The following is a 122,077-nucleotide window of genomic DNA, read 5'->3' as shown; positions in this document are numbered from 1 at the left end:
CTGACTAGACATTTCTCCAATGAAGATATACAAATCGCCAATGGGCACAGGAAAAGATACTTGATATCACTAATTATTAGAGAAATGCAAATCAAAACCACAATGAAACATCACCCCACACTCCTCTGGATGTATGTTCTAGAGATCTGTTGCACAACAATGTGAAAACACTTAACACTGCTGACCTGTACACTTAAAAATGATTACGATGGTGTTTAACGGTATGTGGGTTTTTTTACGATAATAATAATAAAAGTAATAAAAGAAACACCCCTTTCCTCAGCTGCCGCTAAGGTGCTCGGTCCTTCCAAGGAAGCTAAGGCCGCCTTGGGGTGAGGCCCTCACTTCATCCGGTGACGAGCCCCCGCCTAGCACTGGCCCGTACCATGGCCTCCGTCTCAGGACTCACGTGCATCTACTCGGCCTCATCCTGCACGACAATAAGGTGATGGTCACCCAGGATAAGATCAATGCCTTCATTAAAGCACTGGTGTAAATGTTGAACCTTTCTGGCCAGGCTTGTTTGCAAAGGCTTTGGCCAATGTCACATTGGGAGCCTCATCTGCAGCGTGGGGGCTGGTGGACCTGCCCCAGCAGCTGGTGCTGCCCCAGCATGAGATCTTACCCCCTCCACCACTGCTGCCGCAGCTGAGGAGAGGAAAGTAGAAGCAAAGAAAGAAGAATCTGAAGAGTCCGATGATGACATGGGCTTTGGTCTTTTTGACTAAACATCTTTAGTAACACGGTCAATAAAAAGCTGAGCTCTTAAAAATAAATAATAATAATAAAAGAAACAGACTGTTGATACATGCAATGTGGATAAATCTCAAAGGCATTAGGTTAAGTGAAAGAAGCCAGGCTCAAAAGGCTACATACTGTATGATTCCATCCATGTGACATTCTGGAAAAGGGAAAATCACAGGGACAGAAAATAAGCAGGTCAATGTCTTACAGGGCTGGGACGGTAGGAGGGGCTGACTATAAAGGAGCATGAGGGGAATTTTCTGCATGGCAAAATTGTTCTGTATCTTGATTATGGTTGTGGTTACATGACTGTATGTGTTAGTTAAAATCATAAAACTGTATACCAAAAAAACTGTACATTGGTGCATGAGAAAACCTGTATATAAAAAACTGTATGCAAAAATTTATACTGTATATAAATTATCCCTCAATAAAACCGACTAAAAAGAAATGTGGAGTAAATGTGGAAAAATGTGAAATCTGAATGATCTCAGTGCAGTGTACAGTGGTCTTTTTTGTACCTTTTATTGTGATTGAAATGTTTCAATCTGAAAATAATTTTTTTTTTTTTTGCGGTATGCGGGCCTCTCACCGCTGTGGCCTTTCCCGTTGCAGAGCACAGGCTCTGGACACGCAGGCTCAGCGGCCATAGCTCGCGGGCCCAGCTGCTCCGCGGCATGTGGGATCCTCCTGCACTGGGGCACGAACCTGTGTCCCCTGATCGGCATGCGGACTCTCAACCACTGTGCCACCAGGGAAGCCCCTTAAAGTTGTTCTTAAGAAGCCAATTATTTGGGACTTCCCTGGTGGCACAGTGGTTAAGAATCTGCCTGCTGATGCAGGGGACATGGGTTTGAGCCCTGGTCCGGGAGGATCCCAGATGCCGCGGAACAACCAAGCCCGTGCGCCACAACTACTGAGCCTGTGCTCTAGAGCCTGCGAGCCACAACTACAGAGCCTGCGTGCCACAACTACTGAAGCCCGCGTGCTTAGAGCCAGTGCTCCGCAACAAGGGAAGCCACCGCAACGAGAAGCCGGTGCACCACCGCAATGAAGAGTAGCCCCCGCTCGCCACAACTAGAGAAAGCCCGCAGCAGCAACGAAGACCCTAACGCAGCCAAAAATAAAAGTAAATAAATACATTAATTAATTAATTTTTAAAAAGCTGATTAGTTTATTCAAACTTCAGTATGGTCCAATAATAGGATGCAACTTTAAAGTTGTCTGGTAAACAAAGAATTGTTTCATTCTTGTCAATGCATGTCTGTGACTGTATTTATTACTTCACTTTCAGAAAAGGTCAAACTTGTAAATTTGAGACCTTTCAAGAATGTGAAGTCTGCTCAAATAGCCCTTCTGCCCCCATAATGTTTCAGAAAACATTTGAAGAACAAGAATAGTATCTGGTGGTTGACTAGGCATGTGGGAAATGCAAGGAGGAGAGAAGCTGGGGATTATTTTCTTCTGGGTGTTGATTTAGAAATGAATTACTCGACAGTTCACTTCAGTCAAAACAATAGAGTCAGTCCTTTCTCCTTACACAGGCTTCATCTCCTGTGGTTCTAAGAAATCCCTTTATAAAGCCTAATGATTCTGCCTCCCTCTTTGTAAAATATTTGGCTCAGATGAATAAAGATGGGTGTATATACTTAATCATAGGCAAAACTGCATACTTAATTTTAGACAGATTAGAAGCCACGACTTTAGCAATAATAATAACAACAATAACAGTCAACTCACCCCAAACCACACCAAAGACCAAGACAGAGGGGTTATCACTGTTATATGAAGTCAGACTCAGCTATTTTTCCACCCAGCTACTCCTGTCTTTGGTTTTTCAGGCTCCTCACGTGCGGCAGCTTCCAAGTGCAGAATTCCAAAAAGCTGAAATTGTCTTGATTCCTCCCAACGCTGGCACAGGCTATAAGGAATTGAGAATGCCAATAATCCTACAGAAACAGATGGACATTTTAGATCACAAACATTTACACACAATGCAAATGCTGCAGTTTTGGACAAAATATGGAAATAGATCTTGGCCCTTCTTTGTGTCCTTCCATCTTAATGAGGGAATCTGCCAAGGCGGGGGGACAAGGAAGAGAGAAAGGATCCTTTGGGTTGAAAGATGAAAAAAAACCTAGCAGAAAGGAGTCAGCTGTGAAATGAAAAGTTTCAATGTTCCCAAGGTTTGCAAAATGGATCTGAGCTGATGCAGCCCTCATCTTGACTGTATAAAATATCATAAAATTACTTTTGGGCCACCTACGGAGTGTTTGAGATTGAACTAAAAGGGGTGGTGGGATTATTTCCCAAACCACAAACTCGAAAATGTTAGAACTGATGGTCACTTTATCAAAATTTAATCCAACAGCCTAAAATTTCAAAACAGAAAATAGGACATGATTGACAGATACTAAGGTATAGAAAAGAAAGTAGAGGCCTGGAAGTAAAGAGAAGATTGAAAAACAAGTCATCCTGGATTTAGAAGTTGTGAGATGAAGGTTTGGAAAATAAGTTTTTTTTTTAAAGGAAAGTGTTACATACAAGCATTATCAAAAGTGGTCCAGAATTTCAGGTGGATGTTAAAACAATCCTCTGTAGAAAAGAATTGGAAATATCTGTATTATACATTTGATCCAATTATATTTTATACACTTTCTCTGGAATGCCATAGGAAGGTGCTAAAGATGTCATTTTGATGATTTAGCTTTGCTGTATAAATTTAATAAACTAGGTATATATACTGTTTTGGCATTCTTTTTTTTTAATTTTAATTAATTTATTTATTTAGTTTTGGCTGCGCCGTGGCTTGTGGGATCTTAGCTCCCCAACCAGGGATGGAACCCAGGCCCCCAGCAGTGAAAGCGCCGAGTCCTAACCACTGGACCAACAGGGAATTCCCTTGGCATTCTTCCAAATTGGAAAAATGTGTTTCCTGAATAATTACCATGATACGTTTAAGTATTTTCACATTCATTTCTGAATTGTAATGAGATTAAGTATCAAAGATACAGCCAACACACCTGGGCTGGAATACTTCTATAAATATGGCAGCTTAGAACTGAGGGGCTTCCCTGAGTCTTGTGGTCTTCAATTCATTTTGTAGAGTTACAGTAGATTTGCTTTGTTTTTTCCTTTTAACACCTATAAATCATTCTATTTAATTTCTGTCAATTTTTTTTGTCTGTAGAAAAAGTTATTAAGTTTTCATCTGTCCCCCTTATCACAACACAGTGAACAGAAGTTATCTGGCGACTTCCTGGGATACAAGCCCTAGAGGTAGTTACTATCCCTGTCATACAGATAAGAAAACTGAGGCTCAGAGAGCCTAAGTGGGCTAAAACAAAAACGGCAAAGAAAGTGTCGACAGGTGTGAGACAGAGAAAATTCAAGGATAGTGATGTGATCTCTGCTCCTTCAAAAAGCCCTATTTAGTAGCTTTAGGAGGGTGGGTCCCAAAATTTCTGTCCCCCCCACTGGTTGCGTTAGGACATTTGTTAAAAATATTGATCCCTGAAAAAAAAAAAAAAAAATATTGATCCCTGGACCCTGCCCTAGGCTTATTGATTCAGAATCCCGAGGCGGAACCTGGAAATCCGCATTTTTTAAACAAGTACCGCAGTCCGCTTGGAAACCACATGCGGGATTCACAAGCCCCAGGTGTCCACTGGCTTCACACTGCCCCAGGCCCGCGTTCCACAGTCCCGCCCCCATCCCCGCCTCTTGTGGCCGGCCCCGCCCAGGCCCCGCCCCCGCCCCGCCCTCCGCCCTCCGCCCTCCGCCCGCCTCGCCCAGGCCCTGCCCTCCGCCCCCAGTCTTTCGCGTCCTCTCGCGACCCTTCCCGTGATGCCCCGCACCCAGCCGCCGCGGTTGCCAGGTAGCGCGCGGTCCTTGGCTGCTAGCTGCGCGGGTTTCTGCTTGGTGATGGGGCTGCGGGATCTCCCGCCGCTCCTGCTCTTGCTCGTGGACTGCTGGGCCTCCGTGAGCGCCCAGGCCGGGGACACCCCGGTGGTGACGACGGAGGCCCTGAACTCCACGAAGCCAGCCCCGACGACTTTCCGACCTGCTGTATCTCCTAGGCCCCATGAAACCCCCAGGGCTCCCAGGCCCACTCCGGTCACGGACGGTGGGTACCAAGGGCCAATTCCTGGGGATCTACAGTGATCCAGACTGCGGGGGGTGGTAGCCCGGGCGAGGATGTAATAATAATGATAGTTAACGTTTATTGACCACTTGTGTGCAGGCATTGCTAAGTGTTTCATAGGCATTAATTCTCTCAACAACCGTTAGAGGTAGATGTTATTGTTCACTGTAAGACAGATGAGAAAACCGAGGCTCAGCGAGCCCAAGTGGGACAATATAAAAAGCTTTGAAAGTACTTGCAGTGGTCTTGGACAACATTAACGCTAAAGGTGATAATGAATGAATACTTGCTTGCAGCTTTGCAGCTGAACACGAAATTAAATCGAAAGTTTGTAGACAGTTGTGGGAATTAAGTGCATAGGATACGTTGAACTTTTCACTTATCAAAAAGAGACGCAAAAAGTCTAGTTTACTGAAAGTGACTATGTCAAGGCCCCTGTCTGTTGACTTGAATTATAAGAACCCAGGATTCCTCCTGTGTTGAGTTGGAGGTGGGAAGTTATGGGGTGAGGGGTTATATCCACTTCTTAAGATTCATCTTTAGGGATAATTGACATATTTCTCAGTGATCTAATCCTTGAGTCACACATTTGGTGACTATTTAGTAATCTGATTCGACATGGATGACTTCAGGGGATAGCTGTGACTCCAAGATAGAGTGCAAACTTTTGTGAATATGCATTTTTCTGGGGTGAGAGTTCGTAGCAGTGAGTAGTTTGTCAAAGGGGCTTGTGGTCTCAAAAAAATCCCTTTTAAGCCCTCTGACTGTAACTCCAATAGGTACGCAGTATTTTTTATCCCTTCTTAAGAGAAAAAGATCTTTTCTTAAATTGAGTAAGGTTCAGTATTAGTAGATAGAAAAGTCATCATTGGCTGACATTCTGAACTCTAGGACTTCAGTTACTGAACCATTATTTCTCCTTTATAAATTATGAGTAGTCCTGAGAAAAAGTACAGAGAAATATATTTGTTATTTCAATATAAAAAAGCTTTGTTTTATATCAAAACTATTTATTTGATGAATTAGGGAAGTTAAGTGATAAATTGGGACAGAATACAGCAGAGTATTCAATATCTGAAATTCTCTAAGATTTTTTTGGACTGAGTTGTCTTTTATCCATGTAAATATTTCATCTGTTAATGCACTTTCTCCTCAAAATGAAGCTGTTCATGAACCATCATTAATAGGTGTTCAGGGCTGTTTTTCCAAAATGGGAGGATGAATTTACACTTTCCTTCGTCTTTTTAAAGGGCCTCTGTTTAGACCTGTGCAAGTAATGATAATAAATGACAGCTGGCATTTATTAACTGCTTACTGTGTAGTAGCCCCTGTGCTAAGCATTTCATTTCTGATGTATCTCATTTAATCCTTATAACAACCTTAGGATGTTGGGTTATTCCCATTTTTCATGTTAGTGAATTACTTGCCTGATTTTAGGTCACACCCTGGGTACGTGTTGTAGCAGGAGACTGACTGGGAGTGGAGAACTGGGCAGCCGTTTGCAGAATGGGTTACAGGTGGAAGAGAAGGATGATAACTTTCATCTTGAATGTGAGCTCTGTTCATTAGTACCCTGTAGACGTGAAGAGGCTTGGAAGAGCAGCTGAGTGCTACTTAGACCCTGGGAGTGCTCAACAGATACTTGTTGGCTGATTAAGTATACTCACATGGATAGAGACCTTTTTTTTTCCTAAGTAAAGTTATTAAACACTATTGCTTTGTCCCTAGTAGTCTTATAGCTACCTACCTACAAAGGCTTTAAGTTTTGTAAAACAAATCAACATTAATTTTGAACACATAAGGCAGGGTGCCTCAACACTTCTAAGCACACAGAGGAAGGAGTCCTTGGCTAGAGGGAAACATTGTAAAATAATTCATAAATGCAAATAAGAATGTTGTATGTATTGTCTATCAACATTTGCTTGAGATCCCTTTTTAAAATTTGTTTGTGCATGAAATCCTTTTTCAAAAAAAGCAAAAACATTACAGGTAAGATTGAAGCACTGATCTTACTCCCTCCCTTCCAGCAGTAATTAAACTACCATGAGTTCAGTATTTATCATTCTCATGCTCTGCTATCTCTTTAAAAGTTTTTTGCCCCCCTGTTTGACAGACTAAAATAGGGAATTAAAAATCCAGGTAGTCATCATTAGTAAAAATTAAAATTTGCTAAGTGGAGCTTCCTACCTCTTCCCACGCTTTTATTGTCTGAATTATGAAAGATATTTCTAGGATCCCAAGTACAAAGAACTTGAGCCAGTTTGATTCTTGGCCAATAGCCTGTGAATGTGGGCTCAGCTTCAAAGCTGCAGTTGACGTCTGAGGAGAGGAACAAGATAGAGAACCCTGATTCTTGGCAGCCTTAAGTGGGCCCTTCCTCTGAATTGGAATCTCTGGAGGAGGGGCTCAGGAGTCTGCAGTGTTAAACTGGTGGTTTTTTTGGTCAGGCAATCGATTCACTGTGCTGGTTCTTAAACCTGTTTTAATTATCAGCATCACCTGGAAAGTTTTTGAAAAACAGGTGTCTGGTTTCATAGCTTACCAAATCAGAGTCTTTCTAGGTAGAATACAAACAGAACTTTCCAGGTGAGTCAAATGATTAGCCACTTTGGGGAAACCTTGGATGGAGGAGTGCTCAAACTGACTTATTTTCACTTCACAAATTTCCCCCAAAGTGCAATAGGAAAAGTAAAATGGACCTTGTGTATGAGATGGATTTTTGGTACCTTGCAGTGGCAGGGGGGCAGTCACTACCTGCTGATTGTGACGCTCTGCACCCCACCTCTCTTGTTTCTGTAGTTGCTGCTCTGTGTGTCTGTGACTTGTCTCCAGCACTGTGTAATGTCAACTGCTGTTGTGATCCTGATTGCAGCTCCGTGGATTTCAGTGTCTTTTCTGCCTGCTCAATCCCAGTTGTCATGTAAGTTTGTGACACATGCAGGTTTGATAAAATTGGACCAAGATTATAAAATTTTGGGACAGAAAGTGAAAAATCCCCCAGGCTGAAAAACGCAAACCTGATTTTCTGAATTTTGCATCATTCAGAAGTCATGCTGTCCAAACCAATATGTACAAGAGTGTCTATCCCTTATTTACATCCAGCCAGATGATAGCTCAGGCAAAAGAGAAGAGAGAGTGTACTTTTTACAAAGGGTATAATGAAATCTCTGTGTTCAGATATTGAATTACGTTTCACTGTGATTTGTAAACAGATAAGGTGTCACATTTTTGTATCTGAATTAGTCTCATGTATAGCCTAGGGTGAAAAGTACAGTTTAATTTTACAGTTTTTGTTGTAGACATAATTTTACAGCTTTTGTTGTAGACTTGTAACAAAAAATTAAATAGATAGGAAAGCTTTGTGTATACTTTTCTGATGGACAAATCTACCAGGAATTCTCACAGTTCACGTTGTCTAGGAGAATAATGGAAAATGACATTACCAGTCGATTATAAGGTAAAGAAATAATCTCTTCTGATTTTTCTGCTTCTCATAATTCAGATAAAATAGCAGCATTTAGGAGAGGTTAATTTATTCAGGATGGGACCAATTTATTATTCAGAGATAGCTAATTTACATTTAGTCTTGTATCAAGTTTTAGCGATTGAAACTTGATAGGTTGAATGCTTTTTGGAAGTGTGATGTGTTTTTCCCATGGGAAATTTTATTGCCCAATGGGAAATTGCCCAATGGGAAATTTATTGCCCAATGGGAAATTGAATCTACTTCTTTTTTTTTTTAATTAATTAATTTATTTTTGGCCATGTTGGGTCTTTGTTGCTGCGGTGTGGGCTTTCTCTAGTTGCGGTGACCGGGGGCCACCCCTCGCTGCAGTGCACGGGCCTCTCATTGTCGTGGCTTCTCTTGTTGCGGAGCACAGGCTCCAGGCGCACGGGCCTCAGCAGCTGTGGCATGTGGACTCAGTAGTTGTGGCTTGCGGGCTCTAGAGCTCAGGCTCAGTAGTTGTGGAGCACGAGCTTAGTTGCTCTGCGGCATGTGGGATCCCCCCCAGCCAGGGCTCGAACCCCTGTCCCCTGCATTGGCAGGCAGACTCTCAACCACTGCGCCACCAGGGAAGCCCTGAATCTACTTCTGATATTGTAAAAATGCTTGGAGCATGGGGTGTTGTAGTCAGATTATTTATTTTTATTTTTTTGTGGTATGTGGGCCTCTCACTGTTGTGGCCTCTCCTGTTGCGGAGCACAGGCTCCGGACGCGCAGGCTCAGTGGCCATGGCACACAGGCCTAGCCACTCCGCGGCATGTGGAATCTTCCCGGACCGGGGCACGAACCCGTGTCCCCTGCATCGGCAGGCGGACTCTCAACCACTGCGCCACCAGGGAAGCCCTAGTCAGATTATTTTTGTGGCTAGCTGGACTACATTGTGGTTCAGTCTTTGTTGAAAATCATTCTGTTTTCCTGTCTTAGTAAGTACCAGGCGCCTGAGAGTGAGGTATCTGCTCCAATTTGAGATTATTTAGAATGTAATTGTTTTAAAAAAATTAGCCAGTATTGTAATTTTAGATATAGACTATTTAGAATGGGGGTCAGCCAGCTTTTTTCTGTAAAAGGCCACATAATAAGTACTTTAAGCTTTGCAGGCCATAATGGTCTCTGTTGCAACTTCCCAACTCTGCCATTGTTGAGCAAAAGCAGTATCGACAATATGTAAATGAATGGGCATGACTACGTTTCAGTAAAACATTTACAAAATTAGGTGTGGTTTGTGGACCTCATGGTTTAGAAGTTAGAGCTGAATTCGTAGTGCCCTCAGGAGAGGACCTCAGAATTTTTTGAGTTAGTTTTGCTTGTGACTTTCTCCTGAATATGGAGTGTAGAAATACTGAAATCAAAACTAATAGTCCTAATTAGTTGTGTGTTCTTGTTATGTAGATTCCAACTCATAAAAAGTTTATTTACATTTGCTGAACTGTTATCAGCTAGTCCTATCGTCCAATAACTTGTAAATTTATTGTTAAGATTATTGGATTAATGTCTGTTTTCCTCATTAGATGTAAGCTTCTTGAATGTAAGAATTATCTTTTATATACCGTTTACCAGTAGTGCCTAGCACAACCTGCCACATAGTTGGCCCTCATTAAAAATGAGTTAAATGGATGAATGAATTTCTCCCCTCCACCCCTAACTGACCCTCAAGCATCCCCTTTTGACTTTCTCTACCCAGGCAGAAATCCAGGCCAGAAACCTGGAGGCTACCCTGACTCCTGTCTCTTCCTTGCCTTCTCACATCTCAAGCCGTCTTTCACATCTCACCATGCCTTTCCTGAGCCCTCCTGTGTGCCAGTACCAGGGATTTAAAGATGAGTTAGACATGGTCTTGCCTTCAAAGAGCTCATGAATAAGGGAGACAGATGAGTGGATGACAGTTTCTGCCCCAGACACTAGGAGAACTCAGAGGAGTGGCATCTAACCCAGAGAGTGGGAGTAGGGAGGTCTTTCTAGAAAATAACTGAGCTGGGTTCTGAAGAACAAGTAGAAGTTGGCCAGCGCGGAATCAGGAAGGGCATTCCAGGCCGAGGGAGCTGCATAGGGGTGAAGGAATACAGCCTGTTGCCTTAACTGCAGGTAACTCAGCATGGCTAGGGAAGGGTGGAGCCAGAGGAGTGTGGGGAATGGCAGGGGTCAAATTCTGAGGGGCCTTGTGTGTATGCTGAGGGGTTTGGATTTTTCCTGAATTCTTCAGGGGGCCGGGAAGTGAGGTGATTAGATTCCCAACTTAATAAATTTAGCAGCAGCATGGACAGTAGATCACAGGGCCCAGGCCTGGTAACAGGGAACCAAGTAGGAAGCTATTGCAGATGAGGATTAATAGGTGCCCTCTCTTTTACCCCTGAAGGTTGTGACAGTGGGACTAAAGAGAAGTGTACAGATGTGATACTGATTCACTGCACAGGATTGGAGAGCTGCCTGACTCGAAGGGGAGGGGTGAAGAGTCCCATTCTGCTGAGTTGTCTTTTATGATTGCCCTCATATTTATCCATTCCTACTTTCTTCCTCTTCATAAGCTCACGCCTCAACTTATCACTCACTTGCTAAAGAACCTTCAAAAACTCTCATTACCTACAGAATCCATAACCTGGATTCATATCCATCCCAGCCTCTTTCAGATCTTATTTCCTACTAACCCCATCTGGTATCCACCATCCAGCCCACTTTTGGTACTCTGTTTTCCAAATACCATCAGTACATTACCCATCCTTGGCCAATGTCATTCTTGTACTTGGATTAGTGTCCCATTCCCTTTCTGTCTGATTCCTCCTCATCCTTTAAGGCCCAGTAGGACTCGTAGATTTTTCAGTGCTGGATCTTTTCTTATTAATACTACTCACGGTTTTTCAAAAATATTCTTTATGCCTACAATAACAACTGATATACCATTAGAACTATACAGAGCATTTGGAAAAGAGGCCAGTTACAAAATAAATCAATACCCCATCAATAAACATTCAAAAAATATAATGGAAATGGATTCTATTCATAACACCAATAGAAATTTAACATAGAATTAAACTTAACTATTCAGAATTTTTGTGAAGAAAAACTTCAAAATATAGTGAGACATAAAACATTTGAATAACTGGAGAGATACGGTCTGTGTAGTGGGATGGGAAGAATCATTACTTATACATTTCAATTTATTATAATGTAATTCTAGTCAGATGGGAGAGGGATAATGTGTCAAAATGATTCTAAAATTCATCTGGAAGAATAAACAGAACAGCCAAGACGTTATTGAATAAGAAGAGCAAACTTCTAGGTTTAAAACAGTTGTAACACTATAATAATGAAAATAATGTGTATTAATTCAAGACAGATTAGTAGGTCATTGGAAGAGAATAGAAAGGCCAAAAATCAGTTGTGTGTACTGATTTTACACCAGCTCATTTTTAAAAAAAGTATTATGTTTTTTTCTACTTATGTATTTAATATAAATATGGTATTTCATCTCTGTGGAGTAAAGGTTGGATCATTCAGTAAATGATGTAGGATGATTATTTAAAAACAAAAAACATTAGGTTCCTGCTTCATAGCATTACATCGAAGTAAATTACCAAGAGATAGAAACGTTAAAAAAAAATTAATGAGCAAATGAAAAATATAGGTGAACATTTATTAATCTTGGGTTAGGGAATGTCTTTTAAGCATAAACCCAAAGGCAAACTATAAAAGAAAAGATTGACAACTTCATTATTATTTTTTTTTTTTCAACTTCATTATTTTTAAAAAAATCAGGTACTTCCCTGGTGGCACAGTGGATAAGAATCCGCCTGCCAATGCAGGGGACACAGGTTCAATCCCTGGTCCAGGAAGATCCCATATGCCACGGAACAGCTAAGCCCTTGCGCCACAACTACTGAGCCTGCACTCTAGAGCCCGCGAGCCACAACGACTGAGCCCGCGTGCTGCAACTACTGAAGCCCACGCACCTAGAGCCCATGCTCGGCAACAAGAGAAGCCACTGCAATGAGAAGCCCATGCACCGCAACGAAGGGTAGCCCCTGCTTGCCACAAGTAGAGAAAGCCCACATGCAGCAACAAAGACCCAACGCAGCCAAAAAAAAAAAAAAAAAAAAAAAATATATATATATATATATATGGGTTATTATAAGTCAATGAGAAGACAAGCGTTCTAATAAAAAATGGTCAACTTACTGAAGAATAAATACCAGTAAGCAGAAACTATATGGAAAAATATTTAACCTCACTAGTAAAAGAGAAAATTCAAATTTAAACAATGAGATAACAGGCTTTTGCCCATGAAATTGGCAAAGGGTAAAAACTGAATGATAATATCCAATCTTGGCAAGAGTACAGGAAATACGCGCTCTTATTATTACAGTGTTGGTAAGGATGCATCTTGCCTTTCTGGAAGGCGATCTGGCAGTATGTCCCAGAAGTCTTAAATTACGCGTATCTACCTTTTGACCCAGCAATTCCACTTCAGGAGATATGGCCTAAGGAAATAAATGGCGATATTAATAAAAATGTATGTACAAGGATGTCATTATAGCATTATATATACTCGGGGAAAATTAGAAACAGCCTAGATCAACAGTAGAGGATTGGTTAAAAAAATTGGGAGTATCTTAATAAATTGGTATAAATGAAGCTATTTAGTATAATAGTACAAAAACATATTTGATATGGGAAATATTGGACACTATATATTAAGTGAAAAAAAGCCTTAAAGCAGTATGTAATATCTCATTTTTGTTATATCTCTATGCCATATCTGTATCAGTATCAAATAGATTAGGGTTTGTTAAGTCTGGGATTGGTTGAAGACTTACCTATACTGTAACTTCTAAGCCCCGAAACTTCCAGATGACGTTACATTTTCTCATTCTCACAATCCTTTGTGAAGACAGCTTTATTCTAAAGATTAGGAATTTTGGATCCATTCTGAGTACTTATAAACAATCTGAAGTTCTGCAAAATTTTATGTAATTGATTCTGTCAGAGTTTGCAAGGTTCATTTACATCAAAATTATACTCTGATCTATATTCCATACTTGACAAGATTTTCTTAAAGGTGATTCTAGTTGTCTTCATATTTTCACTGTTAGAGGAAGAAGTTTAAAATGCCAAACAATTTAACACTGAATAAACTAAATAAAAGTGGATTCAATTCTAACATCGCACTTTCATAAATATCCTCCATGTAGTTGTTAACATAGTATAGTGCAAACATCTGACAGTTTTAAAATAATCTTGCTAAGATTGTGTGCATTTGCCTTAAAACTTTGTCTTATTATTTTTTTAATTTTCAGGGGTGATAGTCAGTTTTGTAGTCAAAAAGCAGCCATCTATTCATTGAATTTTACAGCAGACCCACCTCAGAGAGTATTTAAACTTGTTGACCAAATCAATCCATCTATTTTCTGCATTCACATTACAAACTGTAAGTATTTGATGGTGATATACTTTGTGAAACTCTGAAAATTTTTTTCTTTTAAAAATCTTTTATGGAAAAATGTCCCATTGTTAGATTTAAAGCAGTTATTCTGTGGTTTGGCTAGAGTTTATCTTGAGGTCATTCCACAGACAACTGCAAGTAACTTTATAAACCTGTGGCCATGCACGTTTTCTTTAATTGTGCTTGTGTAGTTATCTTTTGAAATCTCATACCTTATTTCAAAGGTGTTTATAATATGTAGACATGCATAGGAATCTAGATTTATTTAGGTGTGTGTGTGTGTGTATGTATGTATGTATGTGTATGTGTAAGTATGTGTGTGTGTGTGTTTTACTTTATTTCCTCCTGATTTAATAGTTGAGAATCAGGTTCAGCTTTGGTTTCAGGTTCTCTTTTTCTCTTTTATTTTTACTAAGAATATTTGCATGAAAACAGGATCTTTATTTTTTTATTTCTTTATTTTTTTTTTGCGGTACGCGGGCCTCTCACTGTTGTGGCCTCTCCCGTTGCGGAGCACAGGCTCCGGACGCGCAGGCTCAGCGGCCATGGCTCACAGGCCTAGCCGCTCTGCGGCATGTGGGATCTTCCCGGACCGGGGCACAAACACATGTCCCCTGCATCAGCAGGCGGACTCTCAACCACTGCGCCACCAGGGAAGCCCCAGGATCTTTATTTTTATCTGAGCATTTAGCTCAGTTAGGTGTCTAGTTCCAAAGTACATGTGAGTGTAAAATGTTATCAAGATATCAAAGATCAGAGACACATTTATGGTTTTATCTAACTTTATCGTCTTTTCAGAGTGTCTTTATATTTTGTTCCTTTGCACTTGAACATTTAGGCGATTGCTCTGTGATTTGTAATCTGAGGTAATGACTGGTCAGTCATTGTCATGTTCTCTGACATAACAGGCCCAGTGAACAGACCAGCCTGTTCCCTCCTCCTCCCACCTCTCATGTACAGGGCACATTATCCTCCTGGGCTTTGGAGGTGGCTGTGTGAGGGTAGAAACAGGGTCTTTCATTCCCATAGCCATCTGGAGAGAGTTGCCCCTTAGAGGTTTATGCAGCAGATGCCTCAGTCCGTGGGCCAGAGAAAGAGATTGATTATTATTGGTTTCTGTTGTGCTCTTTACCTGTAGGCTTTAGAAACCATTGCTTCTACAATAGAGAAAGACCCTATTTATTTAATAAGATTCAAGAAATCTTGGGGAAAATGAATATAAAAAGAGACACTTTAGTGTCTTCACATCAACCTTAATGCTACTGAAAGTTGTTTCCAAAATACTGCATGTGTTATATATACTATACATGTTATGTTTTATACTGATCTAAAATGTTTTTTCTAAAAACAGATAAACCTGCATTATCCTTTATTAATCCGGAAGTGCCTGATGAAAGCAATTTTGATAAATTGATGAAAACATCGGATGGTTTTTCAACGAATGCAGAATCAGATGTTTCCTTGACAACCAAACCAGATGCTCCAAATACTGCAAAATATGAGGTGAGCCAGGAACTTAAGTCCACTCATCCCATCACAAATATCTTGTCTTTGTAAGTTAACTTTTCAGTTTGTTCCCAGTAAACGGGCTTTCCTGAGACATAGAATTCATATTATAAACTAAAAAACTTAACATGCGTGCCTATAGATCAAAGATCATGAAAATTAAACTTGAGTAGTTGAATTCTAACATAGGGTTTTGAGGCATTTATTCTGTGGTAAGCTTGCATTTGTCTTTGCAGAATTTTTTCTTTTCCACCTCAAAAGATGCAGCAAAGTGCTTTTTTCTTTGCAAAAAAAAAAAAAAAATTTGCAAAGATGCGAATTTTATGCATCTTCCTGTGTCACTATAAAAGTTACCACTTCTTGAGAATTTCCCATGTGCCAGGCACTGTGCAGAGCTTTTCAGACATAATTGCACACAACCCTGGGAAGGATATGTCATTGTCTCCATTTAAGTGATGAGGAAAACATAGGTATAGGAAGGAGCTAGTGTTGGAGCTGTATTTTACTGGTACAAAGTATTCCTTCCATGGATGTGTCGTTATTTATTATTGAGTCATTCCACTATTTAACAGACATTCGTTTCTAGTTTTTGCTATTGTAAATAATCCACAATAAACATTCCTATAGGTACACATATATATATATATATATTTTTTTTTTTTTGGCTGTGTTGGGTCAGTTGCTGTGCACAGGCTTTCTCTAGTTGCAGCGAGCGGTGGCTATTCTTCATCGCGGCGCGCAGGCTTCTCATTGTGGTAGCTTTTCTTGTTGCAGAGCATGGGCTCTAGGCACGTGGGCTTAGTTGTGGCACGCAAGCTCAGTAGTTGGGGCTCACGGCACTGGAGCGTGCGGGCTTCAGTAGATGGGGCACATGGGCTCAGTAGTTGTGGCTCTTGGGCTCTAGAGTGCAGGTTCAGCAGTTGTAGCACACAGGCTTAGTTGCTCCGTGGCATGTGGGATCTTCCTGGACCATGGATCAAACCTGTGTCCCCTGCATTGGCAGGTGGATTCTTAACCACTGCGCCACCAGGGAAGTCCCTAATTACATATATTTTTGTCTGATTAAACCTTAGGATATGTTCCTATAAACGGGTTAACTTGGTCAAAATGAATGGGAATTTAAAATACCAATACCAGATTGCTCTCCAGAAAGATTGCAGGAATTTATACTCCCAGCTCTGGTGAAGGACAGGGCTTGTTTCCCCCTTGCTGGCACCTGTGTCAGCTTCCTACATACCCTTCCAGTGGAATAGAAATAAAATTGCCTAGAATAAAAAAGCCTGCAAATGCAGTAACATGCGTACACAGAAACACACATCCTTAAAAGGAAAAGGGTGGGACAGCTAGCTAGAGGTAAGCTCCCTGCGGACAAGGACCACATCTGTTTTTTAATCACCCCTGTGTTCCCGATGCCTGCAGTGCTGCCTGTCACATAGTAGGTGTGCAGTAAGTGTTGAAGGAACACCTTAGTTGCACCATGACAGCTGTTTGTTGTTCTGTTTGCAGTATGGGGTTCATCTGCAGACTTCACATTCATTTCTGAGATTTCCTTCTCCCCTTACATCATCTCTGTGCACCGATAATAACCCTGCAGGTAAGAGAGTGGGCACTTTTCTTCCTCTCTGCAAACAGAGTTTGTTCTTAGTTTATATGTATAGTAGTCATAATTAAACAGACTTCGTAACTAGAAACAGAGAGTCTTAGAGTTGAAAGAGGCCTCAAAGGTTGAATAGTTCAGTTTCCCACCCAGTGCCGGAATCTTTTCTACAACCTGCAGTCACTGTTTGAGCACTTGCAATGATGGGGAACTCACTACCTGTAACCAGCCCATTAAGTTGTTTAACTCTTCCAGTTGTTGGAAAGTTCTTTTTTTAAAAAAATATTTATTTATTTGGCTGCAGCAGGTCTTAGTTGCAGCATGCAGGATCTTTTAGTTGCAGCACATGGGATCTAGTTCCCTGACCAGGGATCGAACCCGGGCCCCCCTGCATTGGGAGTGTGAAGTCTTAACCACAGGACCACCAAGGAAGTCCCTGTTGGAAAGTTCTTTCCTCACTGGAGCTAAAGTTTGTCAGTAGTTAACACTGATTAACTGTATGCCGGGTATTGTGTTAAGTGCTTGCATGTGTTTTTCCATGTGATCCTTACAATGATCCTCTAAGGGAGGGTTGTTTTCATTCTTTAGATGAGGAAACTGAGAAACATTCAGTTTCTTACTCAGGCGGTAGTGGAGCAGGGATACAACCCATGCAGTTGCCTCCCATGGGTCCTGCTTCTCCTTCAGGGGCATCATAGACTCCATGGAGTAACCCTCTTGGCAGTGGAAGGCAATAGGCCTGCCTCTCCAGTCCTTAGCCAGCCTCACTATGCAGAAACCTGCTAAGCTGTGGATGATAGTATGTGGCCTAATGAAGCAACACTTGCTACACGAAGGAAAATGTGTTCTATTGAATAGATGCTTAACTTTGCTCACACAAAGGAACAGTGTAAATTAAAACGAAACTGAGGGACTTCCCAGGTGGCGCAGTATTTAAGAATCTGCCTGCCAATGCAGGGAACATGGGTGTGAGCCCTGGTCCGGGAAGATCCCACATGCTGTGGAGCAACTAAGCCCATGCACCACAACTGCTGAGCCTGTGCTCTAGAGCCCATGAGCCACAACTACTGAGCCCGTGTGCCACAACTACTGAGGCCCGCGTGCCTAGAGCCTGTGCTCTGCAACAAGAGAAGCCACCACAATGAGAAACCTGTGCACCTCACGAAGAGTAGCCCCTGCTCGCCGCAACTAGAGAAAGCCTGCAGGCAGCAACGAAGACCCAGTGCAGCCAAAAAAATTAATGAGAAAAAAAAAAAAACAACGAAACTGAGATACTGTTTCCACCTAATGGATTGGCAAAGCGTAAAGAAATTTAAGTCTGTGGATAAGTAGGCACTTGTCTATATTGCTGGTGGCGCTAAAACTTGGTAAGGCCTCTGTGAAGAGCACTTTGGTATTATGTATCAATATTGCAAATGAATATGCCCTTTGACCTAGCTTTTCTACTTCTAGGAGTTGGTCCTACAGAAACTCTGGCCCACATGCAAAACAATAGATTGCAGCATTATTATAGCAAAGCTGGAGACAGCTTCCATTAGTGGGGAACTGGTTGAATAAATTATGGCATGTCTATAATAGAATACTAATTCTCCCTAAAAAGAGTAGGAGGAAGCTCTTCATGTACTGAGATAGACTGAACTCCAAGATACATTGTTCAGTGAAAAAAACAAAAGGCAGAATATATATTGTGAGTTTGTTTCCAAAAGGGGAAGGAAATACTAAAAAAAAAAAAAATTTATACACACACACACACACACACACATACATATACATATATACACATACATACATATATATACACATGCGTTTATTTGCATAGGATATTTCCAGAAAGATACACAAGAAACTTCATGCTGACTGTCTCTGGGGAAGGGAACTGGTGGTTGCTGCGGGACAAGGGTTGGGGGGAGACTTCTCTCAATATCTTTTGTGCCTTTTGAATTTTGAATCATGTGAATGTATTACGCATTTGAAAAATATTTTTTTAAACCCTATATTAAGCATATTATGTCTGTGTCATAACTTTGCAGTTTTACTTAGATTACAATTTTTTAGTTACTGTTGGACAGTTAAAATTTTTCTTGTTTTAAAAATTTTTTTCCCTTTCCCTTGGGAATGCTACGATTTCCAGCATTTCTGGTTAACCAAGCTGTTAAGTGCACCAGAAGGATAAATTTGGAACAGTGTACAGAAATTGAAACCCTGAGCCTGGCTTATTACAGCAGCCCTAAAATTTTGAGGGTAAGAATTATTTTGAAGTGAAACTTGATTCATTGGGTTTATTTTCTGTTCTTTGTACCCTTTTAAAATATAAGTAGAGCATCATTTCAATACATGATTGACACTCAGAATTTTTCTTCTCCAGTTCTTTGGTATACTGATACCAAAGATATTGAAATAATCACTTAAAATAATTTTTATGTAGTTAGCTCATATTTTGCTTCCTTTTTTTTTGATTTCATTCATTTTGATGGTAACCAATAGTCTGTCTCCTGAATTAAAAAGACCTTTATTAATAACCAAAACCTTTAGAATTATAAAAACATCTTAATGTCTGTCACGGGAATGACCGTGTTAGCACCACAAAGTTATCTTTCTGGTTGGCAGATGAAATAAGCGCCCAGGAAAGGACAGGAAATATGTTTGCTGGAGAAGAAGAGGCCCCTGTGTGAAGAGGCCCCTTCCTCCTGGTTACGGTGACTGAAGCCTGAACTGAATAGATGAGAGGCCACTGGCCTGCTTGGTGGGTGATGTGAAGGGTTGCAAGGGGAGAAGACATTTTTCAGTGATTTAAAACCGTATGATTATTGTGAAAGCCCCCTTCCCCTTCTGATTTCCGGAGTGTGGTGACGGGGGTGTCCATGGCACCTGTATTCATCTGGGCTTCAGTTTTCAGAATCAAGTTGAATCTTTCCTCTCCCTGCCCTTTCCCTCTCCCTCTCTCCTCAAAGTCAGCCATCTATGCCTGTGAATTCTTCCAATTCGTGTGACTTCTCACAGTTGTCCTGGAAGCAGTCCCTCAGGCGTGCAGGCACAGTTCTTTTTCAGCTTAGCCCCCCCGCCCCACGTCCACTCATCCCCCTCCCCAAAGCTCCCATTAGCCTAATAGGGCATCTTGGGGTTAGAGAAGTGGGATTGGCCGCGTGGGGACAGGAATGAAGGGAGGTGGAGCCCTTTAGGAAAAGAGTTCCAGCTGTGCTGGGGAGGCAAGGAGCCTGGCCCCAAGGGGGCTCGGGCTACAGGCAGGAAGGCCACTTAGGAGACTGGACATTGCCTGGGCGGGCAGTGGTGTCCTTCCGATGAGGACAGGTGCGGCGCAAGTGACCAGGAGGATGGGAGCCATGTCTTCCCTACAGTGTTATGTCACTGATGACCATATGGAAAATACTGCACAATTACACTGAAGCGTGGAGGCTTCCTGAGACTAGCTCTGTTGGGCTGGTCTCCTGAGCTCCCAGTCTGAAGGAAATGAATATAGAAGGGGAATGTAAAGTTATTATGACACAGATACAAAAATATATAGGTGGCAAGTCTTGATTAAGAGAATTCTGTTTTCCTCTTTGAGAAGTCTTTAATAAGATGAATGTGCCCTTTAACCCACGGTCTGAAAAAGCAATAAAAATGCTTCTTTTTGTTGTACTTAACAAAATTTGTTGTTCTTTTTATCTAGGTGCCTGGTTCAGGAACAAAGGTAAGAGTACTTAATGGAATTATTGTCTTACTTCGGAGTGTTTGAAATGAATACACTTATGGTCAGAAGGGTACCTTACTGCCAATAACAAAAACATTTGCCAAAAAGCAAGCAGAAATGAAATAGGGAAACTCCTTAGTAGACCATCCTTTTGCTATCACAAAAGGGTCAGATTTTCAAATTCCTTAGTTTTTGTAGTCCACACTTGTTCATGTTTAAATGATGTAGCTGTCTTGACTGACAATGGGTGTGATTGGCTTCTGTGCTTTCAGGGCATCCCTTGATATCTTCTTGGCCTCTTGTCAGGAGAGCTGGCTAGCTTCCAGGATTCTGCCTGTCCAGTGTAGAAGATAGAAAGAAACCTTTTGCCCAGTGAATGTACACACCTGTGTAGGAGGTGAGCACTCTTAAGTGTAGCTTCCAGTGTTGAGTTGCAGGTAGGTTCTAGTCCAAGCCTTATGGCCCCAGCTCAGGGGCCCTATAGAGCTGTGGTCAGGAGGCCACGGTCTCTTTGCAGATATGTCAGAGAGAAGTATGGTGGATCTACCTCTTACTCTTGGGGCTGCACCCTGTGCCTGCCTGTGAATACAGTCCCCAAGGAGGCCAAGGCAGTGGCCTTGTCGTAGTCTCCCAGAGCCTGTGAAATTGGTTGCCCTTGGTTCAAAAGTCAGCTTTGCTGTTGTTTTCTTGTGTGACATATGCCTCAGTCTCCCCAGTTGCAAGTGGATGGTAGGTCTCTGCTCCAGGGGCTTGATGTAAGGCTTGAGGGAGAGAACGCACATAATGTAAGACTCGGTGCTTGGTGCAGCAACTAGCACGCAGGAAGCGCTGCGGACAGCAGTACCCACTGTGATTGATTTCATTACGTCTCTGGACACAAACATGTTTGAGGTAGACATTTGGAAAGGAATGGTTGTGTGACTTTGGACTTCACAATACTGTGCGTGGGCCTGGATTTCCTCATCTGTGAAGGTGCTTTCAAACTTATTTCAGTTATAGTGCTTCTTCAAGTGAAAGAAGGGAGAGCCTTCCCTAGTGTGTAACATGGATTGAATCCAAAGCCCCTAGTTGGGGCTTCCCTGGTGGTGCAGTGGTTAAGAATCCGCCTGCCAGTGCAGGGGACACGGGTTCGAGCCCTGGTCCGGGAAGATCCCACATGCCGTGGAGCAACTAAGCCTGTGCACCACAACTATTGAGCCTGCACTCTAGAGCCCGTGAGCCACAACTACTGAGCCTGCATGCTGCAACTGCGGAAGCCCACGTGCCTAGAGCCCGTGCTGCACAACAAGAGAAGCCACTGCAGTGAGAAGCCCGTGCACTGCAACGAAGAGTAGCCCCTGTTCGCCGCAACTAGAGAAAGCCCACGCACAGCAACGAAGACCCAGTACAGCCAAAAACAAATAAATAAAAATAAATTGATTAATTTTTTTAAAAACCCAAAAAACAAAGTGCCTAGTTGGAGCAGGGGTGGGGTCCGAAGCCCTTTACCTGCCTGACCTCCCCATCTTTCTCCTTTTTTGGTCCCTGTGAGGAACCCTACAGCTCCCAGGGACCCAGTTTGAAAGTCATATAATAGACTAGCTCTCAAATACTTCCAGCCACTAAAAAGCGCTTTTATTATAGCATTCAAAGCTTGAACTGTCTGTGGGGACAACTGCCCTGTATGCCATATAGTGTTGGTACTAAGATGGTGCCTAGTAGGTACTGGGCACTCAGTGGGTTATGTGTTAATTGAATGAATGACTAAGGATTGATTCAATCAAGAAGGGAAGACCTATTGTGAGGGATAATAGGACGTTACTCAAAGGCACGTACTATGTGCCGGGCACTGTTCCAAGTGTATGTGTGTCTGCAGTCCTTTAGTTGTCCCAGTGGTTCTAGGAGGTAGGTCCTGTTGTTGGCACTCTGGCATGTGAGTCACAAAGAGATGACTTAGCTTGCCCAAGGCTACACAGTGGGGAAGAGGCAGAGCTGGGACAAGAAACCAAGCTGTCTGGCTCCAGAGACCTTATTCTTAACCATGACATTGGACTTGTTCTACTGTGTGCCAAGCCCTGAGTTTGGAAGTTTCCCACACGTTCTCTCTTTGCGTCCTATGGCCCCACAGTCAGGAAGTGGCAGACTGCGACTTCCGACTCAGATCTGTGTGACACCAAAGCTTGTGCTCCGAAGAGTATCAACTAATATCAGGGATGTGTTTAAATTCTTTTAAAATGCAGCTTCCAAGGTCTGTTAGAGGATGAGGAATATAAAAATCGGATCCAGTCTCCCCATTAATGGAAGCCCATTGTGATTGCTTGGAATTATTGTCAATATCTATTGAACCATCAATGAAAGATTGTCATGGCCCTGTAGTTTCATTGTTAAGTATGCTTTACTTCTTTGCCAGTGGGTAGTTTGGGAATGGGATATGATTGAATGGGACATTCAGGAAACCAGAAGAGCCGTACCATTTTCATTCTTGTGTCTGGTCCAGTGGATGGTGATATACTAGTGCGGCTCTTGCCACTTACACTCATCCATCAGTCTTTACAAAGCCAACTGAACCCTTCGGTTTCTGCCAGCCACACCCACACACCATGGGAATGGCTCCATCAGAGGATATGGAACGGTGTGCACTTTCTTAGAACACAGTATCATTGCTGAATCAGGGCATGTTCAGATAAAGGAATCCAGGGTTATCTTTTGATGACTTGCTTAAGAGCTAATTAACCGGTAGCATGGGACTCCCTGCATAAAGCTTTTTTTTTTTTTTTTTTTTGCACGCGGTATGCGGGCCTCTCACTGTTGTGGCCTCTCCTGTTGCGGAGCACAGGCTCCGAACACGCAGGCTCAGCGGCCATGGCTCACGGGCCCAGCCGCTCCACGGCATGTGGGAATCTTCCCGGACCGGGGCACAAACCCGTGTCCCCTGCATCGGCAGGCGGACTCTCAACCACTGCGCCACCAGGGAAGCCCCCTGCATAACTCTTAAACCCAGTGGTGCGACTTGTTATGCAGAGGACGTTGTGTTGACTGGTGTTGCCCTCCTGCGACTCCATCACATGACATCTAGTCTTTGCTTCTGAACCACGTCATGTTCTTATATTAGAGGTTTGACTTACAAGGATAGTTGCCGGTCTTCATGGTCATGGGAGCAGTACATAAGAACTTGTTTATCTATAAAATTACAGCTTAAAAAAAATTACAGCTTAAATACTTACTAATTTTGAATTATAAACAACATAGTACATGGTTGAGGGCAAAGTTCAGAGCAATATGAACAACTAGATATAAATTAGGTTCCTTCCTAAACAGTGGTTTCTAAGAGCAGGCATTTAGAGCAAACATCAGACTTGTCTCATGGTACAAAGAGGCCAAAATATCTAGAGGTTTGAGCCATTTAAAGGATCGCTTGGTGCTTTGTCACTCTGCTGGCAATGGCCATAAGTGAAAAATGTCCTTTAATAGCATTGGTCTAGGGCTTCCCTGGTGGCGCAGTGGTTGAGAGTCCGCCTGCTGATGCAGGGGACACGGGTTCGTGCCCCGGTCCGGGAAGATCCCACATGCCGCGGAGTGGCTAGGCCTGTGTGCCATGGCCACTGAGCCTGCGCGTCTGGAGCCTGTGCTCCACAACGGGAGAGGCCACAACAGTGAGAGGCCCGCGTACCGCAAAAAAAAAAATAGCATTGGTCTAACCAGGGCTTCCTGATTTTGCTTTAAAAATTTGTTTGTCTCTGTTTTTCTTACCCATGATCCCACCACCCATTGTGTGCGTGTGTAAGGGTGTGTGTAGAAGTTGTGTGTAAACTGGGTCACGCATATATTCAGAGAGGTTGTGGGGCTTTAGGAGGATGGACCCTGGGATTGTGTGAAGAATGTGCACGTGCGTGTATACAGTGAGTGTGTTTATCAGTAGGAGCTGTGGTTTGGAGGTGAGAGTGTATGTGTGCATTTGATGGTGTGATGGGAGTTTGTGTGTGTGTGTGTGTGTGTGTGTGTGTTTGGGATATAATTCACGTACTATAAAACTTACCATTTTAAAGTGTACAATTCAGTGGTTTTTGGTATATGCACAAGGTTATGCAATCATCACCAACATCTGATTCCAGAACATTCTCACCACCCCAAAAAGAAACCCTGTGCTCATTAGCAGTCACCCTTCATTCTACCCCAACCTTCTCCCCCAGCCCCTGGCAACCGCTAATCTACTTTCTGTCTCTATGGATTTGCCTATTCTGGACATTTCCTATAGACGGGATCATGTAGTACGTGGTCCTTTGTGTCTGGCTTCTTTCATTTGGCACAGTGTTTTCAGGATTCGTCTATGTTGTAGCATGTGTTAGTGCTTCTTTCCTTTTTATAGATGATTCTTTTTATTTATGATATTCTTTTGTATGGATAGACCACATTTTATTTATCCATTCATCAGTTGATGAATGACAACTGGGTTATTTTCAGTTTGGGGCTATTAAGAATGCTGCTGTGAACATTTGTGTACACGTTTTTGTGTGAATATGTTTCCAGAGGCAATCACTTAACATTTTGAGTATATCCTTCTCAGATATTTTCTTTGTGAATGTATTCATGTGTTTACATATAAATATCTGTGTTTTTGCAAATGTGGAATTCTAGTATGCATATTGTTCTATAGCACGCTTTTCCCTTCTTGGCGGTGAATCTGTGGAGGTGTGTTTCAAGTTTTTCGTTATTTTAACCCATTCACCTCTGTTGTGGTGTGTCTTTAGTAATCCAGGACTTTACTTTGCAGGTCCCTATCACTGTTCAGTCCATCATCATTCAATCTCTAAATAAAACGCTAACCCGACTGGAAGACACTGACACTGATGTATTGAGGCCGCTGGTTCTTGTTGAGGCTGGGCATGATAAAATCTGCACTAACATCATCCTTGAGGTAGGTGACTAATTTGGCTTTGAAAGTTTGCTCTGTTTGTGGGTGACTGAAGCTGCGTGGTGCTGAGGGGTAACTGGACGCCCTCCAAAGGGGGCTCTGGCCATCCGATGGTATCACTTTTCTTGTCTTGGCCTCCTACTTCCCTTTATCCTGTCTCATCAGAGGTCGCTTCTTTGTCTCTGAAATAATCGTGTGATTTTTCTCCACAAACCTAGTAACTTACAAGGATACGTCAAAATTTGTTGTTGCTGCTGTTGTGTTTGTTTGGGTTTTTTTAGATATTGGGAGTAGGAGTTTATTAATTTATTTTATTTATTTTTGCTGTGTTGGGTCTTCGTTTCTGTGCGAGGGCTTTCTCTAGTTGTGGCAAGCGGGGGCCACTCTTCATCGCGGTGCGCGGGCCTCTCACTATCGCGGCCTCTCTTGTTGCAGAGCACAGGCTCCAGACGTGCAGGCTCAGTAGTTGTGGCTCACGGGCCTAGTTACTCCATGGCATGTGGGATCCTCCCAGACTAGGGCTCGAACCCGTGTCCCCTGCATTGGTAGGCAGATTCTCAACCACTGTGCCACCAGGGAAGCCCCATGGTTTTTTTTTTTTTAATATTTATTTATTTGGTTGCGCTGGGTCTTAGTTGCGGCACACAGGATCTTCATTGTGGCATGTGGGATCTTTTAGTTGTGGCATGCAGGATCTTTTAGTTGCAGCATGCGGGCTCCTTTAGTTGCGGCATGCAGGATGTAGTTCCCTGACCAGGGATCAAACCTGGGCCCCTGCATTGGGAGTGCAGAGTCTTAATCACTGGACCACCAGGGAAGTCCCGCTGCTGTTGTTTTAGCACATTTATCTGCACAGATAGGCTGATTACATTCTGCTCAGACCAGCTGATTTGGAACTTATGTAATTGGGCACAGAAAGGCTTAGATGCCCCTGTCTGTCAGCTGGGGCTGATGCTGAGGTAACACTTCCCATAATCCAATTGGACAGGAGAGAAAAGCTTTAACACGTGGAAAAGTGGGAAAGGATTTGCCTCCTAGATACATGTTTTTTTATCTGAGTTATTAATACAGCTACAGAAATTTATTGGAAACAGGTGTATTTGAAGTATCATTTTGTTTTTTAGGTGAAGTATAGCCTCACGTATACAAATGCAGGTGAGATAATAAAAGCTGATGTCTTTGTTCTTCTGGGAGCGGTTAGCAGTGCAATGGTTCCATTCCAACAAAAGTTTGAAATTTATTTTATTCAGGTAAGTTTGATCAGTTTTGTATAAGTGTGTAATTGCCAAGTATAAAGAAATCATGACTTAGTGGGGAAAAAAAAATCAAATTAGAAGTATTACCACTTCTAACCATTTGTATGGAACAAAGGGCTTGCATGTATCCTGTGGAGCTTGTAATGAAATCAAGCCAGAGTCCTTGTATCTTTTCCGTTTGGGAATAAGATGCTCTTCCATGTGAGCTTGTTCTTTTACAGCATGATGTACTCCTACACTCAGCAGATATATTTATAGTTCTGAGTAGGGAAAGAGATTCTTTTATTGGTTGGTAATCCCACATTATGAAAACCATTTCATTTTCTCTCTGCCATTTCCTTATTAAAATGAGAATTACTGGGCTTCCCTGGTGGCGCAGTGGTTGAAAGTCCGCCTGCCAATGCAGGGGACACGGGTTCGTGCCCCGGCCCGGGAAGATCCCGCATGCCGCGGAGCGGCTAGGCCCGTGAGCCATGGCTGCTAAGCCTGTGCGTCCGGAGCCTGTGCTCCGCAACGGGAGAGGCCACGACAGTGAGAGGCCCGCGTACCGCAAAAAAAAAAAAAAAAAAAAAAGGATTACTTGGGGCATTTCTGCATTGTCTTTCAGCAAAATACAAAGCCAGTTCCTCTCAGTGGAAACCCTGGTTATGTTGTGGGACTCCCGTTAGCTGCTGGATTTCAGCCTCAGAAGGGATATCCTTTTGGCACCATAGAGAAGCTTGATTTCCCTGTCCATGTGTGTGGGCTGCACTTCTTATTGCTGAGAGTCCTGAGGGCTGGACTCTCGCCAGAGCTTCCTGTGGGTGGCTCTGCCTGCACAGCAGGTAGGGCTGTGTGGAGCCTGACAGTGTGGAGCAGTACAGCGCAGGAGACTGTCAGTGTCTTACAGTGAAAATCTTAAGACAAAAAGCTTGACAGACATTTAGAGGTATTTAATTTTATACTTAAACAGAGACTCTTAAACAAATTGAGTGATTTTGAAAATTTGGAGTTAATTTTGAAGGGCCTGTTTCTGAGAAGTTTTCTCCTGAGGATCTCCTAATCAAGGAAAATAGTTATAACTATTTTTTGCCTTCTTCTGGGAAATAACTGTCGAAATTCCCGAGACCTAGAGAAAGGGATATTTGGGTCTCTCTCATGTGACTCATATGACACCTAAGAATCAGCTGCTTTAGTACTGGGCAACTCCCTTAACCTTCTGTGAATGTCTGGGATTATGCAGACCACGAACAGATTCGGACAACTTACTCTTCTTCGTAGCACAGCTGAGCAAGACTGCTTAGCAATAGCGGGGATCCGGACCCCAGTATTATTTGGTTACAACATGCAATCTGGCTGTAAACTCAGGTAAGAGAGTAACTTGCTTCTGTTGGAGCCCATTTGTGTTGATCAGAAAACAGCATTCTTACCCTTCGCATTTTAATCAGAACTCTGCATCAGCTGACAGGCTCATTAGCATTATTATTAGTGGGTAGTAGTAACAGTAACAATAAGTTACAATGATGTAGTTTTGGTTTTCTAATTTTAATTCTCATAACCGTAAACCATTTGTCATGATTCAAAGGAAAGTGTTACAACCCTTGCACTTATCAAATATGGCAGAGTAAACATCTCAAGGCTTCGTATATTTTGTTTCTAAGGTGGCATAGCTCTTGAGTTCATAGCAAAAATATGTTCTCTGAAAGTCCTTCCTTTATTTCTGAATTTTAATGTACTCAGCACAACAAACCCAATGAGAGGCAGCCTGAATGTGATCTGTTTTTAATTTATCTTTTTATTATCAAACATAATGTAAAATGTCAAACAGCTCTTCATGGCTTGTTCTAAAGACAGCAGTTCTTACCTTCATTTCCCCCATCCCAGAGACAATCACTTGCAACTCTTACAGCTGATTTTTTGGAAATTTACCCCCAAATATTTAAATAACCCACACGTAATGCTACTTCTTGATTTTTTTGGTTTTATGACTTATTTATTTTTAATTTTAATTTTTTAATTCAAGTATAGTTGATTTACAATTTCAGGTGTACGGCAAAGTGATTCAGTTATATTCTTTTCAGATTCAGATTCTTTTCCGTTATAGGTTATTACAGCAATTGAACATAGTTCCCTTTGCTATACAATAGGTCCTTGTTGCTTATCTATTTTATTATGACTTTTTTTATTTATTGAGCTTCCACTGTGGAGGATGAAGATTTGGCTCTTTCTCCTTTGATCCCTTACCCCACCACCCGCTCACTTCCCATCCTTATGTCTCCCCAGGGTATCTACATCATTATTTTGGTTAGACCAATATTCACCATTTACATCATTCTGATTGCTTTAGACTAGCATTTCTCAAAGAGGGTTCCATGGGATACATTTCCATAACATGTCAGTAGGGGTAAGTCTGTGGTCCAGTATGTTTGGGAAACACCAATTTAAAGTTAAAAACATGATTCCTTACTAAGTAAGCACTTCTCAGAGTCTTCAGTACACCAGTGTACTTCAGGGGGGACATGGATATGCAATAGTTCCCAAATTTTTGGCCATGGAACCCTTCTTGTACAGAGCCTCTCCATGGAATACAGTTTGGGAAACATTGTTTTGGATTCATCTCCCTGGCCAACCAAGATTTCACAAAGTGAGAGACACTTTCACTTCAAAAAATCCCCTTTTAGAGAGTGAGAAAAGAAACGAGAGAGAATATGCGTGTTGTTGAGGGCTGTAAAAACTGCAGGTACGATATTCTATAATCAGAGATGTTATGGGTACTAACACTGTATTAAAGTGATGCATTTCGCAGTTGTAACATAAAGGCTAATACCTTGTCTCTCATTTTTTGTGTACCAGAGAAATGTCAAAATAAAATACGACCCTGACACTTATTTAAAAAAAAAAAAAACAACTGCAGGTCTGAACAATCACCTCATTTGGTTGACCTTGTTTTCTTTCCCAAAAGACTGACCACAGCTATCGCGTGTAGGCTGGTAGCGCAGAAGGTGGAGAGCCTGCTGAAGGGCCAGGGCTTCCCAGATTATGTGGCCCCTTTTGGAAATTCTCAGGCCCAGGATGTGCTGGACTGGGTACCCGTCCACTTCATCACCCAGACGTCCCACATGAAGGTAAAGGGGGAGAAGCTGAAGGCCACATGCTAGTGGTCTCTCCAACATGCCCCTCACTGTGGGGAGGTAGAGGCAGTGGGGGAGCTGGCGGTGGGGGGCTCTGGGTAGGAGCTTGGGCTTTGTCGTTAGATGAGCCTGGATCTTGAACACTGATTTTGCCCCTAGTTAGCATTGTCGCCTTTGGCCAGTGGTTTTACAGGTTTGAGCCTCTGTTTCCTCATCTGATAGCTATATTACTGACCTCATGGACTTGTTGAGAGTTAAATGAGGTAACATTCATGGTGCCTAGTGGTCACTCCATAAATGGAAACCACTACCAGTCACCATCCTATTCCTTGTTGGTGTTATGTAAGGTCTTCTCTAGGCATCGTGATATGATAGGTAAATGTCAGAACTGTTTCAATAAGACTTCCGTCTGCACAGCTGTCCCACCCATTGTTCCCTGGTCTATAAAAGCAGTCCACATGTCAGAGCTTTCAATTCTAAAGTTCCCAGAAGAGTTTAATGGAAGTTGACGTCCTCCAAATAGGTTCTGGATCACGTGCGGTTCTTCTGCCCACCTTTTTCTTTTGTCTCAGCAGTCAGTGTGGGCTAGCCCCCGTCACCGCAGGCGTGCTCCCCATCTTATCCTTTAATTGCCCGGCTTTTTATTGTCACAGTTTCTTGTCACAGTTTCTTCAGGCCTCTTGTTACCTGCTTAGCACATTTATAGCGTGGGGATAATGGGGGTGAGGACTAGCTCCGATCCCGCCCTCCCCACCGAGTCCCCAGCAGGGACCCGTGGTTACTCAGTCCCTGCTGTTCACCTAAGTCTTGGCTCAGCTCTGCTGCCTCCGTGAACCAGGCAAATTGCTTCTAGTTTCTCAGAGATGGTTAAGACATCCAATTATTACTTATCCCTCAGAAGGGAAGACATAGGTTTAGGGGAGAGGGGCAGCAGTGCAGACACTAGCACTGCTGGGGTCTGTGCTGGTGAGGGAGCTCAGAGGGCCTGGAACGGGTTTTGTACCAGCCTTCTAGGCATAGCCAGCACGAGAGCATCTGCTAAGCTCAGTTGATACCAGCTGCGTGTTGCATCTTTTCCTAATAACAGGATATTCTCAAGGATTTTTCAGCTTGCAAATTTCTTAAAAGGCAGTTTTAAGCCAAGGAATTCCACCCGTGCCTTTTTGGCAGGCACCAAATTTAGCAGGCCTGCTAGCTTTTCATGCCCTAAAGAGATGTATTTTTTTAAACTTTTTATTGTGGAAAAATTTCACACACAAAAGTAGAATACTCCAGTGGAACTCCATCTCCCCGTTGGGCAGCTTCAACATTATTACATTTGCCAATTGATGAGACTGTAAAGGCAGGAAAGAGGTCTGGAAGGCCCCCTCGCCCATTTTCCCCTTGTGGCTGAGCAAACAGGGGTCCTGGGCAGAGGCCTCAGGCCCAGGTTCCAGCGTCTAGCCTGAACTCGGGCAGCTTCATTGTGGCACCAGTGCTTTCGGTGCAGAGGGAGAGTTAACATCTGTGACAACTTAAGATGCCGCCTGTATACCCCAATGTAGCATCTTAATTGCCAACTGATGAAATCAGATAAGTGACAAGGAAGCACTTAAATTTCCTCTAAGTGCATTTTAACATGATATGCAGTCGGGTTTAATTTCTGTCAATAATACCGTTCTCCCTCTCCCCACTCCCCCCGTGCCAACTTCGCTCCTGAAGTATCTCTGAGGTAGATGTAAACAGGCAGGTGCAGTTAGAGCTGTTAAGGCCCTGGAGGTTCCACAGTTGGGTATTGTGGTTACCACAGCTGCCAGGTAATGCTGGCCTCTTTAGAGATGGGAAGGGATGGAAAAATTATGCTTTAGGTGTTAAAATATTTTTGGAGCATTGAGTCCTTTAAAATATGTGCTTTTTCTAAGCTGTTTTTATCTGAACTTCTAGAGTCTATTCATCCTCTTGTTCAGAACATTTTGTAATATGTGAAACATTTTGTAATTAAAACTCTGAACTGCAGATTAAGTTTGACTTGAGGTTGTTTAATACTCAAATTGATTAATGGCATTTTGTTTTGCAGGATTCTTGCCAGCTCCCAGTGGCGTTGGCTATAGAAGTGAAGTGGACTAAATACGGATCCTTATTGAACCCACAGGCTAAAATCGTCAATGTAACTGCAAATCTGATTTCATCCTCGTTTCCTGAGGTAGGCCTAATTTTTTTTTTTTTTTCCTAATTTTAAAGGTATAGGTTAAGACACGAGTCCAGACAAAACTGTGATAGGTGAAATTTATTTTGTAAAAAAGATAATTAAAATTTAAACAATCTGGATTCTTAAAACAATTTAGCAGTCATTATCTTTTACTTGGAGAAAAAACTCCCCTGAGCACAGGGGTTTTATTCACATTAACATTCTTGTTTAGACTTGATCTTTTAAAACTCTTGTCTTGAGTTGTGAATGACATCGATGTGTTAGGACAACCTGAGTGAAAATTGTCTCTCTCCTCTGAGCTGATGGCTGATTAGCCCTCCACGTACCTACCAGGTTCATGAACCAACAGTGGTTGGGTGAGGAAGGAAATGAAAGCTGTCCCATCTTTGTTATCCTGGTGAATACACTGGAGGGCAGGGCTTGCATCACTCTGATTTTTTTTTATTACAGACCAACTCAGGAAATAAAAGGACAATTCTTATTTCCACTGCGGTTACTTTTGTGGATGTGTCTGCACCTGCAGAGGCAGGCTTCAGAGCTCGGCCAACCATCAATGCTAGGCTGCCCTTTAATTTCTTCTTCCCATTTGTTTGACGTAAGTCATTAAATAGGGAAACTACACCACACCTGCTTAATCAAGCATGTGTGGGGCCCAGGGCTCCTTGGAGACATCCCACTTTATTATACGTATAACCCTTGAGGTTGACCCCAGATGGACACACTTCCCCTCTCCACTCACTTCCCTCCTCTCTTTTCTCCCTTTGGGAATTTCATTCTACTTGCTTTGACTTTAGAAGGGGTCTGGCTTGGCCATTTCCAGTACTCTCAATACATAGGTCATACGCGGGAGCCAAGTTGCACCTTTGGGAAGAACGTAAAGAGAACAGACCTTGAAGTAGTGCAGGCGTTGAGGGTTTATCCAGTTTATTCATCCCCTGCTTTAATGTGAGTTATTTTTTAAAATATTATTTTTAGTGCTCGCTTCGGCAGCACATATACTAAAATATTATTTTTAGTTCAGGCTTTTCAGGTCCCGTTAAAATGAGTACAAAAATAGCAAGTTGTATAAAATCATGCAAGTAGAGTACAAGGCCTCACGAGGGGATCTTCCCCCAAATGTCATGTTAATTACAGTGGAGTCTTGGGTCTAATTGCTACTTCTGTACCAGGCACTGGAGCTAGCTTGCTCTCCAGCTAGTGGGCTGGTATAGGATGCCACAGAGTGATTCCAAGCAGTTGAACCTAGAAAGAATACAGTAGGAGGGCCTGCGGGAAGGAGAGAGTTTATTTTATACATTAATTGTACAGTAATTGAGAAAAATGTTGTCAGGGTGCAGAACTGGGTGGAGCCAGCTAAAAGTTGGAGGACGCAGAGGAGGGGCTGGGTACTTGAGAACAAGCCCCTTGGGGGACATTGTGATTAGCTGTTTAGAATAGCTTGGAAATAGAAAATATTTTTCTAGAATGTGCTGATAGCTAAGGTAGCTCTCTTTTTTCTCTTTTGTCTTTCAGAGTGGTCATATGAAAGGATGCACTGGTTCCTTAATATACATGTGAACTGTGAAAACTGTACATTTGATGAGATTAAGTTTTATATACAGCTAGTAATTGTCCAGCTTGTTGTTCATTTTCAAGCAAGAGTCAAGTGTTCAGCATGAGAAAAATATAGTTTATGATACATTTGTTAAACAGTGTGGGGTGGGAATGGGATGGGACATTCTCAGTCACACCAAGGAAGAAATAGAGCCTCTGAAAGACTGTGTCCCCCAGCATCCGAGCTGGCAGCAGTGAGACAAAGCCATCAAAGCAAACCTCTCCCCAGTGTGGCCCCAGGAGGGGCGGCTGTCTTCCTCGTCACAAGCCCGTGAGGCAGGTCTTCCCTTTGGGGTGGGTGGAGCAGGTATGCCTCTAATTCACCTCACCAAGAAGTCCATGCTGTCTCAATAGCTTGTTAAGTCTTTCAATTTCTTGTTCCTGTTATTACAAAAAGCAGACAAATAACTGAATTTACCTTCTGAGCCTCACCAGGGATGTGGCAGTCACACAGTGAGCCGCAGACACGCACAGGGAAGCAGAGCTGAATGAAAGCCATACTCCTCATGCAATCAGTCAGCCGGGGCCCAGCAGCGATGGCAGTGAGGAGAGAGACCTGGCAAAGCTGCAGGGAAGGAGGCAACACCTAAACTGAATCCGAAAGGACAAGGAAAGCCTGACCGAGGGAAGTGGGCTCCAGGCTAAGGGCACTGAGTGAGCAGAGGCCTGGCCTGGAGAAGCTCAGTGCTGGAGGGAGGGAACGATCTGTGTTCACAGAGGGCGTTTTCCCAGACACCTTCTTACCTTCTCAGAGCAGCTGAATTCAAGGTGTTGGATCTTGGTGGCCAGTTGTATATTTATCTGTTTTAACCTTAGTAGTTGCCGTTCAGAACGTGTCTTAACCGAGATAATTATCCCTGAAAAATAATTGCGAGGGTCTCCATGATACTGGTCTCTAATTTAGCCCCTTGGGAAAAAAACTGTATTCCTTACAAATGTATAACTGGGAAGAGTGGTGACAAGTAAAACAGTCATCATGGCTTAAAGGCATCAGAACTAGGAGGGTCAGAGTTTTCATTTCTGAGCTACTCAGTACCCAGCTGTGAAATACTTCTTTGGCTTTTCTGGTGTGAGAAATCCTTAAAAATAATCACTGACCAGATGAAGGTTAAGCTCCTTAGTAGGGGGCAGTTCACAACAGTCTTGCTACTTAGCAGCAGTTGTTCAAAAGGCACTAAGTGCAAGCCTGGAAATGCTCAAGCTTGGGGTTGGGACTGTCACTTTGCCAACTTTCTGCCTCCAGAGCTATGGCCAGTTGTCAGGCAATGACCTGCATCTTGGCTTGGGAGCTTGGGGGGGGCGCTCCCAAATGCCCACACCACACTGCAGACACGGCCTCAAAGACTGGGCTGCAGTAGGGCCGCTCCGCCCCTTTCCAAGTGTGAGTGACGGAGTCCAGACCTTCCCCCACACGTGTGGCGCCCACAAGGCCTGGGAGTAGCCGTCCCTGGTCCACAGTGTTCCTGGTTGTCTCACTGAATCCGGTTTAGCCTTGTGTTGCTTCAGTCACGCTACTAAATTTGATAGCAGTGTAATAACGGGCAATAGCCAGTCATATGCCTCGCTGCCATTTAGACAAAATGGACAAATCTCACAACAGTGTGATGTGAGAGTACTGGGTAGTAACTGCTTCATGAGTCATTTATAATCAGTCATGGTCTATCTACCTCACATAACCTTTGCAGAGAGTATTTTTCTGTTAGATTAGATGAAAAAATCGACATAAGCATCTAAAATATTATCTGAAAAGCCTCCATTATTTCCTTTGACAGAACCCAAATAAAGGTTCTTAATAGGCTTTACTTTAATCACTAGATCTGAACTGGCCGCCCCCAAAGCCCACATGCCTGACAGAGCCGCTCGCACAGCCCTTTCCCCGGCCAGGTGGCACCACAGCAGGCGGCCGCAGCAGGGGATGGGCCTGCTTCCAACAGGCTGCACTGTCGCTCAGTCTCCTGACAGCGACCCACAGCCCGTCGTGTTGGGCACTAGTCTAGGGATTCCCAACCCTGCTGGACACCCAGTCACCTGGGAGTGCTTCACAGACGGACACCTCCCTCTGGGCTCCGCACCAGACTCTCCACTTAAAGTGTCGAGCGTGATTCTGGTGCGGCACGTCTGAGGACAGGCATTTGATCAACTCTGACTAGTTCGCTGATGGCTGAACCGCTAACCAGTCACTAGGTCCACATAAAACCACAGCACAAATGGCTTCTCTGACATGGAGGCTCCCTGCACCAACGGAGAGTGTGTGAGGAAGAGGATCTGTACCTGAAATACGGTAAAGCAGTATTTCCCCAAGTGTGTCCTACAGAGCCAGAGTCTACAGCACGCTCATAGGTGTTATTTCCTCCCAAAGTGTTGAACTGGTCAACTTGGAAAACAATTACAGTTCTCAGAGCCTTCATCATGCTAACTCGTGTTGTGACTTTCTCAAAGGGGGCAGAGTCTAGTGTACAGCATTTCTCAGCTTCCTTGCTCCCCTTCCGAAGGTGCCCCTCCCAAGGTGGGATGGGGTTTCGTAGAACACTCTCCAGGAAACACCAAATGAAAAACAAAGGTGCTTTGGGAACCAAGCCGGCAGGGATTGATCAGGGATTAGTCTAACCCTTGCCATAACCACCTTTCAGTAATCATAGAAATGAGAGTCTGAAGGAGACAGCCACTTCCTCTCAGAGCACATGTCCTGGTGTCAATTTGTAGCCACAAAGGTGACAGTGGGACACCAAATCAGACCATGTTTCTCTTGGTTGCCAGGAGGAGGAGGACCAGGGCCTCTGCGCCCCTTCCAGGCTCCACCCACTGTCCCATCCCCCACCCCCCCAGCCCAGGAGTGCAGGGGACATACCGTTGATGATCCGGGCCACCCGCCACAGGCGGAGCAGAATCAGCAGCCCTAAAGCCTCAAACTCATGCTCCCGGAAAAGGAGGACAACGTCGAGGACGAAGGAAACCACCACGATGATGGCGTCCAGGATTTCAAACTTGTGGTGAAAGAACTCCAAGCGGAAGACAAATATTTTAAAGAAAATCTCCATCATAAAAAAGGTCAAGATGGCAATGCTCATGTAGTGGAACACCTGAAGGGGACAAGGAGATACAGAGTAGACTCAGGCTGTCATGGGCTGGGGCAGGTCACACGGACAAGCTGGCCTTGAATGCCCCTGCCCAGTCACAGAGAGAATCCATTCATTTGACCAATCCCAAATTCCTGCCAGCACCAGGCGCTGTTCTCGTGCCGGACTGTGGCTGAGAACAGCACACACGTTGCTCTCTGAAGGGCAATGGGGCAATGGCAGTTGAAAACATCCGCCGTGCCCTTTGGCCCTGCAAAGCTCACGCATGCACAAAGACAGGATATTTACTGCAACATCATTTGCAGAACAAAAGATTTTCTACATTGTTTGGAGAACAACAGAAACGTCCACTAGACTAGGGCACTAGTTAAATGCATTATGGTATCTCCACATGGAGCATTACGCAATTGTTCAAAAGACCAAGGCTGATCCGTATGTATCGACTAGAAATGATGGTAAGATGGTAAGTGAAGAGAGTTCCCAGATCTTGATTTATAAATACTAGCCTTCACTAAAGTAACCTTTTCCATTCTGGGGCAGGGAAAGTACGAATGAGCTGGGACATCATCCAGGGCCAGAAAACAAGGAAACGCTCAAAGGCTATGGAGTCACGTCAAGAGGACAGAGCAGTCAGCTCGAAGAGGCTCACAGTGACCAAATTTGGGACAGTTTGGATATTTAGTATTTAGGGGTAAAGTGCCGTGATGTCTAACTTACTTTTGAATGGTCAGACAAAAATAGATGGGTGTGGGGTGTGTTTGTGGATATGTATATATATAAAGAAAGCAAATACAGCAAAATGTATATTTGCCACTTTTCATAATAAAAAGTAAAGAAAAAGGCACAAGACAGTATAGGAGGTATATTACTGACTCTATTAAACAACAGGGAGAGGAAAGATAATCATCTATGGGAGGACTTGGGTTGGCACAGAAGAAAACATTAACGGCTGCCGTGGTGAAAGGGGCCACGAGTAGGAAGGAGGTTTAATATTTTCTGCCTGCTCTTTTACCATTTGAAAAGACATTTTTGCATTGTCCACTGAATTTTTTTCAAAGGGTGTGGGGAGATGCTTTTAAGCCCCTGGCCTTCTCCCCAGTTACTGGTGATGGGCCGCACATGCATTTTCAGTGTGTCCACTGCCCTTTGGGCGAATGTCTGGGATGGGCTCAGGCAGGAACTGTGAATCAGGGAATAAATGGTGGGCACATCCCCCCCAAATGGCTCCAGCACAGGGACCACGTCAAAATGTTGACAGGAGGAAAAACAGCTCGTCTTCCTCTGGGGGATGGGAAGGAATCATGCTCCTGGTTTGATAATCAGTGACAAACTCCAGCTCAGTGGTCTAGGATAGCTCAAGGTTCAAGCCATCAAGTGACTTGAGGAGGTTTCCTGCTTGTAGTAAATTCGTATCTATAATTGGGAAAGGAAGACATTTTCTCTGCTCTTTGACTGAAAGCACCCAATCAAACTACCCTCAAATAGGCCTGGTTACTCCAAGGCAGGTGCTGCCCCACCCTGCCCACCCACAGAGTGAACCACATTAAAGGGCTGGGGACACACTACCCTGGCAGCATAGTTATTCTTGTCAGGCTGGATGATCTTTAGGTCCAGGACGAGCTCGGCGAGCACCAGGAGGGCATCCAGAATGACCAGGCAGATGATGATAACCTGTGGACCAAGGGAAGAAGCAAGAAACCATGAGACCTCAATGGGGACCCTCCTTTCATCTTTAAGGGCTGGAAACATCTGAGTGAAACCACTGGGGAAAGACGCCAAGGATGGTAGGCCACTGCCCACAGCCCGAGCGCCCTGCAGGGAGCCTGCTGGGGGCCAGCTCCTCTGGACAGGAGCCCCTCCTTCCAGCCCTGGGCAGTGCCTGTCCTCCTAAAGCCTCCGTGTGGCCCAATGACTGACCCTCGGTCACCATTGGTCTTTCTCTTACTCGTAAATTCACTGCTTCCCAGCATCTCTCCAACCAAACTGCTAATTCCTAGATGGCAAAATATACTAAAGTTTCTAAAAGCATTTATTTTTCTAGTTCTGGGGATTGCTCTTGCCAGGGTATGCCCAGAACAGATGCTCAATAAGCAATTTAAAATTTAAAACATCCAGCCTCAGAGATACGGCCTCCTCCAGGCAGCTGGGTTAGAGTGACGTCCACTGTGCCCATGAAACAGCTTCTGGCTGGAGCCGTGAGGTACCCACCCCAACTCCCATGTGCTCGCTGGGAGGGAAGGGGGAGGGAGTCCTGCGTCTCCTGGAGAACAGAGAAGAGCTGCTGTAGGAAAGAATCCCGTGGGTTTTGTGACCTGCTGGAGGGGGGAGGAAGGTGGGGACCAGGGTGAAGTGAGTGGGTGGTCTTATCAATGGCAGTGGGGGTAGTCATGGTGACGGAGGTGGTGATGATGGTGAGGACATTAAAGGTGGGGTGGAGGTGATGGCATTTGGGGAGACCCTGGGGATGACATGGTGGTGGTGGAAATGGCAGCAACGGGAGGAACCCCAAAGGACACTGTGTGACCCTTCTCTTCCCTTGGAAATACTGGACCATCACTTACTTCCCCCAGGGCCTTGCCTCTTACACTCTCAGGTAGATAGATTTTGATCTCTGAAAATTAATCTGCCATTATTTTGGCAGTTTCTACAGTTTCAGGGTGAAATTAAACAAGTTCAGGCCTATAAAGAGTGGACTATTAAACCTTTTGACCATTTCAACCTGTAGTAATTATTTCAGTAATTAAGTATTTGATGACATGGTTTATTGTGAAAATTGTATGGCAAAGTGCTTTGTAATGAAGTTTTCAGACAAATCCAAATTCAGTAGCTTAGTAAAGGTTCAAGGGACTTCCCTGGTGGCTCAGTGGTTAAGAATCTGCCTGCCAATGCAGGGGACGTGGGTTCAATCCCTGGTCCGGGAAGATCCCACATGCCATGGAACAACTAAGCCTGTGCACCACAACTACTGAGCCTGCGAGCCACAACTACTAAGCCCGTGTGCCACAACTACTGAAGCCTGCACGCCTAGAGCCCGTGCTCCGCAACAAGAGAAGCCACTGCAATGAGAAGCTCGTGCACTGCAACGAAGAGTAGCCCCTGCTCGCCACAACTAGAGAAAGCCCACGCACAGCAACGAAGACCCAACGCAGCCAAAAAAATACTCAAGCCTCAGGTGAAGTCTTTCTTTCCTTCTTTCTTTCCACCCTCCCTCTTTGGTTTTTAGACCTAAAGGGATCTAAGAGCTCATCTGGTCTAAAACCAAGGCACAGAGTTATTAAAAACAGACTGAATATAATATATATATATTCCCAGTCTGGGAAGATCCCACATGCCACGGAGCGGCTGGGCCCATGAGCCATGGCCGCTGAGCCTGCACGTCCAGAGCCTGTGCTCCGCGACAGGAAAGGCCACAAGAGTGAGAGGCCCGCGTACCACACACACAAAAAAAAGAATGAAAGTACTGATACATGCTACAACGTGGATGAACCTAGAAAATATTATGCTAAGTGAAAGAAGCCCAACACAAAAGACCACATATATTTTATGATTCCATTTATATGAAATGTCCGGAATAGGCAAATCAATAGGGACAGAAAGTAGATTAGTGTTTATCAGGGATTGGGGATTATTGTTTAATGGGTACGAGATCTCTTTTTGGGGTGATGGAAATGTTTTGGAACTAGATAGTGGTTGACAGTTGGACAACATTATGAATGTACTAAATAAATGCCACTGAATTATTCACTTTAAAGTGATTAACTTTATGTGAATCTCACCTCAATTTTAAGAAGTGAGAGAGAGACCCAAGGTCACAAACTATAATGCCCAGGTCCCAACCGCAGCCTCTATGAACTAATCCCTAAGGCCCTGAATTTGCCAGTTCACAAGGCAGTACTAGTTCTGAAGGGAGCCACATCACAAAGAAAAATGCTGAGAATTCAGGGAAGCTGGTTAATTCCAAATCTCACTGGAAAATGGCCGTGCCTAGCCACAGCACGCAGCAGCGCAGAGCGTGGACTGTGGGGCACCAAGTCCTGGGACGGCTCCCCCATTAGCCTGGACCTTGGGCACAGCTCTCAACTCCGCTGAGCCTCAACGTTAACTCTAAGCTTCAGCTTCCTTCAGGGGATGACGGGTTGGCCACAAGGGGAGCATCGTGTGAGATAATATGTGAGGAGCGCTCAGCAGAGGGCCCGGCCCCGGTGAGCAGGTACTAAAAGTGAGGCTCCTGGCCATCGTCCCCTAGCCCAGCTACCCTGTCCGTCCACGGTTTCCACAGAGGCCTGACTCACCCCAAATTCTCTCCCTTGGTTGGTTGTGCCATTCTGTGGGAGAAGTGACAACAGTTAACTATATATCGTGTCACCTTGGTCACCTCAAACCATGGGAATAGGTGGAGACTGCACCCAAGAAAGGGATTTCAGAATCTTCCTGTATGCTGATTCTATCTGCAGAGATCAAACCCTTAAACCCTCACCCCTACTCCAAGGTGGCCTCCCTGCTTCTACTCTGGGCCCCTCTACAAACTGCTCATGTCAACACCTCCCCACCCCCATACTCAGAACGATGGCTGTCCACTGCCCACGGATGGCCTTCCAGTGCCTCCTCTCCCTCTACTGGATACATATAAGCCACGTGGACCTTTCTTAAATTCTCGAATACTGAAGACCCTTTCCGACCCCCGGACCTTTGCAAACACGGCCCCCTCTGCCTGGGAAGCTCCTCCCCTCCCATCCACAGAGCTCACTCCTGCCCAACCTTGAGGTGTCAGGTGAAATGTCACCTCCTCTGCCACACGTCCTCCAGCTAACATCCTAGGTCGGGTCTCCCCCACCCCCAATATCTCTCAGAGCCCCCTTCAGTTTCCCTACAGAGGACTTCTCTCCACTTGATTCCAGCATGTCATTACTGGAATGCCCACCTCTTCACGGACCATTAATCCTCCAAGACTGAGGGCAGGGACATGCCCACCACACTCACTGCTGTACCCCTGGCACATAGTAGAAGCTAAGAAGCGACTGCACTGCTGAGTGAATGAATAAACATCTCTACTCTGCTTTCCCCCAGAGCCACGTGCCCCTGGGGGGCCCGGTCAGGAGAGGTGGGACCTCCCAAGGGCTCCCCTTGCAGCTGGAAGGAAGCTGGCTCCTTCCTTCTCTCCTGAAATTGAGGGTTTGGGAGTTCAACACCAACAACTTAACACCACGTCTTCTCTTCTGTCAGAGCCACAGAGGAAAGCACTAAGCTGTCAGGAGTGCTGTGTTGCCTGCTTTGTTTCTCTAAGTCACACGAGAGTGGAAAAAAAAAGACTAAAATAATTCCTTTTTTTCTATTTTACCATGGAACAAAGTCAGTGATGGGAGAGGCAAGGGCTGCTTCTCTCTCCTTCCAGGGGGGACATTAGCTCTAGGGAGGGGCTGGATTATCGTAGTTATCCCTGCAGCAGGGACCCCAAAATGGCTCCGTTCAGGGACTGGGCTGACAAGGAGCCTCCTGCTTTCTCCTGGGACTCAGAACATGCTTCCAGACACCTGCCTGCCCACATCGGGGACATGGGGTGGGGTTCAGACAGGGCTGGCCAGACTCCACTCGCGTTTGTCCTTCAAAATCGGCAGATGTTGGGACAGACATTGAACCCTGTAGAAGTCCCATTCCCTTTGCCATTCTTTGAAGTCTGCGTCTCCCTCTCAGGGTCTCCCCATAACCACACCTGGAGGCTGGCGGTGGGTTAAGCAAGGCAGATATTTTTGGCATCACTTCACAAAAGAAGAGATGCCCCCCCGCCCCCGTCTCCTTTGTGTGTGTGTGGTAAATTTTGCATAACATAAAATTTACCATTTTAACTATTTTAAAGCTGGCATAAAGTTCAGAGGCATGAAGCACATTCACAAGGCTGTGCAACCATCACCGCTGTCTAGTTCCGGAATGTTTTCACTCCTGCAAATGGAAACTGTATCCATTAAGCAGTCACTCCCCCCTCCCGTTCCCTCCAGTCTGCTGTCTCTGTGGATTTACGTGTTCTGACATTTCATATAAATGGAATTATAAGACACGTGGCCTTTTGTGTCTGGCTTCTTCCACTTAGGATCACGTTGACAAGGTTCATCTGAATTGTAGCATGTGTCAGTGCTTCAGTCCTTTATATGGCTGAGGACAGATAGATCACATTTTGTTTATCCATTTTCATCAGGTGATGAACTTTGACTTTTGGATTAAGACTTACTTTGCCCCAGACCACATGGGACCTGCCCAGCACATGGTCAGTGCTCCATAGATGTCTGTGGAGTGAAGAAGCTGGTGGCAGAGAAGGGCCCCTACCCTGCCCTCGTGACTCTTTGCTGACGGCTCTGCCCCACCCCAGGCATCTCGGGCCTCTGCCCACCTACCTGAAACCTGTGGGCGCTGAAGAGCTTCCTCAAAGTGGTCCTGAAGTCGAGGCGGGGCCTGGGCACGGGGGCAGGGGCCGCGGTAGGATCGGCGTCTCTGCCCTCTGCGCCTGAGGCCGGTGTGGGCGGTGGCTCCTCCTCCTCCTCCTCTTCATTCTCCCACTTCTTGTAGTTGATGTTCCACGCGTGGCAGTCATCCCCAACGACGGTGAAGTGCTTCAAGAATTTGCTCATCCTCTCGGCGGGAGCCACCCTGGCCCTGCGGGTGACTGCCTGAAGGGAGGGGATAGAGAGGAAGCGCTCAGGTGGCCCATCTGTCACTCTGGAGGAGCAGGGCCCCTGCTGGGCCGGGCCACGGGGTGAAGACAGTCCCCGTGCTCAGAGCACCGTGCAAGCACAGACCATGAGGTCACAGTGGTTTCTCGTGCATTTATTTTTGGAATCCAGGGTCTCAGGGCCGGTGAGGCAACAGGAAACCCCAGATTCCGTCAGGCCTGCCACTGTGGTCTGGTTGGCAGTAACCAACAGGAGAGGTACTGCCACCCAGTCGCAAAACACCCACCACGGGCCCTCATGTAAATACTGGAAGAGCAGCCCATGGTTCAGAGACATCACAACCTAAAACCCCAGAGGTGAGAGTTGGCAGGGCGGGGAGAGGGCAAAGGCAAAAGTAAAAGTACCCAAAGTTTCACACAAAAGTGAAGCCACCCTCCCCGCCTTCCATGCCACAGATCAGTCCTGGAAAGGTCTGAGCAGCAAGCGGATTTTTCCTAAGTTCAGCCAGTGCTGTTTTAAATACATTATGGACAGCTGTTTAAAGACGGACGGACTTCAAAGCAAAAAAGCAAATATCCTCCCATTCCTTTGCCCAACTTACCCTACCAGACATCACATTTTTTATAAAGTTCAATAATGAAAACTTTCAGGTATACTTACAAGAATACGCAATATGATCAGCATAACAGGAAAAAAGAGCCCCAAACAGACCCAGGTTCCTGTGGGAACCTGGATGTGATGGCAATGGCAGTACAGGTCAGTGAGAAAACACTGGAGAGGTTAGGATATCTGGCTTTCCCAACAGGGAAAAAAAAGAAATCCCTACCTCACACCACACACACAGTAAATTTCAGTTGTGTTAACCTATATAAATGTATTTTTAAAAACTTTAAAAGTCTTAGAACAAAATATAGACAAGTATCTTTATGACCTCAGGTCTGGGAAGGATTGCTTAACTAAGAAACAAACCACAAAAGAAATGGATAGACCTAACTCATCAAAGCTAAAAACCTTTATCTCTTGCTCTTTCTCACACACACATCTGTACAAAGTCAGATACACCACAGACTGGGAGTAAATATTTCCAATGTATTTAATAGACAAAGATTTTAGTGTTCAGAATATATAAAGAAATCTTACCCAAAAAATACAACTCCATGTAAAATTAGGTAGTGGATATTAACAGGCAGGTCACATGAGAGGAAACCCAGATGGCCAAGACACTCAACTTCACTAATATTCAGGAAAATGTGAATTGACGTAACAATCACACAGCTTTTTGTTCCTCACACTGTCAAGAATTTAAGTCTACAATAGCAAATGTTGGTGAATGTGTGAAGCAAAGGGGGTCTCCTGAACCCTGAAGACAGGAACAGACACTGGCACCACTATATTTGGAAGCAATCTGGCATTGTTTTGTCAAGATGAAGCTGTACTAGTTAATGATCTAGTAATCCCACCCCTAGATAGGCTTCAAAGAGAAACTCACCCACATGTACTCAAATCAGTAACATGTTCAAGAATGTTCACTGCAAATGTTCACCTAAATGGTAGGAGATAGAGAAGTGAATTTTCTCTATTCATGTGATGGAATTTTATACACAGTTAAAATGAATGAACTATGTCTCTGTGTATCACTGATGACATCCACGTGTACCCCCTCAGCAGTACTGAACACAGCAGATCACTCCCTTTCTTCAAAAACTTCCTTCATTGGCATCTGGGATTCCACACTCTCCTAGTATTCTTCCTACGTCAATGGCCGCAAAATATTACTATACATTGTTTTCGGAATGTGTAAAATGTGAGCATAAACATACAAAAGAATGGGATTTCTGATTCTGACCATGATACAGTAACTGGTATAAACAACTATACCAGTTAGAGCAACTGCCATAAAATTAACTATACCAGTTAAAGCAACTGCCATAAGACTAGATAAACTATAAAACTGGATAAAATATATGAAATTTACTGTGATCCCTGAGAGAAGAGAAACAAATGAGATGAGCCCCCACAATCACCTGCCTGGAAGTACTTTCTGGACTCGAGACAAAGATTATAGTTCAGGGCTATTGAACTTTCCTTCCTCAGGAATTTGTGTGTCAAGGTACCAGAGAAAATGAAGCAGCGCAGAGAAGAAACTAAAAAAATTGGACTTTAGCTGAGTCCTAAAATTCACATGTGCAGAGCAAGACTCCATGAGGCAGGGCAAAATATAACTTTCAGCGAAAAAAAAAAAAAACTCTTGGGGAACTGTGAGCTGAATTACTACCAATTACACAGGGCTGAGTTAGGAGATCTGAGTTCCAAACAGCTAGAGTAGAGAGATCTTGTTGAACACTCTGAGCATGCAGTAGAAATTCCAAAAAAGCCATGCCTTATAAGTAGACCTAATCTAGACCTCCAGTCAGGGCTACCTTAGACCTCTCCCAACTAAGCTTAAAAATAAGGCTTTTTCAAAAGATCAAACTTATCCCTAAGTAAATTAACTGCCGGTTGGAACAAAACTCAAAAGTGCTCTTTTGAGGAAGACAGCAAAACACCCTCAACAACATAACATTCATAATGTCCAACATATAATAAAAAATTACTAGGCAGATAAATAAGCAGAAAAAATGTGGCCATAACCAACAGAAAAATTAGCTTAATAGCTCAAGAGGGACAGAGATATGGAATTGGCCAATGGAGATTTGAAAATAGCTATTCTAAATATGTTCAAGGATTTCAAGGAAAACATGAACTTAATGAGGGAACAAATGGAGAATCTCAAAAGAGAAATGTAAACTACAAAAAAGATCCAAATGGATACTCTAGAACAGAAAAATACATATATGAAATGAAAAATCACTGGATGGGCTTAATAGCTGATTAGATGCTGCAGAAGAAAAGTTCAGTGAACTAAAAGATAAAAAATTGAAAATATCCAGGGGAAGCATGGAGAGAAAAAAGTCTGGGAGTGGGGGGAAGAATAAAGCCTCAGGGACAATATTAAGTGGACTAATATACATGTACCTGGAGTACCAAAAGGAGATGAAAGGAAAAATATTTGGAGGAATAATGGCTGAAGAAAATTTCCAAATTTGATGGAAAAATATAAACACGTAGATACAAGAGTCCATGTCCCCAGAGTATCATGTGACACCTGACCTAGAACAGAAGCCCATCAAGTGCCTGTTGGCTGAGGGCACTGGTGCCCTGTCTCCCATGCCAGCCCTCCAACTGCTGGGTTCCCAGGGCTGGCTAAGGGCCAGGCCCACAGATGTCCCAAATCTCTCTGGGTGGCTACTGGCCATAATCCGCCCCCCTCAAAACACCTCACCTAGCAGATGGAAACCTCCCGTACTAGTTCTCAGCATGGTGGGAACCTCAGGGTGCTTTGCAAAAACCACATTTTATATTTCATACAGGAAAGGAAATTTTTTTTGAAACTTTGCACCCAGTAAAGAAGCAACTTTCAGTAATTTGGGATGAAAATATTTATGGCACCCAGCAGAGCACAAAACAACTCTGGTTTTAAGTCAAAAATCTGTCATTCCGGAAGCAGAAAAGTTCCAGAAAAGGGCAAAGATCATGAAAACGTTGTGGGCCTCAGTAACTTCACCACCCACTCTGGACTCTCAGCTCTCGGGATCCCCCCCAACCTTGCCTGGGTGGGACGGAAGGACTGACTCACTGAGCTACGGGGACCACTGGCCTCAGTGTCTAGCCTGGAGCAGCCCCTCTGTAAGCACCAGCTGGTATTATTATTCCTCAACAACAAAAGCTCTCACCTCCACTCCTCCAACTTCATCATCACCTGTGGATATCTCATTTCTCTGGTTACTAGCCCTGCTGCCTGCTCTGCAACCCCCAGACTATTTAGTTACATGAACTGAGAGATTCCTTTTCTGGCTGAAGCTATATAGATTGAGTTGTTTCTTTCACGTGCAACCCGGAGAATCTAGATCAGTGGAGGCCCTGGCACTGGACACCCCCATCTCCATCTCCCCTGCCTTAAACCTTGCTGTCCCAATATATCCTGGCATTGCTCTCTCTGGGGTCACCTTTCCGTATCAAAGCCCACAACTATGGTTCCAGCTGGACTGGACTGTATTCTCTCACACTGTGGACTTGGTTCTATTTGACAACCGCGCCTCTTGATTTTTCTCCCATCTCTGGCCTCCCTTCCTGTACCATGTCCCTGCCCCCATGCCACCGGAAGTCCTCAAGTCCCCAACCCTGAGCTTGTCCTGGCACAGGGCGACTCTCTCCCTTCGGTGGTCTCTACACACCTGTGTTTTCAATGCTGCTCAGGTGCAAATCAGCCTCCAGCCTTTTGTCTGATATCCTGCCAGGTCATTAGTTGCTATGACCCAAACTGAACTAATTTCTTATCTTTCCCCCCAAGTCCACTCTTCCTTACATGTTCCCCTAAGTCATGGTGTCACATCCACCCTGCTGCTCAAGCCAAGAACTAAAGATCATTCCTGACTCCTCTCTCTCCGTCAGTCTAACCTCCTAAACACCACTCATGCTGTACCTTCTCTTCTCCATCTAACTCTCTCCTACCGCTCTCACCTCTTGCCGGGACACCAGCACCAGCCTCCTCACTCAGCCTCCTGCCTCTGACCCTTTCTCCACCCAGTGGTGGCCAGAGTCACCTTTCTCCAAGGCTGGTCTGGCTGTGTCCCTGCCCTCGCCTATCCTTCCCCTCTTCCCATTACCTTCAGTCCCTCCACCCTCACCCACTGCCAACCGCTGCCTTCAGGACAAGGTCAAAGCTCTCTTGGTCTCCTCCCCAGCCTCCGCCACACTCCAGTTACACCAACTGCATTGCGGTTCTAGAATAAACCATGCTCTCTCTTGCTTCCAGGACTTCACACAGCCTGCCCCCTGCCTGGAATACCCTCGCCTGTCTCACCCTAGTTCTCTTTCAAGTCTTACAGACGTCGATTTTACCTCCCCTGGGAGGTCTTCCTTAACCGCCGCCTGCTGGGTGAGGGTCCTTCTTCTACTTCCCCATCAAGCCCCTCACTAACAAACACTTTGACATCTCAGGGTTGTCTGTCTCCGGCACTGGTCTGTGAACTCTGGGAGGGCAGATGCTCTTCCTCCTCCAGTCACAGGGAGGGGCTCAATAAGTATTTAATAAATGCATTAACAGCAAAACAGCAGGAGCTACCCATCAAAGGTAATCGCCTACTTCTGGTTTACACATGACAGGTGTTATATCTGAAAAATTACTCCCTGGGAAAGAGGGGGAAAACAAGAAAAACAGACCCACGATTGATGGAGAAGAAAATGTTCTTGTGAATGTCTACTACAGACTCTGAAGCTGCCATCTGTAGGAGGGGGAAGTCCCTAGTTCATGGTCATCCAACAATCACTGAAAAAGGTACTTTTAAAGAAAGTCAGCCGACTCTTGATTGCCAGGGCCTAATATCCCCTAAGTCCCCATTTACCCGTTCCCTCCCACAGCCTACTTTTAGGGACCAGATTTGCTTTTTTTTTTTTTTTTTTTTTTGCAGTATGCGGGCCTCTCACTGCTGTGGCCTCTCCCGCCGCAGAGCACAGGCTCCAGACGCACAGGCCCAGCGGCCATGGCTCACAGGCCCAGCCGCTCTGCGGCATGCGGGATCCTCCCGGACCGGGGCACGAACCCGCATCCCCCGCATGGGCAGGCGGACTCCCAACCACTGCACCACCAGAGAAGCCCGATTTGCTTATTAATCAATACTCGTACCCCAAACAAGACACAACAGCAGCAACACCTATTATTGTTGATTGTTTATTATTTGTTGTATCAGCACACCGGTAAATTCCTTAAATGCACCATTTCATTTTAATTCCTAACACCCCTCTGAGGTCGAAGCCATCATTTTGGGTCTGGGTGAAAAAGGTGCCTTGTCCAAAGTCATACACTCAGAAAATGGCAGAGCCAGGATATGCCCTTGAGCTGTATGACCTGGAGCCCCTGTGTTAGAAGACATGGCCGAGAAAAAGCCAGGCAGCCCGTGACTGGAGATCTGCCTGTTAGGAGGGTGTAGTGGGATGAATTGTGGCTGCCCCCAAATTCATGTCCATCTGAAACCTCAGAATATGACCTTGCTTGGAATACAGGCCTTTGCAGATGTAATTAGTTAAAGATCTTGCTGGGAATTCCCTGGTGGTCCAGAGATTAGGACTCTGTGCTTTCGCTGCCAAGGGCCTGGGTTCAATCCCTGGTCAGGGAACTAATATCCCGCAAGCCACACAGTGAGGCCAAAAAAAAAAGATCTTGCAATAAAACCATTCTGGATTTAGGGTGGACCCTAAATCCAGTGACTGGTGTCCCTACAAGAAAAGGAGAGGACACACAGAGGAGAAGGCCACGAGAAGATGGAGGCAGAGACTGGAGTGATGCATCTACAAGCCAAGGAATGCCAAGGATTGCCAGCAACCACCAGAAGCTAGGAGAAAGGGATGGAACAGATCCTCCCTCTGAGCCTCCCTCTAACCCAGCCAATACGCTGATTTTAGAACTCTGGACTTCAGAACTGAGAGAATAAATTTCTGTTGTTTTAAGCCATCTGGTTTGTGGTCATTTGTTATGGCAACCCCAGGAAGCTAATACAGAGGGTGTGTGTCCGAGTCAGCCCAAGGGTACTACAGACCATGTGCTCTCTCATTCTCTCTCTCATCTTCGTGGGCCACACATCCATCCTGCATTCCTGGGAGAAAGTAGGCTCCTTTGGAGGTCACAAAACCACTTGTTTCTTTTTGTTTGCTGCTTATAGGCCACCTCCATCCCCTCTTGCTCTCACTTGATGCTGACAAAAATCCTGAGAAGTAGGTAGGACAGGGAGGTGTGGTCTCTCCATTCTACAGAAGGGGAAACTGAAGTTTGGGGAGGGGAGACCTACTGCCCAAAGTCACCTGGTGTGGCAGGGTGACAGAGATGGGGGGAGGAAGGCACTCCCCTATACCACCTGGTGGGCAAGGAAATGGGTACATCCTTCTTAGGAGGGCAATGAGGCAGCTTCATCTTTTGAAAAAATATTTGAGTCTCTCCAATGTGCCAGGCATGGGAGCAAAGGAGGATCAGCCTTAAACCAGTTTCTATCAAAATTTTAAATGTCATTGTTTGACCTGACAAGGGACTCACACATGAGCAAAAAGACACTCATGCATAATGCTCACTGCAGACCTGCTACAACCTCAAGGTCCATGGTTAAATACACTGTGGTAGATCACACTATGGAATACCACACAGCTGTTAAGAATGCAGTACACCAGTGTGGCTGTACGTACTGACATAGAAAGGTGTCTTTCATCTATGATCAAGTAAAAACCAGCATATTACAGATCAAAATGTATAATGCCATTTTTGTTAAAAACAAAATCAACAACCCAAACCAAGGGGTTACCTCTATGAAGGGATAGGGATTGGGATTGGGTTGGAGGGTGAAGAGGAACTTTCTTTTTTTTTTCCTATTAGGTTTAACCATAAGAAATAGTCATTTATGTAATAAGATCTAACCTGCAGAGAATGAAGTATTTGGGGGCAGTGGGGAGGGAGGGAGAATGAAAAAATATATATATATACACACACATACAGACACACACACATATCTAATGTATACAACTGGAATCCCTGAATAAGAAAACCAAAACAATGGAACAGAATGGTTCAAGATATAATTCAAGAAAACTTTCCTGAAATAAGACTTTAAAAAAAATGACCATTTTCAGAGACTTCCCTGGTGGCCCAGTGGGTACGACTCCACACTCCCAATGCAGGGGCCTGGGTTCGATCCCTGGTCAAGAAACTAGATCCTGCATGCATGCTGCAACTAAGAAGCCCATGTGAAGCAACTGAGAAGTCCGCATGCCGTAACTAAGACCAGGTGCAGCCAAAATAAATAAATATTTTAAAAAATTATTTTTTTGATGACCATTTTTGTAGGTCAAAATTGGTAGAAACTGACAATTTCATGTGGTTCAACCTAATATATACTGTTTGTTGTTTTAATTTCTTACACTGAGAACTTGTTTGTGTACAGTTTTTAAAAACAAAGAAACGTAAGTGGTAAAGCTGGCATATGAACTCAGGTCTACTAGCTTTGTTCTTTCTGAGACGCTCTGCCAATGAGGGGGAAAACATGCCAGAAAAGCTGATACTTTTTAAAGCAACAAGAACGATGATATTGAAAGAGGCTGAATCAAGGTTCTGAGATGCAATCCTCTCTCCCTTAGCAGGGGAAACTGAGACTTGCAACATGGCAATTGCCACCACCCAGTGGACAGTCCATGAACTTGCACCTGCACCTTGTCTTCTGGGTCCAGGAATCTTCAGACACACCCAGCCAGGGTCAGAGAAGTTGTCCCCAACCCCTGCCTTCCATCTCCCTCCCCCAAAGCCCACCTATCACTAAGCCCTGTGCATTTTAGCATCTAAATGACCCCTGAATTCATCATCTACTTCTCCCATTTTCTGCCCACCTCCCTGCCCCAGCCTCCACCTTTTACTTGGAGGATGTACCAGCTCCTCACTGTTCTCCCCATCACTCTTAGATTCTCGTCAGCAGCCTGAGAGCACTTCTTGAAACATAATCACGTCACTCCCTGTGCAGAAAAGGCCTGGGGCTGCTGCCCTTAGAAAGGCCTGCTTGGCCCTTGGCTGACATCTGGGAACTTGGATTTTGGGAGGGTTCCCACCTGGTAAGGACAGCTCACTGTGACCGGACTCTTTGTAAAGACAAGTGGTTTATGTAGAACATCTGCTTTCCTCTGGGTAGTCTGGAATTTTTGGAGTTTGGAAGGCACCCATGTGACCAGCCCCCAGATGAAAACCTTGGGTGCTGAGTCTCTAACAAGCTCTCCTAGCATGTGTTGTCACAATTTGCTGCTGGAGGAATTAAGCAAGTCCCATGTGACTTCCTGGGAGAGGAATCTGGAAGCTTGTGTCTGGTTTCCCCTGGATTTCACTTCATTTATCTTTTCCCTTTGCTGATTCTTCTTTGTAAAAATCTTAGCCATGAGTGGAACTGTATGCTGAGTCCTATGAGCCTTCCTAGTGAATCACTGAACTTGGGGTGATCCTGGGGACCCTAATGCACTCCCTTATTTGAAACTCTTCTTTGGCTTCCCACTGATCTTAAAAATAAAGACCCAGGGAATTCCCTGGTGGTCTAGTGGTTAGGACTCCACGCTTTCACTGCCAAGGGCCTGGGCTCAATCCCCGGTCAAGGAACTAAGATCTCACAAGCGGTGTGGTGCGGCTGGGAAAAAAAAAAGACCCAAGTGCCTTCCAGAGACCTATAGCCATTCTGCACTCTGTGACCTCTGCCTGCCTATCTAACCACACCTGTCACCAGTCTCTCTGCTCTGGCCAGATGGTCTCCATTCAGTCCTTTGTACTCAATAGGTTCCTTCGACCACAAGGCCTTTGCACACATGATTTCCTCTACCTAGAACGCCCACTCCTCTTCCACCTTGTCACTTTTCTTTTCCTCCTTCAGGAGGTCTCCCTCAAGCATCCCAGCTCCAGGAAGCTGACCATGTACCTCCCCTGTTGCATTCATGCATGGCCCACATGCCTCCCCAATGGAGATGGATCCACCTGTTTGTGTAACAGAGTCTGTTTCCTCCCCCACTCCCCATTAGGGGACTGGGTAGGTGGGTTTCTGCTCATGCCATATCTTCCGTATTCTTCATGCCTGGAAGACCACAGGTTCCCTCCCACTAAACATACCTGGAGGGTGGAATGAATCCCTCGAGCAAATATCTCCTCTTGGGGGACTCATGTACCCCAGAGGCTCACGTACTCTACCGCCACCTCCCCCTACCCTGTCCCCAGGGATTTATGTTCTGAGGAATGCCTATTTTTAAAATCAGGGAAGTCTTTAAATAAGCATAGCAGCTTTTCCTTCTCTAGGGTGGGGAGGAAGTTTGAGGTTTCACGAAAATAACCACCGTGACGGCTGACTAGTTTGGGCGGGGGGTGGTGCTGCTGGTAGACTGAGAAGCCTGACTGGTGGCCCAGGTGCCCCAGAGACGTATTCTCCAACTTTTCTCTCCATTTCCTGTAGGGTCAGAATCCCTCCTGACTTGATGGAAGAGTCTGTTGACCTGGCAAGTTGATCAGGAGGCTGGGTGGAGACGATGTGGGAAATAATATTTAAGGTAGTGGAAACTGTAGCGACTGTAACTATCCCCAGAGCACCTGCCATTTTCTGAGCTCTGTGCAAAAAGCCCTTTGTAACATACAGCAACAACTCGACAAGGTGGGGACTGAATCCTCTTCATTTACAGGTGAGGAAACTGAGAACAGAGAGGCCAAGCAACTTGCCCCAGCTCACACAGCCAGTGAGAAGCAGAGCTCAGACTCCGACCCAGGCTGCCTGGCCCAGAGCCCTCTCCCTCCTGCATGACCTCTCTGAATGCTGCCCTGGACCCAGTTCACAGCTGGTGAAGGCCAATGCTGGGCGGGGAGTTCAGCCCAGTGTTACTCAGTAAGAAACACATTTTATATCCTGCCACTTAGTACACATTGACATATATACGTTCTATAACCAACACTAAAGTTAACATGTGAGAGACTTATGTTTTCCACTTTATTCTATTTCTTAAAAGGCTGATGGCAGCCCATTAATGGATTTCAGGAATCACTAATGGGTTGAGTTTGAAAAACACGGGTATGGTGGGATGTACTCTATTTCCCTGGGGGAGGGAGAGGATGATTGTCAGAGAGGTGGCAGTCTTGCCCAAAGTCTGTATATCAGCCATGTTAACTGGGAAGCATAAGTCAGGCTGCTATTTGTGTTAACAAAAGCATAGAAAGAAATGAAAGCATAGAAAGAAAAATATAGTTACCCAGCTAGAAATTAGGACCTATCACCAGTACAACTGAGTCATCTGGGCCACCCCATCCCCCAACATCTTAGTGATGCTTCAGCCATGGAAAAGATGGGATAAACAAGAATTCAGGGCTCCCCTCCTTCCTGCCCCACTGTGGCTCGGTCCTTGGAAGGAGGCCAGTGCAGCTGCAGTTTAACCAATGGCTCTCAGCTCTGGCTGCACACTGGAACCACCTGGATGCTTTAAAAAAAAACCCAGTGCCTGGGTCACAGGCCCCAAGATTGTGATTCAGTTGGTCTGGGGGTGGCCTGGGTGTTGGGATCTCCAATGTACAGCCAAGGTCAAGAACCAGCATCGTAAATGAACCTGGTGCCTCCAAACACCTTGTGAGAAGTGTGCCAAAGGGCCACAAGGATTTCTAAGCACACCTGGCAACCAGGTTCTCCAGATGTGGCTGGTGACATGCAATCATCTGAGCCGAGGACTAGGTCAGCTGATGGGCTGAAAACCGTTTCACTTTATCCTCATGATGGCGTCAATAGCTCCTGTGTTTCAAGCGTTTGTCATAGCCCGGCACCCTGCTAAATGCTTTCCAGTCACTATCTTGTTTAATCCTCACTGTTCTCATTTTACAAAAGAGGAAAACGGAGGCTCAGAGAGGTGGGAAGGGGCAGGGAGGGCCCTGCTGGGGGCCCCTCTGGGCAGAGCTGGCTACAGCAAATCAGGTCTGAGCCATGGCTAAAAACCCCACCAGTTTCTTCTACGACAGAGCTGTTTTCCTCTCCAAAATTAGAGCTGGACAATTAAAAATCTCCTAAAAGCAATCCTATTAAAATAGTTTTTTAAAAACATAATTAACTTCACAAGGTAAATTATTAAAAGGAACTTGTTCTTTGAATCAGTAAGAGGCTTATTTGCTACACGTGGCCCTGGTCCAATTTCCCCAGCTCCCCAGCAATGCCGCTGGGGCCACCCCTTCTTTTGGCCTCTGTTCGATGACAGACAGGCTCCCGCCCCCAGGAGTCCCCCGAGGTGTGTCCTTGGCTCTGCATTCCAACACTCTGCTTGCCCTGATGTTTTTGTGTCCTCACCCCCACCCTTGCAACTTGTCCCTGCAGCCAGACCCCCTGACGTACCCGGAATCCCCAGCTTTACCTGCTGTCATTCACCCCAATGAGCAGATCTTTACTCCAGATCTATTTCTTTCAGTATTACTATTGTCAAAACATGAGCAAAAAGAAATAATAACCCCAACACACCAAATTTATCATCTACTTATCCACCCATCTCACTCTAATCTATGTCTTTTACAATTATAATCGAAGACTGCAGACAACTTTGTATCTTATTTTCTCCCCACTACCTATATGTATCAGACTTATGCCTTTTTAATGGCCAAGAAATTTACCAAGAAGTCAGTGCTCATTATTGCATTTTCTGTTCATTTTTAGCACCTCTATCACCAATTCTAAGGCCACATTTTCTCACATATTAACATTTCTGAAGTCTGTCTTACAATTGACCAGTGTCAGTGTTGTGTTACATTAGATCACAGTAAATGGCGGCACTTCTTCTTCTTCGTAGCACATAATATAATGTTGCATCTACAATCAATGGCATCTTACATGCTAAGAAACACACAAATTTGTGTTTCTAAATTGTGCTGTAAATTATACTTTTTCCTTTTTATGGGTTGTTTCCTTTCCCGCAAGTAAGATGACCAGGTTTGATTATGACTATTTTCATGACTCTTGATACACCCTGTCACGTTATTTTCCAGCAGTCGTGTGGGTTGATCCACTCATAAGATGCAGGAGTGAGCCGGTTACACCACAGCATAACCACCATCGAGCGTGCATTTCCGCTTGTTTTTTTGGTTTGCCTAGTAGGGAGCTATAAATGAAGGAAACTGTTCCATTTGCCTTTCTGTGAGTATTAATGATAACTGGAACTCACGGAGCTCCTGTTATTGGGTGGCAGGCACTATGCTTCCCATATCTTATCAGGAATTGACACAACTCTACAGAGGGCGATTGTCATCCCTCTGCTGGAAATGCCACCATATTTCATTAATGCAAAGTTGAACATTTTCCCACATTTCTGAAATCAGAATTGGTGGCATGTTGTAAGTGCCATTGGTCACTTCCTCCTCCCACATTGTAAACAGCTTTAAATCAGAAATACTCTTACAGTTAAAGGGGCCATCAGTTTGACGAAATGCAAGATCCCCACCATCATCATCATCATCATCATCCCATGGTCCTCTGGCCCTCACACTTGCTTCTCCAACTCTGCCCCATCACTCTGCTGCTACCCTGAGCTTCTGGCACTGCCCTGATAGCTCTACCTGGCCAGGCCCCCAGAAGCTCCAAGTGAACAGCTGAAATGGAAGCCAACACTTCCTCTTCACCTTGCCCCACCCTTCACAACTAATGTCTCCCCAGATCCAACAAGCCTGCACCCCAGATATCAAGGACAGAATTTATTAGACCTACTCAGGTTGGCCACACAGCACAGGAGGCACAGCATTTGCTTTGGAGTCAGGCTAGGTTGAAATCTCATTTCTGCCACTTCCTACCTGTGTGATCTTGAGCAAGTAGCTTTACTTCTCTGTGCCCAAGTGTCTCTACCTGTAAAATAAGCAGTTGGGAGAAGCCCTTATGGGCTGAGTATTGGCCTAGCATTCTGAGACCATTGTCTCCTCAACTCTTCCCTGTGAGCCTTCAGGAACGGGGGTGGTTAAGTAACTTTTCCCCATTTTCCAGATAAGGAAACTGAGGCTCGGGGAGGTGAAGGGCGTGACCAGATGATATAGGGCTATTAAAATGCAGAGCTGGGTTTTGAATGTTTCCGATTATCAGGCTATCTTGAGGTTCCTTCTATAGCTTTCACCTCGGTGACTTTTAACACTTTGGTATGGTGGAAGCACCCTGAACACGTGTTTTTCCTCTATCTTGTTAGAAACACCAAACAGAATTATCTTCTCAAGCTGGGAGGTCCCTTAACTGCTAGTCTTCCAGAATTAATTTACCTTTTCATCCCAGGTGGCCATTTTCCTGTCGTCTCCAGATCTGGAAAATAAGAAAACATTTGTCTAGATCTATCACCCTACTATCATTCGCCGTAGTATGTGTTTTCCAACACTTTCTTACAAATTATTTTTAACTTGCTTAGGTTAACAGTGTCTGAAAATAGTAAATAATAAAGCTCAAAGCATGTGGAGAAGGATGTACATCCTGAGTATATACCCAAAAGAACTGAAAACAGGCACTCAAACAAATACATGTACACGAATATTCATAGCCAAAGATGGAAACAATCCATGTCCATTAACATATGAATGGATAAATAAAAGATGTTATATCCATACAATGGAATGTTATCCAGCCATAAAAAGAAATGAAGTACTTTTGCAATATCTACAAATATCGGATCACTATGTTGTACACCTGAAACTATTGTAGGTCAATTATACCTCAATAAAAAATAAAAGAGATATGAAGTGCTGACACATGCTACAACATGAATGAACCTCTAAAACATTATGCTAAGTGAAAGAAGCCAGACACAAAATGTCACATAGTACTTGGTTCCACTGATGTGTAATATCCAGAATATGCAAATCTGTACAGACAGAAAGCAGACTGGTGGTGGCCAGGAGCTACGGGGAGAGGGGAATGAGGAGTGACTGCCTAATGGGGACAGAGTTGCCTTTTGAGGTGACGAAAGTGTTCTGGAACTAGATAGAGGTGGTAGTTGCACCACATCGGGAATGTATTATATGATAATGAATTGCTCACTTTAAAAGTTAATTTAAAAAAATTTAATTTTATGTTATGTGAATTTCACTCCAATTAAGAACCAGACAGACATATGTTAGTGTTGAGATTGCTCTGGAAAGCAGCAAAGAATCTAAACGTCCACCAACAAGGGAGGGTCTGGTTGAGTCAGTTACAGTACATCTGGGAGTGGGAGACTCCAGTGCTGTTACATTTCCATATGTGGATGAGGAAAGATGTAATATAACAGGTGCCCCCCCATCACATTATAGCATAGTGTGTACAGTATGATCCCATCTATGTGAAAAAAATGATATATGCATTTTTTAAAAAGTCTGTAAGGATACAGCCAGACTCTTTACAGTGGTTATTGCTGGAGAAAATGGGAGTGATTTGAGGGTGGGGTGGGTATTTTCTTTCTCTTGGCTTCTGGAAGGTCTGAACTTTTACAATGATTATGTGTTACTTCTTAAAACTTATTTTTAACATAGGTGACATATGTAGTAAAAAATTTAAATACAAAAAGATACTACGACAAATAAGTCTTCTTTCTACTCCTGTTCTTCCCAGAACGCCTCTCCTACCAGTTTCCCACATAGTCTTTGGAGGTATTCTATGTCTTTCCAAGCACAGCCATACTTATTCTTTTTTTTCCCCTTAAACAAATGTGAGCCTTCACACTGCTCTGAACCTTGCTTATTTCCCTTTAGGGTGTGGGAGGCTGAAAGATAGCCCCATCAGTCCTAATCCCCAGAACCTGTGAATTCCTAATCCCCAGAACCTGTGAATAGGTCAATGTACACGGCAAAAGGGACTTCCCAGGTGTGATGAAATTAAGGACTCCAAGATGCGGGGATTATCCAGGTGGGCCCAGTGTAATCAGAAGGGTCTTTACAAGTACAGCAAGAGAATCAGAAGAATAGGAGACATGACTACAGAAGCAGGGATTGGAGTCAGAGTGAGATCTGAAGATGTTATGCTGTCTTGAAGATGGAGGGATGGGGTCATGATCCAAAAAATAAGGGAAGCCTCTAGAAGCTGGTGAAGGCAAGAAAACAGATTCTCCCCTAGAGCCTCCAGAAGCAATACAGCCCTGCCAACACCTTGATCTTGGCGTACCAAGACTGAATTGGGGCGTGTGACCCCTAGAACTGTTAGATAATAAATTTATGTTGTTTTAAGCCATCAGATGTGTGGTCATTTGTTACAGCGGCCACAGGAGACTAACACAGTGTCCCAGAGATCGTTCTACGCCGTGTGCTCTAGAGCAAGTGCACTCTTTGGATGACCACACAGGATTCCCCTGAGGGGGTGTGTGTAGTTCCCATTAGTGACCAACGTTAGCTTCCCAAAGTTCCAGTGAATGACCTTATGTATCATGTGTTATTTTTGTAATTTAAAAAATACTACCATTTTGAAAAAAAATCACGAAGACCTAAAGAAAAAAAGAGTTCTTTTTCTCCCCACGGTACCATGCTTAGGGCACAAGGGACTCAGTTTCTTGCTGGTTGACTGGTAGAGCAGCTTCTGCAACCAGCAGAGTTCACCTGGCTGTGTTCCTGTTCCAGCCCCTGGGGGCCCTCACCCTGCTCTCACGAGGTGGGCTCAAGTGGAACCACCACCAAAAGTGAAGGTGAAGGGAAAAATTAAGGTGCCCTGGAGATTTCCTTCCTCCATAGGACAGGAAATGGAACTAGCGCATGCAGAGAGAAACACCCAGATTCACTAATTCAAGCAATGGAAAATTTAAACCTGCCCTAACCTCCCCATTAAACTAGACAAAACAAAAAATGAAAAAACCCAATGCTTGCGGGGCTGTAGGAAAACTTGCACACGTTGCTGGGGATAATTTTTCTAAACAGTCACCTGGTAATAAGTGGTATATGCCTTCAGGATGATCATACCCTTGACTTGAACACATCAGTTTGGAAACTGTAACTCAAAAATCATTTGAAAGCAAAAAAAAAAAAAGTGCAATTTGTACCACAGTGTTTAAAGCAAAGTTGGATATTAGGGTTAGAACCTGGAAACAGCCTATAAGCCCCACTGTAGGGAAAAGCTGAGGAAGGCAGTGGGAGGAATGACAATTCTGAGGTCTATGTAGAAATGTAGAAAGAAGGCTATTAAGCAATGAGAAGTAGAACTCTGATGGTTGCACACACTGCCTGCAGAACTTTTATCAGTTATCAGAACTTTTACTCTGTGCAAGGGCATGGCACTGGGTTCTGGGGAATCCAAAGTGAAGAGACAAGAAAAAGGTCTGGGCCCTGGTAGGCTGACATTTTAGCCAGGAAACACATAAGCAAGGTAACATCACCCAGGGCTAAGCTCCGGAAAGAAAAACGGTAATGCAATAAAGGGCAGGCAAGAGTGGCTCCTGCAGCTTGGGGTGGTGAGGTAAGGCTTCTGAGTAGGTGACTTTTACGGTCGTCTCTGAATTGCAAGGAGGTGCATCACAAGAAGACGGCAAGAAAGAGAATTCCTGGGAGAAGGAAGGGCATGTGCACAGACCCTGAGAGAGCAGAGAATTTAGTATGTCCAAGAAAGGAGGAGGAGGCCAGTATGGCTGCAGTGAGCAGGCAGTGGAGTGAGGATGGGGGCATGAGAAGAGTCAGGAATCAATCAGGGCCTGACTGTGCAGAGAGTTCAGTAGACAGTGTTGAGGATCTGGGGGTCACGGTGGGGATGCAGAGGAGTGACCAGATTCAGAATATGCTGAGAAGTAGCACTTGCTGCTGGCCTAGTTGTCGGGGACAAAGAGAGGAGCAGGTTTTGGAGCAAGAATATGCTAGGCTTCCTCCTTCTTGCAAAACTGGTGGTAGGGGAGGGCAGTCCTGGAATTGTGCAAGCCTCACCCCAAAGATTTTCAAAACCCGCCCCTACCAGCCTTTCCTTCGGAGTCAGAGAGGGAGGAGTTGCAGCCCCCAGCCTTGGTCTTACTCAAGAAACTTCCAGCTGCTGGCGGGGCTGTAGGAAATACTGCAGATCTCAGATAGCTCTGACTTGAGGGTGAAGGACAGAGAAGTGCTTTCAGATGAGTGGGGATGGTGGAGGGGGCACGGCTTGAGTCACGCACTAGGCTAGGCCTTCACACCAACCATCTCATTTAATCTTCTCGGCAATCCTCTGAGGCACAAAGCATGCTTAACCCCGAGGTTACGGATAAGCAAAGGAAACAGACAAGGAAATTGAGGCACGGAGAACTGAAGTCCCATGGCTAAGCCTGCAAGAGCCCCCCTGTGCCCAGCGGGAGTGCTGGTACAGGCCCAGGAGTTCCTGGACAGGGGCTGCACCGCCCTCTCCTCTTTGTCCTGGAGTTTAACCTGGCCCCAACCCACTGTTCTTACTCCTTGGCATCCCCTACCCAGGCGAAGGATTTGTTGCTGTGGAGGTTCTTCCTGCAGGGATGAGCAGGCTGGCTCATCTCGGCCTCCTCCCCTGTTCCCAGCACTGGTTTCTCCCTGCCGTCTCCCTAGGGGTGCAGGACAGGGTGGGGCAGGCATGATGAGTAAGAGGACTTAGGGGTTCACACCGACCTGGGTGAGTTCTGGCTCTGCCTCTTTTGGCTGTGTGACCCCTGGCGAGTGGCTTGGCCTCTTTGAGTCTTGGTGTCTTCACCTGGAAGAGGGAGACAAGGATGGTACCTACCTCACCTGTTGCTGCTGCTGCTACGAGGCACGAGATGAAGTGAAGGCACCTGGCCCATGTAAGCACTCCATACAAAAGGGTAGTTCTTCAACACTTCCGTTTTCAAGGGGAGATGTGCGTGCTGTCTCCTGTCCTCCTCTCCACTGGATTCTAGAATCCGTGGGCCAGGCAGGGATCCCTGAGTTATCACTGCCTGCCCGCGTTCCCCCAAGCTGGGAAACGCTAGAACTCACGGCAAACCGGGGCCTCCTGGGATCCCGCGGGGGTCCCTGGCAGACTCGGGCTGGGAGAGCTCGGAGAAGGGCAGCGCGCCCCGGGCCGGCCCTGGAGCACTTACCCTGCGCCCGGCCCGCCGGCGGCCACCGCAGCAACTGCGAGCTCGGCGCCTGCCCAGCCGTCCCGCCCGCCCGCCCCTTACCCCCGCCCCCTCCCCCCCTCCCCCCCCACCCCGCCCTCTAAACTCAGCTGCTGGTCTCGGGCTCTGGCCCGCGTCTGTCCCGTTGCCTTCGTTCTTGCCTGTCTGTCGGTCTCCCGGTTGTTCTCTGGCTTCCCCCCACCAGGCCCCCTCGCTCCGCAGGCCCGAGCCTGACCTGGGCCTCCTGCAATCCCGCAGATGGACAAAGGTCCCGCCCGTGGGAGCCAATCACGAATCATGAGAATCCTGGCCCAGGCGACCCTAAGGGAAGGGGTGGGAGGAGGGAACCACTTCCTTCCTCCAACGGGATGTATTGGCAGCGGGTCCACCAGCCTCCCCACCACACACACTCAGGGAAGCAGGGCTGGCTCCTGTTCGCCCCCCCTACCCCCTGCCAACTCCTGGTTACTTAAGGGGGGCCCTGAGTGTCCCCTGCACAGTATCTGCAGGCAGGGGTTGGAGGGTGGGCAGAATGCCCTAAGGGGGTGGCCAACCTCGAAGCTGTCAGGACGCCCCTGGGTTGGGGGGGGGAGGTGAGGCTGGAGGTGAAGAGGAGGTGCCCTGCAGCTGGGCTGGTATTGGCACGAGGGAGGAGCCTTCCAGCCTCGAGGCAGAGCACACCCTTGCTCAGGCCGACTAGGGCTCCCCTTCCCCAGCTTTACCATCCCTCCCCTGCAGGCCCTCCCTCACCCAGGCTTCTCCAGCGCTCTGTCCATACCTTATTTCTGTTACTGTTCGCTCTGGTCTCAGTTCTTCCGTTAGCTTCCATCTTCCCCAAAATACCACTTGTCCCAAACTTCCAAGGGCAGAAGCCATCCATCTTCTATACACCTCCCTGCTTCTTCTGGTTAGGCTGGCGGGCGGGGGCGGGGGCGGGGGCGTGGGCGGGGCGGAGGGGGAGCCATACTAGTTTTCTGTGGCTGCTGTACCAAGTTACCACAAACCTAGTCGCCTAACACAGCACAAAAATAACACTTAAAACAACAAAGCACTGGAGGTCAGAAGTCCAGGGGGGAGGTCTCAAAGAGCTAAAATCAAGGTGTTGGCTTGGCTGTGTCCCTTCTGGAGACCCGAGGGGGGAATCCATTCCTTGCCTTTTCCAGCTTCGAGAGGTTGTTTGCATCCCTTGGCTCCTGGCTAATCATTCTGACCTCTGCTTTCATCGTTAAGTCTCCTTCTCTAGATCTGACCCTTTTCCCTCCCTCTTTTATATGATTTTTTAAAAATTTATTTATTATTTACATGTGGTTGCACTGGGTCTTTGTTGGTGTGCGTGGGCTTTCTCTAGTTGCGGTGAGCGGGGGTCACTCTGCATTGTGATGTGTGGGCCTCTCACTGCGGTGGCTTCTCTTGTTGTGGATCATGGGCTCTAGGTGCATGGGCTTCAGTAGTGTGGCACACGGGCTCAGCAGCTGTAGCTCGTGGACTCTAGAGTGCAGGCTCAGTAGTTGTGGCGCACGGGCTTAGTTGCTCTGCGGCACGTGGGAACTTCCTGGACCAGGGCTTGAACCCGTGTCCCCTGCATTGGCAGGTGGATTCTTAACCACTGCACCACAAGGGAAGCCCCTCTCTCCCTCTTTTAAAAGGACCCTTGTGATTATATTGGGCCCACCTGAACAATCCAGGCTAATCTCCCCATCTCAAGATCCTTGACCTAATCACATGTACAATGTCCTTTTGCCATGTAAGGTAGCATATTCATAGGTTCTGAGGATTCAGACTTGAATATCTCCAGGGGCCCAGCATTCTGCCTGTCAGAGATACTGTCTCCATTAGCTTCTATTGAGTCCGCTCCTCCCAGTCCTGCCTCCTGCCTCCTGCTGGGTAGGGGGCTTTCTTAAAACATGTCTGGTCTGACTCCCCAGTCACATTTTGTTATTACAACAGTCCCATTCTGGTCCCTAAGGCGTAGTCTGGTCCATTCTAAACTTCCACTTTATATTTTATTAGAAACTCCCTTCCCGCCCCCAGGGCCAGCTCAACAGAGTAGAGGAGTGTGGACTGTTCTTCCCAGCCCTCCCCTGCGTTCACTCCCTGAGGGCTGGGGTAGGGAAGAGAGTGAGGGAACAGGTTCAGGTATTCCTTCACCTAACTCCCACTGCAATCCTCTTTCTGTTGGTTTTTTTTTTTTTTTTTCAGTGCGCGGGCCTCTCACTGTTGTGGCCTCTCCTGTTGTGGAGCACAGGCTCCGGACGCACAGGCTCAGCGGCCATGGCTCACGGGCCCAGCCACTCCGTGGCATGTGGGATCTTCCCAGACCGGGGCACGAACCCGTGTCCCCTGTATCGGCAGGCGGACTCTCAACCACTGTGCCACCAGGGAAGCCCTTTCTGTTCGTTTTAACAACTAGTCCTGCCTGTAGTTTTAAGCTTAGTACAGACAGCCGGTGATCTCAACAGGCCCTACCAAGGAAAGGCTCAAACACTGCCCCTGGCCTGACCTTCTGGCTGACCCCTGCTGGAGGCACCACTCATTATTCTTCCCATGCGCTTCATCGTTGACCTACACTGCAGTGTTCCCGGGAAAGCCTGCAGCTGCCAACCTTACTTATGCCCTGGAGGCTGGGGCCACCAGCAGGGACCTATTTCCATACAATTTTACGAATCAGGATCCTGAGGGAGCTGGTCAGCAAGTCTGGAGAATTTGGTAATGTTCTCAATACTGCTGTCTTCACTGGAACCCCTGTACTACTTAGTCTTCTCAGTGGACAGGAAAACGTCTCAGTTGTGTTAACATCTTTAGCAGAGAGTCTGGCACAGCAGGTGCTTTACATTCCATTATGTAATTATGCAACAGCATAAATTAACAAATGAGTACTGAGCAAAATACAGTAAGGGTGCCCACCATCACTGTTTCTCTTCAGCATTGTACTGAAGATCCCAGCTAATGCAATAGGACAAGAAACATGAGGTACAAAGATTGAAGAGAGAAAAGCTAATATTTGCAATCAATGTGATTGTCTACCTAGAAAATCCAAGGGACTCAACAGACTGGCACTGGATACCAACTGTGTGGCAGGCCTTTTCTAGATACTTAATATGAGATGAAGGAGCACCTCTGTTCTCAGAGAGCTCCTATTTAAGTAGTTGAGGTGAGGTGAACAGTCCTTATGGCAGAGTCACCTGCGGTCCACAGAAAGAATCCAAGAGGTCCATAAACTTGGATGGGAAAAAAATTACATCTTAATTTGCATTAACCTCTAACTTAAATTTAGTACTTCCTTCAGTTATGAATGTAGGTAACAAACCACAGTTGTTTTAGCAGCACCCATGATTTTGTAGTCAGTCAAAATCACAGATGTTTCCACGTTACAATATAGTATTTATAGATATCTCAAAATATAACTTACACTCACTCAAAATTACAGTAGTTATTAAACTAGTTCTTATAGTTTAATGTGTTAACAAAGAATTTCATATATTACTTTATCACAATTAGAAAAATAACTGCATTTCAAGATAACTGGGGTCCTTTGTAAAATGATGCGTTTTCTTTTATGCACTGGAGAGGAGGACCCATGTTACAAAAGAGATTAGAAACTCCTGCTTTTTTTTTTTTTTTTTTTTTTTTTTTTGCTGTACCCGGGCCTCTCACTGTTGTGGCCTCTCCCGTTGTGGAGCACAGGCTCCAGACGCGCAGGCTCAGCGGCCGTGGCTCACGGGCCTAGCCGCTCCGCAGCATAATGGGATCCTCCTGGACCGGGGCACGAACCCGTGTCCCCTGCGTCGGCAGGCGGACTCTCAACCACTGCGCCACCAGGGAAGCCCAAAACTCCTGCTTTAAATGAAGGCCGTCTTTTCTGGTTTGGGCGATGCTGACACAGTTCTCTTTCACAAGGGAGTCCCTGCCGCACCCCCCATCCTTCACATTTCTTATCAAGCAGTAAGCCCAGCTTGCTCAAGTATGTGTCAGTCATTGTCCCAGGAGCTTTCTGGGTGTCCTGCCTTTTGATGTTCATGGAGCATTTTGGGAAGCTCTAAGCTTTGGGTCTAGGCTGCTTGCGCCCCTGAAGAGCCAAAACAGTGACAGTTCTGGTTTTACCCAGGAGGAAGAGAGAGGGCTATCTCTGCTGGTTTTGGTTCCTTCACAGTTGACCACTTCCCTTCCTCGAGGAAAAGCCAGGCTCTAGGAGAATGTACGAAAATGGAAAGGAGGAGAGAGAAGTCGATGCGATCTCAGCCAGGGCCGGGGGCAAGGGATGTTTGGATTTCTCAGAGTTACATCTACTGCCTGGGTCAAGAGATTCCTTTTCCAGCAGGTATGATTCATGTATACCAGTGACAGCCACACAAGGATACCTATGTATGATAGGTGTGGGTACCTACATAAGATAATGTAGCTACATTAAAAGGTCATGACTATCTTTGACCCCCTTCTCTGATACTTGGCTTGAACTTCTGCTTCATAGTTCAGAATCATATGAAAGGGTAGTAAGAATATAGGAGTTAGCATCCAAGAGACTTGGGTTTAAATCCTGCCTCCATCCCTTCCCTTGCTAGCTGGGTGATCTTTCATTAATTTAGTAAATAATTTCTGAGTGTCAGCTATGTGCTAGACACAGAATACAGAGGTGAATGAGACAGGTTCCACCTCCTCTCATCAAACTTACTCCTTAGAGGAAGACACAAAGAATAATAGTGGTGGGGATAGAGATGAGGCCCCACCAAGGTAGGACAGTTGGGAAAGTCCTCTCTGTGACGTTTAAATTAATACTGAAAGCTCATATAGAGCTGACCATAAAGAGAGGGGAAAACCTTCTAAGTGGAGGGAACAGTTTGTGCAAAGGGCCTGAGGTGAGCATGAGCTTGGCCTCCTGAGAAACCAAAGGTGGCCAGAATTACTGAAACATGGTAGGAGGGAAAGACAGTGGTGAGAAGTAAGGTCAGAGAGGAAGGCAGGGGCCAAAGGGAAGGCTGCAGTTCAAAGTACAAGAAGCCATGCCAGTTCTAAGCAGGGGGAGAGTCACAGTTTGATATATGTATTTTTTTTATTGTAGTTAAATATACGTAATATTTTAACCATTAGAAAGTGTACAATCAGTAGCATTTAGTATATTTATAATGTTGTGCAAGCTTCACCACTATTCAATTTAAGAACTTTTTCATCATCTCAAAAAGAAACCCTGTACCCATTAAGCAGTTACTCCCCATTCCTGCCTACCTCCAGCCCTAAAGTACCCACTGATCTGCTTCCTGTCTCCATGGATTTGCCTATTTCAGACATTTCATATAAACGGAATCATATAATATGTGGTCTTTTGTGTCTGGCTTATTTCACTCAGCATGTTTTTGAGGTTCATCCATGTTGTAGCACGTGTCACTACTTCCTTCCTTTTTATGGCTGACTATTCCACTGTATGGACAGACCACATTTTGTTTACCCTTTCATCCACTGACATAGTTTGATTTTACAAAGGTAACTCTGCTTGCTGGGTGGGGTCTGGATTATAGAGAAGGCAAAAAAAGGAAGTAGAGGTGAGAGATAATGATGGCTTGAACTAGAATGTTGAGAAGAGGGAAGGAAAAAGGGCATGGGTTCAGGATCCATTTGGGATATATTGAACAGATGAGAAACTGAGGGATTGGACATGGAGGGTGAGGAAGAGGCTGGAGCCCCTGAGTGCACAGGGGTGCCATCACTGAGATGGAGAAGGCTGGGAGGGGAACAGGTAGAGGGACGTCCTAGTTGGTTTTGATAATGTTTGGTTTGAATTGTTTAAGTGGCAGTGTCATGAGGCCAGTAGGATTTGAGTCAGAGATTTAGGGTGTGATTTTGTGATAGAAGAACTATACATTCCGGTTTTTGTCCCTGGGCTCCTGGCCAGAGCTCCTAAAACTCTTGTAATTTCCTAAGTGATAAGAGTAATAGGAGCATCTTTCCTTTCTTTAAAAAAAAATTTTTTTTTTCTTCTTGGCCACACCGCGTGGCACATGGAACTTCCCCGACCTGGGATCCAACCTGTGCCCCCTGCAGTGGAAGTGCGGAATCAACCACTGGACCACCAGGGAAGTCCCAGGAGCGTCTTTTATTTGGTTTTGCCCCCAGCTCCTGAGATGCTCTAGTAATTAAGGTTAAAGGAGCATCTCTTGCTATTCAAAATGAGCCCTTTTGAACCACACCTGAGTTTACATTAATGAAGTGACTTTGGAAAGCCCCCAAGGATGGGGGGCTGGTTGCCAGGGGAACCAGCTAAGGGGTTAGATGGTTGGAACTTTTAGTCCCCCACCTCTCTTGGGGAGGGGAGAGGGGCTGGAGGCTGACTTAATCACTGGCAAGGAAGGATGGCATCATCCAGATTGGTCTACATACTGGCAAGGAGACCAATGATTTAGTCAATTACACCCGACATAATGAAGCCTCAATTAAAAATCCTAACTGAAAGGGTTCGAAGAGCTCTAAGGTTGGTGAACCTGTGGAGGTGCTGGGAGAGTGGTGTGCCTGGAGAGGGCATGGAAGCTGTGTGTTCCATCATCCAATACCTTGCCCTATGCACCTCTTCCATCTGGCTGTTCCTGAGTTGTATCCATTTATGGTAAACCCTAATTTGGAGTAAACCATTTTCTAGAGTCCTATGAGCCATTCTAGCAAATTATTGATTGAGGAGGGGATCAGAGGAACCTCTGATTTATAGGTGGTAAGAAGCACAGGTGACAACCTGGACTTGCAACTGTTGTCTGAAGGGTGGAGGGCGAGAGAGGGGAAGGTGTATGGGGCTGGGCCCTTAACCTGTGGGGTCTGTGCTAACTCCAGGCAGTTAGTGTCAGAATTGCTTGGTGTGCAAACCCCACACACTTGTTGAAATGAAAGTACTGAGTAGAGAGCAAAACATGGAGTTTTCCTTTTAGGGGGTCATGGGCACACAGCTGGTGTTGAAAACCACGGACGAGGTTGAGATTTCCCCCTCCCGAGTGGAGACAAAGTGGCCCAGGACTGAGCTAGAGATGGATCAGGTGAGGAAGAGGCTGCAAGGGAGACAGAGTAACCGGGAGGTAGAAGGAAAAACCCAGAGCGTGTAGGATCCTGGGGACCAAAAGGAGAGTGTGTGGAGGATGGAGGAGTGAATGGTGTCAGATGCTGATAGGAGTGGGCTGAAGAGTGCAGAGAGGGAGGGAAGTGGAGGGAAGGCACTTGAGAAACCACTCAAGGAAGAATGAGCGCTCATGAAAAGGAGCAGAGAAACAGGGCAGAAGTGGGAGGGCTGGTAGGGCCCACGCCGGAGTCCCCCTGGCCTAGCACGGAACCTGGAATGTAGGAAGCTGCGTTTATTCAGCTCTTACTGTATGTCAGGAGCAGTGGGTGCCAGTGTTCAGGGGTCAGGTTCTCCAGTTCTCTGGAACCTTTCCTGTCGAAGTGGGTGAGACTTTTACACTGGGAAGAAGAGGACAGAAGGCACTATAAATACTTTCTGACTCTCACTGTGGTGAGCAGAACCTCAAACTAAAAGATTTAGCAGCATCGCTTTGTTCCACCTACTGGTTACTCATGGAAACTACTCTTGCCCATGTGGTTCGGCCCTCCTGGCCAGCTGGAGAAGGTCCAACCAGATGGATGGGTCCCACGTTAGTCCAAAGGTAGACTGACTCCCCAACTTCTCTCCACCCAGGAGATCAGTCTAGACCAATCTGGGTGATGCCATCCCTCCTTGCCAGTATCTGTTTCAGGAAAGGGCATATGACCCAATGCTCTGGCCAGTGAGACCTGAGGGGAAGCTTGCTCTTTCCAGGAGCATCGCAGGAGCCTGCTGCCTTTCTCCTTCCTCTGGTCCAGGTCTGGACCTAATGCCTGGACTGCACTCCTGCTCCCCACTTGAGGAGGGCAGAGTGAGGGGTGGAAAGCACCCAGGCCCCCGATGATGCTGCCGAGTCACCAATCTACTCAGCCCACAGCCACCTGCATAATTCTGCTTTTGAGAGATGACACGTTTCACTATTGTTTGGGTGAGGATTTCTGTTACTTATTGCCAAGAACATCCGGCGCTTGTCCGCACTTGGACACTTGTTGGGTTTTGGCTGCCGCTTAGCACCCATTCCTGTTAAGGGAACTGACTCACCTGTTGGGTCCAGTCTGATGGAACTGTTCAAGGTGTCCCCCTCTTCTAACTGAGAGGTGGGTACGTGACCCAAATGGAGCCAATGGGAAAGAGACAGACAGCTCACATCAGGGCGGGGTCTGCAGTGGAGAAGTTCTGGGGTTGTTGGTGCCTGTCTGTGCCAAGCCTGGGTCTCCAGCCTTCCCTTCCTCCATGTGGGTGTCTCACTGCCTTCCGATAAACTCCCTGTTTGTTTCTGTCTGCCTGAGCTGGTCTCTCTCATTTGCATCCAAGGAACCCAGGCCAGGAGCTGAGGGAGAGAGAGATAGGAGAAGTTCCTGCTGTTAAGGTACAGTGTCCTCAGTGTGGGAGGTGGAGCTGTAAACATCCCCCTGGAATGTGTGGCAGAACAAGGGCAGGGAGCATGGTAACTGGGAGAAAATAACAGCCACCTGCATTGAGTGCATGCCTACTGCATGTCAGGCACTGTGTGGGCACATTCAACACATCTCGTTTAATCTTTGCAACAACCCTGTGAGGCAGGAACTCTGATGAGTTAGGATTAGGTCCTGCTGTCAGAGAAAGTCCGAAGTATCAGTGGCTTAAACAAGTCAGAAGTTATTTCTTGTGCCAAAGGCTGGAGGTGCCTCCGCTCCACAAAGCACCTTCCAGCTCGCTGCTCCACATTCCTAGGGCCTTCATCGTCATGGTCAAAGATGGCAGCACCTGCGCTTCAGGCAGGAGGACGGGGGATAAACAAGAAAAGGACACTAGATGGGTGTATGCCAGCCATCTCTTCAGAGCGGCTTCACAGCACTGCTCCCACCCCATGGGGAGCCCTTGGTCCCAGGACACCCAGCTGCAAGGGAACATGGGAACTGCAGTCTTTATTCAGGGCACCTTGTGCCCAGCTAAAAAGTCTATGGTTGTTGAAGAAGTGGAGAGAGATCTTTGGGAAACGGCCAGTAATTCTACAGATGAGAAAAACAAGGCTCAGACATGTGAAGTCACTTGTCCAAGGTCACCCAGCCATGGGTGGCAAGGCAGGACGTGAACTCACTGTCCATGGGAGCTGTGGTTAGTCAGAGGAAAGCAGAGTCACAGGGCAGCTGCAGGGAGGAGGCCTCTCAGGGTAAGTGGTATTTAAGCTGGGTCTTCTCAGTTGGGAAAAGGGGAAAGAAGGACATTGTTAAGAACCGAGGTCTAGAGGAAAGAAAATCATTTCTCGGGGTAGCATCTTATAAAGTGCACCCTGGTCACAGGTGGACCATCTCCAGCAATGGGGAGCTCATTACCTGTGAGACAGCTCATTGTATTTGGGCGTATTTCTAGTCAGACTTCTCCCTTAGAAAGCGTGGTGGCTACCTTTAGTGTTTCCCTGCTCGGCACTGTCCCCCTCCTTCTGGTAATGTCAGCCATCCCCTAATTTCAATCCAGGTGGTTTGAGAGAGGCTGACCCAACCATGCCAGTGGGGTTCCATAGAGGACTCTGGCTGGAACTCTTCACTGAGAAGTCCTCTGATGGGACTGCTATTTGCAAGGATGGGTAAGCCTGGATCTGTGGGCCATCATGCGGAGAAGGCCTGCCTGGGAGTTAGGCCAACAAAGAGGAGAGCAGAGGTATCTGATGGAAAAATGGAGGCTGCATCCTGCTGACCTCATTTGAGGCCCTGCATCCAGCTGTGCTCAGAGCCCTGGTCATGTCAGTTGTACAAGTCAACAAATTCCCTTTTTGCTACAGCCAGTCTGACTGGTATTCCTGTCACTGCCAACTAACAGAGGTAGAAATGTCAGCCCTCTTTTTATCACCACCTAGTAGGAGGTGGGGAGTATCTGTGTATTTTATGAAAGTAGTAGGACTTACAGCAGAGTTTCTGCAAGTGTGGTCCATGAACCCCCAGTATCTGCATCACTCTGATACTGAACTTGATGAATGCACTTTCCTGGGTCCCAATTTCCAAATCAGAATCTCTGGAGGTGAGGCCCAGGACTCTGCATTTTGTCAAGCACTCCAGGAGGTTCTCGTGTCACCCAATCTGAGAAGCAATGGCTGAAACAGGTGATCTGGGATCCAACAAAGATCCTGCCACCAACTTAGACGTTACAAATCTCTTTAGATTTCCAGTAACAGCCAAACAGAGCCCTTCCCTTGACTCGTTGTTTCCCGGGTGCCCAGCAGAGTGCTGTGGAAATGCTTTATGTGTGCACCCCCCATGTAATCCTCACAACCACTGAAAATCTTTATTTTAAGGAAAGGAATGGAGGTTCAGAGAGGTTTATTGACTTGCCTAATGTCACTCTGTTGGTGAATTTAAAACTAGTTTCTGTATCCGTTCATCCGATGATGGACACTTAGGTTGTTTCCATCTCCTGGCTATTGTAAATAGAGCTGCAATGAACATTTTGGTACATGACTCTTTTTGAATTATGGTTTTCTAAGGGTATATGCCCAGTAGTGGGATTGCTGGGTCATATGGTAGTTCTATTCGTAGTTTTTTAAGGAACGTCCATATATACAATGGAATATTACTCAGCCATAACAAGGAACGAAACTGAGCTATTTGTAATGAGGTGGATGGACCTAGAGTCTGTCATACAGAGTGAAGTAAGTCAGAAAGAGAAAGACAAATACCGTATGCTAACACATATATATGGAATTTAAGAAAAAAAAATGTCATGAAGAACCTAGGGGTAAAACAGGAATAAAGACACAGACCTACTAGAGAATGGACTTGAGGATATGGGGAGGGAGAAGGGTAAGCTGTGACAAAGGGAGAGAGTGGCATGGACATATATACACTACCAAACGTAAAATAGATAGCTAGTGGGAAGCAGCCGCATAGCACAGGGAGATCAGCTCGGTGCTTTGTGACCACCTAGAGGGGTGGGATAGGGAGGGTGGGAGGGAGGGAGACGCAAGTGGGAAGAGATATGGGAACATATGTATATGTATAACTGATTCACTTTGTTATAAAGCAGAAACTAACACGCCATTGTAAAGCAATTATACTCCAGTAAAGATGTAAAAAAAAACAGTTTCTGTCTGTCCCAAAATCCCCACTAGTAAGCACCTTGCCGATACTACCTGCTCTATCTTTAGAATGAAAATAGAACTTTTTACATGCTGGGCACATGGCCTTTTTACTCATGTTAGAAAAGGGGTCTTGATTCCTCCTTGCTCCACACCCCCACCCCCCTGCCCCAACCTGATAACTCCCCTGAAGCCCATTTCCGCCCCGCTGGTGTCTGTCTTCTTTCTGTCCTCACTGTAATCCATCCTGGGCCATGTCACCACCACCTGCTGCTTCCAGCAGTCTTTCTACTTTCACTCTTGTCTTCCTCAGACCTGCGCTCCCCACCCAGTACTGAGAGTGATTTTCACAAAATCGTATCTCTTAAAAAATATCACGGACATTCAAAAATTATACAGAATACTATAAAAACAGCCATGTCCTCACCACCAGGTTAAGGAATAAAGTATTTTTCTTGAGTCACAAAGCTCAGAAACCTTCACTGGTTTTCCCTTGCTCTTGAGATTAAAATCCTGTGGCCAAGGAGGCCTTCCCTGCCTGGCCTGGGCCCTGCTCCACTGAGCTTCGTCCGCACCCCTCTACTCTGCTCCTGCTGCCCTCCCTTGATTTCCTCTCCTGCACCAGGCTCCTCACTCAGAGCTGGCATGCCTGTTATTCCTCCTGTAGAAACGCCGGCCTGCCACGTGGGTGCAGCTGGCAGTGCCTTCTCATGCTCAAGTCTGTTGCAATGGCACTTCCTCAGGAACGCACCCCCAACCCCCCAAAGCAGGCCGTCCCTGGTCATCCCCCCGCTCACACTGATCCATACTATTTAGCTCTTGGCTTAATGCCTGTCTCTTGTACCAGACTGAGTTCCATGAGGGCAGGACTCCGGCCTTCCCAGGGCCTATTGCAGAGTAACTGCTATAGTACCTGGATGAAGAAAGGTATTAATGAAGTGTCAGCCTTTTGCAACCCCAGTAAAATATGTAACACGTATTCACCTGACAAACATTTACTGAGGGCCTACTATGTATTTGGCTGATCTTTATTTCATTAAAAAAAAAACAAACAGGGACTTCCCTGGTGGTCCAGTGGTAAAGAATCCGCCTTCCAATGCAGGGTACGTGGGTTCGGTCCCTGGTTGGGGAACTAAGATCCCACGTGCTGTGGGGAAACTAAGCCTGTGCGCCACAACTACTGAGCTCGCATGCCACAACTAGAGCCCACAAGCCCTGGAGCTCGCATGCTACAACTAGAGAGAGAAAACCCACACGCCACAACTGGAGAGAAGCCCGCGCGCCACAACTAGAGAGAAACCCAAGCAGACCACGCGCTGTAACGAAAAGATCCCGCGCGTCTCAACTAAGACCTGACGCAGCCAAAATAAAAAAGGGAAAATAAATAAATAAAATAAATATTAAAAAACCCCCCACATCATTTGCCTTAGTAACAATCCGTGCTTCAGTTTCCTTATTTATTAATAATATGGGGATCTGAATACCTACCTTGGGCACGGAAAGACAGAATGAGCTAATGCAGGGACAGGGCTCAACGTGGTGCCTGGCACACACAGCAGCGGGGGCTATGAGGGCCAATATCGGGACAGGCACTGTTTTTTTTTTTTTGTATGCGGGCCTCTCACTGTTGTGGCCTCTCCCATTGCGGAGCACAGGCTCCAGACACGCAGGCTCAGCGGCCATGGCTCACGGGCCCAGCCGCTCTGCGGCATTGTGGGATCTTCCCGGACTGGGGCACGAACCCGCGTCCCCTCATCGGCAGGCAGACTCTCAGCCACTGCGCCACCAGGGAAGCCTGGCACTGGGTTTTATACCAAACAAAACATGGGGATCGCCCAACACTTGCTGGATTTTTCCTGGGCCATGGATAGAATATTCAGTTTCCTAAGCTGCACCAGTTTGTGCTGGCAACACTACTTCTCTGTGCTCCTCAACTTTAGGCTTGGCTATTCATCTGGCAGGATTACAAAAGCAACTTCTCTGGAAGGTGCTGTCTTTCTATCACTGTGGGGGAATTCACTCCACTGGTTGTTAATTCTAGCTGTTGGAGAAGGAAGTAGAGGGGGAAACAAACACATTAAAACAATCTTCTCATACAATTCCATCCAGTCCGCCACTGGAATGTATGGACTGGGTCGGAGCACAAAAATTTATGAAGGTTTCTTTTGGGAAACCCAAATACGTAAGTATTTGAATGATACAGCTGTTGATATCTGGTAGCATTTAAAAACCATTCTGTTGAGAAGCTGCTTTGTTTCCTATCATTGCACGAAATAAGTTGATGGAAAATCCAGAAGCCCATTTTGGCTGCAAATAACAGAAAACTCAATTCAAACAGGAAATGTGTCACTTAACTGAACTAGTCCAGTGGTTGTACAGGCTTCAGGTATGGTCTGATCAAGGCTCTGGCTCTGTTTCTCTGCTGTTCCTTGGCCTTTCTATTCTCCTTGGGTTGGTTTTTGTCCTCAGACTAGCTTCCCTCCTTGTTGCAAAATGTAGCAGTTCTAGACTTCACACTGGCACACCACAACTTAGAGGCCTTCTTGCCCCATACCCCCATCACAGAATGGTCCTGGGCTTCCTTCTGTTCTGATTAGACCAATCTGGATTGTCTTTCTACTCCTGAACAACATACTCTGGCCAGGGAAATACCATGTGTTAGGTGGCTTGGGTTGGGCTGACCATGACTAGACCAATTTTTCTGCCAATGGGTAGTGGGATTGTGTCCCACTTTGGGCTCTATATACAGGAGAGGGGGAAGTGCACGTTGGGAGGCAACTGTACTGTCCAAAAGTTGGGGAAATTTTTAAGGGTGAGCAACAGAGTTTCCCAAAGTAAACCTGAGAAGGGATACTTGAGCCCAGGGATGCATCAAACACTACTACCTCAGCCTGAAATTCCCATCCAGAACACCGTGGGGAAGGCCCTGTTGTTTTCCAATCATGTCCAATTTTACCATCACAGAAATAACCCTGAACCCCAGGAAGGATGAAGAATCTGTTCTGGGACCTCTAATGTATGCTGAGGACATGCCAGCCATTCAATTAGTATATTTTTTAAAGGAAAGAACTAAGGATGTGTTGACCTGTAATCAGAAGGCACTTACTGTCAAATCATTGAAACTTGGTGTCTGACGCATGCAGACATGCACCCACGCACAAGTACACATGTGCTCATAAATAAAAATAAATGATCTAGAAGAACACAAGGGCAATGAAAGACCATGGAAAATTTGGCATCTAAATGGCCCTGGTTTTTGGTTTTAACACAGCACAGCACAGCCACCCTTCCTTGTCTGTGCCTGGTCTATGTGGCCCTGAGTCTACCTCCTGTGACATGGTGACTCATCAGGGCTCAAAGGGTGAAGCAAGGACACCTGTAACACACAGGAACACTGAGTTGGATGTCAGTGCCATGCAAACAAGCATTTCAAACCAGTCTACTCTCAAAGGATGTTGGTGGAAGGCAGGCAGTGCTCTCTTTGAAAGGCAAGTTAATATATCAAATTATTTTAAAAAATGCATATACCTTTACCCCTTGACTCTTCTTATGAACTTATCCCAAAGGCACTGGGCCAGTGACATGGAAAGATGTATGTGCAAGTTACTCACCACAGTGCTACTGAGAGAGCACGGGCTGGGAACCGCCCCAGCGTCACTGATAGAGAACTGGTTGAAGAAACCGTTCCATTCCCACCCTGGAGGACCATGAAGCTGGAAAAGTGCAAGAGGAACTCAAATACTGCTATAAAATGGCCTCCAAGAGAAACTGTTACAGAAAAATGTACGGTATGAGCAAGTGTGCCTGATATACTTCCATTCTCCAAGAAAGAGGGGGTCTGGGAATATACAGATGTATTTACTTATATTAAACTCTGCACACACTTAGGAGTATTAACAAACAGGGTGAGGTAAGGACAGGGTGGAGAGGGCAGGGAGAGAAGTTAGACTTCTCTGAATATAACTTGCTTTGTATATTTGACTTTGGGACCATGTAAATAGTTTATCCTTAGGTACAAAAGCAAAATTTAAATAAAAATAAATTTAAAGAAGCAAGATGAGAAAACTCCCTGGCGGTCCAGTGGTTAGGACTCTGTGCTTTCACTGCTGAGGGCCTGGGTTTGATCCCTGATCCCTGGTCAGGGAACTAAGATCCCACTTACAAGCTGCGTGGTACAGCCAAAAAAAAAAGGAGAAGCAAGATGAAACAAATGAACAATTTTGTTTTATTCTGGCATAATCCCACGGAGAGGAATTGTCTCAGGTGACTGTAAAACATGGTAATTTGTGCATCCAGTAGGATTTAAAAGGACTCTAAGGACAAAAAGAACTATTAAAAAATTCAGTACTCATATTATTAATAATATTCATATTTTTCTGCAACTATTATAGGTAATATAGGATGAAGCAAATAAATAATTGTTACCATTGCTGGGAACTAATATTTCCATTATAAGAGAATAAGACACAAATGTAAAATCAAAGAAGTAAAAACCATGTAATCCTAAATGTGGATTGGAAATATCAGCATGAATTAATTAATGATCTAGTTTCTCTTAAAAATACGTACTTCCTAGCTTTGTTCACTGAAAAGGCCTAGAAACAAACTCAGTAGCAACGAGCCCCAACCCCAACACTAAATGACCAAAAGCCATTTCCCACTGAAGGGAACTGTGGCTCTGGAGAAATGGAGGAAAGTTCAAAATGCACTTAGCACCCTGTCAGAGCAGAAGGCACGGAAATCCATAGTAGAGTCACGTCAAAAGGACATAGCCAAAAAAAAAAAGATGTAGGGAAACTCAAAGAGGCTCTGACTGGCTAAAGATGGTAAAAGGTAAACTTTGAGAATATGAATTGCACAGATTGAAGCCCACGAGTTCATAATGATACTAAAACAGAGCAAAACAAAACAAATCCTGACTCTCTGGTCACCTCTGAAAGGATGGTGACACATTTATTTTGAAAACTGGTAAATAAGGGACTTCCTTGGCAGTCCACTAGTTAAGACTCCATGCTTCCACTGCAGGGGGTGTGGATTTCATCCCTAGTTGGGGAACTAAGATTCCACATGCCACGTGGCATGGCCAAAAAAAATTTTTTTTAATTGGTAAATAAAGGGAAAGAGTCAAGCGTTTATCCTGACTTTCCTGTACACGTTATAACTCAGGGTAATCATAGAGCAGAGGAAGGAAAGTTTCTCTGTAGAGACATATTCTTGGTAACAAATGAAGAAAGAATGTCAGAGTATGGACAGTTTCCAATCCCTAATGTTTTAGTATCATTATGTCTTTCAGTGTATTTGAATGCTGACTGGGTATTAGGTGTGATAATGGTATCATAGTTATGTTTTAAAAAAATCATCTTTTAGAGGTACAAACTGAAATATTTATAAATATGATATCTAGGACTTACTTCAAAATGATGTTAGGGGAGTTAAGTAGAAATGACACAGCTGGGCTCCAAGTTGACTGTGCAGGCTGAATGACACCCACATAGGGGTTCACTACTCTTCCAATTGTTTACATATTTGAAATTTTTTCAGAAAGAGAAGTTGAAAAACCTGACCTCCCCTTCTGATTAACAATTTGACTTCATGGAGTCTATTTAACAGATAGCACTTGAGTTGAACATGTGTTCACTTCACTATGGACAAGGATATTTATTCAGCATTAGTATAGCAGCAAACAAGGGCAAACAACCTAAAAGTCCATCCAATGGGGGCTGGTTAAATCAATTATGGCAAAAATATACAAATAGCTCTAAAAAAGAATAAGGCAGCAACATGTACACATAATATAAGATGATCTCCAAGATTACTGAGTATAGGTTAATATACTTACATAAACCAAAATGTAGAAGTGTGTTAAAAATTAGTGTGTAAGGAAAAAAGATCAACTTACAAATACACAGGATTGGAGATTCGCTGTCTCTGAGGAGGAAAACTGAAGCTTAGAAGACCTTTCACTGTCTATCCTTTTTTACCTTCAGGAAAAAAACCCTTTTTAACCACATGCATGGTCATTATCCACTACATAAAATCAATGAGAAAATCTGAACAAGATGCTCTAGGGTACATGGGCACAGGGGTAGCAGCTAATGAACCACCATTTTGAGTGAGCTGCCACACCTGGCAGGTGCCCCAGGCCCCCTCATTGTCTTGTGCTCAGCCCTTGCTTGGTTTTGGGGGTGCGGTCCCTGCTGCTTCCTTCTAGCACAATCACAGAGCTGTACTGGGGCCCGCTGAGCTTATTTCCGTCTTTTGGAACTGATTCAGAAGGCACTCCTCAATCTGCACTTGAGAAACCAGGGCTGGGAACGTGGCTTGTTACAAAGAACAAATGTTTACAGGTAAATACTGTCAGTTCTGTTGGCATAAAACAGCTTTCTGTGTCTGATTGTGATAGGATTTTCCTCCCCACATTTTACTATTGTATTCTTGACTTCACACTTCTCTATTTTCCACAAAGGGAGGAAGAATGTTCTTTTAATAAGCTTTTTGAAAAATTAGAACCAGGGGTTGAGTTCAAAGAATGAGGTAGCTGTATAATATACTAATACGGGAAAATCTACCATAATAAAAACAATGTTCCAATACCACTGGCATTAAAAAGAAAAAAAAAGATTGAGTAAGATGTATACTCATACACACTGGTTTAAGTAGCCATATCCATGAAAAGTACAAAAAAAACCAGGAACAGCTTCATCTGCGGAGGGTGGCCAAGGGGCCAGGGAGAATGGAAGATTTACTTTAACCTTTTAGAGTGTTTTGGAAAATGACTTACGTGCATTACACCTTTTCAAAAAGTGAATTAATTTAAAAGGTTAAAACATGCCTTAAAAAAAGAGAATTAATTAGTTGTAATTGATTTGTTGAGACTGTGTGTGAAACAATTGATATTTTTCCTTCAGTTTCCTGGTTGGCTTGGTGTGACTTGTAGAAAGCCTGTGGATCTTTGTAGAACAGAATTTCACAACAGTGCATTTTGCTAAGTAATTCCATTTTTGGTTATCAACTATAAGACGGTAAGGAGGCTGGGATTAGCGTTTTCTGTTTTAACTGTTTTATACCTTTCATTTAATGCTACATGGTTTGGTGGCAGGATGCAGTCAAGCAATAATAGTAATGTCTCATATTTACCACACAGCTATTATGGGTCTGGGTCTCAGTTCTTTCCATGTATTAATGTTTAAAATCTTTACAGCAATCACTGATGTAATGTTTCCATCCCTATTTTTTAACCAAGGGAAACACTGAGGCACGAAGAGGTTAAATGACTTGCCCAAGGCCACACCATCAGCAGTGGCAGTGAGGATTCCCACCTCGGCCCTAGGGTACAGAGTCCATGCTCTAACCACTGCCCAGTACAGCCCTTAGGAAGAGGAAGAGCTGCGAGCTGCTGCATATGTGGGCTTCTGCAGACTTCGGAGCTACTGTAACTAGCTCAAGGCCACACATATCCATAAATTCATTACAGAAATGGGTACCTCTGTGTATGTAAGAACTAGCTTGAGCAGCAGTTTGCAGAAAACTCTATAATTGAGTTACTTTTTCTACTTCTTTGTAACAAACGACTCCTAAAGGAATAGGAAGCTTAAATTGAATCTCACCCACCTATATTGTAAAGAAACTACTAACAATTCAGAAAGTTCCCTTATGGCTGTAGATGTATGATTCTACTGTTTTTTCATCAAAATGAACACAGATCTGCTCATCATAAATACTAAAGTTATTACCAACAGGATTTCTGTTACTCCTGGCAAAGAAACCATGAACGAGATAATTACTAAAAAGAGTGCATAAATACCATTTTAAAACACGAGATATAAAGAAAAAAAAAAGGGAGAATTAAATTCTAGGCCTGGAAATTTTCTTTGTATTTTAGAAACCCTCTCTAGAATTAAAGTAGTCATCATGAGAATGGCTACCTTCAAACCAAATGAAGTCTGAGGTAGGACCCTGGCCCACTCACTCATTCAAACCAGCACTTACCCCCTCTAAACTATGCAAACTCGATGAAGCTATAAATCCTTTCCTTAGAAAGATTCACAGGTAATATACTGCATAGAATTTCAGGGAGCTCACAGACCCAGATCAATAACCCCAGAGGCTGAACTGTGGAATTATGGCGTGAGGAACCTCTGCTGCCTGGTCTCGCTGCTCAATTCCTTTGACCTAAATCCTGATAGTCTTTCCACCACAGCTGCTTCACTTCCTGGTGTGGAATCCAAGTGTATAATAAATTCTTATAAAAGGAAGACTGCATAGCAAATCAACATGGGTCTTTAAAATAGTAGTAAATACACCCACTCAGTCAATTATTTCCTATATCAAACTCTGATCTTAAAAGGATTTGCAGGTGGTAACTTCAAACAATTTAAATATAAAGTAAAAAATAATTCCCATTTGAAGTGGCATCCAGGATCAAAGAAAGGAACTATTAAAGAGAAATCGGACAGGCACCTGAATACTAAAGTCTCTGGGTTTAAGTGGTGGTATGTTTGAATTCATAAAACAATGCCAAGGATTCAACTTAATTAGATCAACTACTGAAATAGAAATGAGCTAAAGAGACTTGAAGAGACCAAAGGATAGAGAAAGACCCTGAAAGATTCTCTTGATTAAAATAACTAAAATATTAAATGAAATGTAAAAACTATGTTAAAAAATAAATTATAGGGCTGGCAGGAAAGAGATTAGCAGAGTGATGCTTAAACAAAGTGGAAATAGGAACCTTGAACTTTGGGAAGCACATGGGCACCAAGATGGCTTTGTCTTAAAGGCTTCTTCAAAACCCTGGAGACCTTCCACTTCAGTTTTTATAATTCTCTAGGGGTGCTGGGGAAGGGGATAGAGCCCAGAACCTACTCAAGGCAGGGAATCTATTAGAAAGCTGCCATTTTTTTAAGACCCCAAACTTTATGACATTGCTGAATTATGTAGGCATACCCCCATAGTTCAACCTAATTATAGCAGACCCCAATTACAGCTGGGTATATGGCATTAAAAACAGAATAACCCTGCCATGCAGGAGATGGCAAAGAAGCCTACCTTGACCCTGGCACTGGGTAGAGGGGAGTAAAAAGCTCTTTCCTACGAATTCATTGCTAGGACCTAAACATTTGAGGCTTAATTTCATGATACCTGTATGATGTGAAAAACAGCAAGTGAGGAATTAAAGATTCTATGTTGCTACTGCACCAGTTTACCCAGAAGGGCAAACTCCTATCTTCTCTGGGGAAACTTAACTTCAATCCAGGCTGCAGAGACTCCCCACAGATAAAGATAAAAAGGACAAGTAAAATGGGCAACTCCAAGTAAAATATCACAAAACATACAGAAATGAGAACCAGCAGGAACAACAAAGAAACTCCCAAAGATTTCAGATATTGGGATAACAACCATTTTACCATATTCAAGGAAATAACACTTAAGTTTAAAAAGATTAGGAGGACTTTCCTGGTGGCGCAGTGGTTAAGAATCTGCCTGCCAATGCAGGGAACACAGATTCGATCCCTGGTCTGGGAAGATCCCACATGCCGCGGAGCAACTAAGCCCATGTGCTACAAATACTGAGCCTGTGCTCTAGAGCCCGCGAGCCACAACTACTGAGCCCATGTGCCACAACTGCTGAAGCCCGCATGCCTAGAGCCCGTGCTCCGCAACAAAGCGAAGACACCGTGATGAGAAGCCCGCATGCAGCAACAAAGACCCAAAACGGCCAAAAATAAATAAATAATTTATAATAAATAAAAAATTAGGAGGGAGTAAATGACAACGAAGAATAGCCAAGCAGATTTTGAAATCTAAACAAAACAAAACGTGAAATAAAAATACAGTGATTAAAATTTAAATTCAGTGGATGGATTAGATTAGGCATGACTGAGGAGAAAATTAATAAACTAGAAGACAGAGATGAAGCTATTTTTGAGAATGCAGATCATAAGGACAGAGACTGAAAAAAATGAGAGGTTAAAGAGAAATGGAGGGGCTTCCCTGGTGGCGCAGTGGTTGAGAATCCGCCTGCCGATGCAGGGGACACGGGTTCGTGCCCTGGACCAGGAAGATCCCACGTGCCCCGGAGCAGCTGGGCCCGTGAGCCATGCCCGCTGGGCCTGAGCGTCCTAAGCCTGTGCTCCTTAACGGAAGAGGCCACAGCAGTGAGAGGCCCGCGTACCACAAAAAAAAAAAAAAACACACACACACACAAAAAAAGAGAAATGGAAAGATGAGGTCTAACACATATCTTGCTGTAGATGTCAAAGGAGAATGGGAAGAAGAGCAAAGATAATAACTTTTAACACTAATAATTTAAATTAAATTTGTTAGAGTAACCACTAAAAGAACACTGAGTTATAAAGAACATAACTTCAAATAGAAAAAAAGTGGAGGAAAAGAAAAGCAAAAAGGAGGGGAACCCCCCACCACACGCCCACAAAACCAAAAACTGGGAATCAAGCATGTCAACATGGATAAACCCCTAAAAAAAACATGTTGAAAGAAACCATTTATAGAAGAATACACAGTGTAATTTTCATTACATAAAGTTCAAAAATTGGCAAAATTTAACATATTGTTCAGGGATACAATGAAGAAAACGCAAGGATATGATTATATACACACATTGGAATACATTTAATTACACCCACACACTCAAAAAACATAAATGGCATGGAACACCCTCAGTGAAAAACCCTGGTCTCCTAAAGGATGTTTTGTTAGGATCTGCAGGATGCTTTCCTGATCTACTGTGTCCCATAATGCAATGCTAGGAAATGAAAGCCAGCTAAATAACTCTCAAAGTGCTACCTTGTTTGACTTTCTACCCAAAGAGTACTTAGCTAGTTAGATCTTAGACACGGCATCACAAAGTCTGAAAAGGCTCTAATAGTAGAAGGTTATACTGACATCCTACCGACGCTTACAAGCCTGTAAGTATATAGAATGATAAGCCTCTGCTTCTAACAGAGGCTTTCTGATTTTATTTTACAAATGATGCCTTTTGATACGTTTTTGTTTGAAGGGTTCCACCTGGCAAAAAAAAAAAAGGTTGAACAGCACAGCAGGAATCCTAGCTTCCTGGAGTTGGAAGGGAATGCAGATCACCTTTCTCAAGTCTCAGTATAAATACAACTGAAAACTGTGTGAATCTGAGCAAGATTATGGATTTTAAAAATAATCTTATAAAAGCACATCATGGTGACCAAAATGTGCACTCAATAAGCAATCTGCACGGCAGCAAATTTTAGGATTGCTGGTTTTCTGTCCTCTCTTTAGTCCATCATCATTAGAAATACCCAATGGCCCTAGAACAGCAAAAGGAACACACAGCAAATCTCAAACCAATCTAAGCAAAGCAAAATCCAGCCAACCCCTGCCCTGATCCACCACACTGGATCCGTGCATCTTATTTATCATGTACAGCCTCCCGACCAGGGGATTAAGTCTACAATCTGTTGAAGTCAACTCCAGCTATCCCTTAATCAGAAAGATTAAACCTAAATATGAGAAGGAAGATATTGGTGTTTGTCAGTGGGTCATCAAAATTTGGAAAGTGACTTTATTTTGGTAAATAAAAGGTAGAGAATTTGCCTCCACTAAAGGCTCATGGAGTTGGTGAATGAGAACATTTCCAGCAGATGGCATGTGAACTTCTGCCAACCTCAGCAAGAACATCCTTAATCCCACCCGCTCTCCTGCCACACCTACCTAACTTGCCAGGGTTTTGCTGGAAAGGTCAAGCAGCCAGTCTGTCCCAGAACACAATGACTGGTTCTCTTGTTCACCAGCCCTGAACAACTGGTGTGTGGGCTGGTCATCTCTGGGAGACATGGTATTTGATACTGTGCTAACTGGCTGGCTAGGAGAAAAAAAGAATACACATTTTTTAAGTGGTTCCTTAGCATTTTTTCTACAGTTACATCAAATATACATCTTGGCTGAATGATTATTAAAATTCAGTAGTGGTTACAGCCAAATATCACTGCTAGAGAACTGGTTGTTTGGGACATAAGAATGAATCTGAAATTTATCCAAAAAAATCTGTCTTAAATTATTAAAATTGTCAGAATTTTCCAAAGTAGACACTAGGCAGGAACGATTCTTAGCACCATCAGTTGCTTTACTGCCCCGTGTGGTCAGCATCTGCACATCTGTAAATACTAGGCAGATGCTCACGGTTACCTGAAGCTGTGGAAGAAGTTGTCGTTTGGCTGGCCCTAAAACCAAATTGAGTGCTGCGTCCTAACAGTAAGATAATGACTTTAAAAGCACTTAAAAGACTGTTGCCACACTGATTAATTTCCATTTTGCAGGCTTATAAACTTCTGCTAGCTCAGAGAATATAAAGTGCATCCTTAATTTATCTAGGTTAACAGTCTATTTCCCTACTTAATTATTTCTAACTTTCTTAGTTTTAACTTCTTGGTTAAAAAACTGTGTTTGTAATTAACTGAAGTGCTTTACTTAATCCTATAACATGTACTTCAAATAACTGACAATATACATACCCATAATTCTCACAACTAAAATGCTTACCTGTACTTGAAATTTTTCAGATATTTGCAATAAATCCAAATGTCAGGACTGAATGACTGAAGCTATTGTGCTGATCGGATGGATAGCAGTCACCTCTGTGTTCACACAATCAATCACGTACTAATTCACGAATGCAGAAAATTTAAGTATTCATTCTATTTCTTGGGCTGAGGTTGACGGCACTGATAGTACATCTTCATTTTCACTTTTTTTTTTTAATTAGTTTATTTTTGACTGCCTTCGGTCTTCACTGCTGCACGCAGGCTTTCTCTAGTGGCGGCGAGTGGGTGCTACTCTTCGTTGTGGTGCACGGGCTTCTCATTGCGGTGGCTTCTCTTGTTGCAGAGCACGGGCTCTAGGCACACGGGCTTCAGTAGTTGTGGCTCACGGGCTCTAGAGCACACGCTCAGTAGTTGTGGCACACGGGCTTAGTTGCTCCGTGGCATGTGGGATCTTCCCGGCCCAGGGCTCGAACCCGTGTCCCCTGCATTGGCAGGCGGATTCTTAACCACTGCACCACGAGGGAAGTCCTTCATTTTCACTCTTCATCTGAAGTTCACATACATAATCCAGTAAAGATGAATGAAAATTGACTTTTGCCTGTACTTGTATCAAATTTTCCTAATGTAACTTTTGTGCTGCCATCGATGTAAATCTTGGAAATACTCTTTGGTGTCTTATAACTCTACAGTGAATGCTTATTATGGGTAAGTCAAGTTGTAGGCACTTTTTATGGGTTTAATCTTCACAATTCCACCATTTTACAGGTGAGGAAACTGAAGCCTGGAGCAGATGTCACTTTCTTCTGGTGTAGGCTGATGTGTACATCTGATTTGTAGAACAAAAAAAAGTGAAGAACCATCCTTGCAGATTCAAACTAACTGGTCTGCAAGGCTGAGTGAGCTTTGGGTCTGCCTCCTTAAGAGGTAGGAAATGGCATACAGAACTTGAAATCTCTTTTTTTTTTTTGCTGTGCTGCATGTAATCCCAGTTCCCCGCTAGGGATTGAACCTGCACCCCTGCATTGGAAGTGTGGAGTCTTAACCACTGGACTGCCAGGGAAGTCCCCTCTTATTTTTGAAGGAGCTCTTTAATTTCTACGTAACCACACACGAACAAACACTGCTTCTTTGCCCTCATGCCAATAACCAGCTCTATGCCCTCTCTTCTACTACATTCATGGTAACTTGGATGAGACCCTTACCTTCGAGGGTGTTTCTGCCAAAATAAACCTAACATTTTTCATGTAGCACCTCCCTGCAATGGCTTTCGCCTTTCTCGAGTACCAAGATGCCCACCTTGTCTTAGCTGTACTGGTTGATCTTACATCTTCACTTCCCCACAAACTGAGTTTTCTTTCAACCTTTCATCATGGCTCCACACTGGGAAACTTAGGTTCTCTTCCTTTCCAGCAGTCTAAATCCTGTGCCATCTTCATGGATCAGCAGTCATTTGTTCCCAGCTCCCATGTCTCATATATTCCACTTATGTGTATGTTACTTGAAATGCCTCTAGTCTTATATCAAGGTGCCTGAAGAACAAGATGCTATGTTAGGATCTGCTGTTTACTGCAGATACATGTGGGCAAGCCTAATCCAGTAGGTACAAATCAGTAATTTCTGTGAATGGGTTTAAATGTATTATGTTGACTATCTAGCTACATAAGGATGGCAATACCTGTCTTTCTGAATGGTTTTGTAATGGTGCTATTAACTTGAGAACTGAAATACTTTATAAAATTCTTTAAAAAAAACTAGAATTGAAAAAATTACACTAATAATCGCAACAAATTCATTTCCTAGTTATTTCTTTTGTATCTGCTGAAAATATCTATAGGTATTCTGTATGCAGTCAGTGCTCAGAAATGCTTTGCTAGGGACACCCCTGATAGCGCAGTGGTTAAGACTCCACGCTCCCAATGCAGGGGGCCCGGGTTCGATCCCTGGTCGGGTAAAAGGATCGCACATGCGTGCCGCAATTAAAGAGCTGGCGAGCCGCAACTAAGATCCAGCACAACCAAAGAAGTTAAAAAAAAAAAAGGAGGAAGAAATGTGTAGCTAGCTATGGCTCAGTATCAGGTCATAATAGGGCTACAAACAAAAGGCAGGTGCTACTTAGAACTCAGCCAATTGAGATATTCATACACATGAAACAACTGGGATAAATTATAAGCCAACAAATAGCATATATTTACTGAATACTATTCTGAGCCAGGCATTCTTCTGAACATATCTCATTACTTCATTCAGTGATTCACAATGAGAGGCAGATACTGTCCCTGTTTTATAGCTAGGGACACTGTGGCTCAGCATTTAAGTCACACACTCAAATCACACAGCTAGGGGAGGAGCCAGGACCTGGACTGAGTACAACCACTAGCTTATAAAAGCAGATGTGACCTCAACTGCACACGGAGATAAAGGACAAATGAGAAAGTAAGGTTAGTGCAGATTGGGATTTACAAGGCAAAGCCTCGAGTTCTATCATCACATACTAGTTTCAAATTACTTGAGTCTCTCCTAAGATCTTATGTCCTAAAACCAAAGACTGATTTTGTTCTCTACTTAACCAGTGCTATGCCTGTTCTTTTTGGAAGAATTTTAAGCTAGATAATACACTCCATACTTTATAACCCAAGCCCAATGGGTTATAAATGGCCCAATTTTACAACTTTATAGGATTTTGAAATCCTACAAGTGATACAATTGATAATGTCCAGGGCATAGATTAAAGATTTATGAAACTGACACCACTTATTGTTCATCTTCTTCTTCTTGTAGTCAAAGAGATCTGGGAGAATATCATAAGTAAAATAATGCAAACTCTGAATTTGTCACAAACATGGAGCAGGAAGGAGCTAGTGCTCACGAGGTCATCCTCATTCAAGTCAGGAGCACACTGGGGGTAAGAACACAGACTATGCCTCAGGGCCAGAGCTTGTAGTGCAGACTTTGCTCTTCTCTCTTCTCTCCACAAGCAAATGTCAGTTCAAACAATCCCTCACTAGGAGGTCCTCTCCCAACTCCCTAAGAAACACCAGTTTTTGATAAAAGAAGGTGCTTTTCAAATGACACTCCCTCCACCCACTTTTAATGTACTTGAGAGATTAATACGCATTCGACACACTTGTGACAAATGTAAAAGGACACAACACTGTGTTCCATATGAATTAGGGAAGGGAGAAGAGAGCAAAGGTCTGTGTATAAAAACACTGGTGGTTGATTTATAATAATTTAAAAAGTAGTTCTGGAATTTTACTGCCAAGTTCAAATGAACCCAGATAAAAAGAAAACTATGTATGCAGATGATGTCACAACTCACTAAGTCCCACACCTCCCTAAATAGTAGGGGAAGATACTTCAATCTCATTGCTCTACTTCAGAAACTTAGTTATATCCAGGTAAGAACTCGAAGAATATGAACATCCATATTATAATCCATCTTGGAAAACAGACTATTTAAAGGAAGACAAATCCAAATTGAAACTGTGTGGTTTCCAGAGCAATTTATTCATTAAAGGCTACTCAATATGCCATCAACAGTTCTCCTGTGTGTATTGTGCTGATAAACTGACACTGAGAGAATTTAACAAGTTGATCATTTAATAAGTCTGAATTTATTTTCACCACATGGTATTGTACATGGTCATCTGTTGAAACAGATTTCTTTTTAACAGATCTTAGTTTAAAAAAGTCATAGATACTGTGAGTTCTGTATAAACTGCTGGATAGTAAGTTAGTTCCTTTGTTTTGACTTATAAGCCTCAACTTCACCGCAGAATAAAGAATGTAGGCCAAAGAAAGCATAATCAGTCACTCGTATAGAACAGTATTGTTTCTATAATTTGAAGCTTTCTGAATGGACGGGTTCGGGCCTGATGTAACTGTAAAAAGATTACTTAATGAATAGGCTATATGGAAATTGTACAAAATGTTATTAACTTTAATCATTAATAGCTTAAACAGCACTATGTTACTAATTGCTATTCAAACTCAAAAACCTGTTTTTGAATCCCCATAAAGGCGGCAGATGTACACAACCATGCCACCTTGTACTTAGGGGAGTGTCAATATATATTTCAACAGAAACTTTGGCTTCAGGAAAGAGTCACAAACATTTAAAATAATGGCTTTAATCGTCATTTTAAGTATATCACAGGGGAAAGTGTGCTTTAATTAAATATACATACCAGTGATGCTGGCAAGGTTGAAAGTTACTCCTAATGTTGATAGCTATAAAAACTAGCTTGTACATGATAAGACAATGAGAAAAAAAGCAATCCCTTTGAAAACAAAAAACAAAAATAGAGTTCACAGTGGTTTGTATCCAACAATATGCATTTTATGACAATAACATGTACAGATTGAGCACCCTAGGGCTCTCTTTATATCCTAAAGAAAGTGAGCATTTACATTATTCATGGGCTGTACTGAATTAAAAAAAAAGATCAGTTGTACACTCAACCCCTTAGAAAGGATAAAATGTCCTGGGGTGTACAGCTTTAACACCATCATTAAAGTTGTTTGCAAAAAGGAACAGAGAACTAAACAAAACAAAACATTTTTCCTTGGGAGTGGAGAGTCTTTCATTTGCTGTTATAACCAGCAAATACTATTCATTAAGTCAAAAATGGAAGGGGGGGCCCACAAACACTTTTTGAGCAAGCTGACCAATACACATTACACTTTTAAAAATGAAGGTTATACACTATATGTTACAAGTCCGAACTAGGCAGTGTCAAAATGACATCTATTTCTTTGCTTGCTTTGTGATCATACCCCTTGGAGGTGTTACGGGCCTCGTGGCATTCGGCTTCTTTTTTTCTGCAGGTTTTAAAATCTGCAAAGATTCAAAAGACCATGCATTTTAGGAAATACACTCAACCTCAAATCTTAAATTTCACTCAAATCTTTTGTTAGAAAGTTTTTGTTTAAAACTGACCCAACAACTTGGAAGGCCCCACTGGCATATTAATACAAACCAAGCTGACAAACATTTTGGTAATAAATGCTCTGATGAACAGCTAAGATGTATGAGCTGAACAAATTTTGCCTCTGGATAAAATGACAATTTTTGGAAGTCACACCTTTAGGTATCCCTTCTGATGGGTGGTGGTGGGGGAGTTCTTTAGAATAGTGTCCCTCAAACCCCTAGGGCAGCAGTTCCCAACCTTTCTGGCACCAGGGACCAGTTTTGTGGAAGACAATTTTTCCACAGGGCGGGGCTGGCAGAGATGGTTCAGGTGGTAATGCGAGCGATGGGTGAAGAGCAACGGAGAGTGGCAAATGAAGCCTCAGTCGCTCACCCAGTGCAGCCCAGTTCCTAACTTGGCCCCAGGGGGTGGGGACCCCTGCCCTAGGGAATCCTACCACAATCTCTGGGAGCTGCAAGCTCTCCCTGATACTTGGTTAAACACAAAAAACACCTGTTTTAAATTCAGTTAACTGATGACTGCCACATGACTTCAGTGGCTGTATTTTTGTTATGATTGGGCTAGCCTGAAGTCATACAAGTTTATTCATAACAAGTGAATGAGAAAAAGACTGAGGTAGACTTTATGTGTAAATGATTCTTTTGTGCCTAGTGAAGGCCAAATGATGTCATGGTGAATCAATAAGAGGTTTTATAGAAATTAGACTAGAGGAAAGTGGTGGGAGAAGTGAGTAATTACATAGCACATCTGGCACATGGCAGTCAGTATTACTTTCACGTTCAAGTGGTGATTTAATTTTAGCTGAACGTTGCATTGACACTGTAGTTTTAGACTTACAGTAAAGGAGCCGTAAGCATACGGAGCTAATATATTGTGGTTTTTATGTATTTAAATAATGTAAAAACAGTTAAATTCAACACTGGAGGAAGGGTTCTATGATAATTTTTTTCCTTTAAAAGGAATTCACTCATTACTGAACTAGGACAAACACCAGTTAAGGGAAAATAAAAATTCAGTCTACTCAACATAAATGAATAGTAGGCAGAAAGTAGCACTTTTTAAAAAATCAGTAAAATTCAGACATAATAAAAGGAAACAATGCTGAAAGCATCCTCTACCTGAAAAGAACACATTAGTGTTTCGTCCACACTCATCATGGCACCTGCATTGTCAAACTCTCCACAATAATTGGGTGCAGAAAACAGAGTGACCAACTGCCTCTTTGCAAAAAATTCATATCCATCTTCAACCACCTTGGAGAGAAAACATTTTCAGTATAAGGAGGTGCAAATTTTAGGGGGTAAAACCACTCTTCAGTTTCCCGTTGAGCCTGATATCCTGTAGGTCACACTTCCAGAGACGTTTTGTATAAATAAGCAATACCTACCCACCAAAATCAACAAGGAGAATCTGTGCTCACACACATGCTCTTAAGTGTACATGTAAAATTCAAAATCAATACCTGATGGGCTCTACATATAAGATCCAAATCATGCTTATGGAGAAATTTTGCAACCACTTCTGCACCAAATGTGAAGGACACTCCTCTGTCATTTTCACCCCAGCCTAAGACATCTTTATCGGGGTCAGACCACAAAAGATCACAAAGAAGACCTTGATCTGGTACATCAGTTGGTCGCATAATTCGCCGAATCTGCTCCATAGATTGAAGATCTGGTGATAAACCTATTAAGTGAAAAAAAAAAAAAAAAAAAAAAAAATTGAAGGAAACAGAACTTTAAAAAGGATGTTAGACCTGCTGTATAAAAAAATAAATAAAATTTAAAATTAAAAAAATAATAATAAAAATAAAGGCTCATGTAGCAATGCTCCTTACCACTTAAAAAAATAAATAAATAAAAAGGATGTTACCACTTTAAAAGCTCCATTTGTCTACAGAGACACCCAGTGACTCTTACAAAGGCTTACATTAAATCTTTGGCTACGTTTTCTTATTCAGCTTTGGTTAAAAAAAGGCGGGGAGCGGGGGCTTCCCTGGTGGCGCAGTGGTTGAGAGTCCGCCTGCCGATGCAGGGGACACGGGTTTGTGCCCCAGTCTGGGAAGATCCCACATGCTGCGGAGCGGCTGGGCCTGTGAGACATGGACGCTGAGCCTGCGCGTCCGGAGCCTTGCTCCGCAACGGGAGAGGCCACAACAGTGAGAGGCCCGCATACTGCAAAAAAACAAAAAACCAAAAAACATGGGGGGCACTGGAACTTATTACATGCACTAATTTGCAAGGTACAGTGTGCTTAAATAGCATATGGAAAGTTACCTCAACATACAGAGCACCCTGGTGACCATTTGTAGTGACTGGGCATAGAGGATGCAGACACTCAGGTGATGTAGCTTTCTAGGAAACCGGCGCTGTCCAAGGACCATAAAATCTATCAGACCAGCTCAGATGTAGCTGACTCTCATATGAGTTTAAAATCACATGCCCAACTCTACCAAAACCAGTTTAAGTATATAAGGAAGGCAGGGATAGTGGATTTATTAAAATATAGTGAGTTAGCTCTTTGATGGTTGTCTAATTTCTGATCACAGATGAAAAGAAATCCTCTTTGCAATTATTATTTTAATTACATAATATACAGCACAACCACCAAGCAAAATAACTTTTAACATATAAGTCGAAAAATTTCTGAAAGGAAAGGATCAAAAACAGACCAAGGGGAAGTCTATTCACATATTCAGTATCCTAGAGGATCTATAGTACAGCATATTAATTGTTTAATTTTATATTCAAAAATCCTTTTGCTCTATTTTCAAAGCTGTTACAGAACCCTTAATTCCCTGTAACAAATCAATTGGGTACTCTGGACTTGTATCCAAATGATCCTGGATGTGCCAAAGTGGACCCAAGATTTAACACAGCAACATAGGAGTTACCTGACAGAGGAAGTCATCCCAATGATAACTCATTGGGATGATAAATATCAAAGTGTACACTCCTTAGAAGAGATCAAAATCTATGTGGAATTAAAATCAGCCCACATACCTCCATGACAGCAGAATATTTTCTCATCCACGATGGCTGCTATCGGTAAACAGTTAAAGCAGTCTGTGAAAGTTTTCCATAGTTTAATGTTATATCTTCTTTTACCTGTAAAAATTTTGGGATGGTTAAAAAGAGACTGGTGTTCTGTAGGTACATTCCCTCAGGACAAGTCCTCCAAGGCAAGGTTCTGACTACCTTAAGTAAACAAAAACTATGCTTTTATTAAAAAAGAGAGAATCAGATATATATAATACTTGGAGATGTCTGATTTATAAGCAACAACTTACAGTTTTCATATGAAGTATTTTAAAATTCCATGGAAGTCTGAAATCAGAATTCCAGATATAATGATTAAGGATAACCATTAAACCTCAACAATTATTTGATAACACCAACTCTGTGTGAAATCTAGTCTGTCTTGTCCATTCTCAACCTGCAAGTAGGTTCCTATTTCTAAAGGCAACTAAGAACTCACACATGTGCCATTATAATCTTCCTTCTGAGGAAGCCTCTGAGAGTTAACACCCATCTCATCTACCACCACCCTCAATAAGCTACTGGAACCATTTAATTCCCACCCCCTCCAAATATTCTAGTAGGAAGCAAAACGACTACAGAGGAATACAGATTGCTTACTGCAGGCACACCAGGATAGCCCTAACATGCTGCACAAACACTGAGAATGCCCCCCCACCAAAAACGTTACAGAGTGGTTATATTCCCACCTCACCAACCCATATATTCCATGCATTCTGGAGTCACTGTGTGCTTTCCACAGGAAAACTATGTTTTGAGTAAAAAACCCACTCATAAACTCTGGAAATACAAATCTTTCTGAATTGGATGAGGAAGACCCAATTGTTAGGGTGCCTTCGTCTCCTGTACACTCCATACTAAGGTTAAAAGCACTAAAGTTAAAAGCACAATCTTACTCCTAAACCAAGTTTGTCCTCAGTCTCTTCTCCATTTTCATCCTGTGGATACTGAAAGGTTTACAGCTTTCAATGTACCCTTTCTTTTGAGTTCGAGAAGGGCCCAAGCAACAGGCTTCCTGAACCACATCTTCCACTCCACTGCAAATCAAGTCAGGGAGAAAGTTTAGCACAGGTTTGAAACGCAATGCAAATTCAACAAACGTTTGACTTCTCCCTTTGCAGAGGAGGATTTCTGTTTTTTCTCCTAATAGTTTATGTTTCTCTATGACTGGGTATAACCCTCACCATGGTTCACCCTGTTTTGTATTTCTTTGGAGGCCACTAATTCCCTTTGTCCCACATCTTCCTTCATTGGATTTTTCTGGAAGCCTAACGGAATTCCTCTCTACAAAAGCCTGAAGGAGAACCTGTGCACCTCCAATTTCCAACAATGGTAATAATACAAGAACAGGGCTGGGCTGTCCTAACCCCTATGTATAAAAGTGATTTGGTTCTGTCTCCATTTTCTACTGAAGCCTGTCTCTGAACAACATTCCAATGGCTCCCCTAGATTTTTCCTTTGCTCAGATGCTGCATTTGCCAGTGCCAACAGATTCTCTTCTTTCTTGAAATCTGCTTCACTCCTTAATTCTTTAGTTTCACAACGCACTCCAGCTACTCTTATGGATTCCTTTGCTATTTTTGTTGGCTTCTCTATCAAAAATTAAGATCCTTGGGCTTCCCTGGTGGCTCAGTGGTTAAGAATCCGCCTCACAATGCAGGGGACACAGGTTCCAGCCCTGGTCCAGGAAGATCTCACATGCCACGGAGCAACGAAGCCCGTATCCCACAACTACTGAGTCTGCGCTCTAGAGCCCACGAGCCACAACTACTGAGCCTGTGTGCCACAACTACTGAAGCCCGCGGGCCTAGAGCCCGTGCTCCGCAACAAGAGAAGCCACCACAATGAGAAGCCCGCACACCACAACGAAGAGTAGCCCCCGCTCACCGCAACTAGCGAAAGCCCGCACACAGCAACAAAGACCCAATGCAGTCAAAAATAAATAAATTAAAAAAAAATTAAGATTCTTCCTCCTGTTGTCTCTGAGCATCTTAATTAAGTCCTGGGCTCCTGTTTCCTCTCCTCTCTATATACTTCCTCCCTAAGGCCACTTCAGACCACTAGGAGCATCTGGCTCCAGGATTCCTGGATAATTGCCAAGGTCTCTTCAAGCTTCCAAATCCTCAGATTCTGAGCCAGACCCCTAATGCAGTTTCCTATTACTATACACCAGACAGCTCTGGTATCAGAAAAGTATAACACACATTCACATTTTATCCAACAACAGACACCTCGGCTATTCCAGGACTACAGTCATAAAATTGGGGGTGGAGGGAGAAATTGTAGCACAGAGTGCTTGTTACACTTAGGAAATAAGTCTACCACATAAAACAGTGGTTTTTAAATTGTTCCATGGAAATTTCCATTTGAATAAAATTTTTCAGTACAATAAAATTTTAACAAAATTATCAAGGTTTTTAAAAAAAGTCAGCAAAGCATCAACTGAAAGCCACCTAAGTCAAGAACATTTTTAGGCCCACAAATAGACTGGGTGGCAAATTATACCTGCCTGATGGGAGAGGGGAAAGCTGGAGTACAAGGTCATTACATCAGTCTTAAGGACGAACAAGAGTCAGTGCTGACCTTCTAAATCATAGGGCCTCACATTAAACAGAAACAAAAATGATGTAGCCAATACCTTTAGACTAGGATATACGTCACAAGGAAGAGATCTTATGGATTTGAACTTCGTTAATGAAAACAACAAAATACTTGCTAACAGCTGTGTAAAAAGGAACCTGTTCTAAAAAGCAGTACCTGTAACAAATACCTAAAACAAAATTATAAAATTCTCTGCCTCTCATTTCATTACCTAAGGAGTAGTAACTAACTGCCTTACTAGTACTTCTCTAATAGACTCATTGTCAATATCAAGTATCTTTCCTGCCCAACTCAGGTGTCCCAGTCAGTTCAGAACCCACAGTATTTTTCTTCTTGGTAATCCCTCCTGCCTCATCCTGTTTTGTTTTGTTTTAATTTTTTACTGAAGTATAGTTAATTTCCTCCAGCCTCATCTTATGAGCTGGGTCTCAGGGCCATAGACATACATATATAGTCATGTAAGAGGTTGCAAGTACGAGGGCCAAGTCTATAAACATAACCTTTCTAGCAATGTACTTCTAACAAATACGCTAGCTGAACACATCTATGTGAAACTGAGATGGAAAAACACCATACCCTGAGAGACTATAGGTTATTATTACAGTCTAGGGGAGGGTCACAGTGACAATGCTTTACCAGTCTTGTTATAATTATACTGGCAAGTGCTAGTAATTCAAATTCCTTTCCCTCCCAGCCTGAACCCTCCTGCTGGCAGAAATGATGAATACAAAAGGAAGATGGAGGTAAGGATTTTTTAAAATTAAAAAAAAAAAAAAATTTTTTATAGTTCCTTAAAAACAGCAGCACCAACAATAAAACTCTCCACCAAAACTGATTATTTTCAAGGCTTTAAGAAACTTGTTTCTGGGACTTCCCTGGTGGCGCAGTGGTTAAGAATCCACCTGCCAATGTGGGGGACATGGGTTCGAGCCCTGATCCGGGAAGATCCCACATGCCACGGAGCAACTAAGCCTGTGCGCCACAACTACTCAGCCTGCCTTCTAGAGCCCACGAGCCACAACTACTGAAGCCTGTGCACCTAGAGCCCGTGCTCCACAACGAGAAGCCACTGTAATGAGAGGCCCGTGCACTGCAACGAAGAGTAGCCCTGCTCTCCGCAACTAGGGAAAGCCTGTGAGCAACAACGAAGACCCAACTCAGCCAAAAATAAACAATAAAAGAATAAATAAATTTTAAAAATTAAAAAAAAAAAAGACTCTTGTAAAAAATTTTTTTTTTTTTTGCGGTACGCGGGCCTCTCACTGTTGTGGCCTCTCCCGTTGCGGAGCACAGGCTCCAGACGCGCAGGCTCAGCGGCCATGGCTCACGGGCCCAGCCGCTCCGTGGCATGTGGGATCTTCCTGGACCGGGGCACGAACCTGTGTCCCCTGCATTGGCAGGCGGACTCTCAACCACTGCGCCACCAGGGAAGCCCTACAAATATTTTTAATTAGCTTCCCCCCGCCAATTCTGTTTTCTCCTTTCAGCACAATTTCAGATAGTAACTGCTATTTTTCCTGGGGTGCAGATGTGCCAGAAGGAAAAAAACTATATTACAAATTACAAAAAGTAATTATTTGTATATTGCAAGTTTCCATTTACATGAAATGTCTAGAGAAGGCAAACCTATAGAGACAGAAAGTAATTAGTGCTTGCATAGGGCTGTGGTGATGGTTGCATAACTATGAATTCACTTAATCACTGAATTGTACACTTAAGATGGAAAGTTTACAAAATGAGATTTTATCTCAAAGTTGTCAAAAACGAAGCTAATTATGGACAGATTCTCAGAGTTGTACTAAGAATTAAATTATCTGTGACTATTAATCACAAAAATTATCTTAAAGAAATCATCACTGTGATCGCTACTTCCTAACCTAATCATCACATGATACAAGAATCCAGGGGATTATTATATGGCAATGAGTGCTATTTTTTACACCAAGAAAGAAAAACCAGGATAAAAACAAGTTAATGAAATAGTAAACATGAGAAATTACAACACTACATCTAAACTCGCAAATCCTAACAGAAATATGTTCAGTTTATGTCCAAGAATCTCAATTTGAGTAAATCTTCCTTAGACGTAGAAAGTACTTACATTCATCATAAAATCCATAAATTCTATTGATGCTGGCACATTCGTGGTTTCCTCTGAGAAGAAAAAAATTCTCAGGATATTTGATTTTGTAAGCCAATAAGAGGCAAATAGTCTCCAATGACTGCTTTCCCCTGTCCACATAGTCCCCAAGAAACAGGTAGTTGCTTTCTGGCGGGAAACCACCGTACTCAAAAAGTCGAAGCAAATCATAGTATTGTCCATGGATATCACCTAGAAGCAAGAATTCTGTTACATACTGTCTTCATACATATAGTCCAAACCACTAACATTACTAATTTCCAAACTTGTATCATATTTAGTTCAACTGAGCTTAGTGATAATTTTAAGTGTATGTGTGTATCCAGACTCTCACACAAAACTCAACTAATTGAGAATTTATTTTATGGAAAGGATTATTAATGCCTAGGCAGGGCTTCTTGCCAAGTAACAGGGTTTTCCTTTCAGGTTGGCCGATCAATATCAGATCTCCCACAGCTCAGTCTCTGGGGATCGTGTCAGCAGAAGTGCTGCACTCTTAACAAGCCCTGGCCCGGTGTGAACAAAGGTGTACACACAGTACACCCACCAATGCATCTGGCTTTCAATGTCTCCCTGCTAGATAATGCCAAAGAGCATTTTACTTAAAAACAAACACCACAAGATTCATCAATGCAGTCAAATATGTTAGAAGAATAAATATAGTATTTCTCAGATAGAGTTTAGTTTTTATACCAGTTATCTGTATCTATCATGTAGAAACAGAACTACAATACGGCATATTTTTAGGCATAACCAGTGCTGCTTTAAGCTTAAATATAATCCCTATATACTCGTAATTCAGGCCTTTTTTTAGCTCTCCATTCTGTTTCATTTCTTTCCTTTCTTCTGCAATGTTTATATTCGTTTAGTGAAATCATTTTAAGAAAATGCGAAGTACGTCTAAGCACGTTAAGTCCATTAGAGGTATTTATTCTAAAGCTACAATTATTTAATTTTAAGTAGTTCCAGGTTACTCATAAATAGTAAATGATTTTGTTGGCTAACACAAGGTCATCTATATATCCTTGACTCAGTCCATCAATCACGTAACCAAAGACAACTGTTACTGTGCCAAAACTTACCACATATTTTGAGTGGTGCTTCAAGTTCTAGTAGGATAGGCTGACTGAGAAAGATCTCTCTGGACTTTAAGCACAGTCCTCTGATTTCATTCTCCTGTAGCTGGACATTCTTACCAGGCTTGGACCCTCTCACTGTAGGGGAGAAAAACCCCAATTCAGTCAAGAGAAGTCAAAATAAGATTTAATGTAAAAATTAAAAATATCGGAAAAGGTAGAAGTTTTAAATAAAGAGGAGGCAAAAACATAGTTTAACTACTTTCTGGCTAGGCTTTATTTTCAGGACACTTATAAAGAACATGATTTTAATGCCTAATTACAATCTTAAAATCTTAAGACAGGATTTCAGAGATTTAGTTGCATTTTCTACACCAAGGTAAGACTTCTTTACAGTATCCTGATCAAGGGGTCATCCTCTCTGTGTATGAATACTGTTAGAAAAGTCTTATCGCTTGCGAAATCAGACTCCCCCTGGGCACAGCTCAAGGCCTCAGTTCTGCATCCAAGACATACAATTGGCCTGGTTCACCTATAACCCGCCCACCAGGCCAGCTCTTTTTGCCTCTCTGTCTTGTCTTCCCTTCTCCAGCCTTATAAATGAATTAGTATTTGTGTAGCAGGAGATTTTAGAGATTGTCATGTTACTGAGTTGGTTCTAAGAATTCCTCATTTTAAAATGTGAGATTGGAAATGCTCATCTCCCCTCTCAATCAGTGTTTTTTAGAGGTTCACAGGTCTCTCAAGGGTCCCAGATTTATCTATGAAAAAACTTAAGTGTTGTTTTCATTTCATTAAAACACACTGTATGCTTGCTGTGCATATTTTGCTGTGCAACTTTCTGGGCCTGCACTTGTGAATACAATCATGCCTCTACAGGGCAAAGGATGTCAGCGTGTGCTGTGAGAAAGGTTTCCTAGTAATTTGAACAGATAAAAATTGAGAAAAGGCAAAAAGAAATCATTGCACAGCACCAAGTGTCCTAAACTCCCAAGTGCCCACATCAGAGCACTCTGAGTGCTACTTGCTATCAAAGTGAAGTACTATCAAAGTGAAGTACAAGATATCCTCTGGCCTTATAACAATTCATATACCAGCAGGTAAGTAGTAGTAGGAAATAAAATTCTGTTTTGATTCCAGTTGTAACAGACTAGACAGTTATTAAATACATTATAAATAGCACTGAATTGCTAAATTTACCTTAATTTCACAGTTATGAACTGGCCTGCTTGCCAAAAACTCACAATCAAAGTCTTAATACTTGTTATGCACAAAAGACTTATGAAAACAAGCACTCTCCAAATTAGAATTGAAGCAAAAACTCCGGACCAGACTAAATACAAAACTAAGGCTACATCTTTCCACCATTAAACCCAATATAAAGTGATGAGCAGATTAAATCAATGCTGTTAATTTAAATTTTATCAGTTTTGGAGGCTTGCTTTGTATTCAAAAATCACAAAATCATTTTGCCTAATAGCTGAACAAGAGCAAAAGGTTTAACTGGTTTGTATCTAGCTTTGTTCTGTAAATATCTAAGTAACATTACAGAGTAATAAAAACTACAAGTAAAAAACTCTGATGCCTGCTGAGAATTTTTTTCCATTAAAAAGGGCTGTGTCCAAGTTTGAGAAATACTGTCTTAGGGGAAGCCATCCTTCAGCCTTTATAGCCACTGAAACTGAATTCCCTGAAGAAACAAGTTTTGAGCAGAATGGAAGGGTGTTATTTTTTTTCAATGAAAGACAATAAATAAGAAAGGATGACACGTGAGAAGAGTCAAACTCTTGAAGGGCACAAAAAAAAGAAAATGTTGAGTGCACTGAACTGGGAGCTAGAAGCCCCAAATTTCTGTCTTGATTTTATAGCTTGGGAAAATCACCTCTTTGGACTCCAAAATATGTTAACTAAACTAAATGACTGCCAGTCTCATTCTGATCAAATATTAAGAAACAAGAAGTAATTAAAGGGAAAGCACAGTAAGGATAATCTTTTGAGGGAATTATGCAAAATAGATACATATATAATATTTACAACAGCAACTGAGCTATTTGTACAACAAAAAATGATTTTTTTCAGAACCAAAGTAATTTTTTCTCTCTAGACACACAAAGGAGAGAATTCAAGAAACACTCCCAATGGAAAGATGGTGGGATCCCTGCTTCACTGGCCAGAAAACCCCAATCATTAGTGATTTTACCACAAGTCAGCCAGAAGCTTGGGCAGACTGCCCAACAGGAAACTTTATTTTTGGCTAGGGGACTCCTAGATGCTTCTGGTTTCAACTGGAATCTTTTTCAGAAGAGCCCCCACACCTGTAAGTGAATAGCCCACTCTAAGTCTTTTGGGAGAATATGTAATAACTGACTTACACCTATAAGGAACACACAGGCTATTCTTTTAATATGAATGCTATCATATTACACCAATGCCATCAGATTAAATCAATGCTAATATAAATTTTACTGGATTTGGAGGCTTCCCACTACCACCATTAGACATAGTTCATGGTAATTTTAGTCCTCTTATTTTGCTTGTCCCTCAAGTGGGAGTGTACAGAGATTAGTAAAGAACAATACTAACAATTTAAAAAGTATTCCTAATGTGGAGTGAGGATTTTTTTTTAATTGGGGTACTGTTGTTTTACAATGTTGTGTTAGTTTCTACTGTACAACAAAGTGAAGTAGAGATCCCTGTGCTATACAGCAGGTTCTCATTAGTTACCTGCTTTACACCTATCAGTGTGTATGTGTTAATCCCAATCTCCCAATTCATCCACCACCCACCCCCTGCCCCTTGGTGTCCACAGTTTGTTCTCTACCTCTGTGTCTGCAAACAGCTTCATCTGTACCATTTTTCTACATTCCACATATAGGCATTGGAGTGAGGATTAAATGCAGTTTTTCCAGAACAAATCAAGATATATTTTATATTTGATGAACAGCATTCATTAAAAACAACATAGTCCCAAAGCTTCTTAAATTCCCTACAATTAGCTCAAAAAATAAAATTATAAAAATAGAAACTGCCAAAACCATCTACCAACTGGCGAATACCTGCTCATTTTTCGTGACCACTTAGATATCACTTCACTCTGGAAAACCTCTCTTAGCCATCTCCTCTCCCCTCTACAAGCCTGCTTTATGCTTTCTGAAATGCTCTCACAACACCTGGTCACCGCCCAGCACATACTGTGTATTATAATTGCCAGTCTGCTTCCACCTATTCATCTGGACCTCCTGGTAGAATGTAAACACCAGGACCATATCACTTGCTCTGCAGTGTACATGCCCATGGTCAGTACATGGTAGGTGCACAAAATCTGTTGCATGAATGAAGTCTGAATAAATCTCTGTTAATTTGTGGCATTACAATTAGCGTGCATTCCAAGCTATATACTTTTTTTTTTGCAGTACGCGGGCCTCTCACTGTTGTGGCCTCTCCTGTTGCGGAGCACAGGCTCCAGACGTGTAGGCTCAGCGGCCATGGCTCATGAGCCCAGCCGCTCCGTGGTATGTGGGATCTTCCCGGACAGGGGCATGAACCCGTGTCCCCTGAATCGGCAGGCAGACTCTCAACCACTGCGCCACCAGGGAAGCCCCCAAGCTATATACTTTTGATTAGCAAAAAACAAGAACAAAAATTGTGTCTGTGCCTTAAAATTACAAAGCAATAGTGTCATTTCCCCATAGGCTTTACTAGAGTTTCTAGTTTAGCACATAACTGTTTTTGTCATTTTACAAATTCATAAGCAATAATAAAGATAAAAAAGTGAAAAAAAAGGAATTTGTTCTTCATTAAACTTCTAAACCAAAGGAGTTTTTATAGGACAAACTACTGAAACTCCAACATACATTGCTCCCTAAGAAAAATTTGATACGGGATATAAAATCATAAGGCATCCTTACATACAGGAAGCATTAAATAAGAACTAAATGATGTAATCTGTTTAAGACTTTCAATATTCATTTTTACCATGCTTCATTCATATAGTCAACAAAATAGTTGCTGGGCACCACTACATGCCAGACCCTGTGTTGGATGCTGGGGATACCTGGGCAACAGGACAGACAACTCTGTCCTTTTTCTTGAGAGGTTTAAATTCTAGTGGAGGATGCACAAAATAAGACAAACTAGGTAACCGCAGATTATTATAAACGCTGTAGGTAAAACTAGCCATCCATAAAAACTATAAAACTAAAAGTTTATCTCAGGGACATCTTCAATACCATTAAAAACACAAAGCCTTGAATATCTACTTTATCGCTATTAGCTACAAAGAAAATATGCAAACAGTACAGCTCTGCTCAATAAAATCAGTCACTACTTCATGGTTTAAAACCCTCACTGTGCTCTGTGCATGATGGGAGAAACCTACACAAAAAGGAGACCCTAGGTGGGAAACTCAAGGGCTGTCTCCTCATGATACCTTCCTAAGTAGTAGTTCAAATTGCATGTATCAAATTATTTCAACAATTGTCAACAGAATCCAAAATATTCCAACAAATATGAATTCCATTTTCCAGGTGGAATGTTTCTCATAAGTCCAGGTGCTAGCACTGCATGGAAATAAAATCAGCAGGCACAGTGAACATAGGTAGGTTAGTGATTGATATATCAAAATGGTCAACTTAGATCTTAAACGTGTGACTCCTCTCTCTTTTTTTTGCTGCACCGTGCGACTTGTGGGGGAACAGCTTATGGGATCTTAGTTCCCAGACCAGGGATTGAACCCGAGCCCTCGACAGTGAGAGCTCAAAGTCCTAACCACTGGACCGCCAGGGAATTCCCAAACGTGTGATTTTTGAGCGAAAACTTTTATCTGGTTAAAATGGTAGATTCAGAAAAAAATGCACTGTGGCTGTTACCAGCAAGGACTGCTCTGTTTTGACTTATCTGATCATTTATTTATCTGGCAAATCACTAACATGAGCACATGATAAAAACTCCCATGCAATTTTACTGAAAACAAACTGATAAAAACCTGATATAATAAAAGAATGTCATTGGTGATTATTTGTAATGCCAGCTTTTTCTCACAAAACAACATTAACTTTTCTGACAGCCTGGTAACAAAGCAGAGATGAAAACCATAGAGGGAAATTTAAGACTACTCTGGGATTATTTATGAGGAATAAGCAAGTATTCTTCTTGCCCCTTAACTGTTAAAAGAAGATCATAGGGCTTCCCTGGTGGCGCAGTTGTTGAGAGTCCGCCTGCCGGTGCAGGGGACACGGGTTCGTGCCCCGGTCGGGGAAGATCCCACATGCCGCGGAGAAGCTAGGCCTGTAAGCCATGGCCGCTGAGCCTGCAAGTCCGGAGCCTGTGCTCTGCAGCGGGAGAGGCCACAACAGTGAGAGGCCCACGTATCCCAAAAAAAAAAAAAAAAAAAAAAAAAGATCATAGAAAAGGAATAGCATACCCACCAAAAAGCCTCAGCTGAACTATAATCAAGTTTTAAAACCTAAAACTGGCACAACTGGTGTAAAAATAAATCAACAGAGATTTTGCTAACAAGATAATCCTATTAAAGTAGGTGGCAATCTTAACAATATGCCACATCATATTCATTTCAGTGACAATCAATAACCTCACAATATCTGACAGATTTAGGAAAATAAAACCTCAAACCAAAGCAAACAAAAAACAGTGAATATTTGTAACATTAAAACTTTCCTGCAAACAATGGAGTTCTTTTCTACAAAAAATATAAGCCACAAAAATGTTAATCGAGAATCACTTGGTTTCTCTGCAAAGTCACCAGCAGGAAGACATCCACTTTCTGGCCATCTTAATTTCTAAACCACCCCTCCTCCATCCTGACTTTCCTAACTGCTGGTGTTATACTTTGGGCATTTAAAGGTGATACCAATTTTCTCAAGGCAGATAATCAGGATATAGCTGCAAAACACTGTCTATTGCTCTCAGTAAAGAACGTTGAGTTTTCTACATCTAGAGTGAAGCCAATTTATTGAAAAATGTTTAACTCTCTACAGTCTAGCCATCAATTCTGATAAACTACCACTGATTAGACTTCCCATCTGAACCTACATTTGTAATGAGTGGTTTTCATTTTCATAAGCCTTAATATCAGTGACATACACTCTCCTCTAGATGAGGGATGCCAGTAAACCCCAGAGTAGGGGTGAAATTGGAGATTTCAGATAAAACATCAAGACCATTAAGTAAATCATCTATTTTTACATGCTTTGGATACAGTGGTCTGATCCTAAAACACAAAAATTTGTCCCAGAATTCTATAAACTCCAAAGAGATTGAATCCTTCCTTTTTCTTCTTGAATAAGATTTTCCAGCTTCCTCATTTACAAAGCAATTCATATCAGAATATTATCTCCTTCACAATTCAATCTTTAAGGTCTACTAACAGCCGTGATGGTAAATTAAGTGAAATGATTTCCCTGCTTCAAGATCAGTAATCCTCACCCTAGTCAAGCAGACTGATTGGCACTGGCACATACTTTTGCAGAATAGGTTATTATAGGACTGCAGTTTCCCAGATATAAAACAATCTCACCAACCTCTACCGCAGGCGGGCTACCAATGCATGGCGCAGCATGGCATGCATTTCCCCAGCTTGGAGGAGGAAAGCCTGGCCTCCTGCTCCTAGGGCTAACATTCCCTCCCTCAAGCACAACAGAATGACACAAACCACCCCGTTAGATTTCACTGCTGGGTCTAACATTCCCTCCCTCAAGCACAACAGAATGACACACACCATCCCATTAGATTTCACTGCTGCCTCCTGCTACTGACAGGCGAGGAGGCACTGTGGGCACAAGGAAAGTAATCCTTTCCATGCTGTGGTTTAGGATTGGTGCAAGCTTCTGATCATGCCTCTACAAGAGCTTTCTTGCCTTACCTTATAGGAGAGGACGCGGCATACAACTGACATGCGGGAGGGGTGGGAAGAGCAGGGGGCTCACAACACAGACTTCTTGTAATTTAGAGTATTAGTAACACATTACTTTAATATTACTGTCTTTATCAGCAAAATGCCCTATGATCATTGATTCCAAGAAAAGCCTCTAATGGGTGAAATTATCTGATGTGTAAAGAAAAAATAATTGCAGAGGTCTCATTAGGAAAGATTATTTTTGTTTTCTTTGGTCAGCATTTTAAGATTTTTTTTTCTTTTTGCCATTACGATTGTCCTTTATTATCTTCAGGACCCCTGTCTTTTATACATTACAATATAAACATATTTCATTTCACACCGAATATCTAAACACATGGGTTACTTTTACAAGTCAGAGGATTAAGTTAGTAAACGCTGAGGGCCAGGGCTGAGGTCATATTTAAATCACTAAAGCAAGTCAAGCAGTTGTGCAGAGCTTGGCACAGTCTTTCAGTTTGACAACCGCCATCTTCAGAGCCAAGATGCTTCTGGCAAATCAGGATGTGAAAATAAGTTACAACTGCCTGCTCTGCAAGAAAATAGCTAGTCATCACCGCTCCCTGAATGAGATCACTTACAAAGTTACTCTGCCTCAAACCTCACTTTTCTCCAACACAGTAGGACTATGAGACAAATCAGCAGCTGGCTTATTCTCTAAATCCGAAGTTTTACTGTGCAGTTATTTAAATAAGTGAACATGAATGATACGAAGGAGTGACAACCTTATGGTTTTATCACCCACAAGGCAGAGATCTTCTCAGGTGGGTTGCAGAAGTGATGCCTCCTTAAGGAAAATCTACTAAAAAGTTTAGAGTAGAAAAGAACTGCAAAGCTGTAGTGACTAAAATCTAAAACCAACACGGTATTCTCTTAAATAAGACTTCACTTTTGAATGGTCTTTTTAAGTACTATTACCGAACTACTTCTTAGTTTGTACAGTCCTCCACCTTAAAAAAAGAGACAATCTCTAACATGTAAACAATTCTAACAAGGCCACAAAACTCACATTTCCCTCCATTTTCAGATATACTCAAATCTTAATTAAAATTTTTACAGGAAAAAGTTTGTGGGGCATTAAAAAAAGGAATCACAGAAATTATCAACCTTTTCTACCTTGGATTATATATATTCTCAATGGATCATTTTCAACCGTTTCCCTGCCCATTTAACACTGACTAGAAAAGAAGGAAATTTACGTCTGTTGAGCAGCTAGCTTATTCCCCAGGAATTAAAACACAATGCTTTATTAATTTCAATGAAAAAAATGAAATGTTAAAAAAAATCTGGTTTTCAAGTACAAAACATGTATAGAAATTATTAATAAAGACTGATCTCATTATAAATAATCCAAGTTTATCAAGGCAAATTTCTTGGCACAATTTAAAAAACAAGATTAAAATTAACAAAATGTTATATGAATACAGAGTTATGGGCAACCCTGGACTTAACAAGACTTACCTAATCTTAAAATTCTAATGTTTCTAATCCACAGATTCCATTTTTTCCTGCCTTCTCAACGAAATAAAGCCAGCTCTTAACTAGTCGCACGAGTCCCTGCATAGATATGCAGAATTTACAATTTTTGAATGAAAAACAAAATTTTAAGTTCTTTTCTTATTGCAAACTGTTTAATCCGTTTCTGACCCACTGCTGCCTCACATAAATCGAAGAACTATAGTAACTGGTATTAAAAGTGTGGTTCTTCGGTTTGCAGGGCAGAAGTTGAGACACAGATGTAGAGAAAAAGCGTATGGACACCAAGGGGGGAAAACCCCAGTGGGTGGGGATGGTGGTATGCTGAATTGGGCAATTGGGATTGACATGTATACACTGATGTGTATAAAATTGATGACTAATAAGAACCTGCTGTATAAAATAACAATAATAATAATAAAGAGAAAATAAATACATTCATGAAGGTGCAAAAAAAAAAAAGTGTGGTTCTTAAATAAATGCCAGGTACTAACAAATAAGGTTTTCACCCACAAATGGCAACATTTCAGGGGTCTATTTAATGGGTTTTTCTTTTAAGAAACTATAAAATGAAAAAACCTTACAGAGATTAAGAAGAGATATTTTTAGGAGTTTCATTCTAATGACTTAAACAAAAGATCTGCAAATTCTAACACCAGAACTGTCCAACTGTTTATGCTCTCGACTCCATCTCTCACAGCATTTATAGTCCAACAATACTTAGAAATGTACAAAGACAAAAAGCAGTTAAAACTCAGCCAAATCTACATTATCCAGTATTCAAATTAAGAAAGGGATCTGAATTCTTTCAAAGTTTGGAATTAGATATTAGTATTGATAGATGTGCTCTGGAATTTGGGGGGTGGTGAGGGGTGATTTCATTTTGGCGTCCCTCCTTAAAATCCGAATTTCATCCGTCTCCCACATCAATGTAAATCAATCGCCAGGCACCTCACGAGTCTTAGGTCAGCCAATATTTAGGATTTTTTTTAACCTTTGCTCAACCACTTGACACCTCCTTCCTTCATACATAGGGTGACTTTAATGACTTCTAGCTCCTGGCTGCCTGGGTTTGAAACTTGACTGTTACTGTGTGACCTTGGTCAAGTGACTTCACTTCTTTGAGTCCTATCTTCCTCTGAAAAACAGTAAAATATAATAGCACCTACCTCGTAAGGTTGTTGGGAGTATTACATGAAATCTGTGTAAAGTGCTCCAAAAAATGCCTGACACACAGTAAGCGCTTTAGAAGCGCTGGCTAATATCATGACTGTATTTATCCGATGAACGCAAAGCGCTTACAGAGCCTGGCACATTGGAAAGATCCTAACGAAACTGTCATCACTGCTGGCTTCTCGGTTCAGAGGCACGTTCAGAAAAGAGCGCGGAGACCTCTTCAAGATAAGGACAACTTAAAAAGAGTATTTGGAAGGGCAGGAGAATATGAGTTCCAACATCCCCTTGAGATATGAACGTTCGTCACCAAATAACAAGTAATGGGCCCCTCGACCCCAGCCTCACAAAAAATAAAAATAAGCAGGATAGGAAAGAAGCCCCCAAGCCCAGTGGAATCCATATCCCCATCATATTGTTTTCCAAGAGAACGAGGACCAGAAAGTTCGTAACGTGCCGTCCTGTAAGTTGGACTGGGGCCCCCAACCTTCATCCAAAGATTGGTCGGGTGTGCGGGGCGCACTGGGGTACGTACCGGAAACGTGGGGGTGGGGAGCGGAGTTTTCAAATTTCAAGGCCAGTAGGAAGGCTGCACCCTCGTGCAATGAATGAGTGGAGCCAGGAGTGTCCGCGGGTTGGCCCAAGTACGGAACCCCGGGCAGCCTCCCTCCCGCTGCAGCCCCCGGCCCGCGGGCGAACTCGCGGGGCTCACTCCTCTCGGCGCTGCAAGTCCAAAAGACCTCCCAAATCCCCCACCCCCCGCGAGTCCCCGGAGCCGCCCGCCGCCCCCTTCACCTTCCAGCAGCCGTTGGATGATGCTGTCGATGTTGAGCTTATCTATATCCGCCATCGCCTTCCCACCGCCGACCCTCCCGCAGTGGCGCCGCCGCCGGCTCGCGCCCGGGATTTACACCTCCTTTCCCACGCCACGAGCACAGAGATGGTGGTGGCGGCGGTGGCAAAAGCCGCGGCGGGTCCCCCCCAACCGCCCTACACCCTGCTTCCTCCTTCTCTCCCCACAGGAACCACGAGAAGAACAAAATGGCCGCCGACTCCTCAGCCAGCCTCGGGCGGCGCACGGATGTGCGCGGGGAGTGCAGCGGTAAGGCCGGGACTTCTTTATGGGCAATAGGGCACCAGGGAGGGGGCGGGGCCAGAGCGCGGAAAGGGGGCGGAGACAGTTGACGTAACTGCGATAGCGCGCGGAATCCTTCCGCCAAACGGGCCGAGCAAATAGGCCCCCTGGCGGGAGCGTGAGTTACAAAGTTGCACGCAGGAGTTGGGGTTGGAGGAGAAACAGCTGTGTACTCGAGGATTGCGGGCTCCGCGGGACGCTGTTCACTGGTGCCAGGTTTTGCAGACCTGGCCATGTGAAAAGCCCACGGAGGGGATTCGGAAGCCCTGGAATCTCCCCTTAAGTTAAATCTGGGGTGGAGGTGAACAGGGAGGATAATAAAGAGAGGTAGGTTGACTTTATTTGGTTTCAGATTTGCTGGGATTTGGAGGAAAGGGAAAGGTTTATTTGATGACTAATAAACTCTTCTCCTAGGTAAATAAAAATGTTAACAGTTATTCTTTCTGAGTGGTGGAAATATGGGTATTTGTATGTACGTTTTTTGTGCGCTCTGTAACTTACATTTGGGGAAAATTTTTTTAATCCACCCTCAAAAAAATTTTATCATCCCTGTCTTTGGATTGTCTTTCTTGAACTCGGGAAGTTATATAATCATCGGAACGGTTACCCTGATTCCAGCCAGAACGAAGATGAGCGAGCGTGTGCAGCAGATAAAGGGAGAATTTGCAGATTTCGCGCGTCGGAGCTCGAGACCGGAAGAGAAGAACTAGTGTGCATCCACGGGCATTGCGGGCGGGTCCCGGGTTCTACAGACACCCCGGGAAACTTTGGCCCATTTCCTTTGGCTTCCCAGTCTCCCCAAGTGCATCTCTCTCTCGGAGACCCCTCCAAAATGTGCCACCTCTGGGGACTATATGTCTCTTCTAGCTTGGTTTTGAAGTGCAGTTTATGCTCAGCAAACACATCTGCTCTCTTGCATCCTGACTTTTTCATTTAACTGCTTTTTCCTGCAGCGCTTCACAGTTTGCAAAGCCCTTTCCCTCCCCCTAGGGAAATTAACTTTGTTTCTCAAGGCACGCAGGATGCACGAATTCCCATCCTGAAATGCCATCGAGGTGATTGCATCCAATCTCAAAATCGGTGTTTCCCCCGCCCCGGGAGGGGGGGGGGGGCCAAGCGGTGGGGGGGCCCAGGCTCCTTGCACATGGACCTATGGCTTCCCTGCTGCCAGTTTGGGGGCGTTAGGGTTCAGAGCTCCCCTTGCTTGGCTCAGCTGCTCACTCCACTTTCCCCAGTCACCAACTCACTCTCCCACGCTGTAGCTCTGTTCACCAGAAGACACACAAGTGTCATTTGTCAGCCCAGCGCACAGAGCCCAGTTGGTGATATCAGAGTTGATGTCCAGCGCCGCTGTGACCTGGCTGTCAAGGTCAGGGTGGCTCTCCCCGGAGTCCACGAGACTTTGGGCTCCTCCAAAGCGCATTATGGTAATGGCAATTAGAGCAGGAATATCAGAGACAGCGGTTCATTCAGCAAATATTTATGGAGCACCTATTTTGAGGCATTGTTCTAGGCGGAGAAGCAGGGGTGAGCGAGAAAGACAAGGCCCTTCTCTCATGGAGAGTCATCTAGTAAGCCAGACAGACAAAAAAAAAGCCGCAAATAAAAATAGCAGCTTCTGATAAATACTAGTGGAGAAAAAAAAACACTGCACTTGTTTTCTTTGTATGTGTCAAAAATTATCTCACTGAATCCCCAAGATAATCCTAGGAATTATGTACTATTCCTAGCACACCCATTTTACAGATGAAGTGAGACACAGAGGCTAGGTTGTTTGCTGAAGGTCACACAGCTAGTAAGTTTCAGAGCCACAGCTGGAAGTCAGGACAGCCAGAAACCAAAGCCCTTGTTCATATTTAATAAATTCCCACTGCAAACCCCCAGTACCTAGCACAACTCTGGCACACACTAAGCACATAACAAATGTGGGAATGGTCTAAACATATCTCTATGGACAATAAGAGTACCATAAATTTCCATGCTCAAATAGCAGGTGTGTTAACCTCTGCTGACATCATCAGGGCTGGAGGAGAACTTCAGACTGGACTGGGACATGGCGAGGGCTTATGTCCACATGCCATTCTCTGCCAGGCAAAACTCCCCTCTAGAGTCCAGTTTTGCTGAAACATGTCTAAGAGAATTAGCTGGTTCTGAGCCTGAGAGTGGCATGAGCTCACAGGGTAGGCCTGAAGGGCTCCCAGAAAATAGCCAACAGCTCTGGGAGGAAAGAATGTATCGCCTATTGACTTTTTTCTGCTGTTATCAACACTAAGGGCTAGCAGACAAATATTTGCCAGAAAGGCTACTGTTCCAACAGGTGGAGTGTCTCTTCCCTCCTCTAGTTTGCCTATAGTGAGGAGAATGCATTAAAATGTACTGTGGGGGGACTTCCCTAGTGGTCCAGTGGTTAAGACTCACCGCTTCCACTGCAGGGGGCACGGGTTTGATCCCTGGTCAGGGAGCTAAGGTCCTGCATGCCGCGTGGCGTGGCCAAAAAAGGGAAGAAAAATGTACTTTTTGAACTGTCTTCCTTGGATGCACAGAGTTTTCTTAAGGGCCTGCTTAAGATGATGGGGACCTGATGGGGTTCTGATCCCCAAACCCTTGAGTCAACCAAAGCAGAACCATGGCACACAGTAAGCACTCAATCAAAATGAACTGTTATCACTATCATCTGTTTTAGACATTGAACTTCCATGTAAGGTTTGAAGAGAGGGGCTGTAGTGAAAATATTTGAAAACCAGTAGTATTCCTAAGGATACTTTAGCCTTTGAGGGGGAATCTTAGTGACTAAGGGGACCAGGCTGATAACATGAAAGAATTAAGCCAGGTGGATAGTGACTGATAAACTGAAGAGCACACACCCCAGCTCTAGTCCGTTGGGACCCTGTGGGAAACGGGCCCACTGGGGCCAGATCCACTTGAGTTTTCAGGAGAACTTGGGCATCTGAAGTTTGATGTGAAATGTTCCAGTTTTTAAAGTTTGGTCATGAACTCAAATTCGTCTAAAACACTGTATAAGGCTGACAAAGCACATCCATGGGCTACATTTGACCCTAGGCCAACAATTTGGAATTCTGTTCTAGAAGGTTGGGGGTGAACTCTTCCCCTTCCCTTCCCCCAACTTAATAAGCATTGGGATTATTGTTAAATGATTAAACGAAATGTTGTTGATGAGGTTTGCCAGCAGATCTGGACCTGCCTGGATATTCTGGAGGTTTTGTACAGAGTAGGGAACCACAGGAAAAAATATGGGTGAAAGCCCTTTGACAAAGTTCACCGATTTATTTCAATGTCCTGTGGTATTACCAGCAGACACTGTTTTTTGTTTTTTGGGTTTTTCTGGGGGTGGTTTTTGGCAAATGTTTATTGAGGCCTTACTCTGTGTGAGAAGCTGGGGATATAGCAGTCTCTGTCCTCATGGAAGTACCAGTCTAGTGGAGGAGACGGAGAGGAACAGAGAACCCAGTGAAGAAGATAATTTCAGAGAGTCATGAGTTTTGTGAGAGAATTAGAAAGGATCATGTGACCACACAAAAGGGATTCTGAGGATTTGATGTTTGAGTCAAAATCTGAAGAATAAGAAGGAGAAAGTTATGGGAAGAACACTGTAGGGGAAAGAGTATTCTCAACACAGGGAACAGCAAGTGCAAAGGTCCTGAGGCACAAACAGTCTTCCAGTGTTGAAACAGTAGAAAGAAGACCAGAGTAGCTGGAGTGCAGAGTGAGAGGGAGAATGTTAGGAGAGGAAGTTGAAGAAGTGGGCAAAGGCCAGATCACTCAGGGCCTTATAGGTCACAGGAAGGCACTCGGATTTTATTCTAAGCCGAATGGGAAATCACTCAGTTTTAGGCCAAGGAGTAATATGATCTGATTCACTTTTTAAATAAGTTTTTTATATTAAAATAATTCTAGATTTACTGCGAAGTTGCAAAGATAGTACAAAGATTTTCCATATACCTTTCACTCAGTTTCCCCTTAATGTTAACATTTTACACAACCATGGCATTGCTCTTAATTTTTCAAGATATTTAAATCATAAAGAAATGTTGGGTCATAAAATATCACATAACATCATTACCCAGAGAACATCTCCTAAATAAGATCTGACTTCATTTTTAAGAGATTCCTTTGGTGTCTGTGAGGAGAATGGACTGTAGGTGGGCAGGAGTGGAAGCTCTGACATCAGGGAGGGGGCTGATGAAAAATGTGGCATCACTGCTCTGAGCCTCAGTTTCCTCATCTGCAAAATGGGAATGATATATCTCCCATCTCAGAAGGTTGTTGTGAGAATGTACCTTACCCTGTACCTGGGGAGATAAAAGTAATAATGAGGACGATGAAGATAATAATAGTAATAGCTAGCATTTACTGAGTGCTTACTGTGTGCCAGTTTTTGTGCTTCAGGCCCTTCATGCAGAATCAGGAAAGCAGATTCTCTGGGATGTTCCCAGAAGCCTTGGAGAAGGGGGATTAAGATGGGTCTTTCAAACCATCCTTGGCCCTCATAGAGTACATGTTGATGTTGGGTGTTTCCCAGTTTAAGAAGGCCCCAAATATATTTCCATCTGGACTTACCTAACAGAGAAATTAGGATGGTTATTGCCTTGCTAAGTGTTCCTTAGCTTCACAGAATGACTCACTCCAGGTCGGGAAAGTAGCAAGTTGTCCCGATATCTAGAGGGTGGATGACACTGTTGTTTGGAACTAAGTCTGGCAAAGGGAAGCTCATTTTGGTGCAGGGCCTCTCAACCTGGGCACAGCTGACCTTTGGGGGCAGATCATTCTCTGTTGTGGGGCTGTCCTGGGCATTTAGGATGTTCAGCAGCATCCCTAACCTCTACCCACCAGATGCCAGGAGCATTCAAAAATGTTTCCAGGTGCCACCAAAAACCACCCTCCCACTCCTAGATGAGAACCACCACTTTGCAGCATCTGGGACCTGTGGCAAAGCGGCTTTGAAGTTGCTCTGTTCTTCCGTTAGTCTTAACCCTGTGTGGTAAGTGCTTTGCCAGAGTAACTCCTCAACTAGTAATACTAATATAATAGCCATCATTTATTCAGATTTACTATGTGCTAGGCATTGACCCAACTCTTGCTTTATATATCTATCTATCTGTCTTCCAGCTTTACTCCCACTTAATGCATAAGTCATTATTCTCCATATATAGATGGAGAAACAAGGCTCAGAGAGGTGACTTGATGAAAGACATACAGCTAAGAAGTAACAGAGCCTGGATTTGAACCCAGATTTATCCAACTCCAGGGGCCATGCCCTTTAACCACTCTGCTACTCTGAGCCTCTGGAGCCAGAGGTGTTAGAAAATCATGTGGGGAAAAATATTTTATAAACAGTAAAGTGCCATTCTGGTATCAAGTAGAAGAAGCAGCATGGAGAGAGCTTGTTCTGGACTCTCAGGTTGGAAAAGCCAAGTTCTAGTGCAGAGTTCACACATGACTCATTGTGTGGCCTTGAGCAAGCCACATACTTGACTTACTAGGTGAAACAAGCTTAATAAGCCCAGCCCCGCCTTCTCCCACTATGAGCGAGATGGCACACAGTGCTGGGAGCTTTGCATATGTGTTCTTTTAAATTTCATCCACAACAATTCTAGGAGGCACAAGCCCTCCCTCCACCCCCTTTTTGAATTGAGATGAAATTCACATAACATAAAACCATTTTACAGTGTACAATTCAGTGCTGTTTAGTACATTCACATGTTGTGCAAACAACATCTCTATCTAGGTCTGAAACATTTTCATCACCACAAAAAGAAACCCTGTACCTATTAGCAGCCACTCCCCATTCCTCCTTCCTCCCAGTTCCTGGCACCACCCACCTGTTTCCTAACTCTGTCTTTGCCTATCCTGGATATTTCATATAATCAGAATCATACAATACACGACCGTCTGTGGCTGGCTTCTTTTTTTTTTTCCCCAATAAATTTATTTATTTATTTATGGCTGCTTTCGGTCTTCGTTTCTGCACGCGGGCTCTCTCCAGTTGCGATAAGCAGGGGCTACTCTTGGTTGCGGTGCGCAGGCTTCTCATTGCGGTGGCTTCTCTTGTTGTGGAGCACGGACTCTAGGCGCAGGGGCTTCAGTAGTTGTGGCATGTGAGCTCAGTAGTTGTGGCTTGCGGGCTCTAGAGCACAGGCTCAGTAGTTGTGGCGCACTTGCTCTATAGCATGTAGGATCTTCCCGGACCAGGGCTCGAACCCGTGTCCCCTACATTGGCAGGTGGATTCTTAACCACTGCGCCACCAGGGAAGCACTGCCTGGCTTCTTTTACTTAGCATCATGTTTTTAATGTTCATTGACATTGTAGCCTGTGTCAGTACTTCCCTTTTATGGCTGAATCATATTCCATTGTATGGAGTGACCACATTTTGTTTATCCATTTATTCGTTGATGGACATTTGGGTTGGCCCAGCCCTTTTTTCAGATGAGGGACACAAGACCCAGCAAAGTTAAATGACCTCACCAACATCACAGAGGAATTGACAAGCTGCCGGCTCTAGATTTTAAACTATGAAGACCGAACTGTCTTTTACCTGTCTTATCTATGCTGGAAATTTCCTAACGCTGGTTGATGAAAACATTTTTAATGAACGACTGAAAGCTTAGAGCAAAGCTTGGATTACCCTGTTCACAATCCAGAGTTAACAAATGCTAACATTTGGCCATATTTGACTTAGACTTTTTTTAGGTAACAAAAGAAATAAAGCATTATAGTTGAGACTCCCTTTGAACCCCTTCTCTCTTCTACTCTCTTCCTCCCCCCTCCCCAGCGGACCTTGCCTGAGATGTTGTGTAGGTGACTGTGTTCTTACCGGTATACTGAACAAACTAACAATCAACAAGGAACTAACAACAACCTCACCCCCGGGGGGTGAATGGAATGCTCTTTTTCTTGGCTATGCAGCATAGCTTGCAGGTCCTCAGCAGTGAAAGCACCATATCCTAACCACTGGACCCCCAGGGAAGTCCCTCAAATGCATTTTTATAAAGCCAGATTTATTCCATTAAAAAGACCATCTTTGACTCTGAGAGTAGGGCTTTCCAATTTTATTTATATTAAAATGTCCTTCCTAAAGTGAAATGGTGGTAATAGTGACAGCTATTTTTTGAAATGTTCCATTTGGCAAAAGAAAAAAATCCTATAATGGGAGGATGGAAAAATAACTTGTGGCATGTTTATGCAGTGATGGAAATGAATGAAACCAAGCTACATGTCTCAATATGGATACATCTGGAAGCTAATGTCAAGTGAACAAAAGCCAGCTGGGGAAGGATTAGGACTGTACCATACTATTTACATAAAAGTTAAAATGACAAAATATCTTATGTTATATATTAGGACAGTGTTTTTTAAACTTTTGGGGGGCCACAGTGCTCTGTAAGAAAGATATTTTAAAAATAGAATTACTGTATGACCCAGCAATCCCACTACTGGGCCTATACCCAGAGAAAACCATAATTCAAAAGGACACATGCACACCAATGTTCACTGCAGCACTATTTACAATAGCCAGGTCATGGAAGCAATCTAAGTGCCCATGGACAGACGAGTGGATAAAGAAGATGTGGTACATATATACAATGGAATATTACTCAGCCATAAAAAGGAACAAAATTGGGTCATTTGTAGAGACGTGGATGGATCTAGAGACTGTCATACAGAGTGAAGTAAGTCAGAAAGAGAAGAACAAATATCATATATTAACGCGTGTATGTGGAAACTAGAAAAATGGTACAGATGAACTGGTTTGCAGGGCAGAAATTGAGACACAGATGTAGAGAACAACGTATGGACACCAAGGGGGGAAGTGGCGGGTGGTGGTGGTGGTGGTGTGATGAATTGGGCGATTGGGATTGACGTATACACTGATGTGTATAAAATTGATGACTAAGAAGAACATGCTGCATAAAAAATAAGTTAATTAAAAAGAAAGATATTTTATGTCTCAACCCAGTACACATATATACAGATGTAAAACTTGAACAAAAATTTCACGAGACATATTTACCTTACTATGTATCATACACTCTGATTATTTTTTAATCCTATTCTATCCTTATTATTAAAATGCTGGTTGTGACCATGTAAACTGATTTTGAAAAATACCAGTGTAGGAATATACCCCATGCAGTCAAAAGTATAAAGACAAATGAGAAAGAAACATACAACATTCAGGAAAGTGTTTCCATGTAGTGAAAACATAAAGACACATTCATGAAACACATCATATTTAGGAGGAAAGGAGAAAGGAGGAGATTGGGGAGGGGTACATAGGGGTGCAATTTTCTTTCTAATGTTTTGTTTCCTGTATTGGAGGGTGGGTATGTGGGAGTTTGTTACATTACTTTTTTAAAATCAACTTCATTTGAGGTACACTTTGCATATGATAAAGGCAACCATTTTAAGTGTACAGTTTAATAAATTTTGACCAATGAATATGCTCAGGGAACCACCTCCACAATAAGTTATAGAACATTTCCAATACCCCCAAAAAGTTCCTCCAAGCCCTTTTGTGGTCAACCTCTCTCCACCCCCAAATCCCGGTCCCAGGCAATGACTGATTTCCTGTCTGCAATTATAGACTATAGTGATCTTTTCTAGAGTTTTAGATAAATGGGATCATACAGAGTGGGCTCTTTTTGTGCCTTGTTTCTTTCACTCAACAATGTTTTTAAGATTGGTACATATTGTGTGTGTCAGTGATCCATTCCCTTTTATTTCTGAGTAATATTCATAGTATGGATAGATAATAATATGTCTATCTATTCACCTGTCGGCAGTCATTTGGGTGGTTTCCAGTTTTTGGAAATTTTTTTGATAATGTTCATGTCCAAGTTGGTTTAATAAAAAATAAATATACAATTTGAGATAGTTCCAAAATAATAAGAAGAAAAGGGAACCACAAAAAGCAAACAAAAAATAATAAATATAATCTACAACACCCCCTCCCCACACCCGCCATGTTATTCTGGCAATTTTTCTGGTGTCACATCCCCGAGTCAACGCTTCCTCGCCAGCAGTCTGGAAAACCACTGTAGGCCACCTGCAGCGGAAGTTAATGATGGGCCACTGGGCAGAGAAACCGGAGGTCCCTAGAGCCCATCTTGGTTTTTGCTCTGGGCTGGCCTTTTCTCCTAGGAAATATCGATCACAGTAAAGGGGCTGCTGGCTCGGCTTAGAAGCCTTCTGGGGATCTCGGATCTGCGAGGAGGTCTGGAATGCCCAGCCCTCCAGCTCTCTTGCTGAGGCTCTGAGCCACACACTGACAGTTTCTGGAAGTGCTTTCCACCAGCCCTTCCATCTGCCCACACACTGGCCCCTATCCAGGCCAGCAGCGAAGCTCCATCCAGATTTCCAGGCCCTCCAGAGCCAAACCAGATCAGGCTACCAGGGCCTGACTCAGAGCAAATTGTCTTTTTTGCCCATGAGTGTTCAAACCTCATCTCCTCTTCACAGCCCTGAAATTACAGTAATGCTGTGGTCTTGGACATAGTTGGGAAATAAAGGATAACCCTGGGGAGGGCAGAGGGCTATGAGCAGGCTCAGAACAGCCAGTTCTGTGCTGCTGGCTGCCCCCTCTCTGGGTTCACCTCCAAAGGCCATTCTCTGCCACCCCCATATCTGTTCCACCAGGTGCTTGCCTGTTACCTGGAATCAAACTCCAGCTCTTTCCCCTTAGTAGCTGAGTAGCTTTGGGCAAGTGACATCGCTGAGCCTCAGTTTTGTGAAGTGAGGTTAGTGCAGGATTGAATGAAATGATGTATGTGGGCTGCTTAGTATGGTACCTGAAACATAAGGTAGCGAACTGTATTTTCTAAAATTGGCCATGATGATATTTCCGGTCCCATTTGCTCTTCTATAACCTTACCACTCCCCTATCAAGAGATGGAATCTAGGTTCCCTCCCCCTTGAGTCTGGGTGGGAGTCTCTACAGTGGAAGTGATGCTATGTGGCTTACCTGGCTGGGTCTCAAAAGGTAACATACACCATCCCACTCTCTCCTGGCCTGAAATAAGTCAGACAGAGAAAGACAAATCCTGTATGTTCTCACTTATTTGCTGAGTCTAAAAAAGTCTAACTCATAGAAAAAGAGAGTAGAATGGTTGCCAGGGACTGGAGGGTTGTGTACGGGTTGGGGAGATGTTGGTCAAAGGGTACAAACTCCCAGCGATAAGATGAATAAGATCTGGAGGTCTAATGCACAGCATGGTGACTATAATTAACGAGGCTGTATTGCATACTCACAGGTTGTTAAGAGAGTAGAGCTTAAATGCTATCACCACACACATACAAAATGGTAATTATGTGAGGGAATGGAGTTTTAACCTAATTGTGGTAATCATTTTACAATATACACATGTATCTATCTAATCATCACATTGTATACCTTAAACATGCATATGTTACAGGTCAATACCATCTGGATAAAGCTGGGGAGAAAAGGTAGAATGACTCCCCCAGCTCTCTCTGGTGACACTGGCTCCGGGAACCCTGCCACTGTGCTGTGAGGAGGCTAAGGCCACATGCCGAGGGTCCAGGCAGGTGTTCTGGCTGCAGCCCCAGGTGAGGTTCCAGTTAACAGCCAGCATCAACCATCAGACATGCAAGTGAAGAGTTTTCAGAAGATCCCAGCATCAAGCAGTCCTTCCAGGCCCCTCCCCTTACAGCAGTCACTTCCCTCCACTCCGGGCAAAGATGAGCTAAGTGAATGATCGCTATTGTTCTAAGCCACCAAGTTACAGGCTGTTTTTTTTTTTTTTTTTTTTTTTTTTTAGATGTTGGGGGTAGGAGTTTATTAATTAATTTTTTTTTATTTTTGCTGGGTTGGGTCTTCGTTTCTGTGCGAGGGCTTTCTTCTTTAGTCGTGGCAAGCGGGGGGCCACTCTTCATCACGGTGCGCAGGCCTCTCACTATCGCGGCCTTTCTTGTTGCGGAGCACAGGCTCCAGACGCGCAGGCTCAGTAGGTGTGGCTCACGGGCCCAGCCGCTCCGCGGCATGTGGGATCTTCCCGGACCGGGGCACGAACCCGTGTCCCCTGCATCGGCAGGCGGACTCTCAACCACTGCGCCACCAGGGAAGCCCCAGGCTGTTTTGTTGTGCTGCGATGGATAACCAGAGCACAGAAAGGCCACAGTAAACCTCGGTGTATCATTATTGCTGTCTGTCTTTTGCTCACACTCCATGTTCCCCGTTTACAGCAAATCCAAACACATCCCAAATCCAACCCTTTCAAGTTCAAGCCACCATCACCTCTGGCCTGGAGGACTTAAAGTAAACTGTTTCTACTTTGCCTTCCTGTTGTCTCTTCTCCACCCAGCCTGCGAACCAGCTCTTAGAAACAAAAGTATGATCATGCCTTTCTCCGCTCTGAAGCCTCCAATGGCTTCCTGTCACACCTGGAATAAAATCCAAACCCTGACTGTTGCCTACAAACACTGGTGTGCTGGTAAGTGGTATGTCTGCTCTCAAAAAAAAAAAAAAAAGCCCTGATTTATAGCATTTGCCAGCTCTTAAGAGTCCATATGAAGGAGGCTATGACACACGACAGCTGCCAGGCCCTGTGTCACACTCCAGCCTCAGACTCTATCTACCACCTTCCGCCTTGCCACTGGCAACCGCTCTGGCCTCCTTGCTATGTATGCCTCAAACATTCCAAGCACGTTCCCATCCTGAAGCTGTTCCTTGGATAGAAATGCTTCACCCTAGGTATTTGCTCCCTCTCTCCATTCAAGTCTCTGTTCAGCTGTCACCTTGTCAGGAGGCCTTCCCTGACCACCATACCTAAAATAGCCCTCTCTCCCCAACCCTTCTGTCACCCTTTCTCCCCTCACCTTCTTCTCTTTTTCTCCATGTCACTCCTAGTTTTATCTGCCATTGTATTATGTCTTTGTCCATCTATTTTCTGTCTCCGCGT

At 43.8% G+C, this 122,077-nt stretch overlaps 3 protein-coding genes across 4 annotated transcripts; 1 reads left to right on the top strand and 2 right to left on the bottom strand.

Annotated features, from left to right (window-relative positions):
- Positions 1-4,668: 4,668 nt before the first annotated feature.
- TCTN1 (tectonic family member 1) lies at positions 4,669-32,660 on the top strand. 2 transcript variants are annotated; one of them, XM_065889803.1, is made up of 14 exons: positions 4,669-4,870; positions 7,688-7,808; positions 13,682-13,812; positions 15,179-15,330; positions 16,840-16,927; positions 19,062-19,171; positions 20,601-20,621; positions 25,372-25,515; positions 26,637-26,762; positions 27,376-27,461; positions 27,975-28,115; positions 29,710-29,872; positions 31,935-32,060; positions 32,517-32,660. In XM_065889803.1, exons 1-14 carry the CDS (start codon positions 4,669-4,671, stop codon positions 32,658-32,660), a joined length of 1,755 nt encoding a protein of 584 aa, XP_065745875.1. The 2 variants fall into 2 exon arrangements, with proteins under 2 accessions (XP_065745875.1, XP_065745876.1); XM_065889804.1 differs by lacking the exon at positions 27,975-28,115 and having other exon boundaries at positions 29,716-29,872.
- A 997-nt stretch (positions 32,661-33,657) lies between these two features.
- On the bottom strand, positions 33,658-62,012 carry HVCN1 (hydrogen voltage gated channel 1). The gene is made up of 8 exons (XM_065890097.1): positions 61,984-62,012; positions 61,535-61,616; positions 57,251-57,290; positions 43,123-43,395; positions 38,303-38,407; positions 36,508-36,739; positions 34,404-34,516; positions 33,658-34,040 (listed from the first exon to the last, which is right to left on the bottom strand). The coding sequence occupies exons 3-8, from the start codon at positions 57,269-57,271 to the stop codon at positions 33,975-33,977; spliced, it is 810 nt and encodes a 269-aa protein (XP_065746169.1). The 5' UTR covers positions 57,272-57,290; positions 61,535-61,616; positions 61,984-62,012; the 3' UTR covers positions 33,658-33,974.
- A 27,131-nt stretch (positions 62,013-89,143) lies between these two features.
- Positions 89,144-110,088, bottom strand: PPP1CC (protein phosphatase 1 catalytic subunit gamma). The gene is made up of 8 exons (XM_065889693.1): positions 109,801-110,088; positions 99,450-99,581; positions 98,329-98,559; positions 93,591-93,695; positions 92,051-92,274; positions 91,707-91,841; positions 90,434-90,494; positions 89,144-89,538 (listed from the first exon to the last, which is right to left on the bottom strand). The coding sequence occupies exons 1-8, from the start codon at positions 109,853-109,855 to the stop codon at positions 89,468-89,470; spliced, it is 1,014 nt and encodes a 337-aa protein (XP_065745765.1). The 5' UTR covers positions 109,856-110,088; the 3' UTR covers positions 89,144-89,467.
- Positions 110,089-122,077: the final 11,989 nt, after the last annotated feature.

This window comes from Phocoena phocoena, chromosome 13 (genome assembly GCF_963924675.1).
Source record: "Phocoena phocoena chromosome 13, mPhoPho1.1, whole genome shotgun sequence".
NCBI classification, from domain to species: domain Eukaryota; kingdom Metazoa; phylum Chordata; class Mammalia; order Artiodactyla; family Phocoenidae; genus Phocoena; species Phocoena phocoena.
The sequence above is the reverse complement of the archived record's forward strand: the minus strand, read 5'-3'. Positions and strand labels throughout refer to the sequence as shown.

Coding starts and splice junctions, on each gene's coding strand:
- HVCN1 (XM_065890097.1), bottom strand. CDS start 57,271: ATGGCCACCTGGGATGAAAAG. Junction 38,408..43,122: donor TCAGCGCCCACAGGTTTCAG/GTAGGTGGGCAG, acceptor CTTGGTCCACAG/GTTATCATCATCTGCCTGGT. Junction 34,517..36,507: donor GGTGGCCCGGATCATCAACG/GTATGTCCCCTG, acceptor ATTATTTTTCAG/GGATAATTATCTCGGTTAAG.
- PPP1CC (XM_065889693.1), bottom strand. CDS start 109,855: ATGGCGGATATAGATAAGCTCAACATCGACAGCATCATCCAACGGCTG. Junction 92,275..93,590: donor AATATTCTGCTGTCATGGAG/GTATGTGGGCTG, acceptor TTCACTTAATAG/GTTTATCACCAGATCTTCAA. Junction 90,495..91,706: donor CACTAATGTGTTCTTTTCAG/GTAGAGGATGCT, acceptor GAATCTTTGCAG/ATTTTAAAACCTGCAGAAAA.
- TCTN1 (XM_065889803.1), top strand. CDS start 4,669: ATGGGGCTGCGGGATCTCCCGCCGCTCCTGCTCTTGCTCGTGGACTGC. Junction 7,809..13,681: donor TGCTCAATCCCAGTTGTCAT/GTAAGTTTGTGA, acceptor TTTAATTTTCAG/GGGTGATAGTCAGTTTTGTA. Junction 19,172..20,600: donor GCAGCCCTAAAATTTTGAGG/GTAAGAATTATT, acceptor CTTTTTATCTAG/GTGCCTGGTTCAGGAACAAA.